Genomic DNA, 137,644 nt, shown 5'->3' with positions numbered 1-137,644 from the left:
AATACTGTTAATATTTGCAAAATCAATCAATTGGTTTCCTTCGAATATTTTTGACCTGATTAAAAAACAATAAATCTCTGCAGTGGCTGGCAGTGCCACATAAGGGGTCAAAGGTGATAGCAGTCAGTGTTGTTTTTAGCCTTCCCCCTTGCAGAGATCTCTGAATCTTTTGATATTGTAGGAGGATTGTAGGTGGTTAATTCTTTCACAAAGTGGTGAACCTCGCATCGTCCTGGCTTGTGAACAAATGTACCTTTTGAGGATCCCTTGTTTCAGGTATTTTCCACACTTTTCCAAGTCTTTAGTTGCATCTTACCTAGTTTTGTTTAACCATGTTGCAGCCATAAAATGGAGAATGAGTGTGTATTTAACAAAAACAATGAAGTTAATCAGTTTGAACATTAAATACCTTGTCTGTACTGTATTCAATAGAATACTGGTCAGAAAGGATATGTAAATCATTGCAGGTGTACATGTGGGTCTACAGGAACCAAAACAGAATAATTGGGTTAAAACAACAGATCACAAAAGTATGTATGTAAGTATAAGTATAATGTATGTATGTAAGTATAATGATTGGATGCAAGAATTTTTATTTGTGAAGATTCAGACGTTCTGCTAAATATAAGGCTCCATGTCAGAACTACAGTAACCTTATCACTGGATTTAGCATTTCTGCTTCAGAAGTCAATTGAAACTTCCCATTTAAACGGTGGTACTTCTTATACTAAAGCTCTAAAAAACTAGAGCTTAAAAAAAATAGAAAAGGCAAGTGAGGGTAACAAACTGACCTGGAGCTGCCATGGATATTAAAAGTCCTGAAACATTTAGTGCCTTTCAAAGTAAAAGAACTGAAACAGAAAATACAGCGTTTAAGCAATGAAAGCAGTTACAGTAAATTATGTGTGAAAAGTCAAAGCTGTGGGAGTTAAAAGAGATGAATATATTTTTTTTGGGGGGGGGTTGTTTTTTGTTCAAAGGCCAGTAATGAAAGGAGAAAAAACATTAAGGTTTTATATAAGAATTTTTATTTTTGAACATTCAAACCTTCTGCTTAAAGTCATGTTCTGCAGTAACTTTTACTATTTATTGCGCATTGGTAGTTGAACTTTTTCATTTGTGCCAACATTTGAAGTTGTCACGCTTGTTGTGAGATTTGACACTTGATTGAACATCAGCCAACTAATGTGAGAATAAACCCTCAATTTATGTAATACACTATGCAAAAAATTAATCAGCAAATCAGCATTTTAGTAATCAAAAAAAGAGGCCAATTCCCTTGTTACAGCATGTTAAATATGTATATTCTCTCAGTCTTGCACCATAGTGAACAGAAACTGTCAGACACAGTCGATGTGAGCTTAGGATGTGGGAAATTGAGGTAGACGTGTCAACTAAATAACCAACAATAGAGTAAATTCTCAGGAGATAATAATGGTAAAATATAAAAAAATAATTCTTACAGTAGATGTAACCCTAAAACTTGGCAAATAAAAATTCAACTTCAGTTTTAAATTGCTGACAAGATCTGCGTATCACAACAGTCATTTTAAAGTAAAAGTAAATAAAAAAAGATGTATCCATGGATGATGAAAGCATACATGAAAAAGAGATTGCACAAACAAAACACGGACTTTGTCAGAACTAAATGAAACTAATAAGAAAGATATAAAAGAAAAGATTATATTGAACCCACAACCAACCACCCGAATAACAAAAAGTAGAATATGACAGCAGTTTGATAAAGCTCAAGCTGTGATATCAGTTTACAACAGACTTGGCAGATAGTAACGGAAGAAGAAATCATCCAATTTCGTCTTCATGGCCTTGATGATAGCTGCGTCGCGGTAGATGCGTTGAATGAGTAAGTGTTCTTTGGAGAACACCAACAGGTCGCACCACTCCGTGCCCGTCACCATCATCTCTCCTTGGATGTGCCAGTAGTAGGAGTGGGCCCTCTTCAGTTGCACAACTCCGTCCTGGCAGACCAGGAACCCGCACTCCACAAAGCTCTGGAACGCAATGCATTTCATGTGCACCAGCCCGAAACTGGGCCTCTCGTTGGGGTCATATACCAACCCGTCAGGCTGCGCCCCCAGCCACGGAGCATTTGGATGGACAACCAAACCACATTGGTACCAGTTCACGCACAAATGCTGACAGTATTCCCGGAGCGCATCAGCCCTCATTTCCTCCTCTATGTGTGCCGTCTTGTCTCTTCGGATTCCTTTCTGTATCTTGTATATTAGGTGCTCCGCATTGCTCTGCCCTGGTTTAAGTTTGCAGATCTCCCTGAAGCGGCTGGTCAAGCGCAGGTTGCGCAGCTCCTCGACCACCTCCTTGCGTCCACGTGTGGAGTGCTCCAGACTGTGTGCTGCCTCCCAGGTGATCTGCATGACATCCACATGTTCCTGCTCCTTGGCACTGAGGGTAAGGAAAGTTGACATTGGCTCCAGTTTCTTATTAGGCAGGGGAAGCAGCGGACGAGGGGGAGCATCTTCATAAGTTTGGTAATCTTTAGCTGATGGCGCAGGGCACTGGTAGGACAAGGGGCTGCCTTTAGGGACTTTCCCAAAAGCACAGTCCACGAACTGCACATTCTCTGTGAGGCCCATTTTGGTTATCAGAGGCTTCTTGTCATCTGGAAAGTCCTTGAAGGCTTCAGTGAGCCTTGCCAAAAACGACTTGCAGTCACTCTGGGTAGGGATGAAGGATTGGTAGGGCACCCTCCTGTATGAAACAGGTTATTATCATTAGACAAAAATACAAATATAATAGCAGTAATATATAAAGAATTGTAGACAGAGTGGGCCATTCTTACCTTGGTAATTCTAGCATGGTTTTCTGCAGGGACGACTTTGGCTTCTTTCATTTTTTAGAAGGAAAAGAAAAAATAATTATTTCATGCTTTAACCATTAAAAACTAAGCAGGTTTGACATGTGAACAAAACAGTCTTTACCAGTACTTAAGGGCTTCTCCTGCCTGTTACAGTCAGAGTAAATAAATGTATTTATTTTTTTAAATCTGCAGAAGTCTAGGGCATTCAAACAAGCTTACCGTTGAGCTTTTTACTGACGATACCTCATGTATGTGAACTTCTGGAAACTGGCTTGTGCTGTCTTTTTTCCCGGATGGCTTTGGGCAATCTGTGACTGCATCTGAGTCCCAGGCGCTACCATACTCATCTTCATCAGCTGAGACTGTGCCTGAAGAGTCGGCTTTGTACTCAACCACTTTAATATGGAATGTGTCAGCGATGCTGGGCATGCTTTCATCTACTTCTTCTTCTGGGTCATTTTTCACACAGTCTGGGGTAAAAAAATTTTCAGCTTCACCAAGCCCTTGTTGTTGTTGTGATCCAAAACTTATGTCACATTCAGTTGGCTCTTCTTTAGGTTTTTTAGGCAACGGCTCAGACAGCTCCACCTTTGTGTTGAGCTCAGGGGGCAGCTCTCTGACATCTGTGGTTGCTCCAATGTTGTGGTAATCATCTATAGGAGGGGAAAAGAAATAACACCAATTATTACGAACTATACATCTCTTGCTTCGCTTTGGGTGTAAAATGTACATGGGCACAATACTGGCTTCTTGAAGCTGTAATGCTTTTTAAATACTAGAAAACATAACTAATAAATGGAGACAAATTTGTTTTTTCCACTTTTCTTTTAGATATTTTAAAACATTCAGATTTGGATACTCTACATGTTTTTACTTTTTCTGGCATTTTAGTTGTTTTACTCCATGCTAAAACGTTTATTCTTCATTTGAAGAATATCTTAGAGTTAGGCAGAAGTTGGCCAATGTTACTTCGGTAGAAATAAGTTTCCAAAGTAGCATCAATTGGAAATGATACAGTAAAAAACAATCAGCTCATAACTATTTTAAAGTAGAGCATTAATATTGGTCAAAGCGAATATAAGCTAAACCTAATGTAAAGTTCAATTAAAAAACCAAAACAAAAGAGACTGGTTACATTTAGATCTGATAGCATGGTATTGAATGGTTGTGGATGCATAATGTACAAGTATTTAATATTTATCTCTCAGATAACGTTACAGTCCACGAGATACGTTACTTCAGACTTCATATACACAATGAGCATAGCAACATGGGCTAGCTAGCCTGCCAAACGTTACATTATTTACTGCTACGTTTCACTGTTTAGCTCAGCTAACGTTAGCTAACTTGGCTAATTCCCAGGCTGATAATTAAATTTCAAATAACTTTATTAAGGTTAAGGTGTGTAGTACTGATCGTAACTCAGGTGAGACATTCGTAAATAAGTCACAAACCTATCTTAGGTAACTTTATTTCGGGGTTGAGGACCATGTGTAGTACATTCCGCAGGCGTTTGTTTTCCTCGTAGTACGCCTCCACGATTGTTTCAATTTCTCCAAATATCTCCACAGCCACGGCAGTAAATCGTTCAGTTAAAAAGCTCCGAAATTTGTGTAGTTTAGGGTCCGACATCTTGGCCAATAATGTTAATGTTTGATCAAAAATATTTTGAGTTTGACTCCTCCTCGATGACTGAGGACCAGCTGATGAGGACGCGCGCAAAACCTCAAAAAAAAAGAAGAAAATAGAAAGTTAGCCGGAACATGGGGAAAAAAAGGACTTCCGTTGGAAAACATCTTCTTCTTTGGACTTATTGAAGCGTTTCGCTTTCAACTTGTTACATGATCGCCCTCTATGTGGCTTAAAAAAAACCCAATTAAACATCAAACTTAACTCAAAAGAGTTATTTTAACCATTCACATACAGCACTATGAACTATATACTTATGTATTAAAAGTTAATTATATATTTTAGTAAATAGATAGATAGACCCGTAAATCTAATGTAAATGAAATAAATGAACATAAGTAACGTGTGTAAAATGATTTTTGTTCTGTTTTGCTTTGTGGACTGCTTAGGAAATAACGAGGAGGACACACACACACACACCCACACACACACACACACACTATATATATATATATATATATATATATATATATATATATATGTGTGTGTGTGTGTATATAAACAAGTGAACACCATCACAATAAGCTTGAATAAATAAGCAAATTAGGGTTCCTTCTTTCATCACATGTCAGTTATTTACACCAACAACTTTACTGTAATATTGAAAATTCAAAACTTTATATTTTACTGTACAAACTCGCCACTGTAGGTAAGTTAGTGGTGTAGTGTAGGTAAGTAATATTGCAGATATGTCCTTTTTTATATATATATATATATATATATATATATATATATATATATATATATATATATATATTATAAAATAAGAATACATTAAAATGCCTATGACGTAGTGAAGTGCCCAATAATTCCAGGCAGAATGATCAGAGTTGACGTAGTCGGCTGTATATTTTCGAAAAATTTATTCCAGAATCACCATTTCACTCTGAAATTTTGGAGAGGAAACTTTCACTCGACGATATCTGAAAAACTGAGCAAGTGACCACCGAGAGAAGCCACCCACGGACCCCAGCTGAACTACTCTACCGGTTCATCATGGAAAATGTAAGAATTTAGCTTTTTAAATTTCACTTTTACAGGTCCTTTCCCACGACGCCTCAACTTAATTTTTAGCTTTTAGAAAACCTAGGCAATCGCCAAAACAGGAATTTCGTGGCTTACATTTAGTTGAGGCATCGAAAAAATACATTTCCCCTTTAAAAAGTAATTTTACTCGACGTCTCAGCTAAATGTAAGTCTTGAGTATGCTCGGAAGTCCCCAAAACTGATTTATATGTCTTAAATGTAGTTTAGGGGTTGAATAAAGTAACATTTTGTTTATTAAAGTAATATTAAGCCAGGTCTCGACTAAATTTATGATTTGAAAAAAGCTAGAAAGTCTCCAAAAACTTACTTTAATTGCCTAAATGTAGTTAAGAGGTCGAATAAAATACGTTTTCCTTCGACTAAATTAGTCTCGAGGCTTCAAAAACTCGACAGCCTGGCCACTAACTTACCTACAGTGGCGAGTTTGTACAGTAAAATATAAAGTTTTGAATTTTCAATATTACAGTAAAGTTGTTGGTGTAAATAACTGACACGTGAGAAAAGAAGCAACCCTAATTTGCTTATTTATTCAAGCTTATTGTGATGGTGTTCACTTGTTTATGCTAGTTTTTGAAAATGTAATATTGCATATTGCCCAACCAATTATTATTTTAAAACACCATGGAGGTCTTACCTCTAATGTGACATTTCTTTTGAGTTTGGAGCCTACATTAATGCTAAATATGAAGATTGTCAAGTTATCATTTTTTTGGATTGTTTTATTTATCTGATATTTAGCTAGTATGGAGGGGGTGGGGGTGACATGTAGTAGAAATAGCTTGTTTATTTAAGGGAAACTCAGTGACCTAATGTTGAATGGGTTCAATATAGTTGTGTTGTGTTGAAGAGTCCACTTCAAAATTGTATTTCAATCATTACAGATGTGTGATGTGCCATCCCACCTCCTCGACCACCTCTACTGGAGGAGGGAGCCCAGCAGGAGTCACCAGCAGGAGCAGCCAGCTCCCAGCGCCAGCGCCAGCGCCAGCACCAACATGGTAAGACTTACATGATTGATTGATTGATTTGTTTATTTAAGTGTGTATCCCATTAAAGTTTTTATAGTAGTTTGAAATATTATTTTGAACGTTATCTTTCATGTGAAGTGTAGTGCATTGATGCTGAGTTTAAATGACTATCACTGTTATTGTACCATCTGTGAATGTGCAGGCTACATGTTATAAAATATCAATGTAGGATTTGAGAAAAATCAATTCTCAGGACAACATGTGTTAGAAATCTGTCATATCATGTTTGTGATATTGGGACAGCCATGACATAACAAGTAACAGTGTACCATGTGCCAAAAATTTGAAACTAGGCCTATGCACATAGTGGAGAGAAGAAAGAGAAGAGACTTTAATGTTTTGTTCTACAACATAAAATACAAAAGTAAATACCCCACTCGCAACTTTGAAACTTTTATGTGTATTAAAAAAGACAGTTGCTAAATAGTGGATAAATAGCATTACATAATGTAGCGGGGTCTTTTCGCCAACCTGTTAAAGGACTAGTAGGACATTCTTCCCCTAATCTCGCAATACTTCCACACGAGATTCACCAGGTAAAGGCACCTGAAGATGCTGTAAATCTGACCTGGGTTACATCAACGTCATCACGCTAAATACAGCTTTAAAAGGTCTTGTAGCAGTGGCAACTTGACCATAGTGTAGTTCGTTTTCACATCGCAATAGTTTTTCACCTCTGGCATTTACATTTAGGCTCCAGATATCCTAGAAGTTATGTACATTTGTGAAGATTATCTTGCTGAACAAAATGCGTAAGTATCATAAATAATTTACTGACATATTTTATGTTGTAGAATAAAAAGTGAAAGTATTTTATATTAGTGCTGACCAAAGACCTTATTTCAGACATCTTACCAAAAACCCATTAAAAAAACAAACAACGGATTTCCGGGTTTTGGGACTCAGTACTGGGGTTCTCTATTTGAATATTCCACCTACAGATAGTTTATTAAGTGTTCTTAACATTTTAGCAACTTAGAAGTTGAGATCTAACAATTCAAAAGTTTCACTCTATTCTGTAGATGTTCAAAAGACTATCTATAGAGTATATGGGACACTTCTTGAACAAACCTACATATTTTCAGAATAATTCATCATATGTTGAGTGAACAGTTCAACTAAATTGTTTTGAGAAGATGTAATAAACTGTCACATATACTCAGTGAAACAGTTGAATTGTTGAATCTCAACTAAAAAGCTGTTGAAATATTTGAAAATGTTATATCAGTGATCTGTAGGTGGACTGTCCAAAAAAATTCCCCCAAAACACAAAATTGCTGAAGTTCTACTCAAAAGCTTTACACAATTACCCCTGTTTTGACTTGTAACAGTTTCACGTTATTTTGAAAATGAAAATGTGGACTTCTTTAGCACAAGATTAAGACAGTGTTTGCAAACACAAATACAAAAACAACAGTGAAGTGATAAAAGAAAAAAAGACAACAGTGAAAAAGTAATCACCCAGATTAGTTTGTTTTGTTTTGTTTTTTTAGATTTGTGTCATCATAGAGTTCAAGCTTCTTAAGTGCAGCTGTATTTGTTATGTTACTCCCAAAGCTTTTGTACTTCAGCATTTATTATTGTTAAAATTAAGTTATTATTGTACTCGCTGAACAAACACAATGGATCACAGTGAACTAAAGGGTGTATCATGAACTCAGTATCCAGAGACATGCACAAAAGTGAAGGAGTTTTTTTTACGTTATTATTTAGTGGATGTGTAGGACCCATGCATTAGTTTGTGGGGTTTATTTGATTGTAGACATTTGCCTTTTTTATAGAAAGAAGTGTTTTCTTAAGTTTTAAGAGTTGATTGTTTAGATTATTTAATCTATTTTTGCCTAATAAGAACTGAGCAGCACTTTGGGAACCTCAGCTTATCTTAAACTGAGCTGTCAGGGATTTAAGAAAAAATAGATCCGTCCTATGTAATTCTACATCAAAAAGCTGATATGCAATAATGTGGAAGTCAGTTGTTATATTAGACAGGAGAAAGTGTTTGAAAAGTAAAGCCCCCAACTTCCATCCAACTGGATGAGCCTCGTCTGATTTGTAAAAGTGAAGTCACCCCCTGCTGGGGAGATGGTGGGAGGAGAACTGTCTCTGTGTCCTATTGTGCGAGAATATGACACAGACCCCTGCCACTCCTGCCAAAGTTGCTCAATAAAGGCTGGGTCACGGCCTTTGACCCCATGGGAGCTATGGATAATGACACATGCGCAATGTAAGTGGGAATGCGGTGTTGGAGGGTTACAGCAGATGGCGCTAGAAATAAAGGGATGGTGCCAACTCAGGTGCTCTTTGGCCGCACTCTTTTTTAGCGTCCTTGCGTATGCACAGGTCAGGATATTCATCTTCAATACCTCGTACCCTACCAGTTTAACTTTCTCCTCGCCAGTGTTGCCATGACAGCTCGTCACATCATAGCCACATGTTGTTGCAATGTGTTTTTGCCCGTAATTCCTCATTTTGGCCTGTGTCCCTCTCCTGGAAGCAGCAATAACATGTCTTCAGTTTCTCTGGCTGTATGAACTGCAGGCAGCTGACCCACTGATTGTTATCCTCCTGCAGGTCTTCATGCGCTGCCTGGATGACGATTTTCTGCCGACCATGCGTTTGGTTCCGCTTCGGTCCGTGCGTTACACCAAGTGATCAGTAAGTTTGATGTGTTGCTGCCTGCTCAGAGACCAGTGGGATTTGCTGTATGATGAGAAGTGTGGAGTGGAGTGTGTGCGCGAGCGCTACAAGTCTGATTTCAGTAATTATTACTGTCAGCAAAGTCCTGCAGATTGGTCTCTGGCAAGTTCACCAGGAAATTGTTTGGCTGAGGTGGTACGCCACCTTGATCCTGACACATCTCATCTTTTGATCACTTGAGTTCGTCCTTGATGGCGTAAACAATAACTACACTCATCATTTATGTGTCATTACCTGTGTGAAATATTTTTCCTCAAAGCGCCATGTTTTGGTTCATAAAAGTGTTTTTATTTTAACAGTGTAACAGCTATTGACTCTCCATTAAACACTGCCAAACCCAACAGCTCTTGAATTTCCACCAGGTGGCTCTAATGAATTAGATATGTTAATCACTGGACGTGCTGCAGTGTCCCCTGCTGTTGCTAAGGGACTACAAAATAATTTAAACTTGACCATAAGAGTTTTCATTTCCTCTCAACTTACACATAATGTGTCAAGTTAGTCCATTTGTTTTTCAATAGAGTGGCTTTCTTATGGTATAGAGTTATGGTATTGCTGTGATCATCATTGGTATAAATAAGCTGCTATTCACCTTTTCACTGTAAAGCAGATCGGCGTGATACCCAGGCCAACAACAGAGGCTATTTTGGATGAAATGTAATAATCTGTTCAGTTACACAGAAAACACAAATGGAAATCAGTTCTTCTGCAGCAGAAGTCTGTAAGGGCCATTGACTGATCACGTTTGACCTGGTCTTTACTTTCCCTCTGTTTATCACTTCAACAGGTTGGTGGAACCAGGAAGAGGCAGAGGGAGGAGGAGAGCAGCCCCGAGGAGCCTCCAGAGAGACGACTCCGCAGCCCCAGCCCGCTGCCCTCCACCTCTACCCCACAGGCCAGGTCGGAGGATGTCCAGCTGGAGGTGGGTGCTATAAAATGTATTCATGGGGTCAAACCCATTCTATCCCAGCTCACTGGTTACCATTCATATATATCCCACACTACTGTATCAGCCTGAAGGGTGTAGCTGAACCAGTCTGACCCTCAATCCCCTCTCTCTGTGCAGGAGAACCAGCCACAACCCCTCCAGCAGCCTGTGCATGACGGTGATGACGTCATGGCCCTGCCCTCCATCTACGGTCCCCAGCCAGGTGGTCTCCCACCTGCTGCTTTCAACGAAGTGGCTGAGATGGTTCTGGCGTGGATGTTTGACTCTCCATACAAGCCGGAGATGTGACAGTACCACACCAACACCCACTCAAACATACTCACACCCACTCACACAAACACAAACACAAACACACACACACACACACACACACACACACACACACACTGAAATGCAAAAATGCAAAACACACTGTTTTTCTGATATTTATCTTTCTATCCTTCTTAGTATGTAGATAAGTTTTCATTCTTAAATTCTTTTTAGTATACATAAGTATCTTGAAACACACTAACACACACACACACACACACACACACACACACAGGTGGTCTCCCACCTGCTGCTTTCAACGAAGTGGCTGAGATGGTTCTGGCGTGGATGTTTGACTCTCCATACAAGCCGGAGATGTGACAGTACCACACCAACACCCACTCAAACATACTCACACCCACTCACACAAACACAAACACAAACACACACACACACACACACACACACACACACACACACTGAAATGCAAAAATGCAAAACACACTGTTTTTCTGATATTTATCTTTCTATCCTTCTTAGTATGTAGATAAGTTTTCATTCTTAAATTCTTTTTAGTATACATAAGTATCTTGAAACACACTAACACACACACACACACACACACACACACACACACACACACACACACACACACACACCAGTTCTTTGCTTACAACCTTCAACTTTCATATCCTGCCTAAAAAAAAAAAAAAAAAAAAAAAAAATCTTTGTATGTATACTGTAGATAAGTTTTCCATCATTCATTCCTTTATAGTTTGTAGATAAATTTGGTGCTTTCTTTTATATTGAAGATAACTTCACCACTCCTTTGTAGTGTGTAGACAAGTAGAGCATGCTCTTTAAGTATTTGATACCTTTGCCATTGTGTTTGAAAAATTACTTTTCTAACAAAAAAAATGTAATGGTAAGTATTTACACTCACTGACACTTAACAAAAAACTCTAAAAAAAACAAAGCCTGAAATTATTTTCCTTCAACACTGTAAACAAGAAATTCCACTTCATCTAGAACATACAAACTATTTAGGTACCAAGTATTTTAAGGATTAAAAATCTCTTGTGAATCTGTTGAGGCAAAGTTATACTGACTTCTTGACAGGGGTAAAGGGCTTTAGGAAGGTTTATTGGCAATGCTCCATTCCACTTGGTTTTTGAAGGTTTTTTTATTCTGTTCTTACTTTTCAAATGTTTCACCAAATGGATTCTTAAATTGATAAAATCAGTACAGTAACTGAGTGATTTAAAACATGTAGTAGAAGGTATGCTATGCGCATGTTACACTGAATTCAACCAACAGAGGTCAGAAGGGCAGAGTTTTAAAGTGATTATCTCAATTTAAAAATCTAAAAAAAGGGTCAAAGAGTTAAGGAGGGTCAGTCTAAAGACCAACATTATTGCATTATAGTTTTGTATATCATCATATGGGTATTAATATGGGTAAACTTGTTCGAGTTTATTATAGCACAGATTTAGATGAAACATTTTGTTTATTTATGGGTTGAAGTAGTACTAGTAATATTTGTATCAACTTGTATTATATTGTGGTCTTTGCATAACTACGACATAGGTTCTAAAAGATCGTTTGAAAGAAACCTACAAAACATATTTACAATATAAAAACCTTGAAAAGATCTTGAAAAAGCATACAAAAGTAACAAAGAGTATTGTATTTTAACAGTAGTAGTAACAGTTTTAGGAGTGATCAGGAATTTCTAACCTCTCTTATATGCACCAGTACTTGCACTTAAAAGTTTTTTTGGAACAAATTTAAGCTGTCTAAGTCATTTTGATCAGCGATGTTAAGGTTTCTCTTTCTCAGGCTTTAGGTGTTAACGTGTTGATGGTGTTGTAATTAAGATCTGAAAATAACATGTTATTTTTTAAAAATAGCATCAACTGCATGCTGCTATTTTGTGTCTTTGTATAAACCATTTTGATCAGCAAAGGTAAGCTTTCTCTTTTTCTATTTTTTTGACTTTGTAAAGAAAGGAAAGGGCTTTAAGAGGGTCTGTAGGCAATGTTCCATTCAAATCTTTTTTGTGCTGCAGTGCACGTTACAAATGTTAGAAGACATGAAAACTGTTCTGTTTTAGTGTTTCTTATTAATACTATAGTTTCTTGGCTTTGTCCAAAGATTTCTGAGTATGAACAATTGAAAACAAATTCCTTCAATTAGGTGTTTTATAACTTTTTAAACTAGTGTCTTCTTATATCATGACATAAGAAAAATATATTTGATGGAACATTGCCAAAGTGTTAGGGTTTGGGAGGGTGAGACCCTCTTAAAGACCTTTTCTTCTATTATGAAGAGTTACACATAAGAGTTAAGATTGTATGTTTAATTCATTCACAAGTTGAAGTAGTATGAAGTAATATTTGTACCAGCTCTAATAATACTGTGATTGCTGCATAAACAACTGCAGTACTAAAAGAACTTTTAACAGAAACTTACAAAATGTATTGACCATCTAAAAATAATCTAATTAAAATCGTAAAACATGCAAAAGTTATCCTGAAATTTAACAGTAGCAGTAGTTGTGTTTGCATCAGGAGTGATCAGAATTACTAATAGCTCCGGTGTTGCCAAGCAACAGTAAAAATTCTAGCTAGGGCTGTCAGCATTAATGCCTTAATCACAATGTGATTAATGTTAGAAATATACTGTGTTATTTTTTTAAAAAATCACATTAATTGCGTACTGCTTTTTTTGTCTGTTTAACACAACAAACACACCCTGACTCATAGCCAAGTCATACAGAAATTTGGAGACTCATCTAAGAGAAAGTTCAGTGTTATTAAGTATCAAAAGCTAAAAATAAATAGATTAATACATTAAAAGAACATTATACAATAAAAAAAAGTAAAAGACGAGAAGATAAATGTCCCTTACTGACTTACTTACTTACTACTTGTTTGTGGTTTAACATATACTGAACTACATAAAGAACTTGAGAAGCCCCTAGCAACTTATGGTTCTGTTAAACGTGTATTGCCAATGATGGTCCAAAATTAAAATTTCACCATCACTCAATAATAAAGTATGTGCACACAAAAGCCCATAGTGTGGGAGGATTGGCAATGGTATCACCGAGAGACACACATGCAGCATTAACACCAGCTTATGCACAGAAGTTACCAGTCTCTGCCAAGAGTCCTGCAATGTCCCCACCTGCTTGAGTGGATTATCGTTATTGTTATCTCTTGAAGCAGTTCTGCAAAGGCTGCTGGTATAATGGATTGATTACCAAACTTCAGCTGGAGCAAAAGACAAAGATATCACCCCCTTTTGCTGATCTAGTTCTCTGTTTGGGACAGAGGAAGACAGACAAGCAGCAAAAGGCACTTGTATGAAGAAGCACCTTGGACTAAATGAGCAAAGCTCCACTAGTCCAAAGCTTCACCCTGCAGCGCTTAGTCTGACTTAGTTACTGCAACTGAGGAGGAGATTGCAGAGACTGAGCTGCTGAAGAAACAGATTGACAAACAAGTCCAAATCACTGTCTTGCAGACTAAGACTCCTTTTAAAGGTTGGACTGTCAGACGCAGCCTGCTGTCTTGAAACAACACCATCACCTAACCTGTCTCCTTAAATGTACATCCACTCCAAAGAGCCACTCTATTCTGGCATAGGGTACAGCTCAACCAGGGCAAGTAGCAATGGTGACACCCAGCTGTCATTGTGAACGGTGTCAGCCCTCCCATTGTGTAGCAATATCTCATCCAACTGCCATGCGAGCCAGTGAAACCATGTCTCCGGTGCACTGTTCATGTCAGCTGTGGGCATTTTTGGGAAAAATCCCCCATCCTACCAGTGACTCCTGTTAACTTGCAGCTTTTAAGCCATTTATACTAACCTCCATGAGACATGAAAAACTGTAGATAATCTGCTGCCTTTGGCTACTGGTGTTAAAAAGCATGTTAGCCCTCAAGCCTTGCCATCAGTGTATGTCCAGCTATGTGATTGAGTTTATGGTTCAGTATACGACGGAGATGAGCTGTTTTCCAAATTCATGGGAACGCTGCAAACAATGATGAGAAGCCTTCTAACTACGTAAACTTCCTGCAAGTCCTCTAGAGTGCAGTGATTAGAGGAGGGGGTATCACAAAAAGTGAACAGAATCATTATGTGTTGAAGCAGTTCTACTAAGGCTGCTTAGATAATGGATTGAGTAACGACCTTCAACTTGAGCAAAAGAAAAAGATAACAACTTCTGCTGATCTGGTACTACTGTTTGGGACAGAGGAAGACAGACAAGCAGCAAAAGACAACCGTATGAGGAAGCCCCTTCAACTTAATAAGCAAAGATCCAGAGTTCCAAAGCTTAAACCTGGAAAGCTAAGTCTGACTGTATGCAGCATTGTAACACCTGAAGAGGAGATTCCTGAGATGGAGCTGCTGAAGAATACGATTGACATACAAGCCCAAGTCACTGTCTTGCAGACTAAGACTCCTCTTAAAGGTATGCCTTAGCACTCTGAGGCATCTGAAAACAATACACTTAAAGACAAAGATCGATTACAGTCAATCTCAAGTCACTGTTATGAAGACAGCAGGTCATAGAACTAAGAACAACCTGCCAGCAGCTGCTGAGCTTAGCAAAGTAAAGCATCACTAGTCTCTCCCAGCAGTTTACATGCAACATCGCCACCTGCAATAGCGGACTATTAGACGCAACCTGCTGTCTTGAGATCCACACCATTACCTTGGCAGTCTGCTACATCCCACATCCAGTCCCAAGAGCCACTTTCTTCTGGCACAGTGTACCGCTCACAAAGAGCAAGTGGTCATGGTGTCAATCCTGCAAAGGTTCATCCAGCTCTCACTGTGAATACTTTCAGCCCCCCTGTTTTGCAGCAAGAACTCATCCAACAAGCCATGTCATCCAGTGAAGCTATGTCGCCAATGCTCTGTTCATGTCACCTCTGCACATTCTCTGGGAAGATTCCCCGTCTGACCAATGAACTGGACTTTGACACCTGGAGAGCAAATGTTGAATATCAGCCTCTAATCCATTCATTCCTCACCTACATAAGACTTGAAAGATCATGGACAGTCTACTGCTTCTGGCTACTGATGTTATCAAGCACGTTAGTCGTCAATCCTTGCCATCAGTGTATTTCCAGCTACATGATTCAGTTTATGGTTCAGTAGACGATGGAGATGAGCTGTTATCCAAGTTCATGGGAATGGTGTAAACAATGATGAGAAGCCTCCTAACTAACTAAACCTTTTTCCAGTCCTCTTGAGTGCAGTGTTTAGAGGAGGTGGTATCAACGAAAGTGAACAGAATCATTATGTCTTGAAGCAGTTCTACTAAGACTGCCTGGATAATGGATGGAGCAACGATCTTCAACTTGAGCAAAAGAAAAACGTGCCCTGGCTGAGACTGAGCTGCTGAAGAATCCAATAAAAAGACAAGCCCAAATCACTGTCTTGCAGACTAAGACTCCTTTTAAAGGTGAGGCATCTGAAACCAATACACAGATCGCTGACCTTCAAGCTCAAGTCACTGTTATGAAGACAGCAGGTCATAGAACTAAGAACAACCTGCCAGCAGCTGCTGAGATTAGCAGAGTAAAACATCACTAGTCTCTGCCAGGAGTCCACATGCAATGTCGCCACCTGCAATAGCGCATGATCAGATGCAGCCTACTGTCTGGAGATCCACACCATTACCTGGGCAGTGTGCTACATCCCACATCCAGTCCCAAGACCCACTGTCTTCTGGCACAGTGTACCGCTCAACCAGGGCAAGTGGTTATGGTGTCAGTCCTGCAAAAGTTCATACAGCTCTGACTGTGAATGGTGTCAGCCCTCCTGATGTGCAGCGGTTACATGAACAGAGCATGGGGGTGATCCAGTGAAACTATGTCCCCCATGCTCTGTTCATGTAACCTCTGCACATTCTCTGGGAAGATCCGTCCAACCAATGAAATGGACTTTGACACCTGTAGAGCAAATGTTGAATTGCAGCTTCTACTCCATTCATCCCTGACATACAAAAGACATGAAAGATCATGGACAGTCTGCTGCTTCTAGCTACTGATGCTATCAAGCATGTTAGCCCTCAATCCTTGCCATCAGTCTATGTCCAGCTACGTGATTCAGTTCATGGTTCAGTATACGATAAGGATTAGCTGTTGTCCAAATTCATGGGAATGCTGCAAACAGTGACAAGAACCCTTATGACTACCTAAACTTCCTGCAAGTCCTCCTGACTGCAGTGTTTAAAGGAGGGGTATAACAGAAAGTAAATAGAATCATTATGTCTTGAAGCAGTTCTACGAAGGCTGCTTGGATAATGGATTGAGTAAGCAGCCAAAGACAACCGTATGAGGAACCCCTTTGGACTAAATAAGCAAAGCTCCAGTGTTTCATAGCTTGCAAACGGCAACGCTTAGTCTGACCGCATGTAGCCTTGTAACAACTGAGGAAGAGATTCCTGAGACTGAGCTGCTGAAGAATCTGATGGACATACAAGCCCAAGCCACTGTCTTGCAGACTAAGACTATTTTTAAAGGTATGCCTTAGCATTCTGAGGCATCTGAAAACAATACACTTAAAGACACAGATCGCTGACATTCAAGCTCAAGTCACTGTTATTAAGACAGCAGGTCATAGAACTAACAACAGCCTGCCAGCAGCTGCTGAGCTTAGCAGAGTAAAGTACCACTAGTCTCTGCCAGGAGTTTACATGCAGTGTTGCAACCTGCAAATAGCGGACTATCAGACACAACCTGCTGTCTTGAGATCCACACCATTACCTCGGAAGTCTGCTACATCCCACATCCAGTTCCAAGACCCACTGTCTTCTGGCACAGTGTACCGCTCAACCAGGGCAAGTGGTTATGGTGTCAGTCCTGCAAAAGTTCATACAGCTCTGACTGTGAATGGTGTCAGCCCTCCTGTTGTGCCGCAAGAACTCATCAAACATGCCATGTGAGCCAGTCAAACTAAGTCTCTCATGCTCTGTTCATGTCACCTCTGCACATTCTCTAGGAAGATTCCCTGTCCGACCAGTGAACTGGACTTTGACACCTGGAGAGCAGATGTTAAATTGCAGTTTCTAATCCATTCATGCCTGACCGACATAAGACATGAAAGATCATGGACAGTCTACTGTTTCTGGTTACTGATGTTATCAAGCATGTGAGCCCTCAATCCTTGCCATCTGTGTATGTCCAGCTACATGATTCAGTTTATGGTTTAGTAGACGATGGAGATGAGCTGTTGTCCAAGTTCATGAGAATGGTCCAAACATTGATGATTAGCCTTCCAGCTACCTAAACTTCTTGCCAGTCCTCTTAGCTGCAGTGTTTAGAAGAGGTTTATCAGAGAACCTGAACAGAATCGTTATGTCTTGAAGCAGTTCTTCTAAGGCTGCTTAGATAATGGATTGAGTAACGACCTTCAACCTGAGCAAAAGAAAAAGATAACAACTTCTGCTGATCTGGTACTACTGTTTGTGACAGAGGAAGACAGACAAGCAGCAAAAGACACCCGTATGAGGAAGCCTCTTGGACTAAATCAGCAAAGCTCTCGTGTTCCATAGCTTGCAACCTGCAATGCTTAGTCTGACTGCATATAGCGGTGTAGCAACTGAGGAGGAGATTCCTGAGACTGAGCTGCTGAAGAATCCTATTGAAATACAAGCCCAAGCCACTGTCTTGCAGACTAAGACTCCTTTTAAAGGTATGCCTTAGCATTCTCAGGCATCTGAAACCAAAACACTTAAAGACACAGATCGCTGACATTCAAGCTCAAGTCACTGTTATGAAGACAGCAGGTCATAGAACTAAGAACAACCTGCCAGCAGCTGCTGAGCTTAGCAAAGTAAAGCATCACTAGTCTCTGACAGAAGTTTACATGCAGTGTCGCCACCTGCAATAGCCAACTATAAGACGCAGCCTGCTGTCTTGAGATCCACACCATTACCTAGGCAGTGTGCTACATCCCACATCCAGTCCCAAGACCCACTGTCTTCTGGCACAGTGTACCGCTCAACCAGGGCAAGTGGTTATGGTGTCAGTCCTGCAAAAGTTCATACAGCTCTGACTGTGAATGGTGTCAGCCCTCCTGTTGTGCAGCAAGAACTCATCCAACATGCCATGTGATCCAGTGAAACTATGTCTCCCATGCTCTCTTCATGTAACCTCTGCACATTCTCTGGGAAGATTCTCCGTCCAACCAATGAAATGGACTTTGACACCTGGAGAGCAAATGTTAATTTGCAGCTTCTACCCCATTCATCCCTGACATACAAAAGACATGAAAGATCATGGACAGTCTGCTGCTTCTAGCGACTGATGTTATTGAGCATGTTAGCCCTCACTCCTTGACATCAGTGTATGTCCAGCTACGTGATTCAGTTCATGGTTCAGTATATGATGAAGATGAGCTGTTGTCCAAATTCATGGGAACGCTGCAAACAGTGACAAGAAGCCTTCTAACTACCTAAACTTCCTGCAAGTCCTCCTGACTGCAGTGTTTAGAGGGGGGGTATAACAGAAAGTGAATAGAATCGTTATGTCTTGAAGCAGTTCTACTAAGGCTGCTTGGATAATGGATTGAGTAATGACCTTTAGCTTGTGGAAACGAAAAAGATAACAACTTTTGCTGATCTGGTACTACTGTTTGGGACAGAGGAAAACAGACAAGCAGCAAAAGACAACCGTATGAGGAAGCCCTTTGGACTAAATAAGCAAAGCTCCAGTGTTCCATAGCTTGCAAACGGCAACGCAGTAGCAGTGTAGCACCTGAGGAGGAGATTCCTGAGACTTAGCTGCTTAAGAATCCAATACAAACCTAAGTCACTGTCTTGCAGACTAAGACTATTTTTAAAGGTATGCCTTAGCATTCTGAGGCATCTGAAACTAAAACACTTAAAAACACAGATCGCTGACATTCAAGCTCAAGTCACTGTTATTAAGACAGCAGGTCATAGAACTAACAACAGCCTGCCAGCAGCTGCTGAGCTTAGCAGAGTAAAGTACCACTAGTCTCTGCCAGGAGTTTACATGCAGTGTTGCAACCTGCAAATAGCGGACTATCAGACACAACCTGCTGTTTTGAGATACACACCATTACCTCGGAAGTCTGCTACATCCCACATCCAGTTCCAAGAGCCACTGTCTTCTGGCACAGTGTACCGCTCAGAAAGAGCAAGTGGTCATCATGTCAATTCTGCAACCGTTTATCCAGCTCTCACTGTGAATGGTGTCAGCCCTCCTGTTGTGCCGCAAGAACTCATCAAACATGCCATGTGAGCCAGTCAAACTAAGTCTCTCATGCTCTGTTCATGTCACCTCTGCACATTCTCTAGGAAGATTCCCTGTCCGACCAATGAACTGGACTTTGACACCTGGAGAGCAGATGTTAAATTGCAGTTTCTAATCCATTCATGCCTGACCGACATAAGACATGAAAGATCATGGACAGTCTACTGTTTCTGGTTACTGATGTTATCAAGCATGTGAGCCCACAATCCTTGCCATCTGTGTATGTCCAGCTACATGATTCAGTTTATGGTTTAGTAGACGATGGAGATGAGCTGTTGTCCAAGTTCATGAGAATGGTCCAAACATTGATGATTAGCCTTCCAGCTACCTAAACTTCTTGCCAGTCCTCTTAGCTGCAGTGTTTAGAAGAGGTTTATCAGAGAACCTGAACAGAATCGTTATGTCTTGAAGCAGTTCTACTAAGGCTGCTTAGATAATGGATTGAGTAACGACCTTCAACCTGAGCAAAAGAAAAAGATAACAACTTCTGCTGATCTGGTACTACTGTTTGTGACAGAGGAAGACAGACAAGCAGCAAAAGACACCGTATGAGGAAGCCTCTTGGACTAAATCAGCAAAGCTCTCGTGTTCCATAGCTTGCAACCTGCAATGCTTAGTCTGACTGCATATAGCGGTGTAGCAACTGAGGAGGAGATTCCTGAGACTGAGCTGCTGAAGAATCCTATTGAAATACAAGCCCAAGCCACTGTCTTGCAGACTAAGACTCCTTTTAAAGGTATGCCTTAGCATTCTCAGGCATCTGAAACCAAAACACTTAAAGACACAGATCGCTGACATTCAAGCTCAAGTCACTGTTATGAAGACAGCAGGTCATAGAACTAAGAACAACCTGCCAGCAGCTGCTGAGCTTAGCAAAGTAAAGCATCGCTAGTCTCTGACAGAAGTTTACATGCAGTGTCTCCACCTGCAATAGCCAACTATAAGATGCAGCCTGCTGTCTTGAGATCCACACCATTACCTAGGCAGTGTGCTACATCCCACATCCAGTCCCAAGACCCACTGTCTTCTGGCACAGTGTACCGCTCAACCAGGGCAAGTGGTTATGGTGTCAGTCCTGCAAAAGTTCATACAGCTCTGACTGTGAATGGTGTCAGCCCTCCTGTTGTGCAGCAAGAACTCATCCAACATGCCATGTGATCCAGTGAAACTATGTCTCCCATGCTCTCTTCATGTAACCTCTGCACATTCTCTGGGAAGATTCTCCGTCCAACCAATGAAATGGACTTTGACACCTGGAGAGCAAATGTTAATTTGCAGCTTCTACCCCATTCATCCCTGACATACAAAAGACATGAAAGATCATGGACAGTCTGCTGCTTCTAGCGACTGATGTTATTGAGCATGTTAGCCCTCACTCCTTGACATCAGTGTATGTCCAGCTACGTGATTCAGTTCATGGTTCAGTATATGATGAAGATGAGCTGTTGTCCAAATTCATGGGAACGCTGCAAACAGTGACAAGAAGCCTTCTAACTACCTAAACTTCCTGCAAGTCCTCCTGACTGCAGTGTTTAGAGGGGGGTATAACAGAAAGTGAATAGAATCGTTATGTCTTGAAGCAGTTCTACTAAGGCTGCTTGGATAATGGATTGAGTAATGACCTTTAGCTTGTGGAAACGAAAAAGATAACAACTTTTGCTGATCTGGTACTACTGTTTGGGACAGAGGAAAACAGACAAGCAGCAAAAGACAACCGTATGAGGAAGCCCTTTGGACTAAATAAGCAAAGCTCCAGTGTTCCATAGCTTGCAAACGGCAACGCAGTAGCAGTGTAGCACCTGAGGAGGAGATTCCTGAGACTTAGCTGCTTAAGAATCCAATACAAACCTAAGTCACTGTCTTGCAGACTAAGACTATTTTTAAAGGTATGCCTTAGCATTCTGAGGCATCTGAAACTAAAACACTTAAAAACACAGATCGCTGACATTCAAGCTCAAGTCACTGTTATTAAGACAGCAGGTCATAGAACTAACAACAGCCTGCCAGAGCAGCTGCTGAGCTTAGCAGAGTAAAGTACCACTAGTCTCTGCCAGGAGTTTACATGCAGTGTTGCAACCTGCAAATAGCGGACTATCAGACACAACCCTGCTGTCTTGAGATCCACACCATTACCTCGGAAGTCTGCTACATCCCACATCCAGTTCCAAGAGCCACTGTCTTCTGGCACAGTGTACCGCTCAGAAAGAGCAAGTGGTCATCATGTCAATTCTGCAACCGTTTATCCAGCTCTCACTGTAAATGGTGTCAGCCCTCCTGTTGTGCCGCAAGAACTCATCAAACATGCCATGTGAGCCAGTCAAACTAAGTCTCTCATGCTCTGTTCATGTCACCTCTGCACATTCTCTAGGAAGATTCCCTGTCCGACCAATGAACTGGACTTTGACACCTGGAGAGCAGATGTTAAATTGCAGTTTCTAATCCATTCATGCCTGACCGACATAAGACATGAAAGATCATGGACAGTCTACTGTTTCTGGTTACTGATGTTATCAAGCATGTGAGCCCTCAATCCTTGCCATCTGTGTATGTCCAGCTACATGATTCAGTTTATGGTTTAGTAGACGATGGAGATGAGCTGTTGTCCAAGTTCATGAGAATGGTCCAAACATTGATGATTAGCCTTCCAGCTACCTAAACTTCTTGCCAGTCCTCTTAGCTGCAGTGTTTAGAAGAGGTTTATCAGAGAACCTGAACAGAATCGTTATGTCTTGAAGCAGTTCTTCTAAGGCTGCTTAGATAATGGATTGAGTAACGACCTTCAACCTGAGCAAAAGAAAAAGATAACAACTTCTGCTGATCTGGTACTACTGTTTGTGACAGAGGAAGACAGACAAGCAGCAAAAGACACCCGTATGAGGAAGCCCCTTGGACTAAATCAGCAAAGCTCTCGTGTTCCATAGCTTGCAACCTGCAATGCTTAGTCTGACTGCATATAGCGGTGTAGCAACTGAGGAGGAGATTCCTGAGACTGAGCTGCTGAAGAATCCTATTGAAATACAAGCCCAAGCCACTGTCTTGCAGACTAAGACTCCTTTTAAAGGTATGCCTTAGCATTCTCAGGCATCTGAAACCAAAACACTTAAAGACACAGATCGCTGACATTCAAGCTCAAGTCACTGTTATGAAGACAGCAGGTCATAGAACTAAGAACAACCTGCCAGCAGCTGCTGAGCTTAGCAAAGTAAAGCATCACTAGTCTCTGACAGAAGTTTACATGCAGTGTCGCCACCTGCAATAGCCAACTATAAGACGCAGCCTGCTGTCTTGAGATCCACACCATTACCTAGGCAGTGTGCTACATCCCACATCCAGTCCCAAGACCCACTGTCTTCTGGCACAGTGTACCGCTCAACCAGGGCAAGTGGTTATGGTGTCAGTCCTGCAAAAGTTCATACAGCTCTGACTGTGAATGGTGTCAGCCCTCCTGTTGTGCAGCAAGAACTCATCCAACATGCCATGTGATCCAGTGAAACTATGTCTCCCATGCTCTCTTCATGTAACCTCTGCACATTCTCTGGGAAGATCCGTCCAACCAATGAAATGGACTTTGACACCTGGAGAGCAAATGTTAATTTGCAGCTTCTACCCCATTCATCCCTGACATACAAAAGACATGAAAGATCATGGACAGTCTGCTGCTTCTAGCGACTGATGTTATTGAGCATGTTAGCCCTCACTCCTTGACATCAGTGTATGTCCAGCTACGTGATTCAGTTCATGGTTCAGTATATGATGAAGATGAGCTGTTGTCCAAATTCATGGGAACGCTGCAAACAGTGACAAGAAGCCTTCTAACTACCTAAACTTCCTGCAAGTCCTCCTGACTGCAGTGTTTAGAGGAGGGGTATAACAGAAAGTGAATAGAATCGTTATGTCTTGAAGCAGTTCTACTAAGGCTGCTTGGATAATGGATTGAGTAATGACCTTTAGCTTGTGGAAACGAAAAAGATAACAACTTTTGCTGATCTGGTACTACTGTTTGGGACAGAGGAAAACAGACAAGCAGCAAAAGACAACCGTATGAGGAAGCCCTTTGGACTAAATAAGCAAAGCTCCAGTGTTCCATAGCTTGCAAACGGCAACGCAGTAGCAGTGTAGCACCTGAGGAGGAGATTCCTGAGACTTAGCTGCTTAAGAATCCAATACAAACCTAAGACACTGTCTTGCAGACTAAGACTATTTTTAAAGGTATGCCTTAGCATTCTGAGGCATCTGAAACTAAAACACTTAAAAACACAGATCGTTGACATTCAAGCTCAAGTCACTGTTATTAAGACAGCAGGTCATAGAACTAACAACAGCCTGCCAGCAGCTGCTGAGCTTAGCAGAGTAAAGTACCACTAGTCTCTGCCAGGAGTTTACATGCAGTGTTGCAACCTGCAAATAGCGGACTATCAGACACAACCTGCTGTTTTGAGATACACACCATTACCTCGGAAGTCTGCTACATCCCACATCCAGTTCCAAGAGCCACTGTCTTCTGGCACAGTGTACCGCTCAGAAAGAGCAAGTGGTCATCATGTCAATTCTGCAACCGTTTATCCAGCTCTCACTGTGAATGGTGTCAGCCCTCCTGTTGTTGCCGCAAGAACTCATCAAACATGCCATGTGAGCCAGTCAAACTAAGTCTCTCATGCTCTGTTCATGTCACCTCTGCACATTCTCTAGGAAGATTCCCTGTCCGACCAATGAACTGGACTTTGACACCTAGAGAGCAGATGTTAAATTGCAGTTTCTAATCCATTCATGCCTGACCGACATAAGACATGAAAGATCATGGACAGTCTACTGTTTCTGGTTACTGATGTTATCAAGCATGTGAGCCCACAATCCTTGCCATCTGTGTATGTCCAGCTACATGATTCAGTTTATGGTTTAGTAGACGATGGAGATGAGCTGTTGTCCAAGTTCATGAGAATGGTCCAAACATTGATGATTAGCCTTCCAGCTACCTAAACTTCTTGCCAGTCCTCTTAGCTGCAGTGTTTAGAAGAGGTTTATCAGAGAACCTGAACAGAATCGTTATGTCTTGAAGCAGTTCTACTAAGGCTGCTTAGATAATGGATTGAGTAACGACCTTCAACCTGAGCAAAAGAAAAAGATAACAACTTCTGCTGATCTGGTACTACTGTTTGTGACAGAGGAAGACAGACAAGCAGCAAAAGACACCCGTATGAGGAAGCCTCTTGGACTAAATCAGCAAAGCTCTCGTGTTCCATAGCTTGCAACCTGCAATGCTTAGTCTGACTGCATATAGCGGTGTAGCAACTGAGGAGGAGATTCCTGAGACTGAGCTGCTGAAGAATCCTATTGAAATACAAGCCCAAGCCACTGTCTTGCAGACTAAGACTCCTTTTAAAGGTATGCCTTAGCATTCTCAGGCATCTGAAACCAAAAACACTTAAAGACACAGATCGCTGACATTCAAGCTCAAGTCACTGTTATGAAGACAGCAGGTCATAGAACTAAGAACAACCTGCCAGCAGCTGCTGAGCTTAGCAAAGTAAAGCATCGCTAGTCTCTGACAGAAGTTTACATGCAGTGTCTCCACCTGCAATAGCCAACTATAAGATGCAGCCTGCTGTCTTGAGATCCACACCATTACCTAGGCAGTGTGCTACATCCCACATCCAGTCCCAAGACCCACTGTCTTCTGGCACAGTGTACCGCTCAACCAGGGCAAGTGGTTATGGTGTCAGTCCTGCAAAAGTTCATACAGCTCTGACTGTGAATGGTGTCAGCCCTCCTGTTGTGCAGCAAGAACTCATCCAACATGCCATGTGATCCAGTGAAACTATGTCTCCCATGCTCTCTTCATGTAACCCTCTGCACATTCTCTGGGAAGATTCTCCGTCCAACCAATGAAATGGACTTTGACACCTGGAGAGCAAATGTTAATTTGCAGCTTCTACCCCATTCATCCCTGACATACAAAAGACATGAAAGATCATGGACAGTCTGCTGCTTCTAGCGACTGATGTTATTGAGCATGTTAGCCCTCACTCCTTGACATCAGTGTATGTCCAGCTACGTGATTCAGTTCATGGTTCAGTATATGATGAAGATGAGCTGTTGTCCAAATTCATGGGAACGCTGCAAACAGTGACAAGAAGCCTTCTAACTACCTAAACTTCCTGCAAGTCCTCCTGACTGCAGTGTTTAGAGGGGGGGGTATAACAGAAAGTGAATAGAATCGTTATGTCTTGAAGCAGTTCTACTAAGGCTGCTTGGATAATGGATTGAGTAATGACCTTTAGCTTGTGGAAACGAAAAAGATAACAACTTTTGCTGATCTGGTACTACTGTTTGGGACAGAGGAAAACAGACAAGCAGCAAAAGACAACCGTATGAGGAAGCCCTTTGGACTAAATAAGCAAAGCTCCAGTGTTCCATAGCTTGCAAACGGCAACGCAGTAGCAGTGTAGCACCTGAGGAGGAGATTCCTGAGACTTAGCTGCTTAAGAATCCAATACAAACCTAAGTCACTGTCTTGCAGACTAAGACTATTTTTAAAGGTATGCCTTAGCATTCTGAGGCATCTGAAACTAAAACACTTAAAAACACAGATCGCTGACATTCAAGCTCAAGTCACTGTTATTAAGACAGCAGGTCATAGAACTAACAACAGCCTGCCAGCAGCTGCTGAGCTTAGCAGAGTAAAGTACCACTAGTCTCTGCCAGGAGTTTACATGCAGTGTTGCAACCTGCAAATAGCGGACTATCAGACACAACCTGCTGTCTTGAGATCCACACCATTACCTCGGAAGTCTGCTACATCCCACATCCAGTTCCAAGAGCCACTGTCTTCTGGCACAGTGTACCGCTCAGAAAGAGCAAGTGGTCATCATGTCAATTCTGCAACCGTTTATCCAGCTCTCACTGTAAATGGTGTCAGCCCTCCTGTTGTGCCGCAAGAACTCATCAAACATGCCATGTGAGCCAGTCAAACTAAGTCTCTCATGCTCTGTTCATGTCACCTCTGCACATTCTCTAGGAAGATTCCCTGTCCGACCAATGAACTGGACTTTGACACCTGGAGAGCAGATGTTAAATTGCAGTTTCTAATCCATTCATGCCTGACCGACATAAGACATGAAAGATCATGGACAGTCTACTGTTTCTGGTTACTGATGTTATCAAGCATGTGAGCCCTCAATCCTTGCCATCTGTGTATGTCCAGCTACATGATTCAGTTTATGGTTTAGTAGACGATGGAGATGAGTTTTTTGTCCAAGTTCATGAGAATGGTCCAAACATTGATGATTAGCCTTCCAGCTACCTAAACTTCTTGCCAGTCCTCTTAGCTGCAGTGTTTAGAAGAGGTTTATCAGAGAACCTGAACAGAATCGTTATGTCTTGAAGCAGTTCTTCTAAGGCTGCTTAGATAATGGATTGAGTAACGACCTTCAACCTGAGCAAAAGAAAAAGATAACAACTTCTGCTGATCTGGTACTACTGTTTGTGACAGAGGAAGACAGACAAGCAGCAAAAGACACCCGTATGAGGAAGCCCCTTGGACTAAATCAGCAAAGCTCTCGTGTTCCATAGCTTGCAACCTGCAATGCTTAGTCTGACTGCATATAGCGGTGTAGCAACTGAGGAGGAGATTCCTGAGACTGAGCTGCTGAAGAATCCTATTGAAATACAAGCCCAAGCCACTGTCTTGCAGACTAAGACTCCTTTTAAAGGTATGCCTTAGCATTCTCAGGCATCTGAAACCAAAACACTTAAAGACACAGATCGCTGACATTCAAGCTCAAGTCACTGTTATGAAGACAGCAGGTCATAGAACTAAGAACAACCTGCCAGCAGCTGCTGAGCTTAGCAAAGTAAAGCATCACTAGTCTCTGACAGAAGTTTACATGCAGTGTCTCCACCTGCAATAGCCAACTATAAGACGCAGCCTGCTGTCTTGAGATCCACACCATTACCTAGGCAGTGTGCTACATCCCACATCCAGTCCCAAGACCCACTGTCTTCTGGCACAGTGTACCGCTCAACCAGGGCAAGTGGTTATGGTGTCAGTCCTGCAAAAGTTCATACAGCTCTGACTGTGAATGGTGTCAGCCCTCCTGTTGTGCAGCAAGAACTCATCCAACATGCCATGTGATCCAGTGAAACTATGTCTCCCATGCTCTGTTCATGTAACCTCTGCACATTCTCTGGGAAGATCCGTCCAACCAATGAAATGGACTTTGACACCTGTAGAGCAAATGTTGAATTGCAGCTTCTACTCCATTCATCCCTGACATACAAAAGACATGAAAGATCATGGACAGTCTACTGCTTCTAGCTACTGATGCTATCAAGCATGTTAGCCCTCACTCCTTGACATCAGTGTATGTCCAGCTACGTGATTCAGTTCATGGTTCAGTATACGATAAGGATTAGCTGTTGTCCAAATTCATGGGAATGCTGCAAACAGTGACAAGAACCCTTATGACTACCTAAACTTCCTGCAAGTCCTCCTGACTGCAGTGTTTAAAGGAGGGGTATAACAGAAAGTAAATAGAATCATTATGTCTTGAAGCAGTTCTACTAAGGCTGCTTGGATAATGGATTGAGTAAGCAGCCAAAGACAACCGTATGAGGAACCCCTTTGGACTAAATAAGCAAAGCTCCAGTGTTTCATACCTTGCAAACGGCAACGCTTAGTCTGACCGCATGTAGCCTTGTAACAACTGAGGAAGAGATTCCTGAGACTGAGCTGCTGAAGAATCTGATGGACATACAAGCCCAAGCCACTGTCTTGCAGACTAAGACTCTTTTTAAAGGTATGCTTTAGCATTCTGAGGCATCTGAAAACAATACACTTAAAGACACAGATCGCTGACATTCAAGCTCAAGTCACTGTTATTAAGACAGCAGGTCATAGAACTAAGAACAACCTGCCAGCAGCTGCTGAGCTTAGCAAAGTAAAGCATCACTAGTCTCTGACAGAAGTTTACATGCAGTGTTGCCACCTGCAATAGCCAACTATAAGACGCAGCCTGCTGTCTTGAGATCCACACCATTACCTAGGCAGTGTGCTACATCCCACATCCAGTCCCAAGACCCTGTCTTCTGGCACAGTGTACCGCTCAACCAGGGCAAGTGGTTATGGTGTCAGTCCTGCAAAAGTTCATACAGCTCTGACTGTGAATGGTGTCAGCCCTCCTGTTGTGCAGCAAGAACTCATCCAACATGCCATGTGATCCAGTGAAACTATGTCTCCCATGCTCTTTTCATGTCACCTCTGCACATTCTCAGGGAATTTTCCTTGTCCCAACTAATGAACTGGACTTTGACACCTGGAGAGCAAATGTTAATTTGCAGCTTCTACTCCATTCATCCCTGACATACAAAAGACATGAAAGATCATGGACAGTCTGCTGCTTCTAGCGATCTGATATTATCAAGCGTTAGCCCTCAATCCTTGACATCGGTGTATGTCCAGCTACATGATTCAGTTCATGGTTCAGTATACGATGGAGATGAGCTGTTGTCCAAATTCATGGTAACGCTGCAAACAGTGATAAGACGCCTTCTAACTACCTAAACTTCCTGCAAGTCCTCCTGACTGCAGTGTTTAGAGGAGGGGTATAACAGAAAGTGAATAGAATCGTTATGTCTTGAAGCAGTTCTACTAAGGCTGCTTGGATAATGGATTGAGTAATGACCTTTAGCTGTGGAAACGAAAAAGATAACAACTTTTGCTGATCTGGTACTACTGTTTGGGAAAGAGGAAGACAGACAAGCAGCAAAGACACCCGTATGAGGAAGCCCTTTGGACTAAATAAGCAAAGCTCCAGTGTTCCATAGCTTGCAAACGGCAACGCTTAGTCTGACTGCATATAGCGGTGTAGCACCTGAGGAGGAGATTCCTGAGACGGAGCTGCTTAAGAATCCGATACAAGCCCAAGCCACTGTCTTGCAGACTAAGACTCTTTTTGAAGGTATGCCTTAGCATTCTCAGGCATCTGAAACCAATACACTTAAAGACACAGATTGCTGCCATTCAAGCTCAAGTCACTGTTATGAAGTCAGCAGGTCATAGAACTAAGAACAATCTGTCAGCAGCTGCTGAGCTTAGCAGAGTAAAGCATCACTAGTCTCTGCCTATTGCAATGCAATAGCAGACTATCAGATGCATCCCACTGTCTTGAGATCCACACCATTACCTAGGAAGTCTGCTACATCCCACATCCAGTCCTTAGAGAGTCCTTCAAGACAGAAAAACCAAGGTCATTGTGCTGAAGAAAGGAAGAACTGCAGATAAGTTCCACTTTTTTATTTCAGAAACATCAATTCCTATCATCTCTGAAAATCCTGGGGAAGATCTTCAACAGCAGCCTCAAGGATACAGCTTCCATTAAAGGCATGAATGCACTAACATGGAATTCTGCCAAGGACCCTGTGGCCTTTGCTTCTCTGTGAATTTCCCATTTCTACCATCAAAGACCAGGGAAGGAGAAAGGAGTCCGTACCTGAGGAGATGGCTGGGTCTTCCAAGACGCTTGAGCAGCATCACCCTCTATGGAAACACATGCAAATTACGGCTGCCCCTTAAATCCATTGAGGAGGAGTTCAAGGTCTTGCGCGTGAGGGAGGTGCTGCAGTACCATAAGTCCAGTGACCCTAATGTCACAGGGGCAGCGGTATAGGTCAAGACTGGCAGGAAAAGGAGAGCAGAGGCAGCAGTAGAGCAAGCAGAGTCACAGTTGTGCCAAGGAGACCTGGTGGGAACACTGGCTAGAGGAAAAGCTGGACTAGAAACCAACACCTGCAACCCCTCAATATGACAGGACTCGGGGAAAGGAGCGATGGCGACTGGTTTAGAAAGAGGTTAGAGCTGCAATCGAGGAATGGTCCAGCAGAGCAGTGGGACAGGGGCAGCTTGTTAAGAATTTTTGGCTGTATTGCACTCTGGTTTTGTTATGAATCATTCACGGTCTAAGTCTTTAGTTTGGCTTTGTATTTTGTTTTTTTTTTTCTTTCTTCCTATTTTTTTTCTATTTTCTCCTTATTCAAGCGTGCTGCTCGGAATTGTCGGTTGATGTTTGTGACAATGATGGTGCCTCTTTTCTGGAGATATTTAATTAAGGTTATACTGTGTATATACCATGGACTGTCTGTTATATTATAAACAGTCTATGATATTGATGCCGAATTTTCAGCCCACAGGCCAAATTTGGCCCCTGGCAGGGTGCTGGGTGGCCCCCAAACCAGTTTGTAATTCACAGTAAATAAAGTGATTCACATTGGGATTTTTTTTGTACCTGTAGTATATAAGGTGCTAGAGTGTATAAAATAGCATAAAAATAAAGTATGTTTATCAAAAAAGTGCCAGTGGAGGATCCTCTGCACCACCTGACAGAGTTACACCTTAAACTAATGTAATGTCCTAATATCTTAGAAATGTCCATTTAAGGACATTTGAGATATTGGGATATAACATTGAGAGAGAAATGTCCTTGAAATGTTCTAAAATCTAGAAATGTCTTAAAATCCTAGAAACGTCTTAAAATCCCAGAAATGTCCTAAAATCCTAGAAATGTAAAGTGATTTACATCAGGTTTTTTTGTAGGCTACTTTTAGTATAGAGCTTGTTTATCAAAAAAAGGCCAGTGGAGGATCCTCTGGTCGTACAGTGTTGCACCCTAAACTAATGTCATGTCCTAATATCTTAGAAATGTCCTAAAATCCTAGAAATGTCATATGATCCTAGAAATATGCTAAAAAAAATCCTAGAAGTGTCATACAATCTACAAAAAACGTATGGGGCTGCTTTGGGTGGCCCTTGGCCTCTGGTCATTTCGCAAAAGTGTCCCCCCTGTTAGTGTATAGCCTGCCGAAATGCTTTTGGAAGACGAAGAAGAGGCAAGTTGAGTTTCCCTGGTCTATGATATGAACCAGTTTACAAATACCAACAGAGGGTGGTAATGCACAATTTCGTTCACTAGCTACCACAATCACGAAGAAGAAGAAGAAGAAGGAAAGGGGGCAGGCAGCTGGTGACAGCCGAAGTGAGCCGCTCCCCCATCAGTGTGAATCAACTGAAGACATTATCCGACAGCTCGGTGTAAATACAGTAGTAACGTCCACTATTCACGGGAGACGCGTTTTACAACTTTGAACCGATTAGCTGCTTAGTTGTGGATGTCAGTTCAAGTAACGTTGTCGTTGGTGCAGATGGCAAACTGAGTGAACACTGTTGCTTCGAGTTTTAGCATAAGTAAGGTTGACGTTAGCTATAACGTTAGGTACATAGCAGGCAAAAGCTAGGTCAGTGTTTACGGTTGCGGCGAGTAGCCCGTTGGTTTAGTCTGTCACGTTATCGACAAAACGCCAGGTGGTCAGGTACTTGGTAAAGATGGGTGACATAAACCCATCGACATCCCACGTCTTTCAGTCGGAGGTAAGTGTGTTTGTGCAACTGTTTTACAGTGAGTAGTTTGCAGACATGGCTAACGGCGTTAGCAAACGTCAACTTGTTCGAGGTTGTCACTGCACTGTGTAGCAGCTGCTCGTTGGTTAGCATTAGCTTACTGCGCTAATGTTGTCATAATGTTAGCTCCGGGCGCTGTAATTAAATAAGTTATATGCGCAACGCATTCAGTCAATCTTCGTTCAAACTGTCAGCTACCACCACTTAAAGTTGTCTTTAAGAATATGTCATTACTTCAGATGGTACTTGGTGTGATAGTGGACGCTAAAGCTAGCATAACGTTTCATCGAAAAGAAAACATTCCATCATCATTGCGAAGCATGCTAACATTAACGTTACCGAGCATCGCATTCATGCCATCTGCTTTTATCTTCACGTAACTGCAACAGTTGGCTAACACTGATGCTTTTACGTTTCCCCGTGACTTTTGGTCGTCTTTAATGCGAATTTATTCATTGCTTCATAGTTTTGTTTTGCTAGTGAAACTCCACCGACTCTAGCCAGCAGCTAGCTTCTTAGCGTTAGCATTTAGTTACTTATTTGCTGTCTGTTGCTAGCCGACCGAGCTAACATTAGCTGTCTTTTTTAGTTGGTTTATCGGTGGGGGTGGGTGGGAAGATTCACTGACGAGTCCAAATAGAAAAGCGTTTATGCGATCAATCAAACCTAAGCATGTGTTTGTCAACATGGTTTTTTCCTTTTAGTTTCGTGCTGATTTGTTGAATCGCATCGAGCCGAAGGCAAGTGTCCGTTTGTAGAATTACGTTTAAGTACCGATCACTTGGCATTAATGTCAACGCCATGTCGAGATGCATAAATGGAGCAAATGTTTCAATGACGTGACTGTGTTTCAGGGTTTCAGTCCGCCATACAGGAGGAGGAGGACAGTGGAGGATTTTAACAAGTTTTGCACTTTCGTCTTGGCCTATGCCGGTTACATCCCATATCCACAAGAGGTGAGTAATGGAGCAGTTACTGCCTGAAGCTATACTTATCTTAACATGCAATCTTTTAATTACGATGCACTCATTTTAAAAAGGTACGGTAAGTGAATTTTGAGGACTGTTGTGTTTGGTTACAGTATGTTTTCCAATGTCAATCAAAGTAAGAAACTGCTGAGAAACTGCCATGGTAAAAACCTATACCTAATCTAAAAACCTATTTTAAAATAGACTGATAAAGAAAATACATAAATTGGACATCAGAATTCTAAAAATCATCACAAAGGAAAAAAACACCATGTTCAAATCAAAATGTTTGTAGTAAATTCATGTGTACATTTAGAAGAAACTGAATGGACTTTATGGCCACTGGGAAAATTGATAGACTGATTGTAAAGGAAGCACATGTGTAAAACTTGAGGCAGATATATATATTGACCACAGTATCTTGACATCAGTTCTGATAATTCATACATATGTGTTATGACTGATATGGAGTTGTCTACACTTTTTGTTGGTGGATGTCATTGCCTTGAAAGTTGTTGCGAAACGCTTGGCATACTGGCAAGTACGTCACATATCTTTTATTTAATCTTGATTTGTGTTGACTCAGTAAATTGGATATGAGATCTTGGGTTCTCTTTTTCTCATTGAATTGTGTCCTCTGCTTGGGGACAGGGAGGCAAATAGCCAGACCATGAGATTATCTTAAACTGATATATTTTTTTTGTCTGTAGTTTTTCTGGCTCTACATATTTATTTTAGTTTCAGCCTGCCCTCTGTTTAGTTCTAACCTTTTCCTTACCATTCATGGAAAGAGTACTTCTTTTGTATGCAAGATTTCAGTTGTGACTGTAAATGGTGTATTTTCATGGCCTCCTGTTAAGTTTGCTGGATCGGTCTGAGTGTCTGTTACTTTAAGATTCCCCTCTCACCTGTTTGTCACCTGCTAATCTGAGCCCTCTGTTGTATGTGAGGTAGTCCTGTCAGCCTACTCAAAAAAAAAGTTTGTTTTAAGATGGAGCTTTTAATTTTTACATAATGTTGGAAAGTTTAATGAATAACAATAAATCATATGTTTATTACAATCGAACACACCATGGTCACATGAAACTGTCAGCGAACTATGAGGGCAAAAAACAAACCCGCAAAAAAAGCAAAAAGCGATATGATCATTCATTAATCGTAATCAAAGTAAAATGTTCAAGTAATCGTGATTCTAATTTTAAGTATGAGGCTCGCACCTTTGCTTGGAGGAAATTTTAGTAACTGGACCTTCTTGAATTTTAGTTGAATAGGTCCGCCAGCTGGTGACGCCTGTTCTACAGAGTATTTGTCATGTTCAATGTCTTACAGAAAATACATATTTAAACCAAAGTTAACCTTATGATATCTTCATATCTCATTTAGGAGTAAAAGGGAACCTTCAAGCTTGACAGAAATAGTGATTTGATGTATATCGTGATATCAGTCAATCAATCAATTAAACCTTTATTTAAGACTCGGGAAATCATTGAGGGAGACCCTCATTTTCAGTGATGCCTAGCATGAACAACGCATTAAAACATAAGCAATCAAAAGAAACAAGAATCATACAAAGCAACAAACTAATAGCAATAAAAATAGCTAAAAACAGAAATGCAGAAAAATGACATGATAAGATGTAGAATTTATAATTGTAGAATTTATAATAATAAAGCAATTACACTCGATTAAAACAAGATCTGAAATAAGGTATTTGAGTACCTGTACTGATAGAAGAGTGTCCATATATATAGATATCAACTGATATGACTAAAATTATCATGATAAGACTTTTTTCCATACTGCCCAGCCCTACCCATATTCCTCCCAATGGCACATCTTTACAGATGTTGTGGTTGAAAACATTGGTTTTGGTAAAAGCATAGTCATTAAAACATGAAGCCCTGTCCTGTTATCAATGGAGGTTGCTTTTACATTGCTGGGTTACAGTCTGTTACACACACCATTTATTCTAAATCCCAACAGGTAAGACCCTCTGGGTGGCAGGGATATTCTGATATTCTGGTTAAGTTTTCATGGTCCTCATAGCTTCATCAAAGAAGAGACAACAAATTTGAAACCCTTCTTTCAATATGAGTGCAATTTCTTTTGTCAGAACTAACATCAGACAGATTAACTTCCTCATCCTCACTATCAGCGGCAGAGATTTATAGATTGTGAATAATTTTGGTCAACTTCTGTATTTTCCTTAAAAGGTCTCTGTCACCATGTAGCTCTTCTGGTTCTCTCTGATGCATGCTAGATTAGTTGTCATTTCTGCCCCTCTGTTTATAGACACTGTCTGTGCTGATACTCAGTGATGGTTTTATGCGCCAGATTTCAGTGCAAATGCAAATACAGCTAAGTTGTTGTCACGTTAAAATGAGAATTCACAGAGATCTGAATTAAAGAAGAAAAATGTGAGATGATAAACAGTGTGGCCCAACATTCAAGCTGTGATAAGTTATGACAGTACTTAAGAATTTCCTGCAGTCATATTACTGCTCACTCTTTGAAATTGATTCATAACACTATCCATGCTGTATTGTTGCACAATTGAATTTCTGACACTCTCCGAAGTGCCTGAGGACACAGTGACACTCATTCAATTAATACCAATAAAAATTATATCCAAAGTCAGCCATCGTTTGAAGCCACACATTGCCCACACACACATACATTTAAACTGGTACAGTTTATCATGCTAATCCTTGGCACAAATGCATTTATTGATTGGTCATCTTGAATCTTACAGGAAATGATCATCTTATTGTTGAGTGGATGAATCTGTAAATCACCATCTTTACATCTGGATGTGAGTTTGCACTCACTGACCCCTTCTTCTCCCATTTATTGTTACAGGACTCTCCTCTGCGCAGTAGTTCCAGTCCCCCTAACAGTACAGGCAGCACAGCTGACAGTGATGGCTGGACCCCCAGGCCACCAACCTCCTGCCCCCAGCGCCCTCCCAAGGTCCCCCAGGACAGGAGCAGGAAACGTCCACAGCCAGGAGCCTCATTGTCTAGTCACACCAAGAAAGACGTGAGTTAAATTGATGTCACATCATTATCTTAAAATGTTCACCTTCATCTTTTTAAAAATGCGACTCCCCGCTTTCTCTTCTGCAGCACACATTCACCACCCTGCACCCAGATGACCGCAGGAAAGCTGACAAGCTGAAGAAGAAGAAAAGGAGGAAGGAGAGGGAGCATTTGGCTGGTGAGGAAAGTGGGGTCCAGCAGGCCCACTCAGCAGTCCCAGAGCTGCAGTACCCCATCTCCTTTGGTGGCCGAACGATCAAAGAAGAGCCTGAAGATGATATCAGCATTCCCCTCCGCCCCCAGCGTCTGCCTAGCCCAGCTCCCTGCAAAGAGGAGCCCAAGGAGGAGCGTCGAAACTGGGATGGTCAAGACCTTGAAGAAGGGGTGGTAAAGGTACAGAAGGTGGAGGGCATTCCAGGGAACAGAACGGTGTTCCGCCAGGGGAAACAGGTGGTGTTCAGAGACGAAGATGGATCAGGAGAGGATGAGGACATCATGGTAGACTCAGGTATATATATATATATTCATGTATATACGTGTATATATAGGTATATGCATATATCACATTGTTATAATTGCTACAACTTCACAATTTTGAAGTGACCAAGCTTAATTCAGCGTTTGTTCTCTCATGTCTTCTCAGATGACGACTCGTGGGACCTGGTAACGTGTTTCTGCATGAAGCCCTTTGCAGGTCGCGCCATGATCGAGTGTAACAAGTGTAACACCTGGATCCACCTGTCATGTGCTAAGATACGCAAGAGCCACGTACCAGAGACGTACGTGTGCCAGAGCTGCCGAGAGTCACACGGAACCCCAGATGCCCGACGCTCCCACCGCTCGCGCGTAGGCCCACGTAAGCATCTGCTAGACTGACCCCAGGCCAAACACTGAACTCTGCCCCCTTCCATCCCCACCCCCCCCCCCCCCCCTCACCTGCTGGATTGACCCTTCCTCGAATTCAGGTCTTGCACCCTTCAGTCTCTGTCCTTCATGGCCAGCCATGAACCCACATTTTCTATAAACACTTGGTGGACCTATCCCAAGCCCTTATCCCATTAGAGAACAGTTTGAGTGCTATTTTAGATTTACTAAGGTTTGTTCCTGCTTCCCTACAGACTCTGTGCGTAAGGCAATCACTGAATGGATGTCGGTCTGTAGATGACGTTAGCATAGCAGCAAACCTCTACTGTTGGGACTTGGTGTCTCGTGAACACTGGAAACATTTGAACTGCCATATAGAGAGAGAGAGAGTACCCTCACAACTGCCACCCACTATGGTGCATGCTGGGATTTGTGGGAAAGACAGTTTGCACTTTTCTCACTTTTTTAAAAATAATCCATATGACCTTTCTGTCACAGGGAGGAGTACGTCTTTCTGATGAAACTGGATTTTGATTTCTCTTAGATGCCTCTATTAATGTTACACAATTAACCGTTAAAAATGAGAAAACAAGTTAAGCCTTGTGTTAATTGCTTCAGATGGTGCTATAGTATTAAGCTGAGGTATAATCCAATAGAACAAAGATGTAGGATAAGAGACTAGAGTCTGCATCTGCTTCATCTGTTTGTTGTTCTGCTTTGTTATTTAAGACGTGAAAGAATATCATTAAGGCTTGATGCCTGTACGTACAAGTGATCCGAGCGTTTGTTCTTCTCCCTTCTACTTCACAAACTGTCTTCCAGCCTCTGATACACCTCTAAATCAAAAAGTCACTCGGCCACACATGACGTTTTCACACAATTTGCTTTACAAAGATGTTAAAACAGTGTTCTTGTTTCACCAGAATTCTGGTCCTGACGAGTTTTTTTTTCTCATAATAAATAAGTTGTTAGTTCACAGATTTAAAAAAAGCCAGATATCTGATGACAGTTTTCAGTAAAGGTGTTTTCTGTTGTCTCTGTTCAGAGTTTTTGCTGAATTTTAAGGTGGGATTTGACAGTGGTATTGTTTATAAATACTTTTATTTTCCAAACTGTTATTACAGTCACCTTTGTTTTCAACTGTTTCATGCTCATGACAGTTTTCAGAGACAAATATATCTACAGAAGGGATTTCCCTAGGACCGTCCTGTTTAAGTATCAACAGAAAAAAAAGCTATTGTAACTGGAATAGTGTTGTTAGAAAGATTCTCTCAAGAGTCCAGTTGAAATTATGCATGAATGTGTGTTTGTTTGAATGGTTGACACTGTGTGAGGATGTTGGCATTGCATGTGCTGCTACAGCCCAACTAAGCTTCTTGGTTTTTGGTCTTTTGTGAGATGGAGAAATTGATATCTGCGAAAAACCATGGGCAGGGTCAGTTTGTTTTGTTTGTCTCTGAAGGGTCAGATCAGAAGAAGAGATCTCTGTCTCTTATCACCTCTCACTAATGTTTTCACAGCAGTATTCAGTTACTTCCATATGCAGCGAGGTTAAGGGAAAACATGTTTATTCAGGGCACTTTTCCCCTAAAAACTTGCTGGAAATTGGATTTTAAGCTTCGTTATTCATGTGCCATCTGCTGTTGTTTCCGATTATATAAAAGCCATACTGTAGTGATTTTCGACTCAGAAACTTTTATATTAGTCCAGGATTGGATTTTACAATGCAGAATCAATGACTTGACTGGGGAGCAAGTAACACACACAATGAATGTTTGGTATGTAAAGAACACAAGAATTTAGACAAGAGTTTAAAGTGGTTAGGCTCATCTCTGCACTCTTGTCTTCTGCTATTTACAATTGCTGGTTAACTGGTTTGTACCCAGCAATCACCAGATCTTAAAAAACATCAGGTTGTGATGCTTTTAAGACATTTCAAGACCTAAAATCACTTGCTGTGCTCAGGACGTTCATGTCTTGAAGAGAACCTGAAGAGACATCTTCAGGCACAAATTTATAAACCTTAGTCTGCATCTTGAAGACATCATTGTAATTAATGTTAACAATGCTCATTGTGATACAGCTCGTTTATTCTGATCTTGGGTTGTCCTTTCCCCTTATTGAGAAAGCGTTGTCTGTACTGTGGTGCAAACTGTTTCTGTGAAACTATTGTAAACTATTGTAAATAAAGAGTTACCATTTTAACTTTTTGCTTTTTGTCTTTATAATATTACAGTGTTTTTTTAAGCTCTGTGGTCCATCTGCAGTGGAAATCAAGCAAGGAAAGAATTTGATTGCTTCATATTTATTGTAGTCTTTACAGGACAGAGAACACAGGCTCCTCAGCCATACAGGATATGCACATACTAATGCAGGTCGTTAGGATGATGGGCTGGAGTCTAACAGCAGGGAGCAGTGTTTCTGCTGGCCGCATGGTGGCACTGGAGCAGAGATGACCTGTCAAAATACTTAATAGCACAATTAAAACAAATGAGAGAGGACAAATACTACAAACAGAATCAGTGCAAAGTGGCTGCTGTAATAATGACCCCGACATAAGACTGTTATGGATCTCGCTGTAAAGTCGGCAGAGACCCGTATCCTTCCAACTAAATACCAAAACGCGTCCATCTCAATGCCCCCTGTTACTAATTTTGAGCTTACCCACACCTAGAGGTCTTGCAGGTCAATTACAGCAACAGAAAAAAAAAATCAGTGGAGGGCACAATATAAAGTCGGCTGCACTAGTCATAACTTAATGTAAACTCTGGAGTTCAGTAAAAGTGTACAGCTTTAATCAGAGGCTTTAAGACCACTTTCATGACGACTGGTACGGGTGAAGGAAAACTATTGATTACAGCATTGTATTGCAATATTTTGCTCGGCAATATAGTATCTATAAACAGACACCAAGTATCATTATTTTATATAAATGACTCATTTCGCGAAGACAAAATAAACTTTGTGCTACTACAATAATAAAATGAATTGCTTTTTCAGTCCAATAGACACATTTTGCTGTTTGTTGATAAACTTTTCCTTTGGGAACGCCATTTGCAGTTGAAAAAAGGTAATAAATCGCATTATATCGCAATACTCGAATCACATGACATTTAAAATAATTTTGTATTTTGACTTAAGTATTGTGATAATATCATATTGTGGGGTCCACCCTAGCCTCTACTGGGTTTTAAATACTGTACATTTTGTGCAAAATTATTACCTTAGTAATAAATATAATACCATTTGTATCCTACAGTAGTGTAACGTGTTTTCAGTGATTTCCCACGGCCCATGACAGGGTCTCCCAACAAAATCAGGAATAATTTACTTACTCTCGCTCTTTTGCATTTCCCTTTGTTGTTACAGTGTCAATCCACTAACAGGGGTTCACAGTTGAAATGTGCATTTGATATTAAAAGTGTTGTGTTCAGCACTTATCTGTATCTAAACAGAAAGTGTGTGTTAGCATATTAGATTTCCCCATGTCAACCTCACCACTGTGATACGAAAATAGCTACAGTAGAGGTAAATTTTTGTGGATTATCACCTAAAAGACAGTCAATTGAAGAGCATGGTTTTAACATCTTACACACATGGCAGCAGATTAATTCAAAACTTCAAAAAAAAGGGACTGAGGACATCAAATTAAATTATATGGTGAAGGACTGATGCTTAATACACAAATACATGTAAATGTGCCATAATTGTGAAATGGTTTTAGTGTGGCTCAGGTCAGCTCGAGTCCCAAGTTTTGTCTGTCACAGTGAATGCTTAAACAGCAAACCTCCATGAGGGAAAGTGTTATCCTACGCCCTCTACTGGTCACATCACAACCACAATATAATCCTCATTCATATCTCAATATATGCTGAGATATTTCAAATCCATGTCAGCAGTTCCTGTTTTCAGGGACTCAGGGCTGAAAATACACCATTTAAGTACAAACTATATCCTTCCCTTATTAAAAATCATTGTAAAAAAATAATAAAATAAAATAAAATTCAGTTTGGGCTGCAACTGCAAACAGACAATCAACACTGACGCAAATCCAACTGATGTGGAAATTCTGCCTTTAATTTGCAGCCTGGCCTGAATTATCTAAAAACTCTGAAGATCTCAAGCCTGTCTCTCTGTGGTTGGATCACTACCATCAAAGGGCATCTCACACTTTCCCTCCTCACTTCACCCTCACAGATAAAAGTTTCGAGCACCAGTTTTCACCTGAGCAGCAGACGTGTCACTAAAAGGCATAATAAAATCGACGTTTCAACAAGTAAACGAAAACACGAGAATCAGTCCTCAGTCCTGACGAGCCTCAGGGTCACTGAAACCTGCATAGTGTTACTCTAAACATTTGCATGAGTTAATGACATTATTGGATCCAAATCTACCAGGGTGACACACATACAGGACAAAGACGACAAAGATATGGGGTACAATTACAGCTCATTTGTATATACTTGACAAATGTCAAGAAACATCTTTCAATCTACGTGCACTTTTAGCTCATCATTGACGGGAATAGTCACCACATCCGCAGTGACCATCAGTCCCTTCTGTGTAGTGCACATATAAAACTAAGTTCAGGACCAGTGTCTGATCTCCTGCAGCAGGCAGATATTTGAGCCGCCCTGTCAGGTGCAGCAGACTGGAGACACAAAGGGTACACCTTGTAGAAACTCTGAGCTGACTCCTGTATTCTGCTAAACCTCGGAGACGACCCACAGGAGGAGGGAGGAGTGGAGGTACTTGAAAACAGATTCACTAACACCATGACATAGGAGGACCAGAGGAGAGAAACAGACTTCTTGTTGGTGTGGCCCCTCCTTTCTTGGGTTCTTCTGGTTACAAAAAGTCGGTTCTTTTCTGCATTTCGCCCTCTGGTGCTACAACAGTGGTGGACTCCTAGGACTCTGACTCAATTCTGTGAGCTGTGAAGACAAAATAAACATTATTTGAACATGGATCTGTGCACATACTGCATTGTGTGCAGCTTCATTGTAGTAACACTGGGTCTTCTAGGTCAAGTGGCTGCATACTAACATTGCTTGGGTATCCGTAGCGACTCTGTGTCTGCAGAAATGACTTGGTGCATGACACCTCTGAACTGGTACAGTAATTTGAGACTCTTCTCCTCTCCCACACAGGGGTCGTAGAAGCCTGGCAACCCTGCCTGCACACAGAGAAGCAATGCATATTCATGCATACAGATTTTGTAGCTAATGAAATGAACTCACTGACATACAAATACACACACATACACACCTTAGAGGCCTCGGTGAGGATGAGCTTGGAGTCCTTGACCAGGCACTGCAGAGGCACAGTGACGTCTATGACCTTTGCTTTGTCCTGCTTCTGGCTGGTGTCGGACACAAACTTTCCATACCAGGCATTCAGGATGATCAGACCTGGACAGTAACATGCAGTTTAAGCATTTAGTGCTTTCACAAAACTTTGGGTGTGTGTGAATCATGATGCTCAGTTTTAAACAGAGAGCAGTACAGACAGGCTGAAGTACTGCACAGGATATGACATACATAAGGAGTGTGACGTCTTGTGTGTGTAAATTAAAAAAAACAAATAAGGTAATACCTTAAGTTAAATCGCTTCCTTTAACCTCTTATTTTGAAAGTCCCATTTTCTGTCTGATCTTTTGCGACCTTTACTTTGAAGTCCTCTCGGCGGAAACAGCTTACTACGGCAAAAAAGTTTGAAGATAATGGAGGGGAAACGCCGAAATGTTTGTACTCAAGTGTCAGACGGTTACTTGCTAAATTATAAGCATCCGGCTGGAGTGGGAACGAGGTACAGTGTGGTTTAACGTGTTTGCTTTGATTTTGCGTGTGTGTTTTTCACTGACATTGTGGTAAATTTGGGAAATTGCAGTGTATCGCTGTCGCAGAGTTCACGCTAAAAATAACCGCAGGTGTTATTGTCATGAGTAACGACAACCGCTGATACTGACACGCTTGTTGGGCATGGAATTTATGCTTATTTATATGGTTTGTGGTATATGGTTCAAGGTACAAGATAGATTTATCAGTCAATTTTGAAAACATAGTTTTTGTCCTTGATCCTGCTACATCTTTTTGGAGTTGAAGGAGTTGAGGGGTCTCACAGCCTGGGGAAATGAGCTGCTCTGTAGTCTGGTGGTTCTGCAGCAGATACTTGTGTATCTTTTCCCAGAATGCAGCAGGGTGAACAGACTGTGGCTGGGGTGGCTGCTGTCTTTCAGTGTCCTTTGGGCTCTGTGCAGACACCTCACTTCACCGAGGTCACTGATGCTCTGTAGATGGGAACCAGTGATGTACTGGGCAGTTTTAATCCCCTGCTGTAGAGCCTTCCTGTCATGGGGCCGTGCATGAACCGTGCCAGTTTGTGATGTTTCCAGTCAGTGTGCTTTCTGTTGCTCCTCTGTAGAAGTTAACCAGGGTCTTGCTCTGTAATTTAGCCTTCCTAAGTTTCTGTAGGAAGTAAAGCCTTTTTCTTGTTTTTTAATCTGGGTGATGATGTGGGATCACCAAGATAGATTCTCAGTGATAGTAATTCCAAGGAAACCCATAGCTGTTCACCTGCTCCACCTCAGCCTCACTGATGTAGACAGCGGTGTGTGTCTTTGCATCCTTCTTTCTAGAATCAACAATCAGCTCCTTGGTTTTGCTGACGATGAACTTCACAATAGAGTTCTCCTGACGTCTAGGAGTGCGGTCATGGGTGTACATTGTGAGGAGGAGGGGGCTGAGCACACAGCCCTGGGGGGCTTTGGTGTTGAGCACTAATGTAAAGGAGGTGTGACTGCCAATCCAAAATCTCTGGGGTCTAAATGTGAGGAAGTCCAATATCCAGTTGCAGAGGATATACTGTTTGACTTGTGAAAGAGCTGATTGTATTCATTTGTGTGTGTTTTGGATACGGCTGTTTAGAAAATTGTGGTGGCGAAAGAAAATAAAAACCTTTTAAAACCATCAGTACTCTATACCACTTACTAGCCTGGGGTTCGCTACAATGTGAATTCCTCCTAGAGCTGTGCAAAGACAGAACCTATGATAATTATGTCCAGTTCTGGTATGACCACAGCAGTCCTGCTATTATGTTAGCAGGATGTTATTTCTATGTAGCAAGGGGCTCGTTTACATGCACATTAATATTCCAGTATTATCACGAATACGAATCAGCTTTTGTTACGAATGAATTTAATGCAGATAAGGTAAACAGCATACCCGAATTAGGCCAGTTTTGGAATGGCCTGGAATGTTTCTCTGATTAAAGGTACAGTGTGGAGCATTTAGGGGCATATATTGGGAGAAATAGAATATAATAGGTATGTTTTCATTCGTTTATATCCACATAGGGTTCGGGTCCTTGTCCAAGGCAGTTTGCTATGTGGCACTGCTGTGTTTCTACAGTAGCCCAGAATGGACAAACCAAACACTGGCTCTAGATAGGGCCACTCACGTTTTCACGTTGGCCACCTTAGTTAGCTGTCCCTCTGTGTTAAAAGCATCTGAAAAAAATATTTCTAATGTGAAAGTGCTTTATTCAGTGTTATTACCAATTTAAATAACTAAATCTGTTTGTTTTGGAGTGGACGAGATCTGGATCTTCAGTTATCAGAGAAAAGGGGTGAGCACACATTAGAAGCTGCTGGCCTAGCAGCCTGTCTGCGACAAGCCAAAAGAGAGTAGTAGAGACACTGATTTTAACGAGAAACTGCTTAATTTTGTGTTTTTACCTGTTTTAATCACCTTGTTTGTTTTGGAGAGAGGGAGACCTCTGTGTATAATTTGACTTCTGGCACAAACCTAATAAAACCCTCCTGAAAAATGGACACTGAGAAAATCCTAACTGAAAGCTCGCACTCAGCACATGAAAAATGTTCAGCTGGTTGCAATAAGCCATCCTCACTGCTAGATGCCACTAAATGCTACAGACTGCTCTTTTAAGACATTTGGCATACGCTGATATTAGTCGGGTTTTGGAGCATTCCTTGGGCATGTATACAGCCCATTCTAAATATGCATCTCAGCTGGGGGTTTTTACTGAAATTTTCAACACACAACATCCTGCCTGTTTTTGATCAGCTGTGTGTGTTGTCATGGATTTGTTGAGCATAAAACAACTAGTCGACAGTCTGCAAGGCTGGAGTGGAGATACATGCCCAAAAGAAAAGCCCATATCTTTGGCCGGAAAGTGAAAAAAAAACAACTTTTAAAGCATTTTGAAAGATTTGTGATATCAACAGGGTTTTTTTTATATGTGCAAATATCACAACACCGACCTTTTCAATAACGTTTTTGAACAATGAAAGAAGAAGGCTGTGTTTGCACGGTCCAACAAGTCTGCCACCATTGGAAAACTTTGAAAAAAAAAAAATCTTATTTTAATGCATTGCAGCAAAATGGCACAAGCAACAGCCATTCCACTTCTCCACATTTTGATGCGATAAACGACATGTTAGGACCTGTTGATTGGAGAATCCACGGCTGCATGTAAACTTGAATATTAATGGAATATTTGTTTTCATTAGCCATGTAATAATCTTAGTGGGAATATTGTTTACAGAGAAAGGGCAAAAAACAGAACATTTTGTGCATGTAAACGTAGTCATTGTCTATCTCTACTTCTTGGGCAGAAGGGGCTGTGAACACATCACATAAAGTGACTCTTCAAATAATGACATGCACCCTCTACACAAATACAACAGAAAATCCATTAGCACACTGAAGTGATAGTCTTGATTTACACCCGTGTACACTCTGGTGTTCTGTGCACAGACATGCAAGCTTAACCTATGTAAACACTGCAGTATGGAGACGGGCTGCGTCATCATCACTTGCTTCACAGCGGGAGATGATGGAAGTCAGACTTAGAGAAAACAGAATCCTGGAGCTACAGTGTATCCCACAGTTAACACAACCATGAGAAATGTGTTTGAATTACACATTTGGATTCCTACCAAGTTTTGGCTGCAAACTAAAAAAAGGTTTCAGTTTCTCACCCTAGCGTAGCGTCTGTGTGTATGTGTGTGTGTTCCCTCACCCATCTTGGATTCTTCCGCTTCTATGATTCTCCTCACAGACTCCTGCATCAGCAGAACCTGCAGCGGAGCCAAGGGAGAAAGAAGAAGAGGAGGAGGAGGGGTGAAGGAGGGGAGCAAAATGGAAAAGGGTAGGAGAGAGGTTTTCAGACGGGACGAGGCGAGCTGAACCCAGAAACAATGATCAATGATTCCCGCACACCAAACGAGTAACGGTGTGTTTGCATGTGAGTACTCACAGCCGACTCTGCCTCGTGCTTCTTCTTGGCGATGTCTGTGGCTGAGCTCTTCCTCTGCAGCTCCAGCTCCCTGTGAGGCACAAAGCAGACAACCAACAATCGCCCACTGGGATTCACTGTGGAGGATCTATGATGACGGCGCCAGTGTGAAAAAAATGCCCAGCAGTATTAACAGCACCCATAATCAGAATGTTGCATTTCTGACCAACTCAGGACTGTGTAGTTGCCTTCAGCTGATGGACATGAACTTTCATAATCAAACTATATCTCACACATGCAAACAACTTCAAATATTAGGGAGGGGTTCATAGGATATAGCAAACAGTAAGGAAAGATCCATTCACTGTCATATTTCGTCAATCTAAGATACTGATTATGTAGACAGGAAATGTACTGACTCCTCTTTTTGTGCTTGTGTATAAGGGATTATGATCAGTCTGTGGATGGCCATGTAGACCAGCAGGGGTCCCACGGTGGCGTAGAAGACAGCACTGGGCAGCAGCTGATCTGTTAGGTGAACTGGAAACAGGTAAGTCTGACTGGCGCGCACCAACCTGCACAAAAAACACCAGCACAGACATACATTAGATAACAATGCAGGGAGATGAGGACCCGCGAGACAGTGAGTTCATATTCTGGGTTGGCCAGTACTTGATTTTGAGTGTAACTCCCTGAGGGACCCCAATGCTGACAGCGGCTGACAGGACACTGTGCCGGCTGATCTTCCTCTCTGCTCCATATTCCACCACAGTCCCAAACCAGCCCGTCCTAGAGAGGGAGGAACACGAAAATGAACAGAGACCATTAGAGATCAGCAGAGTGTAAACAGGGTAAATCATACAGCCAGTGCAGCTGGAGATTAAAATGTTTAGGTATCTTTATTTTTCTTTTTATCTATTTTTTTTTCTATTGCTAAATTTATTTTACATTAATGCCTGTGTCTATGAATGTTTTAGGGTAATTATGAATGTTTCTTTTTGTATTTTGCCATATATTGTATAATGACATTTTATCTCAGGTTAGGGTTAGGGGTTAGCTCTTAACTCTGGAAAGCAACTTATGTTTCTTTCTTGAAAATTTGCTCTGTAAATAAGAGAATATCATTCAGATATATAACATGTTTTTCATGTTAGAAATTAGTCATTTGCAGGTCACATTATTAAATGGTTTCTATAGGATGTTCGACATGTGAAGTGTCTCGATATACTGATATTGACAAATGAAATATGATTGTCATGTTAATAATACACACATGATAACATGGTGTAAACAACCTAGCACCTCTTACAAATTCTTCTCTTTCCATTCACATTTTTGGCTCCTTCACCAAACACCATCAAGTTGTCTTTTCACTACCAAGTGTAATTGCTCTTTCTGTTCACTTTTGCACACATTTGCTCACAGACTTTCTCTCCACCTCCCTTCACTTGTATTTTGAGTGTGATTTATTTGACAAAAAGGGGACAAATTTCACAAAGTTAATGGTGTATATGACAATAAAATTCATAGATATGTATTTCTTCATTTTCCAAAGATTTTGCGTTAATATTGTTATTGATAAATCTTTTGGCCACGATTATTGTGAAGTGATCATGCCAGCCCTTAGCCCCAAAAGCCTGACTCCTCAGGTTTTCTCAACTAATAATCACAAAACATTTTTTATCTTGACATTACTTGGGTCTGAATAGACAAGCTGCTTTCTTTAACTATATCAAAAAGCTTTTTTAATCCCAATCAGTTCACAATTTTCTTGCAATAACAAGACATTTTCATTAAAAACAACTTTAAATCCTTCTCATCACTTAAAGAATATGTAACACCAGGCAAAGAAGCGATGTTTTCAGTTGGTTTTAACTTGTTCTTTAAAGTACTTTGACAGGGAAATTTTTTCATCAGCACATATTTTTGCACACTGCCTGCCTGGCAAACCAGTTAATTTACAGAAATTAAGGCCGTTGAGACAGGATAAGCAGACAGACATACTTCACAGAGCCTTTCACTTTGGTCTGGTCCTCATCCTGGAACTTGTACTGGTAGCTCATCATCAGGTATGAGTGAGGCACACCCAGCTGGAAGGGGTGGGGTTGGGAGAGGAGTAACACAGAATGCACAGAAAGTGAAAAATAGCAAATCTCAGGGTTAAAGCTGGGGTAGGCAGTTTAATTTTGGCTTCACTGGGCAAAAATCCCGTAAACTTTGGGAGTGTTGTAATTCATGTGAACTGAGAAAACATTACACTTTTGTATCATTTCAGAGAGAGGGTTTCCCCATCGGCTGCTCTACAAATGCAGATGCACGTGTATGACCCTTCTGTAAAGGCCTGATTTAGTGTCAGAGAATCTTGCAGAGAAAATTCCTATTCCAGCATTGGCAACAACTGCCAGCATTGCATAATAACCCACTAAAGGAGGAAACACTGAGGAAAACGAGTCTCAAAGTCAGTCTGATAATAAATGATGCCTACCCCAGCTTTAAGTAGGTGAAACTTCAGTAACAGTACAAACTGTATTTATGACAGCAGGACACTGTGTACTGTATATGCATTTGTAATTGCACTTATGTTTGTGTGTACCTGCAGAGCGAGAGTAAAGTGGCTGCTCTTTGTGTCTCGCACCAGGCTGGTGGTCATGGCGCTGTTGGGCCCCCAGCGCCACTGCAGATAACCCATGGTGTTCTGGTCCAGGTGGCGCGCTGTCATCAGAGAACAGCTCGGCCGTAAACCTCGAGGTGAGAACTGCAAGCCACACTGTGCTGTCAAGAAACTGGACAGAGAGGACACAAAAAGAGAGAGCATGACACAGAGGGAGAATGCCATTCATACAGCGTTCTATGGCCTATTATTTCTGATTAGCAGAAAGACAGATCGATGTTATGGACGCAGCTCTGAATATAGACTCTGACGGAAGCATAAAATCCTTTTTAATTCACCAAAATCAGTTTTAAATCGATAAGTTTGTGTCACATAACTGATTTCTTTAGTAAGTAGCCATGTAATAAGTCCGCTATGTTAAACAATCAGGCCTTACCACCGTTGAGTGAGGTTGCGAAACACCTTTAACCCAATGAGAGGTCCAAGTATGTCTCCTGCACCTAACTCTACCTGCAGAGACAAATGCACAGAAACACGTGTCTGCAGATGGACAAAAAAATTACTAAAACAATATGTATTTTCCAATTCTAATATTTAACACATGCACTTTGTAGTTTACGTGCATTTGTGTGTTTACCTCTCCCCAGCCCTTGGCTGACGTAACCCTTCGGACGGTCATGTTAATGTTGCCCCCTCCGTTCCCATTGTGCGTTGAGAGCGAACCAGACAGCACTGCTGTATCAGAGTTCGTCAAAGGAGCCTGAAAAAGGACAGGAGAGTTTGCCAGAGAATACTGCAGTGACCCTGGCTTAGGTAAGTAGCTGTGTGTCAGGTAAATGCTAAATGTGTGTGTTATGCTGTACCTCTATGGACTGGGAAATGTGCATCTTGTTGATTTCAATATGAGGAAATCCTCCTCCTGGCATCTCTTCAAAGTCCTCATCATAGCGGTCAAACAGGTCTGTTGCATCCACGCCCACGCTGATGGTGCCCTGAATAATGAGCGAGTGAAGGGGAGAGATTGACAGAATTAATTAAGAGAGAAGGAAAAGGGTGAGGGACATAAAGACATGAATGTGGAAACCATCCACAGTCAAAATTGAGTTGTGTTGCACAACTTATTCAGTATATCTGCATAAAAGTGGCAGCCCACACAAGAAGTACGGTGAAAGTAGTGAAGTCGACAGATGTACGTGGTGTAGTTGTGAGTGAGAAAACCTTGGGGTTAGTTCTTTGCTGCAGCCTCCTCTCTTCTCTTTCTCTCTGCAGCCTTTCGTACTCCTCTCGAATTTCTGCTGGAGTTCTCTTCCTCTCCACCACCTACACAACATCATCACCATAAGGTGTTGGTTATATGAAGATATGTTAAAACAATACTTCACCCTCACTAAATGGCCTTTTGTTTATCAATTACTCACTCATTAATCCACAAATAGAGAAAAATGGTGATGAATTGAAGTGACAGAGGGCCGTATTTCACAACAGAAAACCCACATCAAAACATCAGTTTGCCATCTTTCACACAACTGATACAGTATAATCCAATCTCGTTATCTAGTCGTATGCTCTGTGCTTCCCAGACAGACAGCCCTTTGACAGGAGACTCAACTAAAAGTGAAATGCTCTCTTCAACACCAGACTCCATTGACAAAAAAAGTAATTTTACCTCACTGCTGGTCTACTGTTGCCTTGATTAACATTTTTTTTGTGTTATTGTGTAAGTTCGGTGAATATGAACTAACTTTTTAAAACCCTGTCACACAATAACACAACTTACTAATTGTGGCGATGGTAGACCAGCAGCCCCTGTGTTGAGTGAAGTAAAATCACTGTTTTTGTAAATGGAGTCTGGCTTTGATAAGAGCATAGATAAGTTTCACTTTAGAAAGAGCTGTCTGCCTGGGATGTACTGAGCATCTGACTGGATTAATGAAACTTAGATTATGTGTGTGAGTTTGTAAACAGATTTTTTGATATAGTTTCGCTGTTGTAAAATGCAGACCCCTACACCTTCAGTTCATCAAGAATTTCTTCATGTTTGGATACTTGGATCACCGGAGCTATGTGAGAAAAAATGATCTTCACAAATTCAACGTAACACAGAGTGAATACTTGCACAAATAGTCATCTTATGGATGAAGTATTCCTTTAATGTAAAATGTGTATGATGTGGCAGCAAAACCACTCAACTTCAAGATGAAAAAAGGTGTTGTTAGATACATACCTCCCAACCTTCCACCTCCAACCCTTTCTTCCCAAAAATGTCATAGATAGCTCTGGAGTGAGCATCACTCAGCACTGAGGGGAGAGAGGGACGTTACAGTTCAGTTTGTGTAGGTGTTTTTTGTGCGCTGTGAATGGTATTTAGTCTGTTTCCATGTCCTGTTCATTTTCATGTGTATTTTTCCAGTAATAATGGCAACAGAAATGTTGAAGTAAAGGATTTAAATTCCAATGACCTGCAAGCGTCTTTACCTTCATATGCCTGGTGCACCTGGTTGAAAAGCTGTTCAGCTTGGCTCTTCAGCTCTGGGTCTCGATGTTTGTCGGGATGGTAGAGCATACACAGCCTCCGATATGACGCCTTGAGCTCCTCCAATGTAGCCTGCGGCAAGAGAGAGGATAGGTTTCACTTCAGAGTAGGGCTGCAGCTAGCAATTACTTTTGTCATTGATTAATCTGCCAAATACTTTGATGATTAATCAATTGACTGTTTGATTAGCGAAATGCTAAATATGCTAAATGCAGAAAGTGGAAGGCATGTCAAATAATTTTCTAAGCATTGAGGAGGGACCTATGGTTTTGATTTTGGCTTAGGGGAGGGGCACACAACTTTGATTAGCTGTATTTTGTATATATTTTACTGAAGATTTTTTAAGAAAGCATGCCTGTAAGTCTGGAAGACGTGTTTTTGTTACAAGTCACAAAGAGAGAAACTCCCGCACACTGTCCCGCTTACTGCTGACATATTTATTGAGTGAAAAAAAAACAATGTTTTAGTCAAGCGAAACATTTTTACAGGTATAACTGATGAAGGTGGGATTCCTCCCTCTTCTGACACACTTGTCACACATTCAGGTGTGCAGTAATTTTCCTCACCAATTTCGTTAAAACTCACCAAAATTAAACTACTTATAACCAGACGCTGTAAAGACAGAAATTATTGTTGGATTTTTAAATTTCTGACTCTCAGGGAGGGTCAAGGAAAAATACTTGTAGTTTAAAGGAGGGTTTAAAAACCCCTCCAAAAACAGCCCCCCCCCCCCCAATAAATAAAGAACCGTCCCTTAAAGCCACCTATTTTTAAACAAATTGAAAAATTTCTACCAATCCATTGACATTAAACAATAAATTAAAAGTTCATATAGCTGTTATATGCCTCAGTAACTAACTAATGTTAGCTCACGTTATCCAGCTGAACGTCCCAGCACAGTATGTCCTGATCAGGCCTCCCTGTCAGCCTGGTTTGTTGAGAACTGAGATTTTAGGAGGCGCTCACGAGTGCAGATAAATATCATTTTTGCACCCACACCCACTCCGAGGTGCAAACACTGCCTGTATTCATGTAAAGTAGATGCCGAAATATCCTGCTTTTCATGCCTCTGCAGCATCAACCGGTCCCAGCCTCCACGGCTGATGGTGCTGAGGAAGAGGACCGTTATTCAACTGGAGGCTGATGCACCGACCGCACACCTCTGTCTCAAAGGAAATCCACCCGACGGTCACGGCGATACGTCCGTCACCAGTCGGTGTTAATGTAAAACTGAGTAAACCGTACCTCTTTCCTGACGTTGAGTAGAGAGTAGTAGTCCCGATTGTCTAACTCAAAATCATCATCTAAGGACGCTGCCATGTTTGCGTTTAGTGCAGTCCCGCCCACCCCTCCGGTGTCCTGGAAGCTGATTGGATAGTCATTCCGGGAGCGGAAGTTGTCCTGTCGCCCTCTTCTGGTTATGTGTTGGAGTTTGACCTCATAAGTGGAAAAAAAGAATATAATTAAATAATAATGATATATTACAGTTCACGATATAGTGGAAAATTCTCTTCTCTTGAGATAGATATGATCTTTACTGCCAGAAAAAGTAGTTTAGTGACTCTTCGGCAGCGGCGAAAACACAAAATAATAGGCTACAGATAGGACCAAAAACACTAGTAAGTTACAGGGTTCCTGTAAAACCTTTAAAAGTCTTAAATGTCATTAAATTTGTTAATCTAAAAAAAAATGCCCTTTATTGGTATTAAAATGTCTTGAATCAATCTTTTAAACGTCTTAAAAATGCGAAGACATTGGCAGAAGGATTTCATGAATCTTTTTTGGCATCATAATATCTCAAAATAATTTGTAATATCTATTTTAAAAAATATAATTTTCTGAATTTACCGTCTGGCAGATCAGGATAGAGGAACCAACATCACTCATATAGATTTACCACATTCAACTGAATGAAAAATGAACTAACTTTTCTCAAGGCAAACCAAATAGATAACATAATGTGTTCACTGTTGTCCACGTGTTCCACTCTAGAAAGCCTTAATTTTTTTCAGTATTTGAAGTAGCCTAGATCATCTTAAATTTTAACTTGACCAGAAAAAAAATGTTGGAGTAAACATTTTTCCCTCCCTTTTGGTTGTTGGTTATTGTAAAATTGGTCCTAAATTTTACTTTGAGTGGCAATGAAAAGTCTTCAAAAGTCCTGAATTTAGGCTGCCTTAGGCTGTGGGGACCTTGAAGGTAAGGCTAAAAAAACAATAAATATCTTATTACCTAGTTTACTCTGTGATTAAAAGCAATTTAAAAGCCATTCACCAGATAACACAGTCAACAGTTTTCCATTCACTGCATATTGTGTCTAAAGGCGTTTTCCCTTTCTTCAGCCTGACCTGTTTAATCTGTCTGAGAGTCCTTGGGCAAAAATGAGCAGCTGAGTCCCCATTAAGGTCTCGATCCAGGCCCATCTGTATTTTCTATAGCTATTAATGCTGAAGTATTAGTTATCCTCTCCAAGGTTTGCTGCGTGCTAATTTGATAAGGGTGAAGTCGGGTGAAATGGGACATCAGTCAAAATGGGACAAACAGATTTAACATCTTTGGCTCTTAAAATATTATCCAATCACCAAACATGATGCATTGGCACCAAAAATGTCCTTGTACACAAAACAACCATTTTGACATGTCTGAGATGACAAGAATGGACACAGCAAAGATTCAAATTTTCACTTAAATTTTCAAGAGAGTGGCATGTTGATTGTCTCATTTTGATATTAAGAGTGCTGCAGCTAAAACAATGAGGGTATAACAACAAAACATGTCATATGATGTTGTATTTTATTCACTGTTTGGGTTATAATAAAATTATTTTCACAATAAATTTTTTCTTTTTATGCGAAAGTGTTTTCAGTAAGAATTTATTGCACTCACGTAAAACGGTACAAAACTTAAGCGACATTTTCCTGTAGTGAAACCAGCATGATTTTAGGCTACCGGGTGCCATAAAATCACGAGTTATGCTATTGTGTGCCACCCTGTAATATTTCAGACACTTTTAGTATTTTTGTCTCTTAGAAAATATTTAAGATGATGCTGTGAGGCCATGTCATCCATTGCTGTCACAAGCACGTCCATGGCACCAAGGAAACAGGCAGCAAACAGAGAAAGCATGGCTGAAAGTTGGAGGGTCTTTTTTTTATGAATAGTAAGGTTACATTAATGATTTTATGATTTACTGCCTGAGCTGATAAATGGTTTTAACCATTTAAAAAACACACACAACTGTTCCATTTTACCTTACAGTTGTCTCATTTTACCCAGACATGTCATCAGAGTGACGTAGAAGCTCTTGTGTTTGAAGGTCCAGAGTCTCTAAAGTATTTTACTTGGCAACACATTTTATTTATAGAAATATAGCAGTGATACATGGCAAGTTCTAAAAGTAACACTTAAGGTAGTCTTCTCTCTGCTTTTCTCTGCAATCTACCAAAAATTGTCCCTAATTATCTTGCTTCACCCAAAACACAAGTTAGAAATATGGAACATGTAAATCCCTGTGTAAATGCCTGTCAAGGGAAATAATGACGCTACACTGGCCCCCTCTTTTGGACAGAATCCTCAAAATCAGTCAATAAAACAGGCCCATGTCACTTGGTATTATACTTTGATAGTGCGTATTCACAGACAAAGCTACAGATTTTTTTTTTTTTTTTATTTTTTTTTTTTTTTTGGGGGGGGGGGGGGTACATGTCGTATACATGTTCCTCGTTGTCATTCATCCTGCTTGAACTCTGTGGATTCCAAGAGCCTTGTGTGCCTCTGCACTCCGAAGCTACGCAAAGCATACGTAGCTGAAGACGAGCCATTCAAAAGCTTAGTTTTCCGTGAAGCGTGTCTACGGAGAGGATTTTCTCTGTCAAACACAAGGCTTTGGTGCAAAGGCGATATTCTACCCCGAGGCACAGAGTGACAGTGTGGGTTTGAAACAGGAATATAATGGTCCCGTTTAAACACCACTATTTAGAAGGCATAAAACGGCGGAATAATATGTTGCGAAAGGCTCGTTAAAAACTTCACTTCCAGTAGAATTTAACAGCAACGAGCCAATATGGGCATCAAAGGGAGTCGGGGGGGGGGGGGGGGGGGGGTGTTTTTCATTTCGTGCTGTAAGTTTTACCTGACCTATCATCACTTTAATTCAATAACACGAAAGAAAGCAGGTAGTGAGTGCGCACAAGCTGTGTAGGCGCGTGTGGAGCTGTCCTTTCAGCACCGCGAGCTTCAGCACCACAGCGAGTGACAGCACCCGCACACCCATCGAAAAAACCTCAACCGCGCATCCAAGTCTCTGTCAGGCATCATTTAGATTCAAGAGGGGTTCATAATTTATGGCGAGACACGACCTTACATCGCATTTTGTCAACAGTCCACTGGATTTGCATGTGGAGAAATGAGCGCGCGCGTTCGCATATGTGTAATGCACTCGTGTGTGCAGGCCCACGGTTGTGTGCGCGAGTGTGAAGAAGACGATGATGAGCATGATGATGATGCTGTGGGAGGCTGTCAAGGTGTCCTCGAATACAGACGTCGTTCAGTGACGTGAGAGGGGAGAGAGAGAGAGCGAGGAAGAGTGCGCGTGAACGTCAGGGAGGTGGGCGGGGCCAACGGGGAACAAACGGAGGGATGGAGAGTTCCGCGAGTCACCATCACGGATCCCCGCCGTCAATCCTCACCGCTCGGACCAATAGCGTCGCTGAACGCGGCAGGCTCGCCCCCCCACCCCTTCTTCCTCGCCCCGCCCCCCTCCTTGAGCTGTCCTCTCTGTGCACGCGCGTGGTCCCCCCCTCCTCCCTCCCCCCAGCACCACCACCACCTCCACCACCACTAGGTCGAGTCGAGGAGGAGGAGGAGGAGGAAGAGGAGGAGGAGGAGGGATGAGGCGCGCGGCGGAGGGGAAATGGCTGCCGAAAACAAGCCGGAAGGTAAGCGAGAAATAACGGTTTTTATTTGAGGTGGCAGAGTCCCGCTATTCGGGGTTCAGACGAGGCGATGGAGGGACGGTGGCATAGAGGGGGAGAGAGATAACGGCAGGGCTTTCCCTTTCTTCTAGCCCGTCCCGAAAACACGGACGCTGGTGCTGAACTAGCGACTGTGTGGAGCACGGTTAACCGACAGCAAATAAATAACGGAAGGAGAGTTGTCCCGTCGGTAGGCTCTGAGTGTGTCGGGATAGGGTAGTTTTTTCACCGTCCGGTGTTTGCCAGCGTTTCCCCTGAGCAGCTGCTTTATGAGTGCTTTTGAAGCGTTTAGCATAAAAGGGATGGGGATGAGAGAGGATGAGAGTGGTTCACGCTGAAGGAATTCAGATGCTTGTGTGTGTGTGTGTGTGTGTGTGTGTGTGTGTGTGTGTGTGTGTGTGTGTGCGTGCGTGCGTGTGTGCGTGTGCGCGCTTGTGCGTGTGTGAGCGCATGTGTGTTTATCTGTCTCTGTATCTCTCTTTAAGCATAAAACACACCATTGAATCGTGGATTTCCTTCCCTGACATACACACAACCTCCCAGACCAGCTGTGCATCTATTTAGGCACAATCCAATGTTAGTGTGTGTGTGTGTGTGTGTGTGTGTGTGTGTGTGTTTATGTTTGTGTTCTTTTGATGTGTGCTCATGGTTGCTAAGGCAGTGAAGGTGAGAATCTGGCTGCATTTAGGGGGGTTGTGGGGGGAGGGGTGGTACATGTGTGTCAGTTTTAGGTCATATGTATGAATGGAGTTTACATTTTTACTCCCTCAGCTAAACTCTTCGGGGTCATAATCACACACGCCAACCGTTTCATTCAGGCTGTTCCGACTGTTATTCATTCCTTCATGAATTATTTAAGAGATGACCAAAATCATCTCCATCTCAACTCATAGGTTAATGAAATCTTTATTTCTTACTCAGTGTGTTTGACATTTGTTTATAAACACCCCTTGGTTGTTAGTCTGCTCTGAGTATTGCTTTTGTTGTCTTGCCTGTTCAAGTAGTGATATCACACATCCTTGTGAAGCCAAAAAACACAGCAGCTGAATGTGTTGTTATGGATGAAACGTAGCAACTGAAGAGCTGTAATGACATACAGCACATCAGTTTTATTATCTCACTATTATTAATTGATTCTTCTGATCTCTTCACCAGCAAAGTGATAGTGAAAATGACAGGAGGAGTCTTTAACCCTCTCTCCACTAGGGAGTGATGCTGAGCAAGATTTCTTTAAACAGGCAATTTTGGGATAACTTGAACCACACAAGAAGTATCATGCACCCAAGAAGCACATTTTCAGCACTTAAAGTGAGACACACATCCATAGAAGCGTGCAGGCGAGCATGCGGAGTGCAGCCAGAGGCAAAGGGAAGGCCGTGGGTTGAGAGTCCCGTTGCGTGAAAAGACTAGAACTGTAGATGAGACAGATGGCCCATGGGCAGATCAGCAGGCACTGTACCACATAAATATAAAACCATCCCCCTGCCCATACTGTACTCTACCTACACTCACACGCAAACAGACATTCACAGTATGAGAGGGTTTTTTTTTTGTCCACTGCCCCCTCGGTGTTATGTGTAGAGGAGATGTAATAATTTACGAGCCTTGGCCTTGCTGAATAGAAGCCAAATGAATCGCCGGGGCGACGAAGGCAGGAGACAGCCCTCCACTCTCTCCATCCTCTGGCAGATGTGCGTGGCACTGATCAGCAGAGTACACCAGTGGGCATGAGAACAACATCCACCATATAGCCTGGAAGACCATCTCCCTCTGCGCTGGTTGGTCTACTTTGTATCATAGCAACAGTGGTCAGGGAAACAGAGAAATGATGAGAGAAAAGAGAAACTAAAGCTGGGCACAAGTTAGTCACACACATGGAGGCAGTGTATCTACTGTGGCCAATCGATCAGGGGATACAATGGACGCAAGTTAGTGGATCAGAAAATGGATCAGCCCACATGCATATCACTTGGACTTTTGTTTCTGGGCTTTAGAAGGAGGCAGAATAAGGTAAGGGTGTGTGACGACCAAGGAAACCAAAGTCTGGAGCGTCTCCTAAATATATCTTTTCGGCTCCTTTTCTCTCTTTGCAGGACTGAAGAAGATAAGAAATCCAGAGCGAATGGTCAGGATCGCTGTCGGTTACACAGGACACACCCCTCCCAAGAGTGACGACACTGACGCCAACAGTAAGAAACACTCTTCACACCATTTGTGCGTGCGCGTGCACATTTTGTCTGTGGCACAGGGTGACTCTGGGAGCAAGTATAAAAGCCTTCTGGCAGAGTGATGTGATGCGGGAACTGAGGTCTCCTTCTCATCTGCTCTGTAACAGATCACACTTACACATACATACACGCGCGCGCTCACACTCACACGTACACAAAACAAACACACAGTGTGTCTCTGCGCTGAGACGTCATTCCAATTCAGCTCTGTTACACATCATGTTTATTCATGCATGCCAGTACAGTATTAGCGGACACACACACACACACACATACATAGACTACTGCACATAGCCACAGAGAAGGCAGGGCTTACTTTGGCTATCAGTAGTTTATTGTCACACCTAATCTGTACACATGGCATTATGTATCTATAATCCTCAATGGGCCTGGTTAAACTAGAAGTGAGATGAAGTGTGTAATCTGGGGTCGCCGCATGGTCGTGTATGCGTGCATTTGTGTCCTGGGCATGTGTGTGATTGCTGTGGCGTGTAAGGAGGGACCATAAATGCAATGATTGCTTTGATTGGTTATTGATTTCTGAGGACATGACGCAGATACAAGTCTCTGCCTCTGTGTATATGTGTGTGTATGTTAGAGGGGACAAATTGGAGGGAAATAAACAGATGTGAGGAGGAGCAGACAGACACGCTACTTAGTGTGTGTGTGGGGGGGTTATGGGTATAGAGGGGGAAGGTATGTGGAAACGCTACACACACCAACCCCCTTTTTCTTTTTTACAAGGACCAGATGGCCTCATACCTGCACCAGACCCTCTTATTTTGTTAAGAGGGATGTGAGCAAACGAGACAGTCGCAAAATAGCAAATAAAGAATTAAGGGAAAAGCTGAAAAACAATGGAATTGAGTAGAATAGAATAGAACAGAGAGTTCTGTTTGGGATGGCTGTTTAATATGAGCTGAGACTTCCCGAGCCTATCCCTGTCTCCTATCTGTTCTCACGTCCCAGCTGGAGGATTACTGGAGGAAAAGTTTATCAGCAGAATGATAAAATTAGCATGCACGCCCATCTCTCTATCCCCCCTCCACCACCACAGCCACCCCTCCGCCCCCTGCTCTCCCTCTTTCTCTCGTCTCTCCCTCCCTCTTCCTGCACTCTTGCTCATCCCATGCTACGCTCCCCCCTTTCTTCTCCCTGCCCTGGCTCTCCCTCCTGCCCTCCCACCCTCCCCACCATCCCTCTATCTAGCTGCCTGTGCAATGAGCCTTTCTTTCTGTCACATTAATTTCATCCCGAAAAGGGGGAAAATGTGAAAATTTCCCCTGACGCCTCCTAATATCAGTGGGGGGAGAGTTAAGAGTTGCATTTGGAGCGTTTTTCTCTCTCTTTACTGAGGAGAGTTTTATAATTAACTGACAGCCATCTCACAAGGGCATTGGCTTGTTTCTGTGTTAAATATGGAGATGACAGTTTTATGAGGTAAAATATTCATCAGTCGGAGGCCGCTCTTCTGTGTGATTCCAGTTTAAATTATGGCATTTGATAGGCAACCAAAGCAGTGTTTCACTTTGGTCGAACATTTTCACTTTTTAGCACGCATACCTCTATATGACTTAATGAGCCAGCAGGTCCACATTAGCATTCAGGCTTTGTCACTCTTTTTGACTGTTTTTTTTTTTTTACTAGATTAGCAAGTGAGTGAGTGATCAATGTACAGCCAGAAATGTGTGGTGTACTGCTGAGGGACTCACATGAAGCAATGCGGGCACTGAAACGGTTTTATTATTTCAAATATAAAATGTGAATGGCACCGAATTTACATATTTAGATGTGTTTTCCCCCGTGTCCCAGGATGGTTCATTTTCCTGGGCAGCCAGAAACAGAAGAGAAGTTTTTTGCCCCATGTCACACCACAGTATAGCTCCGCTGAGAGCCATTCGGAACAGATGGAAAAGACGATTGCGACGGTAACCAGGCTGAATTTTTTAAAACAGGGCTGCATTCGCTGGTTCAGGATTGTTAGAAATACAAGATACAACCCTTTGGGGTGTAAAAGCTCATCAGCATTCAACAAATCTGCAAAGTTGGTCTTCCATTCCTCGTCAGCGGGGAGAGCAAGTGTGAGGGTAGGTTAAGATGACGGTTGTGTCCATGAAGGTGTGCTTTGAAAGGGATTTCGGTACCAAGGTCACTGGCAAAAAAACGCCACTCTGGGACAAATACTGTGATGTCTGTTCTTTGATCGGCAGGCACTGTGTGCGTATGTGTGCGTCTGTTTGCATGTATGAGCGTGTGCATGTGTGTGCGCGCGGGTGTTTGTGTGTGTGCCTACGCATGTGCAACGGGCTTGTTTGATGTGGTGGTTCTGGTACATTTCAAAGGCGAGGCTCTGATGAGAATTCTTCAGAACAGCAGGGGGAGGGGAGGGGGATATAGCCAGGAGGGGTGGGGTTTAAACGCTGATTGGCATTCATAGCAGAGAGGCTGGAGTGCTGCTAAAAAGAAATTAGGCTTTAACTAAGCTGCACCATTCAGCTGTTTAACTAAGCTGCTGCACCGTTCAGCTGTTTGAAATTTTGTCTTCTCAGGCCTTCTATTAATAAATGCATAATTGATTAGGGGGAGCATACGTGCCTGAACACACTTCCTACTGACGCAAACACACACATGCTCAGACACCTTCACGAGCACACACACATAGACCCCACTCTTGTCCTGCTACAGCGCTCGTCTCTCTTTGTGTTACCTTGTTCGGTCTCTTGTCCTTGTAAGATTCTTACTTTCTAAATCTCTCCCTAAGTTTCTTTTTTCTTCATTAACTGCCTCTCTCTGGCTCATTGTCTACCTGCCTCTCTCTGTCTCTCGCTCTGACCCTCCCACCCCACCTATCTCTCTTTTTCTCTCGCTCTGTCGTCTGCCCTCAGGTAGACTATAATTCCTATCTTCCCAGGGGAGTCATGAATGGACGCCCTCTACTCAAATGCTTATCAATAACCTTTGAGTGCTTGCTCTCTTTGACTTCTGAGTGGCACACCCGTTGGGCACACACTCACAAACAGGCACACACACACACACACACACACACACACACACACACACCAGGGGCTCTATCTTTGTGTGGACGCTATGCGCTGGTGAAGTAGTACTTTCCTGAGGCACAGTGGAATTTTTTTTCTCACTTGCGCCTTTTCAGTATTTTGGTGCTTCTCCGTGCTCCGCAGTGGGAGGAGAGGCGCAGTAGGGACAGTTTCACTAGTAATCCAGCAGCACCATTTACCTTTGGGAGTGGGGACACTCTCATAGGTCTCCCAAAAATTACACAACCACGTATTAATCATGTTTTGTTTGCCTGTTTTGTTATGCATTCTTCCACAAGTAGTCACATCGCATTACACTGAAAAATATAACTATATTTTCTGTTAAAGGATAAGCTGCATTTGTCATTTTCAACAAATCCCATGAAAAGACCAAAATCAACAATGTGTTGGTTTGTCTCTCAGTTCTTAAACATTTCCCTGTCCTCTTTGTGTCTGAAAGACTTAAATCTTTAAACACAAATATTTTGTTACATATTTTAAAAAATGCTTAACAATTTCCTAAAACAGCTACAGCAAACATGAGTAAGTAGTGCGTTTATTGGGGACTATTTTGAGCTGCGGATTTGGTGCTCTACTGAGTATTTACAGCAGCAGGACGGTGTTTGTAGGATTGACTCAAAATAAACTGCCGCATGTTCATGGTAATGAAGGAACGAGTCACCCAGTGCAGCAGTGTAGCTCACTGATGTGAAAAACGAACAGTTTTTGGACAACAATGGAGGTTTATGGCACAGAGGAATAAGCTGTAATAGGCTTTGGCTACACAGGCAATACTTGTTAGAAGGATCAATTCGTTGTTGATTTTGGTCTTTTTATGGGATTTGTTGGGTAAGAAAAAAAGGAATATCACCAGATATCCCTTAAGGCAATAATGCCTTAGGAGGTAAAGGTTAATAACTGATTTTTACCACAGTAACCTCACCTGTGGTTAGCGCTTAGATCATTGTGATTGTAAGTAATATAGTGCATCATTACACACAGAAAACATGGAGCTCCCAGGGCTTTCAGTATGTCCAGAGACATGATTTAAACTTCAAACTAAACATCGCTTGCCTGCAGCAACATTTAGGCTGCTGTGTATTTGCACTTGTGACTCTCCAGCTCCTGTACAAGAATATTAGTTTCCTCTCAGGAGGAGCTAGTCTGGAGTCTCTACTCCATTACCAAACTATCTGTATAAGACTGCGGGGAGAGCATTGCTTTTAAAGGGGATAAGAGATGCCCATGTGATTGGCCATGATTGTTACCAACCCCAAATGCACTGGTAATGTATGATAATGGATTCTTGTTAATCCAAATCTGTTTCCGGTTGGGCCCCAGGTGTGCTGGGCACCTCCACCTGCTATCCAAAAATAAGTGCGCTACCACTCCCTCTGCGCACTGCACACTTAACTGTTGTTTTGTCTGCTCTACCTGATTGCAAACTTCTCAAACTTACTTGTCACTGTGAATCACCCATCAGTGAATAAGATATAATAAGGGACACTTACATAAAGATGACGTGTAAATATTAACAGTAGTTGGTGTGAAATTTGTTGGCTTTGTACTGTTTCATTCATTAGGAACAACATACTTACTGAGCCCTTCCAAATATAAGCCTATCATCTCTGGAGCTGCAAGGTTTAATCAATTAATTAACTATTTGTCAACTATTAAATTAATAACCAACTCATTTTCTCATTTATTAATTAGTTTGAGTAACTTTTCTCGGTTTTCACATTCTTAAATGTGAATATGTTATGGTTTCTTTACAGCAAACTGAATATCTTTGGGTTGTGGACAAAACAATGCATTTTAAGAAGCCATCTTGGACATTGGGAAAGACTGGTCACCTTTTTTCCCCTAACTGTTTCTTTACATTTTATAAACCAAACAATTAGTTGATTTATCAAGAAATAATCGATAGATCATTCAACAATATAAAAAAACTGTTGGTTGCAGCCCTAGCCATCTCATCTCTGCTAAGCCGTTTGCAGCTATAGAAATGAGTTCAACAACCAAGGAATTGCTTAGCATTTCAGCACTCCCAGTTCCCTCTTCTCAAAGTCAATGTTTTTTGTTTGTTTGTCTTTTGTTAGAAATAAGATCTGTGATTAACACAGTTGTAAGACATTTTTAATTTTTTTTTTCTTGTATGGCATTAAATTAATCAGTAAATACCCCACTTGTTAAATTTGAAATTTATGTGTCTTAAAAAAGTTGGTTTGTAAACATGTGGGTAAGCGAGACTACAGAGTATCATCATGCCAAAACATGCTGATCAAGGCTTTAGACAGCCTTGTTATGGTGAAGTCATGTGACCATAGTGTAGTTTATAGCCTAATGTAAGGTTTTTATTTCTGGGTATTGCATTTATGCTTCACGGATTTGTTAAGCATAAATGCAAAGTGTTGTCAATTTGTGAAGATTATCTTGCTGAACAAAACATGTCGGTATCATTGCCACAGAGCTTATTTTTTTGCAGTAATTCAAAATCCAATGGAAAAATCCCACAGGCCTTTTGATGAGGGAATCAGGGTGACACTAACTTCTGTGTCAGCCGACAGAAAAAGTAATCCCTGTGGCATGCTATATTTCTGATAATCAGAAATACCAGTAAGTACATGTAAATCAAGTACTGGATGGACTGAAATTAATTAAATTTCATGTCCTTCATAGGCCTGAGCAAATTTGTGTGTAAATTCCATTGCCTAAGGTCACATCCAGGCATTAAAATGCTACACAACAAAAGTTTGTTATGATTTTATTTATCCAGATCCCAGAGATACAGCTTTTTGGTATTCTCCTCACACAATGTCTCTGTGTCTGATGAGAAATTTCTCTCCTCTTCCTACTCATCCCTCATTTATCTTCCTTTATCTTCCCCCTTTCTCCTCCCCCACCTCCCCTTCCGTTCCAGATGAGCCAGGCCAGTTGAAGATCTACCTTCCGAAGAAGCTGCTAGAGTGTCTACCCAAATGTTCCTCTCTGCCCAAGGAACGCCATCGCTGGAACACCAACGAGGTGAGACTTCGACACACTCAAGAGGGAAATATCGTTGGCAGTGAGATGAACTCAGTGTTTTTTAGCTGGTGACTCATCATAATGTCACATTGAGAGATGAAGAGGAGGTAAACAAACACAATGGCAGCTTTTCATTACGGGACCCTAAAACTGTGACACTAGGAAATAAAAGCAAAAAAAAACCCCAGCAACCTGAGCTCACAGCCAAAAATCCCACTGACTTTACATTCCATTTGGCATGTTGCTGTCTATTTCGCTTTGTAATCCAAACAACTCTGGGTTAAGGCTTAGGAATCAGGGGCTCCTGGGTCTAAAACTATATATGGCTTAGAGGCTAAGAAATGAGAAATGAGGCTACAGATTGAAAGTTTCCACTGCTGATTTCAACTGGGTTCACAAACTCTATAGTCAGTAGGATAAAGATTGTTTTATGAACCTGACATTGTTGCTATGCAACCATAGAAAGCTGTTAAATGTGTGGCACATTTCTGCTCATAGTTGCTTTTTTTCCTGCTTTGTGTTATGTGTAAAAATGATGCTCTAGTTACATTGTGTAATGCTGTCCTACAAAACAAAAAATAGAGGAGAAAATGAAAAGCTGTCTGTGAGGTATAAACAAGAGAAGCAGTGACCATGTACCCAGAGGAGTTGATCATAAAAGCGAGTTAAGTTAAAGTAACTCAAGGGCTTTTTGCACTTCACTCTAGTCAATGTTAACCACATTATAGAACTTAAAGTATGCTTTGACTGTTGACGATTTCACACAAACTCGTGGCTATCTCTCATTAATACAGGGCTGAGTTTGCTGCTTTAGGCCAAAATTAGCATCATATTTGCAGCATGAACAATAGATAACTTAAACTGCACTGCTGGCTAAGTGGTACAATGTAAAATGGGGCCAAATTAGGTTGGGACAACTTTACTCATGGCCAAAGATAACCCTGAGCTAAACATTTGGGGTGTGAAAAGCTTTTCAGAGTTGCATGTTGTTCCAGACTTAAGCTGTTAGCTTAGGGAAGTGTTTGATGGGTGAAAATGGATGCAGGCATTTATCGTCAATAGCTCCTTGTTTATGCATTGCACAACTCACCACTGGTGGTTTGCTCCATCCATTGTGATGTTGTTGGCCTCTGCTGAGACATTTTCTCCATGTGCAGGCTGTGCACTCCATTATGGATGTGTGTTTGTGTGTTTGTGTTATTGATTACCAAGTCCGGCATTATTATGCAATGCAAAGCTGATTTGGCCTGTGGTTTTTCTCTCAGGAAAGTCATTACATTTTTCATGCAATCCATCTCAATGAAGGTCATACTGGGAGTTAAGCACGGCGCCTACTGAATAGTGTGCTCACATGAATAGGCTGTGTGTGTGTGTGTGTGTGTGTGTGTGTGTGTGTGTGTGTGTGTGTGTGTGTGTGTCTGTGTGTGTGACTGTGTGTGTGTCTGTGTGTGTGTGTGTGTGTGTGTGTGTGTGTGTGTGTGTACGTACAGTTCAGAACAACGTGACCGCTGCTGGTTAGGGGACTTCCACACATCAGCCTAACCAAGAGCAATTGTGCACAAGGCGCAGGGTAGACTAGACTAAAGCACCTTGTTGCTGCCCCCTCTCCTGCCCTCTCCTTCTTTCACTCCATCAGTCTCCCTTCCAACTTACCATCTAGTCCTCTCTATCTTTATCTTTCATTTCCTCTCCAACCCCCCTCCTGCTCTCCCACTCTCTCTCTCTCTTTCTCTCTCTCTCTCTCTCCCTCCCTCTCCGTTGCTCTCTCTCTCTGATGAGGAGGTACAGGCTCAGTTCAGAGGGAGGTTGGGTGTCCCTCAGCGGATTCCTTCAAAGCTCCTCTTCCACCCAGGCATAAAGTTTCCTGCATACTTAAACACTCCATTGTGTCTGCTACTCCTCTTGCTTGGCGCTTTCATAGGGGGAGCTGTGTGTATGCTCGCTGGGCGTCCAGTGCATGTATGCTTTTCATTCTGTGTATGTGTTTCTGCCTACGTGTGTGTCTGTCAGGGATGTGTGCAACTCCAGATTATTGCGGTCGATTATTTTGAAGCTGCAGCAACAAAAGAATTGATTTTTTTTTTCCCCGCGCGTGTTGATTTTTATCTGTCTGTATTGCAGACATTGCAAGAAGTCGTTTTCATCAGCAGCATATTGAAAATTGAAATCATCATTGGTCATCAGTTTTGGACACGTGGGGTTTGTACGTCCACTATAGATTTTGGGGCAACCCAAAATTAATACGTGTGGTTTCCAGACCAATCAGCTGCTGGCTGTCAAGTCAGCTGTCAGATTTGAAGCTTTCAATTTATTTATTCAGTCGCATCCCCTCACTGTGCGTGTGTTTGTTTGTGTTCAAATATAATATCGTTCTGGTCTAGATGTTGCTCATGAAGTGTGGTGATGTGTTATCGACAAATGGCGTGTTGAAAACGCCCAGTAATTATTCGGTGCATAGACACACTTCTCTGTCTGTGTTTGGTTGTGCGTGTACGTTTTTGCCTTTGTGGGTTTCCAATTGAATTCTTCATTTCCATATGCTTATGCATAAGAAAATCAAAAACTGGTTTTGTGTTTCCTCATCCTCACTGTTGTCTGCATGTAGAATTAGGATTATCCTTAGTGTGTGTATGTGTGTGTGTGTGTGTGTGTGTGTGTGTGTGTGTGTGTGTGTGTGTGTGTGTGTAAGAAGATAGTGTGATAGATAAAGAGATTACCATTCTCTGTTTGGATGAGAATGCCTCTGATTAAGTCAGACCCAATCTTTACAAGTCTTCATCTGATATGTCCTTATTCTCACCTTTTTCTTGGCATGCATACGTCTCTGCAAGTGTGTGTGGCTATCCGTGTGCGTGCGTTTGTTTTCTTGTTGGTGTGCGTGATCGCATATGATCCTCTGATCTCTGTTTTGTCACGCATGGCTCCCCCCGACACCTTGGCCTCCCACGAGCACTGAGCTGTGACCCCATACATTTTTACCCCATCCACTTCTCCTCCTCCTCCTCCAACTCCTCCTCTCTGTCCTTTCCTCTCTTCCTTCCCTCTTTTCCTCCCTCTCTCTCTCTCTCTCTCTCTCGCTCTCTCTCTCTTTTGTGTATCTACTGATGTGTGAAATTATTCTGGGATGGAGGGATGGATTCCTCCCTGAAGGGCTGAGCGGAGGCGTGAGCCTTTTGTTCAATAATAGATTGGGGGTGTATGTGTATCTGTCCATGGTAATAGACTATAGACTAGTTTTAGATAACAAACCACACTCAGGTGGACAGACTGATGGTAGCTCCTGTTTTATCCACCCATCGGGAATGACTTGTTTGGTTTCAGCAAATTCTGTGGAGCACTGAAATAAGGACGCTATCAAACTTTCTCAATGTAGACAAAAGCAAACTTTAGAGTCTGGTCCTTGGTCTCAAGCTCATGAAAAGATATGATTACTCTTGTGGGGACCCTCGACACCCTGACTCATATTTTAAGAAGCCAGGCTGAGTGGAATACTGAGTGTTCGAAAGCTTCTGTTTAAACTATGAAACGTGCACTCCCACACTATGCGACTGTGCACGTCATTGCATGATCTAATGTGCATTTTAAAGGCTTCTACTTCAGAGCAGCCCCCCCACTATGATTCAAATGATGCAACTGTCAAACGGGTCGGCTCAGACTTCAGTACATCACACAGACGACAGCGGTCTGTGCCACAATGCCTCTGCATGTGAGTCTGCTCCACATGTCGCTCAACTGTACGGCAGCTGAAAGCAAGCGTTAGAAAACGGCATTACTCCAGTGTTAATGATATGAAATAATATGATATGAAACATGCAGTGTTTCATTGTAGGACTCTGTTCTCATCATGCAATGATATATTTGGGAGCTGTGTGGTGTGAAGGCAGCTAGTTGACAGTTCACACACGCTCGGGTCTGGCTGTGCCGCTGCATGACACTAACATGATTGCTTGAATGAGAAGCAGATCAAAAAGCATATACATTTTAGACCACTGCCCCATCTGCCTCCCGTGCATGTGCATCAAGTGTAGGCGTTGCCATGGTAACAGATTGGGTGCGTGTGTGTTAATGGTATGATCAATGCTGCATGTTTGACACCAACACTGTTAGTGATTGTTCAGTACATCAAAGGTGATAAGAGCGACTAGAACACTTAATCACGATTCCAAACATGTACGACAGACCCCCCCCCCGCCAAAAAATTGGTGAAGGACAAAAGCTCTTAATCTCAGGTAAAAATGTCAGAAACCCACCCACACTCACCTGCGCACACTGTGGCGTCTCAGCTGGTGTGAGCTTCAATTTCCAGCCCAAACAAAGCTCTTTGTGCATGCACCTCTGTCTGTGAGTTTCCCTGAGTGAATGTGTGTTTGTGCGTGTGTAATTTATTATTCATGTCATTATTGTTGTTTGTGAGCCATTAAATAGATACATTGAATTAAATATGCATGCATTGTTGTATTCCTATGTTTCTTCGTAGAGATATTTCCCATTTTCTCCCTGAGGCAGCGGAAGTATCTGGAAAAGTTACACAGGAGGGACAGCGTTAAATGTCAGCTACCAGAGCATGTGAATAAAATACTATGGATTAGTTACAAAAACCCAGAGCGATGCAGACAGCCAGTTGCAGCCCCCTATGCTCCATTTATACTGTGGTGAAGGGTGCCCTTGATTTATGAATTTGATGTGTGAAATGCTAATGTCCAGCTAACACTGGCATGGGACCGGCAGAGGCTGACACTCTCCATTTTGTCTGCCATGTCGGAACAAAGACAAAAGTAACACGCCTTTGGAAACTTAGCGCAAGTCGCATTTTTTAAAATGGAATGGGTTTGCCGTTCTTGCATTTGTTTGATAACGTGTTCGCGAGAGACTTGGTGTATCCGTGTCAGTGTGTGTGAGTGTGTGTGTCCCAGAGCCTGCCTATGGCTGTAACCTCTCCAGTTGACATTGAGCTCTGTGCTGTTGCCGTTTACCAGAGTAAAGCATGGTTTAATGAGGGGGCAAAGATGCCAACACACATTCTCACATGCTCACACATGCTTTCACACATGTATATACACACAGAGACATGCACACGCACAATACCAAAGGGGTGTTTCACAGCTCCTTGTGTTTGATTCCTATTCTTTTATTTTTAATCATTCCTCTGTCTTTTGGGTTGAGAGATATTTTATGTTTGGAGAGCGCCAAGTTATAATCACTAATTAGTCCTCCAGGCTCTCTCTCTCCCTCCCTCCTTCTTTTTCTCCTCCTCTTTGTCTATCTCTCCATCTCTCTCTGAGCCAAGCATAGCCCAATTAACACCCAACGTCATTTTGTATCTGTTGTGACTTCCATTTCCGCTTGAACTCCAGACGCTCCATACTGTCCTGCTGACCAAACTGGCACTATGAACCGAATGTGCAGCAATGCAAAGAATTAATTAGATTCGTTCTATTCATGAATGTAATTTCCATGTCGATACATGTAATTATCCAGCAAGCTTTTCATTTGCAAATGCGGCTGTACATGGGAAATTGGACATGTGCGGAGATGCCTTGCAGATTGTTGGGATCGGTATTTCAGCGGGTTTCAGTCATGCAGATATTTCACCATACACAAGTTCACAAAGGGGCTGAGATTAACCAGGTTTTACAAGTCTAGTCAGGGAAAGCCAGGTGTCTGAGGTAGGAGTTAGTGTCTCCTCTTTCTCCTCTCCTCTCCTCTCCTCCTACCCAACTGGAAGCCCCACATTTTCCTCCTGTTCTATTTTCTACATGCCGCACAGACCCACTATTTATCTTGCCCACTATAATTTGACACAAAATATTGTTAACTGGAGACACAGAAATATATTAAACAGTGGGAATGTGTGACTGTGAGTGTGGGGGCGCTGTGTATGTGCCTGAGCTCTTTTTGTGTGTGCCTACATGCGTGTGTATTTGAGTGTGTCTTTGTGTTTTTACTTCCAACCAAAAACAAAGTGAATGACCAGCAGTGTCTGCTGCAATAAGAAGCCGGGCTGTGCAGTGGAGACAATACTTTTTGTGTCCTTAAATATCCCCACATAGAACCTCTGTAATATCTGAGTCCTGTGTAAATTAGATTTAATTCATCTGAGACGGATAAAGCATTAAAATGTGTAAGTGTGTGCATTTGGACGCACACACAGATGGTCCTTCTACTTCTATTTTGAGTGCGTGAACTGTATGTGTAGAGCTTTTGATAACTTTATTTAACTTCGATAACTTTCAGCTCCTCAGGCTTTAGAAGTCAAGTATATTTTACAACAGCTGTTCAAGGCCATTTTGCATGTTTACATCCCCAAACAACAGTAAGATGTCAACAAAACATCTTACTGTAAACCAAGCACCACGGGTGCAGGAACCTATTGATTTTGAAGTTTTGCTTTAGCATCTTCATTTTCTGACTTAATTATACCTGGAGCTTAGACACTTGTCAAAGAATAAAACTAGTTCAAGATTGTCATCTGGAGTTTGATGCAAAGAACAGTGTTGTCATCAAGACCACCTAAACGGAGATCATGTTATGATTTATACTGGTATTGGGACTGAGGCAAGACCTAGACTTTTAGGGGTTGAGACCACAGACTATATATAAAGATGAACAGGGTTTCTCCAATTACTCCAACTTTACAAAATGAAGCCAAAATATTCGGATACGGCTGCTGCAATCATGAGATTATGATGTCATTTGAAGTCAGAGTCTGCACAGTAGCAATCTCGAGTTCCTGCCCATACACTCAACTAACCAACTGCAAGAAGTGCCATTGAATGCGGGCACGCAGATTGGTTAACACAGCTGTCAGTCATAATGTCAAATTCCCATTTTCTAGCATCAAAAACTAATTCAAACTTATCAGAAAAATGAATACTTGAACAAACATCAAGAACTACCTGAAATGACAGAAACCACCCTTGAAAAAGATTATTTGCCGTGTACGTTGTGTTTTTAGTTTGGCCCTGGTCGCATTTTCTTGCATGGAGGGGGTGGGGTTTATGACTTGCACTGCAGCCAGCCACCAGGGGGCAATTGAGATGTTTTCGCTTAACTTTTGGGGAGCTGTTATGTTGTTTATTTTTATAATACAGGCTATGATTGATACCAAGTCAAGACCAAGACCAGATCAGTGTAGGTCACACACTGCTGGACACACACACGATAAAATGTGCAAAATACAAACCATGGGCACTCCTCAAATTGATCTGAAAGATCAGCTTCCCCATTAAAAAGAAACCCCATTAAAACCAGTAAACAAATAAAGATTCCTTTTCATTCACTCCTTTTTATTGCCATATACTGAATATATATTTATCTGTAAGTGTGCAATGAGAAGTGGCCTGTTGAAAAAATTCACTGCAGAAGTGACTGCATTTTATGTGTGGGAATTTTCCGTTGTTAATATAATATAAACAAACTTAGCCATTGTTATTCAATTATCCTTTTTTGTACAGGCAATTTAGTGATGTCCCCAGAGCCGTGGTCTTGACCAATCTCAAAATAAAATCCAGAATCCTCTTTGTCTGAGATCAAAACAAGACCAAGTAAATATGCGGTTGATTGTGAGATGAGACTGAGGCCTTTGAAAAGGTTTTGATCATGAGACTAATCCCGAGAACTACATCACTGGAAAACAATGGTGCACAAGTGAAACAATATTTTAAAAAAGAAGAAATAACATAAAAATTTCAGGAAGTCCTTCTCACAATATTTGTACAGTTGTTTAATTCAAGTCTGGGCATGTATTTGTTTAGTCCGCACAGGTAGCACTACCCTGATGGCCACTCTTTTACCCAGGTGCACAATTATTTAGCAATATTTTACTTTAAAAATTAACGTGATCAGTTTGCACTGAGCAAATCTGTGGACACCTGAGACGGTATGAGTTCTACATGAGTCGTTTGAGAGGTTTTTTACAGACGATTGTTACTGCTTCATTGTTGTGTAAGGATTACGGAGTTGTCCAGCAGCAACAGTGGGCGGGAGCTGCTACAACAGCTTTTCCTTTATGTCACATATTTAGTGGATATGTTCAAAATCTCTCTGACTGCTCAGTCAAACCTCTTAGAAAATATATCAGACAGGCAATTGCACCATACCAAACATAACATATTGATCAGTAACTTGTGAATTGTAGCTCACCCTCAAATACTTTTACTCAATATGAATTCAGTGTGCAGTCCACTGGTTCTTATTTTTGCATCGATAGCATTTATCTGTTTCACATTTTATGGGTTTTTTTTCTTCTTTTTTTTTTTTTTGCTGTTGCTGGCATAATGTTGATTCAGTCTCTACAGAATTTTTCCACACTGCATATTTGGGCAGATTATGGCTCTCTTATTTCTAGTGCAACATAATATTTATATGCTTGAAGTCAGAAAAACCACAATTCTCACAAATATTTGGGATGTTCTCCAATGAGTGTCCCCTTGTGTTTTCTGTGCAAAGTTGCCTCTGTAAATTTTACACACAGCATTATTAACTGCCTACCTTGTGACTAATCCAAACAGTTAAGAAAACATTTGTACAAGACACAAAAATGAAGTTGGCAGAGAGTATGTGCAAACTAACTACTTAATGCTAAAGCAATCAACTTCACAGACCTATTTGCAAAGGGGCCACAAACGAATATCAGACCACATTTGTTTAGGCTCTATAAAGTTGCTGTGAGGTCAAATTGTCAGTTTTGTTGATATCTCATGGATCTCAGTGTGCTGGCCTCATAGGCTTCAACCCACTAATGGCCACTTGCAGGCTGCAGCTCTATTTTTAATTAAAACTGGGAAGATTATGTGGTCGTTTAATTGCAAAATCAATGTTATTTATTGCTGAGCAAGAATACAATATAATGATAAGGAATGTCAGCTTCACTTGCTTTGATTTCTTTTCACTCGTTATCAGTGTAGACTCTGTATATTTGATTTGATAACCATAATGTGTACATGGGAAACCATAAATATGAATATTTAGCAGTAAATGTAAATTATCAACCACAGCGTTGGTTAATATTTAACATTCAGTGGTAGCATTTCTCAAGGTAAATCTGTTCATCTCTGTGTTTCCCTGTTAATGAGTTGAGAAGTCATATTATCATGGAGCTCTCCTGCCGTGTTTACTGCACACTGTGAACAGTGTTCATCAACTGGTATTTGGCCTCATGGAGTTTTGTTTCACAATTAAAGACTTTAATTTTGAAGCAGTCTTGCCCATATTCACATGTTTTTACAGAGATGGAAGTGCATCAGATGTTTCTCCAAAATCTTGACTACATGAGAGATAAACATCTTGTGCACCTGTAGCAACCATCCCCACTGTGGAGTAAGTAGTTGGTTTGTTGTCCTTTGAAAGTTTCATTGAAATTTTCCATTGAAATGCATTATCCTAACAAGCTCATACATCAAAAAGACATAAGAAGAAAAATATTTGCTATGAGTACATTTTTTTATCCTTTTAGAACAATATAAAGAACAATACATGTGACAAACTATCCCTAAAGAAAACATGGCATGCGATAAGCATCCCCAACTGGGATTTTTTTTGCTAGTGACTAATCTAACAACTACTGTTACAACACTGGCAAATAGTAGCACAAAAGTCCAACATTATTTAAAAAAGAAAAAGTAACATCAAAATATCTTGAAGTCCTTCTCACAATATTCGTACAATTGTTAAATTCAAGTCTAGGTATGTATTTATCTAGTTTGAAGCTTTAAAACAAAGGTAGCACTACCCTGATGGCCACTTTTTTACTTGTGCTTATTTGCTGGTGCTCACTCTGTCAGTCTCCAGGTGCACAATCATTTAGCAATATTTTACAGGAAAAAATAACGTGTTCTATTTTCACTGAGCAAATCTGTGGACACCTGAGACGGTATGAGTTCTACATGAGTCATTTGAGAGGGTTTTACAGACGATTGTTACTGCTTCATTGTTGTGTAAGGATTACGGAGTTGTCCAGCAGCAACAGTGGGCGGGAGCTGCTACAACAGCTTTTCTTTTATGTCACATATTTAGTGGATAAATTTAAAATCTCTCAGAATGCTCAGTCAAACCTATCTGAAAGCAGATCAGCTGGGCAATTGCACCATACCAAACATAACACTGAATTGTGAATAGTAGCCCAACCTTCAAATACTTTCACTCAGCATGAATTCTGGGTGCATTCCACTGGTTTCATTTCTGCATCAATAACATTTATCTATTTCACATTTCATGTTTCTTTTTCTTTTCTTTTTTGCCTTTTATTTGGTTGTCCCTATCTTACTTTTTAAAAATTGAGGCGATCTTAATTTAAAAAGTTTAATTTCATTGAAATTTTTCATTGAAATGTAACAATCTAACCAGCTCATGCAGCGAGAGAACAAAAGCAAAAAAAGCAATTTCTATCAGTGCTTTTTTATTCCTGTGACAAGCAGTCCCAGCTGGGTTTTTTTTCTAGTGACTAATCTAACAACCACATGTTGTAGCCTAGCTAAGAAAAACATAGTTCTCCCTTTATACTGTTTAATGGTAATAATTGTTTTATTATAAACCCATAATGTAAAAGCCTAGAAGAGAAACACAGACCACCTGAATATTTACATTTTGCCATGAGAAATATCATAAGTCTCACCTTACTGTCAAGTGTCTTAGGTGTTAATGTTAAGTGTCTGTAGGTGACCTCTGACCTCACTTCTGAAAAAATCAGTATCAATATTTTTAAACAACACCCTCACGGGAGTGAGATCTATACAATGTGACAACCAACCCTGTTCTCCTTTACATTCCAACGTTGAGCTGCATACATGCCATAAAATTGCCTCAAATTGCCTCAATCCTCATACAGTGATCAAACTGTGATGCAGGTCAGTGTGCTGGTATGCATTCAAAAAACATACCAAACACAAATATGATCTTTTCCTGTTTTTCTGACATTATAATGTTACTCAATTGGATTTCTCGTATCTCACAGATCTTTTATATTTTCAAGGAGCCTTGCCAAGGCAGTAAATTAGCCACCTACGACATATTATCCCCCCCCCCTCCAAAAAAAATAGCAAGATAGCTGGGAGTCTCATGATGCTGTGACTAGCATTTTGTACTAACATTATCCTGGAAATGTACACATTCACAAGATTTACCCTGGGAGATGTATACATTTGCTGGCAAATATACCCTTTCATACATTTATCGTAATAGACAATAGTGTGAACCACTGTGTGCAGGCAGTGTGTGTGTGTGTGTGTGTGTGTGTGTGTGTGTGTGTGTGTGTGTGTGTGTGTGTGTGTGTGTGTGTGTGTGTGTTGCATTCCACTCAGGAGACCACCGTGTGTGTCCAGTGTTTCTGTAGTTCCATCCAGCATCACGTATTTCACCATCTCTCTGTCTCTCCCCTCTTCTTCCTCCCTCCTGCTGATGTATGGAATGTCTACTCTCATATGGAGTGTGCTTGTAAAAGTCACGGTAATCAAATTTCACTGATTCCTGGGGGATTAAACAAGGTGGCATTTACGTGCGCGTATATGAATGTGCGTGTTCTGTCTCTGTGCATACACAATATTAGCCGTGTACTAAGCTGTGTATTGTAATGCAGCTGTGTCATTAGTCTAAGACCAGCTCAGCTGTAATATATCATCCATCATCTTGTACTCCAAGGAGGCAACTATATAAGGGATACTGATACCGCATTTGCATACTGACAGTGCATATATTTAATTGTTTGAATGTACAGTATGAAGCAGTATGTGGGTGGGAGGGATGATGAACACCTAATATAAGAGGAAGAGCATCTCACTTGTTTCTTGGCCAAGTGACGGAGATTGAGAATAGTGTTCTTTTCATGCCTTTGGGTGTTTGACAGAGAAAGTTTTTTGCTAACGGTATTGCAGTCCTCTTTGAAATTCCTCTGTAATACTTGGAGCAAAATCACACCGTCCCAAAAATTAGATTGTTATTCAGTGGAAGTGTTCACTCCCTTCTCCAGCAGACAGGAAAAACATGGCAACAGCAAGTTTTCCCGTCCCAAAAACAAGTATTACCTAGTGTTAATCCTAACTGCATAATTGCCTCTTGTTGGCAGCATATATGTCTGGCAGTATGTTTGTATATGTAGCCTGCCAGCTCTCAAGTCTTAACATTGTCCAATACACAACATCAGCATCATCTTCTTTTCTCAGCGAGGCTGCATAAGCTCCGGCCCCCGTCTGCTCTAAGGTGTCATTGCAATGTTGGAACTAGAAAGTCACAGTCCATTACAGTTCATATGAGGTGGAAAGTTACCAGGACAGCCTGGCAGGCAATGACTGATGTCTGTCTCCTCTTCAATCTCTAAAAGTGCATTAAATTAGAGTAATTATTAAATGGCTTTGCCAGCACGATACACATTTAATGGTTGAAAACAAACTGGATTCAAGCAAACAAAATGTCTCGCAAAGGTCATGATAGTTTCCAACGATAATACAAATGGAAATGGCTGCTGTGAAGCTGTAAAAACGTTGGTTATATTTCTCATCTCCCCCCCTGTTATTTATTTATATACATGTATCTTACATTATATAGAAGTTTAAAGATAGCTAACATACCTTTTGCGCCCACTGCATGAGTCACAGTGCTTGAAGTGAGGGTGATGACACTGGGCTCTACCCTGTGCAGTGTATCATCACTGTAAATATACTGTAGCAACAGTGAGGAGGAGCCCCTTTGGATCTATTGATATGCTATACCGTGCACTTTTAAGCTATTTATGGCAAATGTTGCATGTTCATCAGATATGATCACTTACAGCATCTCACTGTTTGTGTATTTTGTTAGCTATTGATGCGTACAGTCTGTCTTTGATGCATGGAGAAATTTCAAGATGGATTATGTCAAACTGAATTCAAAAAGAAACAAATCCATACTTTTTACCACAAGATATAATAAAGACGTTCCAGACGCTGCCTAAATTGTGCTGACTCCTGATTTGTGGTTATGACAGCAACAAAATGAGTAAAGCCTCTCTGGGATTTCAAAAATAATGTATTTAGCCAAAGAAAAAAAACCCATCATTTTAATCAAGTGCAATCGCAGTAAAAGTGATTTCTGTGGGGAAGGGGTTAAATTGGATTCTGCTTTTTTTGTGTTGCTGGTGTTGTTGTTTAATTGTCAGTAATCAATGGCAGTTGGCCAAGTCAAAGCGCATCATTTTGTCAGCTCTTGAAACGTGTTATTTATGAGCAAGAGGTGAAGTATACTCAGTCACTCCTTGACTCCCTGAAGCACAAGCTGGCAATCATCAGAATTGGGAATGCATTTGGGACTCCTTTATTAAACCATGTGAAAGGTATATCACATTTTGCAATACCCTGAAAGAGTGAGTGCAAGGCCCATAATAACAGTCGATTCAGGTCTACAGCCCAGGGCTTCGTCCTAGGCAGACACAGATCAAACTGCACAACAGTGGAAGCCAGTCACCAGAGCAGGGTTGATAACCTTTTATGTTTACTTTTGCTTATGATTGTTTTAACTCCACCTGCCCATCTCCCAGTATGAAGCCTTGCAGGTCTGATGTCAATAGAATAGATAAACCCCAGATTGCAGACAATTTGTGTATTTGTAAATTGATGCTTGTCTTTGCCAGTTTGTTTTTGAGGCTTGAGGAGAGTTAAATATGCATGACTTCAACATGGGTGGCTCCGAGTCTTTTCCAAAACAACAAACAAATGACATGAAATCTTTATTTGGCGGAGACAAACAAGAATTCTGAATTGATTTTTTTTTTTTTGAGAGAGAGAGAGAGAGATAGAGAGGACTCCACGTGAGCTCCAGCCGTTAACTAGATTTGTTTGTTTCTTCTGAAATGGAGCTCCAGTGATATTTATTGAGAGCGCACGGGCATACCGAAACAGGTGCGTAACCTCACCGCACAAACATACGCGTGCGCTCACACAAGCGTGTGCTCCCATCTTCAGTTGGTTGAGGAGGAGACAAACCTAAAGATCGCCACGGAGACCCATCTTTCAAATTTATTCATTAAACTCCCAAATGCTCCCCTTAACGAATGTAATTAGAATATGGTAATGAGAGAGGGCTGAACCAGGGAGTGTTGTAATACGCTTAGCAGCACAGAGGGAGAGAGGAAGAGAGAGAGAGACAGAAAGAGAGGGAAATAGAGTAAGGGAGTTAAAGGAGAGAAATAGAGAGACTGACTGACAGGGTGCCAATTTATGTCTTGTTGTAAACAAGTATTTATGCCAATGAGAGGTGGCACACACTCTTTCTCTTTCTCTCGCTTTCTTTCTCCCACTACCTCTCTCTCTCTTTCTCTCTCTGTCTCTCTCTCCTTAGCATACCAAACCTCCTCAATAACAATAACATCAACAATAGCTGAGCAGAGACGAGCCTCGGAGGGCAGAATGACTCACAGTGAGATGAGGCATCAGGGGTTAACACAACCACTGGAGACTCCTTCATTGAGACACCCCCCTCACCCTCTCTCTCACTTTTGCTCTCTCTCTCTCTCTCTGTCTTCTTCCGCCTCCCACTGGCAAACACAAATTCATCATTAGAGATTTCAAATATACCTCCATTTGTGTGTGTGTATGTGTGTGTTTGTGTGCACCCCTTTCTTGGTTCACTTTGTGGGGGTTTTTGAGGACTCTGACAGGCTTTATCCAAAGACGCCCTAGCGCAACGGGGGTCCTGGCATTGTGTTTGACACCACACACCTGTTGCCGTCTTTGATGTGTTCACCCTCCTGCTGAGAGAGTGGGGGCCGTCTCCTCAAATGCAAATACAAGACAGGAGGAAGAGGACAGGTAAGGTGTGCGCAAGAGAGGAAGTCTTAGAAAAATATGATTGATGTTCCCTCAGTGGATTGGGGCTGACTCTTCCTTACTCTCAGGTCTCTGCTAAAAAGTTTGCGCTACTTTCCATACTGTGTGTGTGTGTGCGTGCGTGTGTGTATGTGTGTGTGTGTGTGTGTGTGTAGCCACCTTCAACATTTGGACTTCTATATATTGGCGAGAGGGAGATGAGAGGGAAATGAGACAGAAAAAGAGAGGGAACTGGGTGAGCTAGAAGGAGGAGAGGGGGGAGAAAGTAAAGAGGTCAAACCAAAAGGAGAGGGAGTGAGGGAGTGAAAGAGAGGGGAGAGTGACTATTTCATTATAAAGCCGTCACTCACATGGGCAGCAGCAGCCACCACAGAGACTCTTCTGAGACTAGCCCTCTCTGGGTTCGTGTGTGTATGTGTGTGTGCGTCCTACCGTGCCTTGGTTTTGACATGGGGGGTATTTTTGTATGCTTGTATGTTCAAGTGCATGCCGGGGTGACAGAGACAGATGTAACGTTCATATCTCTCTCCCAGCCAGGTGACAGGGGTGGGTCCCCTCTGAAGGTCAGACCTTGTCCTCCAATAGTAGACCGGCACTAAATGTGTGTGTGCATGTGTGTGCGCACACCAATCTGTTGTCCGTGCAGTGTGTGTGTGTCACTGAGAGGAGAGACAGAGAAAGCCGGGGCAAGTTTTATATTTATTTATTTATATTTTCCACACAAGCGACTTTGTGTATTAATAGACGGCCCATTTGTATGCATGTGTGTACAAGTCTTTTATGTCCACGGACTTGCATGTGTGTGTTGCCCAGTGTGTGATGAGGTGTTTATATGATAAACACAAGGCAAGCTTGAGAGGAATTCTGATCAGGGGCTTTGCAACAGTTGTTATGGAAACAGCATTAAGCAGTTGTATTAGCCAGTGGAGGTAATATAAAGGCTGTTGAAAGTAACACACAGTGGGGAGTGAGGCAGTTTGGGAATATAATACAAACTACACATTATTGCTCTGGTTTACAATAGACTTGATGAAATTTTATTGTGTTGCTAGAACAGAACAAAATTATCCTTGTCGTAACTCATTTTTTGGCTCTCTTTCTGTCGAGAGCTACACATTTTAATTAGCCAGGTCAGAGGAACACAGTGCAAACAAGACATTATTGGTCAGGCGTCGCATCATTTATGTTAGCTTAAAGCTGAACACACAACTAACTCACATCCAATTCACATGTTATCAGCCCATTAAAATGGCCGTTATCTGTGATTTTTAGCCACATAGATATGGGTTAGAAGGGGATTGCCACACCTAACATTACACACACTCTATTACACATAGCTCCGTATCACACCATTAAGGAGGCTTTCACATGAGGGACCCAAATACGGATCCAAGTACACCAAAAAGTCCAGTTTGCGTGATTAGTGTGAACACTGTGTATGATACCCTGGCACAGTACACTGATTTGTGCCCAGGTCCACTTGAACAGGTGTAGGCTTCATGTGTACTCTGGTATGCTTCATGCTATGCATCAGGTGTGAACACCAACTGTGCCAGTACACAGAAGTGTACTGCTATTAAACAAGTACTTTTTACCGCTTTTGAAACAGTCTCAGTTTAATACTGATGCCTCTATATCAGTTGGAAGCGCAGCCTACCGCAAACAGACCCAGATTCAGCACCGCTGCCGCCTCTGAGCTGCAGTCAGAGCTCTGACAGAAGGCGGAGAGCTCTGCACCCAACAGCAGCAGCTCCCCCTTCGGCCAGGAGCAGAGCTTCCCCCTTGTTGCTCAGCTGGTCCCCATTGATGACAGTCCCCAAGACAAAAGTGTCCCTCTGATGCGTCCTATCCTAACAGTTGCAGTTGTTTTAGATTCCACTTTCACCTTTATTAGATTTAGGTACAAAAATAACCTGGTTAGGTTTAGAAAGACATGGTACATCAGTTAAATACCATAAGTCCAGCGTCTTCAGAAAAGCAGCCACAGCTCAATGACCTTGGTGATTTTAGAGGTCACTCAGTACTGCTTAAATATTACAGGTCGTGATTCTAAGAGATCGGCCTTGACACATTTCTGGCAACAACTGTGGATAATGAAATGCCTACGGACACCTCTCAATTCTAATGGATTATTGATTATTACAGTTCAAATCAAATTGTATGTAGGTTAAGCATGAAATTGTCATTGTTGTGTTTAATTTAAATGATGAGCCTTTGAAGGAGATGTGTTTAAAAATAGACCAAAATCAATAAAATGTAGGTTAAACTAATGGTGGAGATAGTGCTTGGAATAAAAAAAAAACAAAAAAAAAACAAACACAGAAGCCTGCACTCTGCGAAAAAAAAATAAAATCATAAAAAGCGGGAGGCAATTTTGGATAGAGTGTCTATCAACGTCAGACACTGACAGGGTTGTTCTGGGAAGTAGAGAACCGGTGGAGGTGCTCTGGAACAAATTACAGCATCAGCAGACCTCCCCTGGTAATGCTAATGCAGTTCTTTCCCCCATATATGTATACAAGACTTACCGCGCTCAAGGAGAAAGGCAGAAAAGGATTCTGTAGTTGAAAAGGACATTTCAGTTTGCTACCTCCCCGTGCCGCCAAAATAAACTGTTCGATGCCAAATGATTTCTGTGGTGAGAAACCAGCGACAGCCTTCATTTGAGGCATTTCGAATGGATGTGACAGTTCCAGTTTACAGACAACTCTGTTTTCCCCAGATCTCTGTCGGGGTGATGCTCATCATTAGACTTCAAACGTGCACGCACGCACGCACTCTCCCTCTCACACACACACACAAACACACACACACACACACTAGCCTGTGGCTAGACCCTATAACGGAATCTCCCTGGGGAAAGCTCCTGGATAAGTCTGTTGCAGTGTAGGCGACCCCCACCCCCCCTCTTCCCCGCCCTCCTCTGGAAATCTCCCTGAGGCCTGTGAGTGTATGCGAATGTGTTTGTGCGTGCGCGTGTGTGTCTGTCTGTCTGCTTTTCTGTACATGCCACCAGTTTCTTGGAGGGAGATGGTCTCAGTGATGCGTGAGTGGGAGGCTGATTTCCCCAACTGCATCGCTCGCTCCAATCTAACTTCCCACTCATGCTGTCTGCTTTGTTAGATATTTCTTAAGTAACTCTCTCTCTTTCTCACTTTCTCTCATACACACAGATAGACAGGAATAGGTGTGTGTTGGGAAAACTGTGTGTGCATGTGTGTGTGTGCATTCAGCTGGGCCTGTCGTAATGTATTATTACACTGACTCACACAGACATGCAGAACGTCTGGGTTTCTAGACTAGATCCCTGGAGAAAGACACTTGTCCCTGTCCCTGTGTCTGGCACGGCACACACACGCACACACTAACACATTCACAGTATTCCTAAAGGGTCAGTGTGTCGCCAGGCATGCTCAAAGCGCTCTATCACTGGTTTCCACGGGGAAAATAACTGTGACTTCCTGAGGATCGACCTTCACCATCTCACTTCTGTCACTCTTCACATGGGCGTGTGTGTGTGCTGGTGAGGGAGGGAGCAGCAGTGTGTGTCTGCAGTGAGAGTGTGTATATGTGGGTGTGTTTTTGTGTGTGTGTGTGTGTGTGTGTGTGTGTGTGTGTGTGTGTGTGTGTGTGTGTGTCAGGCTGCCATTTCAGCTGACTCTTCTGTTTCTGGCTTTTTAATGGCTCTTATGGGGCAGGCCTTTAATTGCAAGTCTCTCTCCCTCCTTCTTAATCCTCCCATCCTTCTGTCTCTCCCAGCCCCTCGTCTCCTCTCTTCTTCTCCTCTCTCCTCCCGCCTCCCACTGGCTGACAGTCACTAGGGGAGCCCGAGTGCCTGGCCAGGGCTGTAGAGGCCGTATAGGATATTGACTTGCTGCGGAGTGGTTTGGGAGGAGGAGAGGTGGCTGCCTGTCACAGCTAATGAATAGATGCATAAATGAATGAGGCACTCCGTGTGTGTGTGTGTGTGTGTGTGTGTGTATGTGTGTGTGTGTGTAGTGTTGTGCCTAGCTATGGCTAAAAAGTTTTATGGGCCTCAGACCGACATTAACAGTGGCCTGCTTGATCGTGATTATTATTAAGGGTGTGATGACAGGTCCCTCCACACACACGCACGCACACATACACACACATATATGTATATAAACACACATATAAATGCAGGATGAGGCAGTGGGGGGTTGGGATGTGAGGAGTGAATAGGGGATACTTAAAAAAACAATCCAGTTAAGTGCCAGCACCCTCCAGCTGCTCTCTCTTTTCGTCTCTCCGTGCCTTTCTTCCCCTCTCCCTCTTTGTCCCTCCATCTCTTCTGATCGGTGTGGAGCTCAAGTGCTCTCATGTCAAACTGGGACAAATACCTAAAAACACACACACACACAGATAGAGGAAGAGAGGGAGTGGAGGTCTGGAGAGGAGGACTGTTGATCTGAGGGGGCAGATGAAGGAGTGCTGGAGTGTTGATGTCTTCTTCACTATTGCTTTGTGCCACATTTCAAACACTGATTGCCTTAAGAGGACAATTTACATTTCATAGTCTTTCACAACAAGTGGGTGAGATGGGAGTCGGAGATAGGGAGAGAGAGAATGATGTTTCAAGGAGGAAGCCAGGGGTGAGAGAGTTCACCTAGCAAAGGGAAAAGGCGGCATTGCATGAGCAACTTAAAAAGCCCGAGATACAAACAATAGTTTTCTTTTGGCTGCATCTCTGTGTGTCTCCGTCTGTGTGTATGGACGTTTTGTTTTGCCCTGCTCTCGGAAGAATGCACCTGTATGATTTGAACTTTCTTTTTTTCCTTATTGGATTCATGTAAGTGTGGAAGAAGAATAGAAACAGTGTGGAGAGGAAGAGGAGAGCTGAGGAGATGAAAAGAGAGCCGGAGGAATTAAGAATCAAGTTAGGAGCAGGCTTTATCTGACGGGAAACTGTGAAACTGCAAAGTACAAGAAAACTTTTCCTATCAGCGCACTCTCTCAGCGAGTGTATGGGTCTGCACCCCAGTGTGTGTGCGCGTGTGTGTGTGTGTTTATGTGGCATGTGTGTGTATTTAGGAGATAGCTTTTCCTCCCCAGTGGAGGGAGACATCGGTGTGTCGGTGAGCGTGATTGGTTGTTGGCCCTAAGGGTCTGTCCTTTATATCTGTCTCCTGACTGGCTGCTCTGTGACCAATCAGGCACCCAGACCTCACCGTGGCAATCAGATAGTGCCACACTCTCTGTGGGCATCGGCAGGTCATCTGGAAATACCTGTTATGTTTTATCTCCCTGTGACACACACACACTCATCCACACACGAATATAACCTTTCTGTCTCCTCTTTGTCTCTCTAGGAGATTGCTGCATATCTCATCACTTTTGAGAAACACGATGAGTGGCTGACGACATCGCCAAAAACCAGGTGAGGAGAGCACAGGCAGTTGTTTCCACACACACATACACACACACACACACACACACACACACACTTACAGACACCCACACGTACAAACACAGTATCGCTCAATCAGCCAGTGACTCATGTTGGTTTAATCCCAATGACTGAGTGGCTGTGTTTGATTAAAACATTAGCGATGTACGTCGACTGTCTCCAAAGGGTCCTGCCGACGGCCTACTCTACATGGAGAGAACGCTCTAGAACATGGCTGGACTGTAAAGCACCTAGTCAGCTGGAAATAGAGTATTAATGAATGTAAATGTATTAGGATAAGTGATGTATAATTCAGACATAGGAGTGTAAGGAGGAGGGGTGGTTAAAGGGAGGGGGGAGTGTGTATGTATAAGATGGGGTGTGAACAGGGATTCACATGCCAGAACTGAATATTCATCGATCCGAATGAGCCAAAGGTAGCTCTTTTCCTAGAATGGGGAGAGGTTATAATCAGGAAGGAAGGAAGGAAAGAAAATGAAAAGAAGGAAGGGAAAAGGGTAGTTTGAATTATTGATAAATCTCCGTATTGACATTTACCTTAGTTAATACATGATGTAGGCATGATTTAAAAAAAAAAGAAAGAAAGAAAAAAAGACTTGAAAGAAAAGACAAAGAAAAGAAGAAAGAAAAAGTAAAGTAAGTGAAGAGGTCACCTCATGGCCCCATTTCTGATTACTGACACTGCTGAAAAGCCCGGGGTGATGCCTGTGTGCTCCCATTGTGCGAGCTGAAGGACTCTTCTCAGGAGCAGCCTGAGGCCAGCAGCACAGTTTATGTTGTGGATGGATTTCTCATTGATTGGTTGTGCTGCCGTATAGCCTCAGCCTCCCAGCAGCAACAGCAGCAGCAGCAGTCATATTGGTGTTATTGAGCAGCAGTTAGATATAATCCCATTTACACATGACACGAGGCACGATTAGAACAGATTACACCTAATCCCATCAGATGGAAAGGAGCTCAGCAAACGGGAGCCAGTGACATTTATGTGTGCGCGTGGTGCGCATATGTGTGTGTGTTTTCATGCATATGTGTGCAAGCGTTTGTGTGCTTGTGGGGGGGCCAATATAAAGATAACAATCAATGACCTTCATTTCTCTCTTCACTGAAATACCTCATCAGTTCAAAGTAATGACTATTACCTCCTCTTCTCACTTTTCTCATCTACTCCTCCCTCTCTCCTCCCTTTACCGGACTCACTCACTCGCCCACTCTGTCTCTTTATCTTGCCGTCTTTTTTTTTTCTTTCCCCCTCACTCTCCTCCCCTTGCCTTCTCTGTTTTCGCTCTGCTACACTGTGGAACGGTGGAAAAGCTTTTTATATCCCACACATCACAGCCCAGTTACAATCAATAGCATTTATGTCTGCTTGAATCGGAGGGCTTGCGAGGAACACGGGCATCGTCCATGTGCGCGTACGACCACGCACACACACACACACACACACACACACACACAAACGTGCACGTATTTCCCACCCACACACACACACAGGCACACATCTGATCTCATCCATCTTCTCCATAACATAATTAGAATCAGCAGCTCCGAGATGACTCACACTGCTCGAGACAGAGACTAAACTCGGCTTTGATCGGAGGGTGGGGGTCTCCACTCCGCTAAGAAACTGGCAGGCTCACCCCAAAACAGAACAGATTTAAGGTGTCAAAGAAAATCAGCTCAAAGTAAATTCAATTTCACTACACACAGTGTTCTGAGTAAATTGCAATCATCTCAGTCCATATAGATGTGTCTACATCAAATTCTAGCAGAGAGGAGAGAAGAGGAGAAGAGAAAGACAGACAGACAATAAAAGAAGGTTAGAATAGCGAAAGAAACAGACAAGATGTGAATAAGTGGAAAGGAGTTGAGAATAAAGGGACTGAAGGAGCAGTAAAGAGAAAATGAAGAGATACTATGATAAGAGGGATAAAGACTGGAGGTTGATGGAGAAGAGGAGGGCAGGGAAAGGAGAGAGGTGTGTGAATGTGTGTGTGTGCTTGTTTTCATGACCGTGCGTGTGAGAGAGAAAGAGCACTTGTGGGTATGTGTTAGTTTATTGATTGTTAACGTGCCTTTTCTCTTTCTGTTGTCATGAGATAAGGCAGAGGAGCATTTTTTCCTCCACCTACACAAACACACACGCAGAAACACACACACCTGTCCTTAACGTTTTTCAAGTGTAATGATTGATTGCTGAGCAGCAGGTTTGACATTGAGCTCAAAGAACACACGGTAGTAGGTCCTGCCATCTCTGATATCACTATAGCATCTCTGTCTCTCTACATGTATGGCTCTCAGTGTATGTGTGTGCGCACGCGCACACATGTTCATCCCACCAGGTGTGTATAGAATAGGAGCTTAGAGGCCAATGTTCCTGTTGTGCTCATAAATCACCCTACTAAAATATGAACACATAGGAGTTTGAGTCTACATGTAAGAGGGGAGGGGCAGCATAGGATGGGCTAACTTGACTGTGTCAGAATAATACTGACGTCACTGTGTTTTGCTTGTTTTAGTTGGCATTTGTGAATCAGTTGTGCAGAAGAATTTTAATACTTTGGGCAGTTTGGAAGAACAGTATGAAAATCATGTCTGGCCAGTTTCCATGGAGGTGAATTGTCAGTTTTAAAGGTCCCAATCTGTGCTCATTTTTCAGGTTCATACTTTTATTTTGGGTTTCTACTAGAACATGTTTACATACTTTAATGTTCAAAAAACACATTATTTTTGTCACACTGTCTGCTTGAATATACCTGTATTCACCCTCTGTCTGAGATGCTCAGTTTTAGCCCCAAGCTCAATGTGCTTTGACTGGTCAGTGTTTCAGGGTCTTTTACATCTGCGCTGGTGGTGTTTCTGCAACATTAGTTGTGGATTTGACTTTGACGACACTGTTGAGGGATGACGCTTTTCTGTAGGCTGATGTGGAAGTTGGCTTTGCCTTGATTCCCTTGTCTAAAAGCCTATGGCATTTTTCCATTGGACTTTGGATTACTATAAGATAAGCCCTGTGGCAAACAAATGTTTATGATACTTACGCATTTTGTTCAGCAAGATAATCTTAAGGATGAATGCCACTTTTCAGATTTTTGAAGCCTAAATACAATTGCCAGAAGCAAAAAGCTAATGGCTAAATTGAACTGCACAACAGTTGCATCATTTAACATCGCCACTACATTAAGTTTGTAAAGCCATTTTGGGCGCGGCTCAGCATGATGATGTTCTGTAATCTCATTTAGAATCAAAATTTACAAGATAGGTATTTACTTACACATTTTATTTTTTAGAAAAACCAAGTCTCTTTTGCTTGTGTTAACCACAGAGGTTATTTTAGGCATCAGATGTAGAGACGAGGGAGGCAGAGGTGCTGGAATACTAACACAGTTATGGGTTTAAGTACTCAGTATATAATATGATATGATAATACTTAATTGTCCCTGTAGGGAAATTTGTCTTGGACTCAGATGCTGCACCCATAAATGCCTTCACAGTCACAATAAAACAAACCATATACTGTATGTACAAAACAGCAATAACTGGACCAAGTCACCCAATAAATTGCACATAATACTTTTGCACATGCAAAATATTGCACATACTTTGCACTGGGGTTCTCTGTTGCTAACTTGAGTCATTGTTTACCTCCTGTCAGCTGATATCATTCACATACACTGCAAAACAATCCAACAGGAGACACATTTCTATTTCATCTTCACAACAGCCAATACAGTAAATTTGTGACATCACAAAAAAAAAGTCTGATGACTTGCTTAAAGGCACAGCTTCTGAATTCAGAGCATTTCTCTGTAGACTAAGCGTATCAACTTTGAGAGTTTTTATAAGCCTGTTTACCTGCCTTATGTTGAAAAAGAAATGGACATCTTACTTTTTCTCATTATGGGCCCTTTAAAGAAGATACCACCGTGAACAACACTTATTCTCTAGAATCAACATGATGCAACACTGTCTGTCAGTCTAACTCTTTATTCTGTCCTCCACCAGGCCTCAAAATGGCTCTATGATCCTCTACAACCGTAAGAAGGTGAAGTACAGGAAAGATGGCTACTGCTGGAAGAAACGGAAAGATGGGAAGACCACCCGAGAGGATCACATGAAGCTTAAAGTCCAGGGAGTTGAGGTGAGAGACTGTTATGGAAAAACAAGTCGATGAACTTGTTTGCGGCTGACTATGGTTTTACTGCCAATCTTACTTACTAACTTACTCTCCCTCACTCCAAGGAGACACATACGTGTAACACCAATGTACACACAAACACACATGCTGAGGCTGCAGGCCAATGTGTTACCTGAGAGCGAGCGGTGCCCCTCTTTCTTTCCCTCTCTGCTCGTGCCCCTGTCTCCCTTCCTCTCTCTGCCTCTCTCTTTCTGAAGGATAAGAGTGTGTTTGGCCTGAGGCCAGGAATGATGTCAATGCCTCCTTCAGCAGAACAGAGAGGGGTATCGATCCAGTCTCAAGGCAGCGTCTGTGCGTTAGTGAGTGTGTGTGTGTGTGTGTGTGTGTGTGTGTGTGTGTGTGTGTGTGTGTGTGTGTGTGTGTTTGAGTCACATCAGCCAGCTCAAAAATTGATTATTCAGCAGGAATATACCAAGAGGTGAGAGGAGTGAGCATGCATGTGTCAGAAACAGAAAGAATGAGGTAGAAGGGAGAGCGAAGGAGAGACAGCGAGGAGGCACATTGCTGTTTGCAGAGGGCTCAATAGTTTTGCATTAAGGGTGAGCAGGAGACAGGCAAGAGAGACACAGAGGTAAAGGGAATAATTGAGATCAAGTATTCCCATCTGCACCTCTATTATTCACGACCCCACACTCACATTGACATTCATCTCACATGCAATTTTCTGCAATCGTGCATGAATACACATACTCACACACACGCACACGCATATATACAAAGTGTTTCTCTCCCTGATAGTTGCTCAGTAATTGTTTGTGTCACGTCTTTCCCAGGACCCCCCCAAAGCAAGCACAAGCGAGCAGTGTGTAGAGCAGGGGATGGGAATGAGGGAATGAGCAGAGGGAGTGAAGGAGGATGGGGAGAGGCAGGAAGCGGGAGAGAAAAACATAACCCTGGATGGAGAGCCTCCTCATATCGAATGGAAATATATGGAAATGCACTCTGCCTTTGGCAAAACACACTTTAGATAGAGGGCGGGCTACTTCTGAGAAGAGGCAAAATGGCAAGAAAATATAAGTGTGCACGAGTGTTCATGAGACAGAAAACAGGACAAGTCGGAAATGTTGATTATATACAGCCTGATTGCTGAGTGTTTGTGTGTGCAATTTTGTCTTTAAACACAACCAATTTCTCTGTTTGAGTGTTTGTGTGGTCCTTGATTTTAATGCATGGGAAAAAAAGTGGCAGTGACGACCTTGATAAAATTATTTTTCATTTCATCCTTCCTCTCTCAAAATACCACAAACACAAACTTTATTAGGGCTGGTTATCAAACCTCAATACTGTTAGACCACTGACCAAAATATAATTCTTTCAATACCATTATCGGTATCCGAAATGCCTCTGATACTGCCTTAAAATGCTGGATTGGGTATTGGCAAATACGCTAGTCTATGCACAGATCTTATACTAGTTTCACACACATAAAATTGAAGTTTTCATGAAAGTCTATTCTTTTGCACTGCTTTAAAACAGTGGCCTACACAGTGAGTTGCACTGTACAGTCACTGGAAACTTCTGTTATAGAGCAGTGAAGAAGAATTGATTTCCAGCAAAAATTGTAACATTAGCTGTTAGCAAATAATCAGAATATTTTACACCGAAAAGTCCCAGCAGTTTAGGGTTTAACTTGAACCATGCTATACAAAAATGATAGCACTTATACAGCTGTTGAATTAATTTTTATTTTAACCACAGTGGTATTGTATTGGTACTTGGTTTCACCTAATATGGAAGTTCAGGTATCAGAATCTGTATCAGGAAGGAAAAATGGTATTTGAACATCTCTAGATTGATGTATTTCCATAAAAACATAATATCAGAAACTTTCAAAAAGGTGGAATCCTGTTTTAAATGCTTGATCATACTCTTTGTCTTGTTTACTTCTTTATCAGATATTTCTTAATTTACATGAGAATTTTGCACAGTTTAGAGTTAAGTTCTTGTGCAGTTGACTTGGGTTGCACACTGACGCATTTAAGAAGTTCAACTTGCTTTGTCAAAGGTATACTTTGCAAAAACAACTTGTAAATAAGCTCACTAGCAAAAGGGAAAGTAAGAGCCCACCATAGATTCTCTGTTGTTTGGTGTTTCTGGTTATATTTGCCTTGTTCCGGTGCTGTGTCTCTTGGAATCCTGCACCTTATGGTCTGGCACCTCATCGCTATCTTTCTCTAAATCTCACCTGAGCGCTGTGGGGGTACACAGAAAATGAGAAGAGAATAAGAAAATGCCGGCAGAGGGCAGAGACTGCAAAAAACATCATAAGTGATGATTAAGAGGGATTACTTTTGTGTGAATATATACATAATTTTAAAAAATAATCCTGCATAGTAGGCCTATATCTTTAAATATAGGGTTTTGTAGCAAAACATTAATATTCCTGAACTTCAGGTGTCAAAAGAATGTATTCTTTTTGCATTGGTTCAGAAACTCAGGTGCTGCATTGGCACTGGCATTAAAACATTTATATATCGCACCAAACGCATATATTATAAACATTCTGAAGTCATTAAAATCTGTACATCAACCTCTGCAGTTATACATTTGATATACTTTCACACTCAGACACATGTATAGACTATTTGGTATGTATGTAAGCATCCTCTGCTGGATGGAGTCCATGCTGAACTTCCGCTTCATCTTGTCCACCTTGACACTTTGTGCTTTCCTTGCTTTCTCCTCCTCTTCTTTGTCCTCTTCGCTGTTCCTGATCTCTCTTGCAGTGTCTGTGAGCTGACGACAGTGTGACTTTTTGTGAATTCCAAGTGGGCTATGTCTAGTCTTGCTGAGGCAGTAAATTTCACAATCTCTTGTGCTGTAATTGTCAACATCAGATTTATGGTATTTTAGAAAAGACATTAGGAAAAAACGCATACAGCATGTTTGCAATTTAGTTTTAGCACCGCAATCAATACAGCCTAAGTGGGTATAACCTAAGTTCTCCTCTCCTGTTCTCTCATTTACTGTCCTCTCCTCCTCTCCTCCTTTTTCACTTTTTGTCTTGCTTCCTCCCTTTTTCTTTTCTCGTTTACCCCTGCAATATCCTCTCCTCTCCTCTCTCTAGTGTCTGTATGGCTGCTACGTCCACTCCTCCATCATCCCCACCTTCCATCGTAGATGCTATTGGCTGCTGCAGGTAAGCCCCCCCTTCCCCACCTTGCCTTTTCTCACACATTTAAACAAGACTTTAACATCATTTATTGTGTGGTGATAAGTTGTTAGCTGTCATATATGGCAGCATATCTTTGTCATTTCAGGTATTTTCCCCTCACGTTACAACCATCTTATAACATTTATTCCAGCTTTGTTGAGGCTTAATTTCCTGTTCTACACAAAACTGGGCAACCACAATATATATTATTAGTGTTACACGAAGTTTTGTCTGTTAAACTGTCCATTTCCAAAACAGAACACTAAGCCAAACCATAAACCAGCAATAAACATCATCCTCCTCTAAATTAATGAGGCAGACTATAGTGAAAATACTATCACAAAGCTGGGGTCATAATAAAACTGGATGGTGTTTGGCTGAGTGGACATGCACACACACAGTTAGGCCACCAGGATATCCCAGGCCTATAGTTCTTGTGTAATGCTAACATACAGTGCAGAATAATAAAAATATTTCTTTGCCATAAGTTGACTGTAACTTCCAAAGCACAGTATGTTATTGAAACCGTGACTCTCAGTACTTATAGTGAGCAGCAAGGACTCAGGCGCTTTACTCTCCATGTGGTCCTCTCCAAGAAAACACCCTGGAGCTATGAACACCACACACTACATGCTCAGACCAACACACACATGCGCAGGTGTCCCCTGTGTGTGAAAGCATGTTGTTTTTCATTGAGATGTTGGACTCACTCTACTGCTCATGTGAAAGACATCAGAGAGCAGGAGTGAAACACACGCACACACACACACACACACACACACACACACACACACATCTCTTTCCCGATTGGTCATGCAAGACATGGTCACCAGGACCTCATCATCTTCAGATGACAGGTTACATGATTAAAAATGCCCGCATACATTTACACCGCCTCTTTGTTCATCTCTCTCTGTTCATTTTAAAAGAAAATATTGAATACCCAGCAATATTCATTTAAAATATGGAAATGCATACATATTTATGTATTCTTCGGCAGAATATTCCTGCATAATTTGTCACATGAAATTTACAAGGACATTCCAGCCACCGGCTGTAAATTGAATATGCCCTCACCCAAATATATTTTCTTTTTGCAGCATGCCCAACTAGTTTGATTCCTGCGGTCTGAAATTATGAAGGGAAATTCTGCTTGCTTTATCTGTAAAGTGCCATTTTCTGCTCTTTGCACAGATATCAAAACACATCAGTGAATATGATCATAAATCAGTCTGCGAGTGCTGTTGCATTGCACAGTGTGGTGCTGTAGCAGCCCACTGTGCCATCCTCTTTTGGAGAGAAAAGTGTTCCACCTCAGCAGGTCCTCCCCCTCACCTGAGTCTGTCTACTGAATCTTTCATCAAGAGGAGCTTCTCTCCCTCGCGCTCTCCTCACACACACACACACTCAGACACACACACACATACACACAGATGCACGTGAATGCACCTGTTGAATCATTCATGGGGTAGAAATTCCATAGGTCTGCTGGTGGCCTACAGTATAGTGAGAACTACTCTGAACCGCTCTCTCTCTCCGTTTCTCTAATTCTCTCTCTGTATATATATCACGCAAGCACACACACACAGACACACACAAACACACATGTACACGCTTACGCAGCCTCTGCAGGGTCAGAGAGAGGGAGAGAGTGATGAGTGGGCTTGAGCTGTTAAATCTTTTATGGGCAGGTGAGAGAATCTTATCTGACACGCTATGTCCAACCTCCTCCCTGACCTCCACGTTCTCTCCTGCTTTTCCTTCTCCATTCCCCCTCCCCCTGTAAACACACTCTATCTTTTTATTCTCTCCCTCCCATATGCTGGTAAGAACATGATGATGAATTAATGAATAAAAGCCATGTTTAACTAACACCATGTCCGTGCATGTATCTGTCTGTGTGTCCCCGTACTGTAGAACCCAGACATCGTTCTGGTGCACTACCTGAATGTACCAGCAGTGGACGACAGCGGGAAGCCATGTGGTCCCGTCCTCTGCTCCATCAACACAGACAGGAAGGAGTGGGCCAAGTGGAGCAAGGAGGAGCTCATCGGACAACTCAAACCTATGTGTGAGTTGGCTTTACCGTCACTTCATCTCCCTCCTACACTCATGTTTCAGCCCGCACACTTTTGCCTAAACCTGGGGATATGAGTCACCTTCGGTCAATAAAAACACCACCTGTCACGGTGCAGTAAGGTTCAAAATTAATCTGTAGGAAACCAGTGTAGTAAATCTAAAACACAGATAATCTGGTTGACCGGCTTGCTTTTTAGGCTTTATAAATAACTTGGCAGCAGAATGGGGACCAGGTTGGAGCTGTGCCATCAATAATCAGATGAGACAACAGGTGATTTCAGCAGTTCAGGGACGATGATATGAAAATTTCACTCTTGCATTGAGGAACAATATCTAATTTTGGCAGGTTATTAAGATATTGTTGTAAGATAAATCAGTAAGCCAAAATGCTACTAGACTTCCAAAATGGTGTGATAAGTTGTTGCCTTATTTACTTACTTTACAGAGAAGTGATATGTTAAATTACAACATTGTATGTTAAAAAGCTACCTCATGAAGAGACATTCAGCACAGGCTTTATACAGATTTCGATTTTTTTGTTTTTGATGGCTCAGACAGCTGGCACCATGCTGCCACCTAGAGGCAGATCCATGTTTCACCCAAGAATGGGAGGCATAGAGGGAAGGAAGACAGAGGTGCCAGAAATATCCACCATGTATTATTCATAAATGAGCATCAGGGAGTAGATAACTCCAGTACACACACATACACACACACACACACTTACCTCATCTCACCCCTCTTTTGATCTGGTTTGAAAAGGGCAAATAAGGACAGCTGCCCAAAACTAAGTGGCTTGTTGACTTAAGTAGCACCTCACTTCTCACTCCCCCCACTGAATCATATTCCCTCTCACTTCTATCCGCCCTAATTTGCTCACACTAAACAGTAATCTGCTTTTTTTTTTTCCTTTTCATAGTGCTCTCTTGATCACAGACTTGATCCATCTATGGTCATTGGTTCTTTTTTTTATGCATAAGGTCTCTGACACTTAAATTCCACTCTGAAAATGGATCAGCTAAATCACCAAAAAATGTAAATGAAGACATATAATTTAAAAACTGGAAATGCCCTCAGATTTTAGAAATGAAATGTCTTGCTAAAGAATCAGATGGCACATTTTGCATTTATGTATTTAAAGTTTTTGAACACTCAGGCGTCTAGTTAGCTCAGCATTCATGATCTCATTTTTCAGTGTACACTCTGAACACTGGAGGGCGCCATTACACACTGTCAAATGTTTGTGTAACGACTGACCTGGCCAATTGAAAGGACAAAAAATAAAGATGCATTGTCATAAAAGCTGTTTCTTTTTTTGAATGTCTTTTCTGACAGGTGCTGGAAGCAGCCTGCATCAGAAATGTTCCAGTGTCAAACAGCGCATCATCTCATCCAAGCAGGAGTCAGGGGCAGCAGCAGGAGGTGGAGCTGCAGCGGGTACGGGAGTAGCGGCAGTCCAGAGAGCTGAGGAAGCAGATGGCACAGAGGTCCAGAACAGTGATGTGTCAGAGGGCCAGACAGAGCCCAGTCCTGGAGGGGGCAGGAGCAGAGCGGGCGGAGGAGAGAGGAGGAATGGCAGGATAACCAAACCCTCCCTACTCCCACAGAGCAGCATGGAAGTGTCCTCATCCACCTCCACCAACCAGGTGGAGGTCCCTGACACCACCCAGAGCTCCCCATTGTCAATCACCAGCGACATGGCCGATAGCCCCGCTCTGGCCATCGGGGCTGGCTTGTCACAGAGCACAGCTGTGTTTATGTCTGAGGTCACCACGCTGACTGGGGATTCAGTTTACTCTGCTGGCCACACTCACCTGTTGGCGTCCACCCATGAGAGCACCACAGCTGGCATCCTGTTGGCTGTTGCCCCTGAAAACCAGAGGTTTGCGTCATTTCCTGGTGGCGTGGGCTTAGGGGAAGGAGGAGAGTTGGTGCTATCCAGCTCTCTAGACTCTGGGGGAGGAGTCAGCCTTCCTGAGACCACCATGACCTTTGACCCTGATTGCTTCCTCAACAATCCCAAGCAGGGCCAGACGTATGGAGGAGGTGGAGGGAAGGCTGAGGGATGTAACGGTGATGATGGAGGACTCCACTGCTCCTCCAACGGCTTCGTCTACAACCCAGCACTTGTCAACAACATCAAGACAGAACCTGCACCTCTGGAGGCGCCGCTGGCCACTCAGAGCAGCTATGTAGGAGAAGGGACAGGCCTCAGCCCCAGCACCACCCTGGAGCAGATGGACTTCAGTGCTGTGATGTCATCAGCATGTGTCCCGAGTCTGACCCAGCCCGCACACCACCCCTCTCCCAGCCTCTTCCTCCAGGCCTCTCCCCAGACGAGCCAGCCCTCCCAGCTGCAGACAAACGGTACTGAGGCGACGCAGGAACCAGGCGAGGCCCAGGCGTACATTGGCCTGCCCACGGTGCCAACAGACACTCCGGTTACCAATGGAGACCTGCAAACACACCTCCACCAAGCCAGCCCAGAGCAGCAGGGCCTGTGCGGAAGGAATGGACAAGGAGCGGCGGTGGGCTCTTTTCCTTTAACACCACAGGATACGCCCGTCGACGAGTCAGGCAGCAGGGGACATCGAGAGGTGGGGGGTTTAGATAAGACTTCTGAGAACGGAGGGGAGTTGCTACTCAAACCTGGTGAACCTCACGAGGCTTACACGAGCGTTGACACCGAGCACTACCTGCATCCCACAGATGACAATGGAGGAGGAGAGGAGGGGAAAATGAGATTCTGTGTAATGGTGTAAGCTTGTCAGGGGCCAGCAATTCAGTAGTGGCCAGTCCTCAGTCAATAGCTGCTGGTGCAAGCATTGATGGGGCGCTCTACAGCTCTCCTCTTCCTCAACAAGGTGGAGGGGTGTCAGCTACAACAGGTGGGGCTGGGGCCATCAGTCTGGAAGGTTTCGAGGCTTCCTTTGGGAGCCAGTTTTCTGATCTCATCAATGATTTCATCTCAGTTGAGGGGTCTGGAGGTGGGGTGGCTGCAGCGGTGACTGGGGTTCTGATGCCGCAGGAGGGGGCAGCAGGAGAGGAGCAGGGCACTGCAGCAGGCCACCTACAGGGCTCGGAGGTGGAGCAGGGAGCTCTGGGACTGCTCCAGGAGACTGGGAGGCTGTTTGGTGTGACAGACTACTCCCCAGAGTGGTCTTATCCAGAGGTTAGTAAACCCAACATGATTATCATACATTATTTATTCATCACTGTTCTACAAGGAAATCCGTCCCTCCACCACATGATTGACGGTGGCTTGTATGACGTTAAATGCTGAAATCACGCTCAACACAATTTGTACTTAGACCGCCGGCCTGGCTGTGTGGTCATTAAGGATTCAGAATAACTCAGACTCAGCTGATTGGATTTTGATGAAATTTCAATATTACACTGATTACCCAGGGTGGCTTCATTAATTTACCCATGCACCACTTATAGTATCTTGGACACCCGTTCTGTCATTGCATTATGATGAAATTTGTGGAAACATAGCATCTTACCACCATCTTTAAAAAAAAAAGCCAAAAAAAAAAAACACAATTTGACGAAAAGAACCTCATTAACTAGCCATATCTCCAACATGTGCACATATTCAGCTAATATTTTCCTCCAACTTTCTTCCAGGATCATCAGTGTTACATCATACTGATTATGCCACAGTTTTGAGTTTCCTAAAAAAGCAACACAGTTTACCTCCAAAGGCTCGAAAGGTGATGGCATCATTTTTAGAGTTAACGTAAAGGGAGCACTGCAAATGCCAAAAAAGAAACTACCAAAAGCTGGTAAAAGGCTTTGAAACTGAACACGTTTTGTTGTTGTATACTCACTTCATGACATTTTTGGGGGACAATATGTTGTTTATGTGTTATTTTTAGCAACACTACAGAGAACACATGGCAGTGTTCTTCAGATAGCTCAAACAACTTGGATGTAAGGAGCAGCACAGCCTCTAGGGGCTGCTACCAGGCCTCTTTGTCATTAGCAAAATAATAACCACTTTTTAAATGGGGCAGTTTATATCTGTCAGTTTAGATTCATATCATAGAAAGCAAAAATTTAGGCCATCATGTCTCTGAGGTACATTTCGGCAACAGATGGCATCAGGATGTTTGATGAAAGACATTTTCTGTACACACAAACTGACACTCACACAAATTGTGACATCAGGACATTATAGTATGCATGCTGTGATGTGTCTTTTTTTCACAGAGATTTTGTGACATAAGACTGAAGTCTCTGTTTGTGTGCCGCAGGGTGGAGTGAAGGTGCTGATCACAGGTCCGTGGTTGGAGTCGAGCAGTGAGTACAGCTGTCTCTTTGACCACATCAGTGTCCCTGCTGCCCTTATCCAGCCCGGGGTGCTGCGCTGCTACTGCCCAGGTAACACGCCTGTGTATGCACATACTTTTACACAACACACACCCCTTTAAAACAAAAATTGTCTTTATTTGAAAATGTAAACATTACCCCGTCCGAAACCCCACTAATCCCTTTAATACTCAGTTTTTCTTCAGCATACAATAAAAGAGTCTAACAGTGTTGGCTGCACACTCTTATCAGGATATGCAGTCCCTCTTATACAAAAAGATAGGAACAATACAAAAAATAACATAGTGAGGAGGGACTCTGTCTGGCAGGAATGCAATAAACACAGCTCTGCTTAGAAATGTTTTTTTGGAAGATATAGTAAGTGATACATGAGTCACATCCTGCTACATTAAGTGTGATCAGGGGAAAACTGCAAGGCAAATATTTTTTGCAAGCACACATGGGCAAAAGCAATATTAAACATTCTCAGTGTATAGTGGTTAAAATGCTGTCCTGAAAAGATTCTGAGACAGCAGATCTGTCTTAATAATTCCTTACCTGCTCTTCAGCCCATGACACCGGACTGGTGATGCTGCAAGTAGCTATGGGTGGTGAGGTCATCTCTTCCTCTGTGGTGTTTGAATACAAGGCGCGCGACCTTCCAGCCCTGCCGTCTTCTCAGCACGACTGGCTGTCCCTCGATGGTAAGAACATTGGTTTGTGTTTTTTGACAACACTGGGATGTACAGTTTCACTCTTATTGCCTTATTCTTTACTCTGCAAAGAGCATAAACCATACACAGATTGAGACTTGTGCATGACTGCCTCACTGTGTGCGTGGAGTTTTGCGTGTTTGTAATTACATACTAACTAACATACTATATGTTACAGATGTGCACTTTACTTTACTGTATTTGTTACCCAGAAAAATGAAGCCCCATATTATAATACAAAATACATCCTTTTGTTATTCTTTCTTATTCATTTTTTTACTATTTGTGTGGCTTTTAGATCCAGCTCTCTGCCATTTTTGATCTGTTAAAACTGTGAGACAACCTGTTGGTGTGTGTGTGTGTGTGTGTGTGTGTGTGTGTGTGTGTGTGTGTGTGTGTGTGTGCGTGCGTGCGTGCGTGCGTGCGTGTGTGTGCATGCGTGTTGCTGTCATTGTGCTGCTCTGTTTGGTTACATCATTGTTTCACAAACTTTCTGTCATGTCCTCCTTCAGAAGCTGAAAAAGAGTTTATGTCCCCCCAACCCTCACATTTCTTTAACAAACATCAACAATAATTGAGGAAGCAACGAATAAAAAGGCTCTATGGTGAATTTTAGTAAAATTACGGTAAATGTCCTACCATCTGCAAACTCCTGATTGTTTATTTTCCCTACACAAATAAGGGAAAAGAAACACTGGCCGCCATTGCGGCTGGCCCCACAGTTCGACAACCACTGGATTAGATGCATACATTGCTATTTCTGTATGTCCACAGCCATGGATGCACTGTGCTGACCAGTGTGGTGTCCTTGCTGCATGATATTTGGTTGAATAGTGTTCTTCTGAGCCCTGTGCTTTTCTATTTCCGCCCTTACCCTGTGTACAGATACATTTAAAAAATGAATCTAAGTTCCTAGACAGTTTGACACCTGTTCTGTGAAATGTTGTGTGCATACTGCACCTTTTATCTTCACAATCCCCATTTAGAAATTGTTGGACTTGTTCAGGTGAAAATAATTTACCATGTTGTCCACTGTGAGTGTTTGTAGTGAAATAAACTGCGGATGTGGTTCTATCCAGTGATACTCAATGAAATGAAAACATACTGTAGGTTGTTGGAGGACAATTAAATGTTCTTTGAGTCAGCTCTGGGGATTGGTTGCATATATCTGCACAGCAGCCGGGGGGTGTTAGCTTCTGTGTGCAAATATATCTCCTGATGCAATTGCGGCTTGGAAACACACGGGTCTCCTCGACTGAGGCATGTCCTGGGTTACTCTGTGTTCGCCCCCGTCTCTGCGTTGCGCAATGCGGCAATGCGGCTCTACAGTCACAGCAGGCTGGCTGTTTGCTGGAGTGAAGGGCAAGGACATCATGGCACAATCGCGGTCCACTTGACTGTCAAAATGTTGGGCACCACAGGCAGTGTGCTTGTGCAGCCTCATAGATGCTATATATAGGCTCTGCTTTTGACTTTCAGCGACGATACGGAGAGCTGAATGTGCGCTCCGGTTATTTTTGCTTCTTTGTTTGGCCTCAAATGTAACATCACAGGCTCGCTGCCTGGGAAAGGAATAGACAGGAATAAATAATTTGAAGCAAATATGCGTCAGCACACGACTTTGGCACATGTCATTGCTCCAATTTAGTTTGTGTGAGGTCTATTGTTGTACCGATGACGACCGAGCCTCCTGCAGCTCAGAGTCTGGCGGGCGGATTTGAAGCGTGTCTGCTCTCAGACACAACGTGGAGCCTGCTCTCTCTCTCTCTCTCTCTCTCTCTCTCTCTCTCTCTCTCTCTCGCTCTCTCTCTCTCTCTGCACTTAGTTGTGTTTTGCTCGATTGGAGTAGCAATGTGTGAGTCGCACACTTCAAACTAACGGGGTTGAACAGAAGCGGGAACAAAGAGAGCGGCAGATAGAGAGACTCGCTGTTTGGGTTCGTAGCTCATTTGATTTTAAACTGATGATAACTTCAAAGCGCGCCCTCTTATCGGCGTCCAGGTCTGTGTTGTTTGTAGCTAGGTTAAGTTTTTTTTTGTCATGCTGCTGTAGATGGACGTAAATGTGCCTGCGGTCTAAATTTCGACTTCAACGCTGTAAAGCCTTACACTACTTCTGCATTTCATTTGTAATTCAGAATATTTGTAGTACATGCGGTTGCGCAGCCTCTGTCGATTTTAGACAAAGGGACGGAAGAAATGCCACAAGTCCTCATGTCTGTTTGCACACTAGATGGTTGGACTAAAAGACGCGCGAAAGCCAGCTTGTTTTATGTTGCAGAGCTGATGATTTGAAGCCTGTTTAGTCTTACATGTTGAGCTGCTCACTTTCAGCACCACAAGGAGTGGACAGCTCCACTAAACTCTGTAACAACAAATGACGGGAGGCTAACGTGGCTCGCGTAGAGGCCCACATAATAACAGGCCTATAGGCACAGACATGTGGGCATATTGTACATCACCCAAAGCTTGAATTCAGATTCAGAAAACTTTAGTGTCTGTGGTGACAGATAATCGTCTTACACGTGGCTCAACATACAGTGCAAAACAAAATTAGACAATAAATATTCAGCATGTGTTCCTGAAAACCGAAATCGAAAAAATAGACTGCATATAGTATATACTCTGTGTTTAAGATGTTCATGTTTGCCACTGAAAGTTTCTTTTGAAAGTGTGTGTTTTTGTCTGAATCTATTTTTCCAATTAATGATTTTCCTAAAAAAAAAAAAGCTTTTCACTTGGAATGTTATACAAACAGAGGTTTTTGAATAAAGCCACTAGTTTAAGATGTGCAAAATGTAAATAGATTTTTACAGATATTTAAAACAACTTTTCATAACTGTTTTAATTAAAAATAACAACTCAAATGCCGATTTCACTTATATGTATTGTAACACTGCAACAAGTTTGTCTTAATGATCTGCTTCTTAAAAGGCATGTGTTATTGGAGTTTGGTGTCAATTCGAACTGTATTGTGGTAGGTTAGTGGTGAGAGCATGTCAAAACCCTCATTTATTGGAGAAGAATCCATGGAAATAAAGCATTTTGGGGGAAAACCCTCCAACAGAGCAGAAAAAGTGTCAAAAGCTGATCAAGAAATCCATAATTAACCAGGACAACTTTAAGTTATCAAACAAACTTTGTAAAGCCACTGAATTTACATTCAAGAGCAGCAATATCAGTGATTTATAATATTTTTAGAAGCTGGAGTGTGTAACCAAAATACTTGTGGATTTTTTTTCTAGTCGAGTATAATCCATTGACTTAATTAAAACACTCAAAAAATCATTTAGAAAATAATTTATTAAATTTGCATTTAAATTATGTGGTTAAAGAATATTAGTAAGGATATAATTGCATGCTATTGACATGATTAATAAATTTATACTTTTTTTAATTAGACCATAGATTTTTTTTAAAGTAGGTGTATCTAATGATGCCAGTGGCCTTTCTTGTGTTTCTCTTTAAACTTAATAAGATGAGCCTTGCAGCATCTACTCACGTAGCATGAATGGCAGGTAGATAACTGGACTGTTAAATGGAAAATGACACAAAGACTGGTGCATGAAAATAATTGAAAGCCTGTTTGAAATGTATTTTACAAACATGCTTAAAATTGAACAAATCACTTGTAAATTAAAGAGGAATATTAAATAATGATTTCATCCCTGTTTAACTGCCTAATTGTAATGAATTTATGAATACATTTTCATGAATTAATAATATTTTAATACAACAGTAAATTACGTTATTAGAATTAACCAATAAAAAACACCCTCAAAATAGTCCCCTCAGTCATGCCTTTCTTTTTTATGTGCATTTCTAGAAGCATTAAATGCTTTTATGTGACCAGAAATCTGCAGCACTTTCCCTATATATAGATGTATGTGTGTTTTTATGCATCTGAATTTGTATGTGTGTGTGTTTTCAGTTATGATGTTATGATGTATGATGTGTGAAGCTGTGTATAACAGCTAAAATTGTGGAGTGATTTGCTTTGTATTAAGAAAAACTGCATTTCCAGCCTCCTCCTCTGATTGGCGGAGTGGAAAGGGAGGAGCCTGAGCCTTTGTGTCACCCTCGTGGCTCCACCCCTTCAGCTCAGTTGGTGTGCTGCAGACAGAAAGAAAGAAAAATAGGAGTGAAAGGAGAGGAGAGAAAAACAGAGAGACTGAGTGAGAGAGCAGCAGGTGGGATGACATAATATGCACTGCAGCAAAACTGCAGCAGCTCTGAAACAAAGGGTCACAATCACACATAGACACATGAAAACTTGCATTTGTTGTTAGAGACATACCCTTTGACAAACACTCGGTTCCCAAGTTTTCCATTGTTGGTAAGGGGATTTATTGGATGTCAGTTGTGATTTATTCTGCAGTATTGAGCCCCCTAAAGAAGAGCCTCTCTCTCTAAGTCTCTCTAAGAAGGATTTACTAAAACATTATATTGATTTGCTTTAATGCAACAAATAAGAAGCCAGTGCTTACAGGAGTGTGTCCCACCTTCATTTCTGTAGATACCCAGTTCAGGATGTCCATCCTGGAGCGTCTGGAGCAGATGGAACAGAGGATGGCTGAGATAACCAATCAGAACCCCAGCTCAGAAACCATGGCAACCAAGGGTGGAGGGGTGGAGGGAGGAGGAGCAACTGATCAGCAGTCTCAAGTACGGCAGAAAAGAAGTGATTTAGCTTGGGTGAATTTTTTTCTTTTCAGCTATATAATCCTAAACAGAATCAAGAAAGGAATGCAAGTAAACATTGTGAAACAAGGAAGTAGGTTGTTTTACTCATAATTATTTATGTAGGCTGGTCTTTAAAATTGTGTTTGAGTCAGTGAGATTACATTTGAAGAAATTATGGTGATGGACTAAATTTTGTTTTAACTCCAACAGTACATTAGGTCTTTTTTAACTCAAAAATAAATACTAAAATATTAGATAAGTTAATTCAGTGGTAGAAATACCTTATCAACACAATGCAATCATGCGAAAAACTATCACCAATTTTAGATTTAGAGAGGCGTTATATCCGCACTGTGCAATTTTCTGACATGCTCTTAATAAATACTGATCAAATATATCATAAGCTTCACAAGGCCGGCATTTGTTGCAGGATTTGATTTTATTGCAGAGGTCTTGCTTTTATGAGGTCACTGCGATTTGTTGAACACAGGATGTTTTCTTTGTTAAAAATGACCATTTAACACCTTAAAAACACTTATAAGAAACAGCAAGAACGTAAATTACAGTCCTTTAAGTTATGAGTCACTTTGCCCTTTCTGTCTCCGATCTCCAAGATTTCTACTGATCAGGGTTCGTTCGAGGGCCGTGTTGTGGTGGTGTGTGAGAAGATGATGTCTCAGCCATGCTGGGCTTCATCCAATCAGCTCGTCCACAGCAAGAACTCCAGAGGAATGACCTTACTGCATCTGGCTGCAGCTCAGGGCTATGCAGGGCTCATTCAGACACTCATTCGCTGGCGGTGAGTAACACACAAACATGACACGCCATGGTGAACACTCACTCTATGTCAGTAAATCTCACTTTTGTTGTCTTGCTCTACAGTACAAAGCATGCTGACAGTATTGACCTGGAGCTCGAGGTGGATCCTCTCAATGTAGACCACTTCTCCTGTACTCCACTGGTGAGCAATCAATAATTCTGAATGGTGTTTTGAGGGTGTCTTTCTTTGCGTGCCTGTGTTTGATCTGTGTTTTTCCTTTGGCCTCCTCAGATGTGGGCATGTGCTCTGGGTCACACTGAGGCAGCATTGGTGCTTTACCAGTGGGACCCAAGAGCGCTGGCTATTCCTGATTCGCTAGGACGTTTGCCACTCAACATTGCCCGATCCCGGGGCCACACTCGATTGGCTGAGCTCTTAGAGCAGCTGCAACAGACTCCTCAAGCTCAGGGTCAGCCTGCTGACACTTGGATGGACAGGTGGAGAGGAGAGACACAGACCAGCGGAATAAGCAACAGCCCTACCCCAAACCCTACCCCAGGTGGGAAAACCTGCCATTTTATTGTTTATCACTACCAGGGGAAATGAGTCATTTTACATGCTCAGTTCACCCAAAACGCACAAAAAAATCACACTTATCCCCAGTGGTAAGTAACCAGGCTGATTTCAGTTTTAAATGTTTAAAAGAGGTTTTAAAGGATCAGTTCATCCCAAAATCAAAAACACATATTTTTCCTCTCCTCCCTATTTCTCTATCAGTCTAGATTGTTTTTGGTGTGAGTTGCTGAGTGTTAGAGAGTTTGGTTGTAAAGATGTCTGCCCTCTCTTGAATATAATGGAACTGTGCAGAGGGAAGTATGCATCTACTCATGGATTAGAGACTCATGACAGGGTGTGATGTAAACATCGATGATGTCCTCCTCTGCTAAGTTGTAACACAAGCTTTCATAGTGGTGCTAGGTGAGTTAGCAGTAGATGCATGTTTCCTACTGTGCAGCGATAAGGTTCGCAGGTGTAGTTTGGTAGAAAGAAAATAGATCCTACATGAAACTCACAACAAGGTCTGTGGATTGTTTTGAGAAACCAGATTACGATTTCTGGGAAGAACATTGCTATTGAGTTTTTCAATTTTTCAATTTTTTTTTTTTTGCGGCTTTGAGCACCAGAAGCCGAGTGCCATGTAGTTCCTCTATATTGGAGAGGAGGCAGACATCTCTTTGGCCAATATCTCCAACTCTTTTCAACTCACACCAAAGCAATCAAAATTGATAAATAAAAATAGAGAGTAAAGGAAAAATATGTGTTTTGGATTCAGGGGGTAACTGTCCCTTTAAAATATCCATAACTAAGACTTGGTATGCAACCTAGCTTAGCATAAATACTGGAAACAGGTAGCCTAACTGTCTAAAGAAGCTCACTAATTAATACTACATATCTTGTTTAAACTGAAATGTTGAGTAACTAAGATAAGCTAACCAGCTGTTGGCTTAAGCTACATATGCACTTGACAGACTCGAGAGTGGCATCAATCCTTTAATCTAATCCTGGGAACAGAAGCACATAAGTGTATTTCCCAAAATGTCAAACAGTTCCTTTGAAAATTAAAGTCGAAAAATGAACAGCAGTGTGTCTTTCCAGTTACTCTGAATAATCTAGGCGCCTCTTTCTGTTATTTCTGGGTGTGTATGGGGAATATATGGTTATATGTTTTCAGGGTGAAATCATCTAGAAATGTCATTTGCTCTTATTTTCCACCATCTTTGTTTTCCCAGAGCTGAGGAGAACCAGGACAGAGAGCCAGCCAGACAACCAGAACCCAAGCTGGAGCCAAACAGGACACAGAGCCCAACAGGGAACCCAGGCAGAACAGGGAGGCCCACCCCCAGCCAAGAGACTCAAACCCAGCCCAGACACCCAGCAACAGCTAGCTAACTCAACCCCTGGCACCAACACCCTCACCTCCCTCCTCAACTCGTCTCCTAGTCCTAACCCTCAACGCTCTCTCCTCCCCAACACCCTGCAAACTCAACCCTCCAACCTCAGCTGTCAGAACGCACCTCCTGCCAGCTCCAGCCCCAACCGGCCTCAGCTGCCCAGCACTCCATTCTCCCACCTGCAGGCCAGGATAGGGGGGTCTGGAGGGGGCACCAGGTGGAGTCTGAGACAGAGTCTTGGGCAGCGTAGCCTAGCCAGGAGGATTCTGGGAAAAGAACGACTGGCCATTCATCTGCGCCAAAGAGTGCTGTCTGACAGGGGAGAGGAGACAGAGCTGCTGACCTATCAGGATAACACAGAGGACTTACAGGTATGGAGAGCTGATTGTGAGGGGGAGTTCTGATCTTGTTGCTCAACCAGAAATGAACCTTTTGTACTGTATGTGATGTAAAATGTATACAGCTTGCTTTGCACGTGTGCTATGTTTGTGATAAAATACATGAAATATTACATTAAAAAAATCTGTGAAAACAACTCTCCCCAAACTTTGACCCTCAGTGTAAATAAGGGAAACTCCCATGATACCTCAGTAAGTTATAAAAAAAATACATAACCTCAGGAAGGGTGCAGTTTGTTGACAACAAACTTGATTGGACACAGGATAAACAGTCCATGACTGAAGTTCGGGATTTCACATATCAACTGCACTCAAGGTGCCCACCTTGTGCAGGCAAGTCAGTGCTATCTTCACCCTCTTCACACTAGCAGACACTCACTAATACATATGATCAAGTGCACCATTTAGTTATGAAAAAAAGGGCACCATACTACATTTTCACTGGCAAGAACAAAAACATATTACTAACTGGTTAAAACTTACATTAAAGGAATAAATTCACCCTTTGTGTATAACACTGAGCTTGGTCCAATGATGACTAAAAAAAAAGGTTATCGTTAGAAATGACCCGAATTCTTCGAAGCTTCAATCTTTGCCATGGTAATAAAAGTTTAAATCAGTATTCGAATGTTTTGTTTTTTATTTTGTTTTTTCACCAGTAAACTGGTGGGGAAAATTGAAAAGAGGTGACCAATGTCAGACACATTGAGGCCAGTGTCTTCAGCACAGTCACTGTTCCCCAATTAAAATGGCTGTCCAATGAAGAAAAGGAACATGTGAGATGAATAGCTGATGGTATCTCATGATGCGGCCTGATTCACTGAGTTTGAGTCCTAAATACAGGAGCTTTCTGGGCAATAGTCCACCTTTCCACTATATCTCTCTCTCTCTTACACACACACACAGCAGCGCTAAATCCTACCAGTCTAGTTGGGTTTGGATAGTTAATTGGCAAATATGAATCACTGATTACTATTACATCACCATATTATACCACCATACAACCCCCACCCCCAATCAAGTAAATTCATGGCAAAGCTTTGAATATTCGCAGATAAATATCACTAAAGCTTCCAAGCCACAGAAGTGGTATTCTGGACAGCCCTAGATTTAGTTTGGATTTAGCCATTTGTAGGGGTTTTGCTATCTAATCACAACTATAAATCAATTTAAAAGAAAATGGATTGCAGTTATATAAGCTCTGATGCTTTCATTTTTAATCCAGTGACTAGGATAACTTAATGGCAGCGAAAATCACGTGGCTGTTTATGCTATATATGCTATATGATGCAATAAAACCCGATGACAAAAGGAGAGGACAGTGTAAGCCCATCTACACTGACATCACATATAACATGACAAGGGGGGCCATAAAGATAGGATAGAAGAATGTATTACATGAATAAAGCTTGTTGGTTTAGTTAAGACTCTCGCCAAACAGCCATTTTTATATGAGCTACACACATTTGATGTATTATACATGCATACATACGATGAATACAGGATAAACCACAGAACAGAAACTTTCAAAAGTGAAGTAATGATGATAATGCACAGACTTAGGTTCTGTGCAGGAAATAATGACTTTTATTGAATTGCCCACCTATAAATAAAAAAGCAGTCAATCCATAAACCATTAAATACCCAGAGTTGAGTATTGTATAGGTATGAATGAATGCCTAAAGTAAATAAACTTTTTTTTTATTTTAAGGGCAGCAGGTGTTAGAAATATGTTTCGTAACACCTGCTCTGCGTGTTTTGCAGATGGATATTACGATGCTAGCTGATCACATCATGGAAGCTTCAACTGGTAGGCTTAAACACGAGGCTATGGAGACGGAAACAGACTCTGGGAAGGTGGGGATCAGCAGTGATGTCAGGTTACTGTCTGGTTACCTCGGTGAGGTGGAAAGGTGAGTCAAGAAACTTCTGATTTATGCACATTTACTTTACTTAGCAAAGAGCATAAATCTTTTTCATTATAAAATTTGCTATGCTGTGTTTTCCTCTCCAGGTTTCTAAACTCCAAGTCCCATACTCTATACCCCAAACCAAACTCTCTCTCAGGGCCTGAGGATCAGCAGAGTCCTCAGGCTAAGCAGGCCCAACCCTCCCCCTTTGACTGGACCTCCTTCCTCTGTGCAGCTATGAAAGAGGAGAGGTTGAAAACTGACTCCTGTCTAGCCATGACTGAGGCAGAGCAGGGGGAGCTGTATGAGACCATCAGGCATGCTCTGCACTCCCTCAGAAAACACAAGGTAAACACGGCCTCCACTTCTGTGGAAAAACGCAAAGTTTGCTCAGACTGTATAATAATTTTGGCATGCTGTTTTGGCATTTGTTTAAATGATCTTTCTCTCCATTTCTATCTTAAACGAATCACTACTGCTTGAAAAGCTTAGAGAGTAACTTCAGTAAAAACATAGTAAAATTTTCAGTGCATTTGCTCCGGTCTATTTTGTGTGGAGAATTCTCATCCTGAAACTTCACAAGAGGTGACTTGTTACAGGAGGACAATGTTGAAAATTGCTTTCTGCTCTCCAACACAACAAATATTACCAGCACGACTATTCAACTATTACTGTGTTTCCGACATTGTCTTCCTGCACAAGTCACCTCGCTTTAGCTTTTAGAACGAGACGCCTCCTTTAACAAGACTTGGACACAAAACAGCTCGTAACAAGTGAAATTCATGAAAAAAAGTTCTCAACAGGGTCCTTTCCATCATGTCGTCAGATTTGTAATAACATTCTGAGGAAGTTGCAGAAACAAGTACTTTTTATGGACATAAATTGAAGTTAAGCTCATGTCCCAACTAGTTACACTGTAGCCTGTTTTGCAGCTGCAGTGGTCTCTCTTAATGTTGGACCAATTTTAAAAAGCTCTAGCTTTTAGTCACATATACACGAAAACATGGGAAAATAAGGTTGAAAAATGCTGGACTTACTCTTTAGGATGACCATTAACAGTTAAACATAAATTAGGTTTATTCAAACTCTGAATGTCACTCCCCTCAGGGTCCCATTCAGGAACAACGTAAAGAGATTGCAGCAGTGATTCAGCGCTGCTATAAGAGATACAAGCAGGTAAGAGTTAATAACACACTACTTGCCTTTACATCAAGCTGACCTGCAGTTAAGTACTGAATTACATACCCAGAAGTAACAGTATAAACAGACATGTTCCCTTTATCGTGTAGCTGACATATTGACATAAAAATGTTTATTCTCTCTGATTTGTGCTAAACATATATTTTGTTCATTAGAACTTAATTTTGAATAAGCTGAAAATATAAATGTGGTTTGTCCATATCCTGTGCAACAGTTCTTTACTTTAATGGTATTAACTTTTTATCTTCCTAATAGCTATGTACTAATCTATAATTAAGCCACACAGCTTAATCATGTCATTAACTGTGTGCCTCTGTAATGAAGTTTAAATGATCAAAGTTCTTTAAACATGAATTGTTTATTTTACAGGGTTTTATGAACACTTGAGTCCGTTTTTATCGCTTTTTTTTGCTTCAGACTCTTTGAAGTGGTCTATTATGGATATTTATGAGCAAAACTATTGAGTGTAGAGGCTCTTAAGCATTGATCAGTCATATTTAAAGATATCAGAGGGAACGATTTAAAACTACAAAATGTATTGATAACAAAAATTCTGAAATAAAATGTTGATATATGTGTATTCAGGATTCAACATAACAAATGTACATATTGGATGTGAGGGTTTATAACACGTCACTGCTGTCTCTCTCTCAGTATGCACTTTATAAGAGGATGACACTGGCAGCCATCCTGATCCAGAGTCGTTTCCGGAGTTTCCATGAGCAGCGGAAGTTCCAACAAAGTCGTAGAGCAGCGGTCCTCATCCAGCAATACTACCGCTCCTACAGACACTCCCTCGGGTACTTCACTCTCACTCACACACACACACACACACACACAAAGGGCATTATTCTATAAAAGATGTCTTCTTACTCCTGTGTCTTACCCTACAGCAGCCTCCTCACAAAAAAACAGAACCAGGCTGCTCGCAAGATCCTGAGATTCCTGCTCCGATGCCGCCACAGGTGAGACATAAAACTTCACACACACAGAAAACCCACACACCAAACACCACAGCACACACACCACAGCACACATTACCCACACACACACTTAACTGCCCACTGCCACACATGCGCTCTCTACGTTGGTGCTAATAGTTGGTGTTGTTTTACTGTTCCTGTGAAGCCCCTTGATGGACCATAGGCCTCTGAAACGGGTGAGTCTCCTCTCTCTCTTCTCTCTTTCCCTCTCTCCTGATGGCTGATGCCTGTTTGCATGTCAGCGCAGGGAGGGGGAGAAAGGGTTTCCTGGATTATAATCCTTCCCTCTCTCTCGCTCTCTTCTTCCTTTTCTATCTCCCTGTCTCTTTCTCTCTCTGTCTCTCTCCGAGGACTGCTGAATGATGTCAGTACTTCTGCATGATTGACAGATAGATAGAGGAGCGATTCTTGCATTCGGTCTTCATGGGGGCATGTTCTGACTGACATCACTAGGGGACTTTAAGTGTCTTGCTTGGCCTGCCAGTCTCTTTTTTTTAGTGCCTTGAGGGGTGGGAAGATTTACAGGATGGATGTGTGTTTGTGTGCCGAGTGGGAGTGGCAGGGGGATTGCTGAATTTCTTGTTGCTCCAGCCTTTGGATATAAAAATGGAAAAAAAAACATGCAAATTTGTACACACACACACACACACACACACAGATGTCTCTCTGAGCATGTCTCTTATGTGTGTTTGTTTTCTCTTCAGGGCCAGAGAGCAGAGAAAGGCCAGGGGTCCTGAGAGCCCACCGCCAGGCCCCACACACAGCCCCCTCAGCCTGTGAGCAGTCTATAAACCCTCCCCATCTCCTCCTTTTTCCCGTCATCCATCCTCCCAAAAACTCCTTCCCCTGTCCATTCCCCAACCCCGCTCTCCTTCCCTTTCCATTCCTCTCCTCCCTCATTCTCTCTCACCCTCTCTCCCCTCTCCTCCCAAGAGGGATTAAAAAAACTCTTCCCAGACAGACTGAGGACAGGATAGGTGTCCATCATGGCAGCTCAGACAGACAGACTGCTGGGTAGAGCCCAGGGACCTGGCTCTGCCCACAGCACTGATCCTCCTCCACAGTTTCACTGGGAGGCCATCACATTAACCTCATGGCATTCTTTGCACTCTTCATGGGTATGTTTCTTTGCAAGAGCGAGTCGACGAGTCAGGCGAGAGGACACGAGGAGGGAGTGGACGACGACGACAACATCCTGACGTTCGCAGCAGCGTCGGGACGTGCTCAGACAGCTGGCTCAAGACAAAAGCTACTTTGACATGCAGAAGATATACAAAACCATTTTGCGTTTTGTATCTTAACAGTAATCCATGAAAGAATAAGAAAACATAAACCAAAAAACTCACTTCTATGTTGCATTTGCATGCAAGGTTTTTTCGCTTATTCCTCCTCTCCATCATCCTGAAGAGCTATAGTGGCAAAAATCATTCTGCTGATTCAGTATCTCACAATCTCACCAACCACTCTGACTCACAGGCTTAATAAACCTATTAATCAGTCACCCGATCAAAAGGGGAGGAACTGCACTTGAATGTATGAGGGGCATTGTTCGATAAGGGTTGGGGTCTGAATTAACGATGTCTTAATTTGTTACATGGACTTTGTATGGAGTCGTTCTCAGAGGCAGCACTTTGCTCGCCTGACGTGGTGTGTCCGTGTTTGTTCAATTCAATGCATGTGTTTGAGCCACGAGCTCCTGCATGCTTGCCAAACTGCTTTAGTGTTGTTTCTTTTGTATTTCTATGTGTAGTTGTGTCTCACTTACGTCCTCATCAACTTATCCTTGCCCTGTGTAATGTGAACTGTGTAAGGACAAATGACTTATTTTGGGTGCTCTATTTTTTTTAAACTTAATTTATTTAAGGGTCTAATTATTTATTTAATTGGCTCAAGAGTGGTTCAGCTTGAGACTGGTTTTCCCCCCTTGTGTGGTAAAATATGACATGTTCCAATGGTTAAATGTCTCTGTTAGTTTGTTCTTTGCGTGAACCTCTAAATCCTAACTGTGGTTTTGAGGAGAGAGTCGCATACCATTGCCTTGACTTCTTCTTGACTCTGAGAGGTCTCTATGCTTGCTCTGTACAGGACATGGGTCCTATTCCTGCCCCTATACAGGGCATTGGTCCCCATATTAGCCCATATGGGCGATCAAATCCATATTTTGGACTATTGCATATTCCTGTATATAAACTGACGAGGTAAGGGGATACGAGGACCCTGAAACTTTTTCATAAGAGGACTGTATTTAAGATTATAAATTATTTTACTCCCATAATGAGAACTTAAGACAGAGACCTGGGTACACAGGATGGCTGTATTGCTTGTAAATAATGTAGATATTACAAAACGGAGTAATGTGCATGAGATTTAAGACAAAGAAACGGCAAAAAGAACATTTTAGTGGCTATGGACTGTGAGAGGATTTTAACTGCTTCACTTTAAGAGTATCCAGTATAAGTGTTACTGAAAAGAACATTTTGTTAAAGCATGCAACTGAAAACTCTAATGTTAGAATTATAAGTGGGAAAAACAAAGTTAGCTGAAACAATGATCTTTCAGAACAAAAACATTTACACTTTGTGCTTTTGTTTCTTGGCTAGCAAAAATTAAACCCTTTTTGCCAGTAGTGCCAATTATTATGAATGCTATTTTGCCTAACAATATGTTAACGTTGGGGAAACCAACACCCAAAAGATATCAATAAGATCCACAGAGGCAACACACACACACAGACACACACAGACAATAAACAGTAGAAGAGATCTAGTAGTAGCTCAACCATAGACGAGTTCTGAGGTTTGTTTAAAATGTAGACGATGATGATAATGATGATGCAAAATGAAGATGAAGAAGGTTGTTTTAATATGAATGCAATGAATGATGACCCACAACGAGAAGAGGGCGCTACATTCTTTACAATGTGGTTGTGCTTCAGCAACATACTAGCTTTTATTATTGAGACATTAATCACACCTACAGCGGATCCAGCCTGGCCTCCAGTCAAAGCTTTCCATCTTCAAACAGAATGTCTCCTCCTTCCCCGCTTTTTACATATCATTTAATTTTTTCTTCTCTCCTCATTGTCACTGCCATTATGATACAACGTGTACTTTAGACTTCTGGAAAGCTCTGTTTAGAAAGTGCCTGCTCACTAACAGAAAAGTGCAAGCTAATATCAGGAAATATCTATTATGTATGTCCTCCAAAAAGTTGCCAGTTACCTGTTTATTTTCCTAAATTGTGTGTTTTAAAAAAAATGACAGTGTTAAACTTGATCCGAGTCGAAGTTAGAAGCTCTAATTTGTCAGTGGTATGAGTGAATGGCCTGATTGATGTTGCTTTACGAGACAAAGCGGTAATTACAGTATCACTTTATGCCCCACATGTGTGTCAGTTTTGCAGTATTAGAAAGAGAAAACCATCAGCATCTGTGTGTGAAAGGCACTGTCACATCAGTCTATTCAGTCCCAGTGTCACTGTTGGGAGGAAGTTTTCTCGCTTTGTCTGTCACTCCTTAAAAAAAAAAAAATGCAGCATTTAAATGAAAGCATAACCCAACAGTTATCTAGAGGATAAAACAGCTGTCACTTTCTTTCTTTGTCTTTTGGTCACTCTCTCACACAGATGTGCACACACACGTAAACACATACAGTCATACACAAATGTACACATTCAGACACATAAAAAATGACACACTCTTTCTCTCTGTGCTTATGTCTTTGGGAACAATTAAATCTCTCCCTTAGATTTTACTCAGGGTTGAAGAACAGGGAGATGGTATGTGGAGTGTGACGGCCGCCGACACAGAGTTGTACTGTGTGCATTTGTGTATGCATATGTATGTGTACATATTTGTGTACGTTAGGGATACTCCAGTTGTTCATTCACTAATCTACAAAATTTTCAAATCACGTGCAATTGACGCTCTCCTTCCTTCTGATAGTCTCATTTTGTGAGGCGGCAAAATGTGATGTTTGCTTCATCTAAGCTGCGTTTGCATCGCTTTTTCTACCAGAAAAAAAAAATCTCCAAATCCCGTATTTTATAGGATTTTGTTTGAATATAAACTAAATTGAAAGCAAGTAAATAAGGGATATTTCTATTTACGTACTTGTCTTAAACGCACAAGATTCTTGATACAAATAATTCTTAAATAAATATAGGTAACGGCCACGTAATCACCTCGACTTTCTTAATTTAAAAAATATATAGTATCTATAGTAGATTTACAATTGGATGATCTCTATTATGTGTGCTTCACGTTTTCTGAATTTTCATCACACTGAGACAGCCACGGTTAGGACGGCGCTGTCAGGAGCATTCATGCTGCGGTATCATTCCTCTTAAACTGCCCCTCCTCTCACATCAGCATGACTCAAGTCACCAACAACACTGCTTAGGACTCCTTTATATATTATATATAGATACATATGCACACACAGACAAGTATATACACAACATCCAAATGCTTGTGCTTATCAACACACACAAAAGTATACACACAGACTGCAGATAATCCATCAATGTGTTCATGTTTTTGGAGAGGATGGTGACTGTAAAAAGAGTATATAGAGTAGAAAAAATAAAATAAAAAAATAAATAAAGACATATTGCCATAGTAGACAGCTGGTAGACATGCGCAGAGACAGCCTCTGTTCTCATAAGTCCGCCTAGAAATGAATGGTATAACCTTTCAGGCCTTGTTTCGAGAGGGCGTGGCCAAACACCACATTGCATGCTAGAATGGTAGACCCTTATAGATAATCTATGGCTAGACCTCTCCTTGCCTTCCTCCTCTTTCACCCTGTCTTTCCTCTCTCTCTCTCTTTTCTCTCTCTCTCATTCCTGCTGTATTCCCACCTTGCCTGCCGTTGTGTTCTCCATGCCTATCTCAGTCTTTCATTCCTCTTTTCTTTTTTGTAGCCTAGTTTTTACTTTGTTTTACAAATGTGCATGCACAAGCATCACTAAATTGTTGATGTTTTTAAAAAGAATATTTTGTTGCTGAGGCCATGCAAAGTGTTTTGAATATTGCCCTTATATGTGGAAAATGTCTTCTGAATGCTTTACATAATTTCTGCTGTAAAATGAAATCAGAATAAAAAGAAAATTTGCACTTTAACTTATTTTCTTTGCTTGATATTTATTTCTCTCATATTACTTGAAGAAGTTGAGTCTTCTGTTTGTGTTTTTTTCATATTCTATCATAAAGCTAGGTCCGCTGTATTTTCTACCCCACCTGAATCCGCTCTGATACTTTGAAACGTGTTCTTTCATTTCTATACAATATGTTAACCTTTCGTTTATTATTTTCTCCATTCATTTACAGACATAGGATTTTAAAGCAATTAGTTGATAATTGCTTGAAATAGTGTATTTTCCTGTTTATGCAGATATGCTTTCCAGTTTTGTGGAAATTTTCCTTTCTCCAGTACTTCATTATATACTTCAAGTAATGTGTCTTTAGATGTCTCAAGTGATTTATCATCATGTAACAGATTTGGTCCTTGCTTGGTGGAGACATCCACATTGTCTTAAAAGCACGTTTCAGTTCTGTTTTTGTAAGTGGCATACTTATGTCTTCAAGAAGCTTATTGTAGCTTCTTGCCATCTTTTCCCTCCTCTCTAATGTTGACCGCTGCCGAACCACCAGACTACAGAGCAGCTTCTTTCCCCAGGCTGTGAGACTCCTCAATTCCTCCTTTGATGCCAAAAAGATGTAGCAGGATTTAGGATGCATATGCATCCGTTCTTCAATCACTATTCTATTCTTATTATTTCAGTTATGCCAAAATATAGACCTATCTTTAAAAATCTCCACAACAAATATTTTTTCCTCTGAGCAAGTTTATCCAATAGCCTATTCATAATGAAAGCCTTCTTTGTGAATTGAAAAGTTTACCTTTTATATATCATTTTGTCCCTTAATTAATAATTATAAATTACAGATCTGTCCTTTTCCCCAAAACTCTAGGCCTACATTTTATTCCCCCAAAATCTCTCTCGCTGTCTTCTCCTCTATCTCTGCTGATAAGCCTAGTTTCACAACAAACACAACAAATTACCAACTGCCACATTTCTTGAATAGTTAATTCCCTCTGATCCTTTACTTGTTGTACCTCTACTTTGCCTTTACTGATTTCACAACCGCCATATGTTACACTGTGATGACATTCTCAGTTATAACTTTGAGCCTACACATTATTATTTTCACACTCTTCAGATCTGTTATCCTCCTCACACATACTGGATTTCCCTTGCAGTTCTTAAGTCCATGTTTGGTGGACTGTGGTCTCACTGGAAAGCTAAAAAATCCGAGCTTGATTTTTTTTCTAGTGTAAAGTCATTATAATTATAGCGAGTATATGTATTCACTTCATGCTCCTAACCGACTTAATAGATCCGTGCAAGTTGTCAGTCTGTTGTACAGAGTTGGGTTGGTCCCAGCTCTGTGGAACATTTCGGTCCTGCCGGAAAATTACTGGTATATTCCTCCTACTTACGTCACGTCAATTTCATTTTACCGTAAAGATGTTGTTTACCTTTTTTCTTTCTCGTGTTAAACGACCTCAAATGTCACTTGATCAAATATTCGACAATGATACAGTCTTATAACTGTTGTGAATTGCATTTATTGTCCACTAAGTCCGCCACAGTGCTTAATCTTGTTAGAAATTGCGCTCATTTCTGTGTGCATCGTCTGACAAATCCACGGTAATTACGGTAGTAACCGGAAATGCCGTAAGGATCGCAGCTGATATAAGGACGTGGTTGTTCCGGTGAAAAGTGGATTTGCTGCTTGAAGCTTGGCGGTTCCAGAGTAGATTTTATTATGTTTTAATCCACAAATGTACATGTTTTTAAGAACTAGATGATTTAACTTCATAATACAATGAGGTCTATGTGTTTTTCTTTTGAAAACTCGGCACTGTAACGCCTTCTGCTGCTGCCTAGCCCTCCATCGGCTGAAGAAACAATGCAGGCCTAGCTAGCATCTAACGTTAGCTAGCGGAAGCTAAGCGGATAACGCTGGTCCAGCAGACTGCAGTGGGATTTAAACCTTGGACAAAGCCGTTTTTCGACGCTGTAATAACATCCTATCCGGTACGGCACATCTGTTTCTTCATACAATGTTGCTTTTCATACAGCCTGTGTCATTTGACTTGATTTTATGTTTGTGAGATAAGCGACAAATCCTTTAACGCCATATTTTCACGAAGTTAACCCGTTAGCCTGTTAGCATAAGCGACTTTTGTAAGGTTGCCTCGTTCCTAAAGTCTGTCTGTGTCACAGTGTCGATGGCCAACAAAGTGACAAACGTATTGTGTCAATTTTATTTCAGTAATGTGGTCATATTTGTTAGGATCACACAGCTTGACGTCCGTCCTGGTCAATCACAGGTGTCTTCGGTCACCCTGTCTGTCACCACTTATCTGTTAGGTACACAGCTCATTTACATTATCCATTGCGTCAAAACCTTTATTGACTTTATTTTTCCGAACTGGAAAGTTTTGCTCATCCGGGAATCAGATTTAGGTCCGCGACCTCGTCGTTGCATTGTTTTTTGAGCTATCATGACAATATTTGTTTCTTTATTTAGAATCCACATTAGCCCATGCTAATAATAAAGATAAGTTATGGCATATAGCTTTACTTTTTTAGGTTTTCGTTTTCTGTGTGTTGCATAATTTATTTTGATGTATAACTATCTATTTCCACAAAACAACAAACAAAAAAAGCAAACAACTAATGTGAAACAAAAAACAAATAAGCTTTCTGGGAAAAAAGAAGCAATACATAAACAATGTGATATTGCCAGAAAGTGCTCTGGCGTAAGTAACTCTCACGTGGAAATGTATGTTCCTACGTCCTATGCTTTCACTTTTGCATTTATATAAGGGAGTAAACATACTCTACTTTAGGAAATATTTTCTGTCCCGTGACGAATCTGATAGGACAGACATCTGTATGCAGCAACTATTCCAAACTCTGTCACCCAATCCTGAAAAGTGGACCGAGGGGTGTCCAGCACTTTGTACCTTTGCACCTTGTAGTTACCTTATAGTTTACTAAAATTTAAGGTGTTGACAGAGTACAAACTACACAGTCTTGTCACAGTACTAGAATTTCTTAACAGCGATACAGTGCCTTAAGTAATGTCATTATTTGATACTATTTTCGATACCACATTGAAAAAAATGAATTTGAGGGCATTGATTTAAGGCTTGTATTAAATGATTATCTTTACAAGGCTTTAACATGACAACATTGACTTTTCTTTTCTTGATTAGTGGCAGATAACAGCAGAATAACTGTAGTAAACAACATAAGAGAGTGAGGGAGTGCAGCTGGTATTGGTCTGTCAGTACTGTGAAAAATGGATATTGAAATCATTTCAAATAATCAGAATTGATATTCTTTGATGATTCTAAATTATTTAACGCTACTTGTGGCATTAACAATAAATATTAATAGTATATCTTTGTCTCAGATTTGACCATTTTGTTGATTTCAGGGTTATTGGATTAAACACTGCCAGTTTATTAGGGACACCTAACTAAACCTATTGCAGTCAAACAACAATAATCCTGCAATAAACCCTTTGACTTCATGATGGTTATGAATATTCAGATTGAGGCTGCCTGCACATAAATATTTTCATTATTGATTACTTTTATGATTAACTTTTGATTGAATTGATTAAATGTTGCCCATCTAATTTTTTTCTGAGCCAAGATGACATCCTGAAATTTCATCCAAGAAACAGCCCAGAATCCAAAAGATTTTAATTTTACTTAAAAATTCGACAAGGAAAACTAGAACATTTTGGATTTATTTTGAAATCTTAAGTTTAAGGGTGCCGTTAAGGTGTAGCCAATTGCACTATATTGAGATTTGTTTTTAATATTAAGTCACTGATGTAAATGGAGTGGCCTGTTTTATTCAGCAAGTTTATTTATAGAGCGCATTTTAGCAATAGGTCAGTTTAAAATGTTTCACATACAAGTGCAAAAAAAAACAACATGAAAATGTACAACTTAAAACAGCCATTAAAGAGCCAAGAAAGGGTATTAGACTACATTAATCTAGCCAAGTGTACAAAATAAATGGAGCATATGTGGCAATGCAATATAGAAACACTGATAACAATTTTTTATTGATGATATAGATTGTTTGTGTTGTATCTATATCTAATTCTCATCCATCTCTTTTCAGCTATGAGCTCTCAGCTGCAAGTCTTCTCTCCTCCCTCCATCTCCTCCAGTGCCTTTTGCCGTGTTAAGAAGGTGAAGGTGGAGAGTAACGTTTGGGATGTGTCCACCACTGAAGCTTACAGCTCCATAGCAGGCCAGTCGGCATACACCTTTACCCCTGCCATGGCTGTACCACCCTTTGCCCCATCTCTGGTCTTCCCACCTGCAGCACCCGGCTCCAGAGGTCAAGTGGTGGTGCGGGCAGCTGATAGCACTGGCAGTCTTCCCCGTGGATCCAGCCGGCGTGTGACTGAGCAGGCGACATCTTCCTCTTATGTTCATACTGACACGTCTTCTGAAACAAGGGGACACAGGCATGGGCAGAAGAGAAAGATCGAGGAAACCAATGAAGGCAGCGGGAGTGGGTGTGGCAGTGTCCAAATATTGGAGGAGCTCTCAGCCCCTGCAGCAACTTACTCCACCCGTACGGGAGGAGGTGGAGGAGGCACAGGCCAGTCTATTCCCCACTCGGCTCCAACCACCAAGAGCAGCAGCTCTAATGGTGAAGGGGATTATCAGCTAGTGCAACACGAGATCCTCTGCTCTGTGTCCTGCAGCTATGAAGTGCTGGAGTTTTTGGGAAGAGGCACGTTTGGACAAGTGGCCAAGTGTTGGAAGAGGGGTACCAACGAGATAGTGGCCATCAAAATCCTGAAGAACCATCCTTCTTATGCTCGTCAGGGCCAGATTGAGGTAATCAAACATAAGTTTGTTGTTAAACATTTGTGTATCCTTCTTTGATAACACAGCTACACGTACAGTGGCTGCTGGTTTCATTTAACAACATTGGCGTAGAGCTTTTTTTCTTGCAGCATTAATACAGCAATGCCAGCAATGAGTGAAAAAAATACTAATAATAAGAAAAAATAATAATAATAATATAAATGATAGAATAACTAAACAACAAAGGCTTCAAGGGGCGGCTTTTTTTTTTTTTTTTTTTTTTTTTTTTTTTTTTTTTTTTTTTTTTATCAATCTGTCTATCTCTTTTTTTTTTCTCCTTGTTTTTGTTTTTGCAAGGTCCAGGCCTATTTATGCTGGGAAGCGAATGATTGTAGCCCTTTTTTTTTTCAAATTAAATGCAATAATTCTATCCCATGCCAAACTGCAGACTGAGCTTTGCTCTTTGTTGTTATATCTTTGTTTAGTCTGTGTCTGTGTCTGTGTGTGTGTGTGTGTGTGTGTGTGCGTGTGTGTGTGTGTGCGTGTGTGTGTGTGTGCGTGTGTGTGCGTGTGCGTGTGCGTGCGTGCGTGCGTGCGTGTGTGTGTGCGTGTGTGTGCGTGCGTGCGTTCTGCTCCCCTTCCAGCTACCTTATACTGCCAGCCCCTACTCTTGTCACATTTCTATATCCAGTGATGTTTTCATGTGGATAATCTGCTGCAAACTAAAATTTGTTGTGGACAAAACATTTGAGTTAACTGAACTGGAACTATATTACAAAACTAATTAACTATAATAGAATTATACAGTAAATACCTTTAGTTTTAGTCCTTGTCAATTAGAGGGCATAGGTACATGTGTTTATTGAGACTGGGGTGTCTACATGACAGTGAGTCAAAGTGCTTTGTTTGTATTAAAATTACAGATTCTGAATTTCTTATGTCTTGCCCCTGACAAGAAACCCCATTTTATTAAAAAAAAAAAAAACAAATACTGAAACTTAAAAAAACAAAAGTAAAATAAACAGTTTTAATAGTGATGCACAGTAATTATTATTTCAACCGATATTGGTAACCAATAATTTCCAGCTTCTCGTGGCTGATAAGATACAGATAACCGATAATTTCTTTTAGTTTGTTTTTCATTACCTGAGGGTATGAAAGGCTGAGATGTAGTGAGTACAGATGAATTTAACGTTATAGCTCTGACCTAACCACATTAAAGTGACATCACTACAGTTAACACAGCAAAAACAAGAACAGTTCTGACTCTACAGATTGACTTTTTTTTTTTTCAAATGAAATGTTCTGACAATCTGTCAAATCAGAGTAACAGTAAATTGTATCACTCAACAAAAATATAAAAGCTTTTATGCAACCAAAAGCATATGGCTTCTTAGTCTGTATATGAAACACTGACAAATGCAGATAGATAGTAGACTGCCCAAAAAAGAACTAGCTTTCGTAGAACATAAAGCCTACCCTAAAGCCCACACTGCTCACTGCGACAACATGTTTTCAGCTGATCTAGCAGGCACAGCAGCTTACATGTTGTGTTTAGCAACATTATCCTCACAAATGAACAGCACTTTCTTGATTTTTGAAGTGTAAGTGCAATCACCAGGAGTAAAATGCTAATGTTAGGCTATAAACAAACTACACCATAGTTGCGTGACTTTACGGTTGCCACCACAACAAGGATTAGATGGGTAAAAGCTTCAGAATTCACAAGTGGGGTATTAACTGACACATTTTATGTCATTGAACAAAATGTGAAAGTCTCATAAGCTTGTGTTAACCACAGACTATGTAAGGCATCTAACTAAAATCTGTTGGTTTTAAGATGTGAAGAAGTGAACTAAGAGTGCTAAAATTTTAACTCATTTCCAGGTTTTCGGACTCGTTCCTTCACCACTCTATTTACAACCGTTTTGAAGCACACTGGTCAAATTTGCCCTTGCTTTTTTGTTACGTAACACGAGTGAACCAGCTTTATTGACAAATGTGGATATTTGTCTCTGTTAACTAGGTGGGTATCCTGAACCGGCTGAGCGCTGAGAACGCAGATGAGTACAACTTTGTGCGTTCATACGAATGCTTCCAACACAAAGGTCACACATGCCTGGTATTTGAGATGCTGGAGCAAAACCTGTACGACTTTCTCAAGCACAGCAAGTTCAGCCCACTCCCCCTTCGGCACATCAGACCCATCCTACAGCAGGTTGGTAAATGTTTTGTCAGACATTCATGAAACCTTTTTTAAACTATTTGTTTTGTTGTTTAATTTTTTTATTGTTGCCATAAGATTTTAATTCTTAGTACTGCAGCCAGATAAATATCTGTGTGTTTGTTTCTTTAGGTGGCTACAGCGCTGATGAAACTGAAAAGCCTGGGTCTGATTCATGCAGACCTGAAGCCAGAGAACATCATGCTGGTCGACCCTCTGAGACAGCCTTACAGGGTGAAGGTCATTGACTTCGGCTCAGCAAGTCACGTGTCCAAAGCTGTCTGCTCAACCTACTTGCAGTCTCGCTACTACAGGTCAGTGGCAAAAATTCCAGCTCTGTTTTAATAATCTAAACGCATCTCTCTTTGTATTCTTGATGAGTGGTGACAAATAGGCCATTTTATTTTGACACAACTTTGTAGTTGTTTCCGTGGTACCATATTTTGACATTTTCTTTGCTTTCCAGGGCTCCAGAGATCATTCTGGGTTTGCCGTTCTGTGAGGCCATTGACATGTGGTCTTTAGGCTGTGTGATCGCTGAACTGTTTCTAGGTTGGCCTCTCTATCCTGGAGCCTCTGAGTATGACCAGGTCAGTACTAATATTGGTGTTTCCCAGGCCTTATCTGGGAATAAAATGCGTAAATGCCTGGGAAAGGTTAACCTATGAGACAGAATAGAGCACTCAAGTTGTCAGCAGATAGCAGGTCATGAAAATACTGTAGAAGCACTCTTAAATTGAGAGCTGCTGGTCTTGCAATAGGACAAAAGATTCCAAAGTACTACAGAATAACAAGGATGGCGGCAAACTATAAGGGTATTACAAGCAAGCAGAATTTGGTCATATCCATGGTACTTACTTACATGTATGCTTACATTTAGTTTTGTCTCACTGTGATTCCTTAACTTGAATTTTTTTGTCTGTTTCCAGATCCGTTACATTTCTCAAACTCAAGGCCTGCCTGCAGAGTACTTGCTGAGTGCCGGCACTAAGACCAGTCGCTTCTTCAATCGAGGACCTGACTCAAGCTACCCACTCTGGAGGCTTAAGGTTAATACAACTTCATATTAATTCAACTGAGGGGTGGGAATCTCTCAGCACCTCATGATTTGATTATGATTCACAGGGCTACAATGCGTTGATAAAATGGTTATCGATGCACCCTGATGCATCAAGATTTTTGATTTCAATATGAATACTTTTTTCTCACTGTGTGACCACTTGCTAGTTTCTCTCCTCTCCGTGTTTCACCGAGAGCAGGCCTCTGCTCCCTCTGAGCACACATGGTCAGAACAGGGGACAGAGGAACAGAGACAGGGGAAGTGAACATTACTCAAGTTAACAACAATTCATTAGGTTACCTGCAGTCACGCGGCTGTTATCTTTTATTAATGCAATAGTGATATCAAATGAAAGGAATGTGCATAACATAAAAATGAGGCAGTGACACAACATGTCTACAGGTGATGTGTAAGGTGATAATCATTTTCGAGGATTGGGTTTTAAATGTTCAATTATCGACTTTTCTGACATAATCTTCTAAGAGAGAATGACGATACATCCAAGCATTGATTTCTTTTCCTTACCCCCTACTGAGTATCTAAACAGCCAGGGATGATCAGGGATATCAAGAAATGACAAAATAAATTAAAATATAAAGCCGGATGCTCTTTTCGTATTTCTTTGTTTTGATTTGTACTCATATCATTTAATGTTTATGAGAAATATTTTTTGCACATAATAATAAACAGAAATGGTTTCCATTTTTCAGACCCCAGCTGAGCATGAAATGGAGATGGGTATCAAGTCCAAGGAGGCCAGGAAGTATATCTTCAACTGTCTGGATGACATGATGCAGGTGGATGGCTTTCTCACATAACATCTAATTAAGTGTTTGCACTCCATACACCGTTCGTATTCTTTACAGATACAATACACAGAAACCCATTAAAAAAAAAACATTACCTCATATGGTTTGACACATTTAGGTAATATTTTATTTTTATTGCAGGTCAACCTGTCTTCTCATTTGGAGGGGACGGACATGCTGGCTGAGAAAGCTGATAGGCGTGAGTTTATAGACCTGTTGAAGCGGATGCTCCGTCTGGATGCTGACAAAAGGATCACGCCTACAAAGACTCTGGGTCACCCATTTGTCACAATGAGCCACCTCATGGATTATCCCCACAGCTCACAGTAAGTGTGTGATGTGTAGTTCTGCTGCAATTATGTGTTGGTTTCATCTATACTTTGTTTAAATGTAATTGTTAAAATACTGTTACTGTGTCCACTCCAGTGTGAAGTCCTGCTTCCAGAACATGGAGATCTGTAAGCGTCGGACCTCCTACGATAGCAGCAAATCCCTGTACTCCACCAATGCAGTCCCCAGCGCTGCAGCGGGCAACCTCACTGTCACCTTTAGTAGCCAACTCAACCAGCATAACCAGGTATCATCCATATCTTCACAGATTATATACATGTTCAAGGACTGTGGCTCCTCTAGTATTAATGAGTCGCACTTTGGATTTCTCCAACAGGTGCCTTCTGCGGGGGGAGCGGTGCCTTTGCTGAACTACCAGCCAGCTCTGTACCAGCAGGCGACCATCAACATTCCCGGGCTGGCTCAACAGAGCGTCCCGATTCCAACGCGTCCTGCTGGGCTGTGTAGCCAGACAGAACCCTTCCAGCAGACTCTCATCGTCTGCCCACCCTCCACTATTCAAGGTAAAGGAGAAAGTTGCAAACAGACTGACAACAGAAGGGGTTGCAGCAGAGGGGAGTACTTATCAAATGCCAAGAAACTTCACTGTGGTTTATTCCCATTTGATCAGCAAGAAGGACATCCTCACTGTGTCCTCCTCTTTAATTGAGGTCTGGCTATCTTTACCAACATGTTGATTACTGTTAATTACTGCATCACTTAAGTTCAAGGCATGCCCCTGCAGTAGTGATCACAAACCTGAGTAAGATGAAAGAGATGAGGGATATGTGTTGTGCATATAAAATTCTTTCATTCCTCTACTCATTGATATGCTTGTGTGGCAAATGTTTTCCAGGGCTACAGCCATCCAGTAAGAGTTCCAGTTTCCCCGTGAGGATGGAGAACTCTGTACCTATAGTACCTCAGAACCAGTCTGCTCAGTCGCTGCAGATCCAGCCAAGTATGCTCACACAGGTAAGACTTTGTAAGGTGTGTGTTTAGTCAAACGTCTGTGAGGGGCTTATCTTTTTGAAAATAATTTTACAAAAGGAATTCATGTTGATGTTTTTGCTGTGGTCTTTTGAGCAGAGACTTGATGCTTGTATCATGTCTAGCACACTTTCTTTGACAAAGGTGGACAAAGAAAGCATGCTGGATGGCTGAGAGAGAGGGATAGGGCAACTCATCCTACTTGCCATTATTTAGTGATATTCCCGAATTATTCTGTGACAAATGTAGTGTATGAAACTGCACATCCGAGTGGAGCTTTTGCTAACAATGAGAAGCAAAGTGACCTCACCTGAATGTGTCCAAAGTGAGCGAAACATGCACCAGGTAGACCTGCGTCACATGAAAAGGTTGAATTTGCATCTGGGAAAGGGTTTGTAGATTTTTAGCATTATACACATCTGTGAAGTTGGAGAAATATTCACTTGATGTGACTTCAATTTCAGCAGTTCCATACAGATTTTCTTAAGCACATGTTTTTTTCATCTGTTATTCAGAAAGCTAAAGTCAGTGTTACAGAAAAAAAAAATCTGGCATCATCCATGAATGATATCATGTCGTTAGCGCCAAGCTGAGAGCATTGGTGCCCAGTTTTGCTCAATCATGGATACAGTGAGAGCATCCAAAAAGTCCCCCCTCTCTTTTTGCTGCCAGCAGAGCAAGCCAAAATTTGGTGGGAAGCAGGTTGAGACATTACCTTCAATAAAAAGGTTTGCTTTCAGTAGAGATGTTGTCTGTTTAAATGCAGTTATACCACTGACTTTTGTTTTTGTGGTTTGTGTTTCTGCTGATTCTCGCCTTGGATTTGCTTCCAGGACTGATTGGACTGCCACTCAGGGCCAGGCCTCTCTTATTCCCAGCCTCCTATCTGGGATGGAGGCCAGATGTTTAATGCGGGAGACTCTTCTGACTCAAAAAGCTACTTAATTGCCATTTGCTAAAAGTAGGAATAATTGCTGCACACTGCAGAGGTCAGATGTCCAGATGGCCAGTGGTACCAGTGTGCATCTCTTCAGATTCAGAAGGACATTACTTTTCATCATGCCCTAACGCTGCCCTCCCCTATCCTCCCTCCCTCCTCCAGGGTTCCTGCACACCCCTGATGGTGGCCACCCTGCACCCATCCTCAGCAGGCATAGCCCCCCAGTATTCTCTGCCCCTCGGGCTGGGCGCCGGGGTGGGTCGCCCCACCCTCCTGGAGCACACAGCCACAGTGCTGGTAAAGCAACAAGGACATCGCTGAAGAACTACATGCACATGCACACTCCACTAACAACGCCATCTCTCTCCTGCCCCCACTCCGCCTTTTCTTTTCTTTTGTTTGCAATTTTCCCTCCCCTTCTGTACCACATGCTGTATGGGGCTAGTCTGTCTATTTTATGCATCATATTTCTTCATTTTGCCTTTTCATATGCAGACCTGTCATGGTTGTCAGAATCATGGTTGCTCTTTGCATATTTTTGTAGGAAAATCAGTTTTTTCGACTGGAATCACCTTTTTTTTTTTTATTCCCCTTTGTAGCATTGAATCCAAATTGACAAAACGTACAATTTCTTTCCAAAGGACACCCCCTCCCCACACTGTTCATACACTCTCTCATTCCCACCCCTACGGTCTTTCCCCCCATAGGTGTGCTGAGGGCATGGAGCGCATGTGTTGCTGAGTTGGTCTGTGCTTTGCTTGCAGCTTCTCTTGTCCTGTCCTTCCTTGGTTTCAGCAAAGGAGGCTGCAGCTACAAAGCTCACTAAAAATCCCTACTCAACAGCCCGACTCTGACACACATCTTTTGTTTCAGCCCCAGAACATGTGGCATGCCTTTTCCCCAGACAGCTTATCAGCAGACTGTTTGGCATCAGCGAACTAAACTAATCTCTCTCTTCAGTATTTCTTCTTTAACAGGCACCATGGTCCTGTGTATTACTTGTATTTATACCTGATCTGATTGTTGACAGTGCTTCATTGTTTGTGCTTTGCATGATATCATCTTGTGCATTTGTTGCAGGGCAATGCTATAATAAGGGAATGGCTTGGGAAAGGTTGCTCGCTTATCTATCTTTGTGCTTTTGCCTGTGGAACAGATTGGCCAATTGGTTTGCCTCTTTGTCTCCATTCTTTGGATTTATTTCTCAGCATGGCTCAGTCTGTCTGGCCCATTCCAGCAATCATATCAGTTGTGTTAGCTTATTGATATCGGATCCTTGTTATTACCTGTACTGAACTGTGAGTGTCTGTTGTTTTTCTCAGCAGGCCTGGCCCACTGGCACACAGCAGATCCTCATTCCATCATCATGGCAGCAGGTCCCAGGTGTGGCCATCCATAGCTCTGCCCACCAGTCAAATGTTACTGAATCGCCTCTTGAAACGCTTCACTCAGATGCTTCCACACAACAGGGACACAGCTGGAGGTGGGTCAGCCAACAGCCATTAAGACCAAACAGTCTGATTAATGTTTCACAAAACTAGTGTCTTAAAGGCCCTGTTTATACCTGGTTTGAGCATGTGTCTTGGGTGATCTGATCAAAAGAAGACATTGCTAAAAACAAAAAACACCAACAAGACTCATTGTGATCTGATCATTCAAAGCACTTTCTGAGATGGTCAGGTGTATTTTACCATCCATCCATCCATCGTCATCTGCTTATCCGGGGCTGGGTTGTGGTGGTAGCAGCAGGCTGTGCAAAGAACTCTGTTGTTCCTCTCCCCAGCAATGCTTTCCAGCTCCTCCTGGTGGACCCAGAGGCGTTCCCAGGCGAGATGAGATATATAATCCCTCTAGTGTTTTGTGAGTCTGCTATTGGGCCTCCTACCAGTTAGACATGCCTGGAACACCTCTAACTGGAGGTGCCCAGGAGGCATCCTTATCAGATTCCCGAACCACCTCAAATGGCCTGCTTTTAAAAAAAATAAATAAATAAAAAAAATTAAAAGTGTAAACGCTAATAAATTCTAAGACATCCCCGACAAGGACATTACAGGAAAAGACATCATCAGTGCAGGATGTGGTGCTTGATTTGGTCACAGTGCACTAAAGCTCCACAATGGTGTGTCCTGGCAGTCCGCCTCAGTTAGTATCACTGAAACAGATGTTATTGCCAGGTATAAACAGGCTCATGGTTCTACACTGATTTGAGAAATTTCTGTCATGGTTTTTCAAAATGTCACTAACATAAAATATAGACGCATATTTGAATTCAAAGTTACATTTACAACACATCGTCAGAAAACATAGTATTCTTTATGTTTATGTTTCATGTTCTCATTATACCAGTTGCATCCACCACTAACTTTTTTGATCTTTGACCCACGTAGGAGCTCAACCCAAGCCAGGACCCAGCAGGAGAGGAAGAAGTTGAAAGCCAGACGTGGAGAGAACAGAAACAGGTTGGTCGAGCCGAGCAGTTTTTGTCTCGCATTTCTGATAAGATTTTTGAGTGGTCATCATCAGGATTAAAGTTGTCACACCAGACCAGCACAACAGCAACTATTTATCACATAGTCATTTATGTTGTTTATCGCTCACAAAATGAAAGAGGAAACAGACAACTTTTTCCCTTTTAGTGTTTTCAAGTGGTGTTAGTGTTGTCACTACTGTTGCAAAGACAAACACACTGGGGCGTCTGGTGGCTCAGCGGATAGAGCGGCGCTCCATATACAGAGGTTGAATCCTCGCCACAGCAGCTGCGGGTTTGACTTTGGCCTCGGCCCTTTGCTGCATGTCAACCCCTCTCTCTCTCCCCCTTTCAGGCTCGTACTGTCCTGTCAAATACAGGCAATAAAAGCCCGAAAAACTTTCTAAAAAAAAAACAAAAAACATACTGCTTTCCGTTTCCCTCTAAGTCTAGCAAATAAGCACAGTAATGTTGGTTTAAGTTGTGAATATGAACATTAAAGCATTTCCACACAGTAATTAAGAACATTGAAAAAACAGGAAAGGAAACCACTGTTTTCTTTGTATCAATCACAACAAACGAAACTGAAACAAAAATAAAACTAAATTTGATGTTGCCGGCTCATTAACATAGGAAGCTCCGATGACGTCACTTTTGCGATACAGACTAAACTGCAACCAGAACAAACCAAACCAATGGAACCAATTGTAATACAATAGTCTGGTAAATTAATTACACAACAATGTGGCTTTCTAACATACTTGAATACTCTTTGGTAACTGGGGAAACGTTCTGATCTCTACCAGGTTGCACAGTCGTGGACGCACTTCTTTGGGCTGTAAATCAAGCCTTTATTTTCCCTGAGGATTGTACCCAATGGCAGAATTGTAAAATGAAAGCGAGGCTTATAGGGAACCAGACTAAACACTGATGGTGTCATTTTTTATATGCTGTTAAAATGTGCAATCAAGTTTAATGTTCTAATAATAATTAGGGAAATTACTTGTTTATTTCAACTTAAAGAATTACATTTCTTACTACATTTTGTAACACTGATGTAACAGCATAAATAAAACAATTGATAGAGTGAAAAGTAAACCATCAAAACAAGTTAGTTTTATATGCAGATAATGCCATTTTTATGTGGTTGATTGTAGAGTTATATTTTTTCTAGAACATAATTCTTCAGTATTTATTGCAACCTTTTAAGTTTTTTCCTGTCCAGTTACTGTTTTACGTAATTTTTCAAGCAATACAAGACTTGAAATCATATTGCTTTGAGTTACAAACTCAAACTTGCTTTTGGTTCTCTTTTTAGGGGTATATCTGCTGCTTCACTACTCAGCGGTGTGACCCCTCCCAGCGCTACGTTGTCCCAACCAATTGTCATCTCCGACACACCTAGCCCGGCGGTCAGTATCATCACTATACACAGTGACACCGACACAGAGGATGAGCGCAAGTTCCACCCCGCCAGGTGAGGACAAGATACTCTTCCATGTTTGCTCTCGTTGGCATCCCGTTGGCACCTTATTTCTTCCCTTTTTGGTGCAACAGTGCTGGTCCAGTATTTATAGTCAAACTGTCCTACATCCTGATACTGTCCTACTACCTGAAAAATTGTCTCCTCAGTGAAAAAAAAACAGATTTTTGACTCAGCTGATCAGACCAGGCCTTGATTTACTTAAACAGAATTACTTTGATCTACCTTTTTCATTTCCTTATGGAATATTTCTGTTTCTCTGTTTACACAGCGTTGGTCTGAGCCAGCGCACAAACGTCATCAGCTGTGTGACTGTGCACGACTCCGACTCCTCTACAGCCAGTCCCCTGACTCCTCTGCCCCGCACACTTAACCCCGCTAGCACCATGTCATCACGCCAGGCCAAGTCTCTGGCAGTGGTGGCACCTTCAGTGAAAACCCAGGGCTCTGAGAGAGGAACAGTTTCACGTGGACGCTTGGAGACTGGTGAGAGTCACTCATCTACTGTTTGTCTGTGTGTTTTCAGGAATTCATTTAAGTTTTATTGTAAAAGCTGTATAAATCAATCATACTTGCACCTTTTAAATTCACAGTGAACTACATGAAACCTAAGAGATCATCCAACCGGCAGCCCTGCACTTCAGGGGAGAGCATGGAGCGTCACGGACTGGTGCCAAGTCAGTCACACCCCCTAAACCTCAGCCAGGTGAGGCTTCTTTTGAGGTGGTGCTATGACAAGCTTAGATGTAGCCATTTAGCGTTTATGTTTGATTTCATTAGAGTGCTGTGACAAGTGGAAAATTTAATGTTATTTACATACCAGACTGGATGCACACAACACTTAAAGCACTTAATGTGAAAGGGTGTTCACTCTTAATCAAAGTGACAAACACTGCTGCTGAGGTGAATGACATACTAACTGTGGTTCAATGTTTTGTCAGCTGGAAAAGCTTAGGCAGTCAGAAAGTTGCATTGAGACAACAAGGTTAAAGGTCTGTATTCAAACTGCAGGTTCAATGGCAAAAACCAACATTTTTTTCCCGTATGTCGGGGGCCACGGTCTGAAAGATTCATGTCAACAAACCCAGACAGAGAGACAGTTTCCACTTCAACATGGACAGACATTTTGGGCAAGGATTCTTGAGATTCTTGTGATTATTAAAGAAATTCAAAATATCCGAGTTGAAAAACAAACTTGAGTTCATTGAGCCCAAAGTGCTCTCTGCTGGACAAACGATGTAATAGCACAGTCTGTAAATAGTCAGTAAATAGCCCAAACCAGGTTTCATTTTTACACATCTGCCAACCTGTGTGCTGATATATCTGAGAGAATACGCGCTAACAATATTGGCTTACTTGAAAGGCATCTCTGTAACTATGTCCGTATATGTTGTCTTCTTACTCAGGGATGGTCACTAAAGTTATGGTTGAGACCAACTCAACAACAACAAACCCACAATGTTTGATCTGAAATTTTACTAGAGATCCCAAGGTTTCATAAAATATGACTAAAAGGATGCACAATGTATATAGAAGAGGGGTAGCCAGCACAGGTGACTGGTCGCCTGCATGGCACGTTCTTAAAAAAAACTGCGGTCAAATCAGCTGTCGGTCATATTTCCACAGTCAAATTAGCTGATGCTACAACTGTAGTGCACCCATATACTGAGTCTCAGGGTAAATGCTTTGTAATAGCCTAGGTGAAGCTACACCTAGCAACACCCTTGGCAAAGTTACTGGAAAGACAAGTGCGACTGTCTGTTGTCAAAGTAAGATATGATATGATGATTTTTTTTGACAAACTACAATGTAATAACTTTTTTAAAATGTGGTACTGCGCTGATTTTTTTTTACATGCTGCTATGATACACTACACTGATACTGCAATGTCATTCTACAGTATGTCAAAAAAATCATAGTGTCATGAAATATGTCATAGCATAGTACACAAACAAAAACAACATAGTATAGTATGGCATATAATCATCATAGTATGTATTATCAGGGTGGACTAGCAATAATCTAACAGCACCAAAAATTGCATTTCTTTAGTAAAGGAAGTATATTCAATTAAAAAAGACTAGCTCATTTTATCAGATGAATCACTTAACTTCACTTTTGGATTTTATCTTTTTTTAGTGAAATGCCATAATATATGGCAAACATTTGTAGTTTTATTTGAAAACCTTTATAGCACCCAATTTTATCACCACAGAGCCATAGCAAAAATGTAGCCCAGGCTTTTAATACAAAGTGTTTCTAATATACACAAAAGAAACTGACCAACATGCTGTACGTGTGATATTCTACTCTTCTCAGTGCAAAGGTTTAGCTTCTTTTTTACGGAGTGTTGTTTGGTTTTAGGTTCAGCCAGTGGTATCTTCATCTCAGGAGCGTTCCCACAGTGACTCATCATTGCGTCGCCAGCCGACGTTTCCTCCGGCCGTCTCCTCTCACTACAACTTTTCCGAGGTGTCCACCTTGGCCTCAGCCTCGGCCCCTGGCTCCAGCCTGTACGCCTACCCGGCCTCCACTGCCCTCTCCTCGGCTTCTCAGGCCATGGAACAGCTGCTAGGCCGTGGTCATGCTAGCCATGGACACTCCCCCTCCGCCTATGCAGCAACATACACCTCATCGTCCTCCTCCCGGAGAGACTCGGCCAGTCGTAAGGATTCTGTCAGTAGTCTGCTGCACGGCCTCCCCGCAGCCTACCAGCATCAGTTCGCCACTGGTTCTCCCTACGTAAGTGTGACACCCCGGGCCGAGGCTTACAGTGCCTACCAGCTAAGTCCCAGGCGCCTCACACAGTACCCATACCTATAGGGAGTCACACACACACTCTGAACTAAGAAATCTACTTCCCCACATACTTTACAAAGGGACACTGAAACTGTGTTTCTAGAATAACTGTTGTTCACTTATTTGTTTGCTGCTTTTGACTAAAGGCAGCATTTCACCTTCAACTCATTTACATGCTCTTTTGGGTCATTTTAGTGTTTTTGAAACGTACTTTGATATTATTTGATGTCATATCGTTTTAATCTCCCTTAACTGTATTGGTTATAGCCCATATTTTATCCCCATCGTATCCAGATGTATAATTAAGGCATTGTGGTAAATGTATTTTACTCCTGTTAATCATGAGTTTTTTGTGTAAAGAAAGATAATCCTCCTGTCACAAGCTGCGACGACACTTTAGGCGAGCTTTTAGACGCCTGACTCACAAGGCTAGTGAAGGCCTAGCTGACAAAGAGTCATTAGTTTCTCAAGAGCCTTGTCATAAAGTTTTCACACTAATCCACTGAGGCCCTGTGTTTTGAGCTTACATAATAATGACTGTACCATACCCTCGTTTGTTTACTCACAAATATGTCTTTTACTATGTTTTTAAATTATGTTTTGTCAGTGTGAGAAAGGTCCATGAAGATGTGGAATAAGAGAAAAGATGTGGCGAAAACTGTGATGGATACATGTTAATTTAAGTGCACATGTGATAGTCTGTTAATGTAGTGACAGTGTTTTAGGCAGGATTAATCATGTCCTTTTATGCAATAGAAACTTAAAAAAACTGCATCAACTGAGTGCTGAATGTATTTATGAAGTATAGAGGAGCGGGAAAACCATCCTGAGAAATGACATGAAAAGCTTTTGTTTAAAAAAAAAAAGAAATAAGATATTATTCTTCCTCCCTACTTTTCTCTTTTTGAAATATAAAAAAATTCAATTTAATGTGGACCGAATTATATTCAGTATCTACGAATCCTGACTGTGTAGGACCTGCTCGTTATTAAAATGGATTTATGGCCAGTTTGTACTGTTTTAAATACTTAAGAAGAAAAACAGGATTTTTTTTCCTGTTTTTTCCCCTGTGGCACTTTGGGAAATACTCACCAGAGTATGTAATGTAAAAATGTAACGTAACAAACCCACACTGCTGTTGAATGACTAGGGCTGGGTACCATTTAAAAATAACTATAACAGTACAAATAGCATTACTTTTAAAGCGATAACAATATACCAATAGGGTACATCATGTGTACATTTTAATACCCTTCATTTGAACAAAAGCATTCAGTTCAGTAAATGAATTACTTTTGAACATTTTGGCGGCATCTCAGCACGCTGAGCTGCAAACTCTGTCAAGCACACCATCCATGACATCACCACTGCCGGCTGAATAGTTCGCACCTGCCGTGGTAGCGAGCCATTCACACACCTCATCAAATTGAAAGCTTGCGGTGATGGTCTGCGAGCAAAACCATACAATTGATCAATTATCTTGATCGAGTACAAAAAGATCAAATGCAGATATTGTTTGAAGGCGGTTCGATACTACTTGGTACTGGGTGCTTTCGGCTGATCCCTTAAATGTGTAAAGTACTGATCCCCAGCCCTAAAAATGACCGATGCAAATAAGATCATGCAAGTGACCACTTTGGCTTCAGTTTCGTCTATGTTAAAATCCATTCTTTTTCACCTACGGATGGATTACTACAGTCACATTGTTGGTTTTAATCACAGCGGATTTTGTGGCTTATTTCCTGCCATTGTCTTTTAGTTAAAGGAGGCGAATCTCGGGATGATTTCTGTGGTTTACGAAAGCTTTTTAGTAAATCTTTCCCTGTTGTGTTTGCATCCATTTTGTGTTGTAATGTCTGAATATTTAACTGTATTTCATCTTAACATAGTATAGTTAAGAGGCTATTTGGTAGAACTAATTCAGGGAAAAAAAAGGTTTCAGCTCAAATAATCCACTGTCACTGTTTTCAATAAAAATAACTACAAACTCATGATGGGGTCTTTCATCATTCGCTGTTGAAATACTTAACTGTTATTTGATGCGTCAATTTCCTTCGATATTCTGAACTTACTACTGCATCGTCCATTCAAAACATGCCTGTTTGGTATGCGCCGATTGCTTGGCCTGTGATATTTCTGCGTGCCGCTTGCTTGAGAACTGCTCATACAAGCTTAACACTCATCACTGCACTATTTTGAGGCCTGAGCAATACACCGGGGCATCAAACAGCTATAGATTTATTATGATGGAAAAATTTTAACAACAACAGTATAGAACTGTGTATTTGTACTTCAGAGGAAAAACATAGCTCTACTATTATACTATTCAATTCAAGGTCGCGACCCTTTGCTGTATGTCATCCCCTCTCTCTCCCCCTTTCATGCTATCGATCTGAAAACATACTATACTATGAAGTCAAAAATGGCATGAAAACTTCATAGTACAGTATGTCATCAAAAATAGCAAAAAATGTCATACTATAGTACTGCAACGGCATAAAACATCATAATATAATACATCGTCCAACACAGCATAAAAATGTCATTGTTAAGTATGTATTCTGAAATTGCAAAAAAAAAAAAAACAAACCTCAAAGTAAAATATGTCGCCCAAATTGGCATTAAAACATTATACCATAGTATGTTGTCCAAAATGGCATTAAAACATCATACTATAAAATGCAAGGCAATAATGCCCCCCCCCCAAAATGACATGGCAAAAAAGTCATACTATAGTATGTCAACCAAAATGGCATAAAAATGTCATAGTATATGATGTTGTCAAAATTGCATTAAAATGTCATAATAGTATGTTGTCCAAAATAGCACAAAAACTTCATAGTATAGTTTGTCATCAAAAATAGCAAAAAACCATCACACTATAGTATGTCATCCAAAATAGCATGAAAATGTCATAGAATAGTATGTTGTCCAAAATGGCATAACATGGCATAAAATGTCATAATAGTACGAGTAATTCTATGCTATGGCGTGTCTCAAAATGCTATTTTAGGTGGTTTTCAGCTGTTTTGGGGACATGCCATATTCTGTCATTTTTCGCTGTACTGTAGTATGGCGTTTGCTTTCGTTTTTTTGACATGCTATATTATGGGTTATTTTGGCCGTTTTTGCAACATTTTTTGGAACATGTCATATTTTGACATTTTTAGCCATACTATTGCNTTTCGTTTTTTTGACATGCTATATTATGGGTTATTTTGGCCGTTTTTGCAACATTTATTCTATAGTGTATCTCTGCACGCTATTTTATGCGGTTTTCAGCTG

At 41.6% G+C, this 137,644-nt stretch overlaps 5 protein-coding genes across 8 annotated transcripts; 3 read left to right on the top strand and 2 right to left on the bottom strand.

The window, feature by feature from the left end:
• Positions 1–1,005: 1,005 nt before the first annotated feature.
• Positions 1,006–4,573, bottom strand: LOC121950618. The gene is made up of 4 exons (XM_042496677.1): positions 4,294–4,573; positions 3,059–3,492; positions 2,822–2,865; positions 1,006–2,730 (listed from the first exon to the last, which is right to left on the bottom strand). The coding sequence occupies exons 1-4, from the start codon at positions 4,469–4,471 to the stop codon at positions 1,767–1,769; spliced, it is 1,620 nt and encodes a 539-aa protein (XP_042352611.1). The 5' UTR covers positions 4,472–4,573; the 3' UTR covers positions 1,006–1,766.
• A 27,272-nt stretch (positions 4,574–31,845) lies between these two features.
• phf13 (PHD finger protein 13) lies at positions 31,846–39,320 on the top strand. The gene is made up of 5 exons (XM_042507849.1): positions 31,846–32,215; positions 33,100–33,201; positions 36,073–36,252; positions 36,339–36,759; positions 36,895–39,320. Exons 1-5 carry the CDS (start codon positions 32,171–32,173, stop codon positions 37,125–37,127), a joined length of 981 nt encoding a protein of 326 aa, XP_042363783.1. The 5' UTR covers positions 31,846–32,170; the 3' UTR covers positions 37,128–39,320.
• Positions 39,321–41,857: 2,537 nt separating this feature from the next.
• LOC121954227 (dnaJ homolog subfamily C member 11-like) lies at positions 41,858–52,870 on the bottom strand. The gene is made up of 16 exons (XM_042501576.1): positions 52,763–52,870; positions 51,460–51,589; positions 51,209–51,282; positions 50,203–50,304; positions 49,848–49,976; positions 49,622–49,744; positions 49,421–49,494; positions 48,967–49,156; positions 48,378–48,463; positions 47,046–47,162; positions 46,793–46,948; positions 46,395–46,464; positions 46,158–46,215; positions 42,384–42,526; positions 42,162–42,291; positions 41,858–42,049 (listed from the first exon to the last, which is right to left on the bottom strand). The coding sequence occupies exons 1-16, from the start codon at positions 52,835–52,837 to the stop codon at positions 42,024–42,026; spliced, it is 1,683 nt and encodes a 560-aa protein (XP_042357510.1). The 5' UTR covers positions 52,838–52,870; the 3' UTR covers positions 41,858–42,023.
• Positions 52,871–56,397: 3,527 nt separating this feature from the next.
• On the top strand, positions 56,398–114,174 carry LOC121953960 (calmodulin-binding transcription activator 1-like). The gene is given in 23 exon segments (XM_042501251.1): positions 56,398–56,454; positions 58,584–58,679; positions 64,677–64,780; positions 84,903–84,970; positions 89,003–89,138; positions 92,263–92,334; positions 94,267–94,420; positions 95,764–97,161; positions 97,164–97,600; positions 98,688–98,814; positions 99,312–99,446; positions 103,971–104,119; positions 104,752–104,936; positions 105,020–105,098; positions 105,189–105,456; positions 106,688–107,220; positions 109,012–109,160; positions 109,262–109,505; positions 110,265–110,333; positions 111,012–111,157; positions 111,251–111,322; positions 111,486–111,516; positions 112,045–114,174. Coding segments are annotated over 23 exon segments (4,710 nt in total). The 5' UTR covers positions 56,398–56,429; the 3' UTR covers positions 112,078–114,174.
• Positions 114,175–118,119: 3,945 nt separating this feature from the next.
• hipk1b (homeodomain interacting protein kinase 1b) lies at positions 118,120–136,350 on the top strand. Of its 4 annotated transcripts, XM_042501232.1 has the most exons (18): positions 118,120–118,444; positions 120,557–121,287; positions 123,284–123,475; positions 123,614–123,795; positions 123,948–124,071; positions 124,411–124,530; positions 125,252–125,338; positions 125,492–125,676; positions 125,777–125,927; positions 126,018–126,204; positions 126,537–126,655; positions 127,773–127,907; positions 128,933–129,093; positions 129,998–130,069; positions 131,396–131,554; positions 131,832–132,046; positions 132,154–132,266; positions 133,925–136,350. In XM_042501232.1, the coding sequence occupies exons 2-18, from the start codon at positions 120,559–120,561 to the stop codon at positions 134,381–134,383; spliced, it is 3,390 nt and encodes a 1,129-aa protein (XP_042357166.1). In that variant the 5' UTR covers positions 118,120–118,444; positions 120,557–120,558; the 3' UTR covers positions 134,384–136,350. The 4 variants fall into 4 exon arrangements, with proteins under 4 accessions (XP_042357166.1, XP_042357159.1, XP_042357151.1 ...); XM_042501225.1 differs by having other exon boundaries at positions 125,777–126,204; positions 128,936–129,093; XM_042501217.1 differs by having other exon boundaries at positions 125,777–126,204.
• The last annotated feature ends 1,294 nt before the right edge of the window (positions 136,351–137,644 follow it).

Source organism: Plectropomus leopardus, chromosome 2 (assembly GCF_008729295.1).
Source record: "Plectropomus leopardus isolate mb chromosome 2, YSFRI_Pleo_2.0, whole genome shotgun sequence".
Taxonomy (NCBI): domain Eukaryota; kingdom Metazoa; phylum Chordata; class Actinopteri; order Perciformes; family Serranidae; genus Plectropomus; species Plectropomus leopardus.
The sequence above is the reverse complement of the archived record's forward strand: the minus strand, read 5'-3'. Positions and strand labels throughout refer to the sequence as shown.

Bases quoted from the DNA above. Each gene is read 5' to 3' on its own strand.
- hipk1b (XM_042501217.1), top strand. From the start codon at position 120,559: ATGAGCTCTCAGCTGCAAGTCTTCTCTCCTCCCTCCATCTCCTCCAGT. The intron at 124,531-125,251 runs GTTAATACAACT...TCCATTTTTCAG, and splicing joins ACCCACTCTGGAGGCTTAAG to ACCCCAGCTGAGCATGAAAT. The intron at 132,267-133,924 runs GTGAGGCTTCTT...GTTTGGTTTTAG, and splicing joins ACCCCCTAAACCTCAGCCAG to GTTCAGCCAGTGGTATCTTC.
- LOC121954227 (XM_042501576.1), bottom strand. From the start codon at position 52,837: ATGGCAGCGTCCTTAGATGATGATTTTGAGTTAGACAATCGGGACTAC. The intron at 51,590-52,762 runs GTACGGTTTACT...CTCTTGCCGCAG, and splicing joins TACTCAACGTCAGGAAAGAG to GCTACATTGGAGGAGCTCAA. The intron at 46,949-47,045 runs GTACTGGCCAAC...TTTTTTGTGCAG, and splicing joins GGAGTTACACTCAAAATCAA to GTTGGTGCGCGCCAGTCAGA.
- phf13 (XM_042507849.1), top strand. From the start codon at position 32,171: ATGGGTGACATAAACCCATCGACATCCCACGTCTTTCAGTCGGAG. The intron at 33,202-36,072 runs GTGAGTAATGGA...TTATTGTTACAG, and splicing joins ACATCCCATATCCACAAGAG to GACTCTCCTCTGCGCAGTAG. The intron at 36,760-36,894 runs GTATATATATAT...ATGTCTTCTCAG, and splicing joins GGACATCATGGTAGACTCAG to ATGACGACTCGTGGGACCTG.
- LOC121950618 (XM_042496677.1), bottom strand. From the start codon at position 4,471: ATGTCGGACCCTAAACTACACAAATTTCGGAGCTTTTTAACTGAACGA. The intron at 2,866-3,058 runs GTAAGCTTGTTT...AAAAAATGAAAG, and splicing joins CGTCAGTAAAAAGCTCAACG to AAGCCAAAGTCGTCCCTGCA. The intron at 2,731-2,821 runs GTAAGAATGGCC...TGTTTCATACAG, and splicing joins ACCATGCTAGAATTACCAAG to GAGGGTGCCCTACCAATCCT.